Source organism: Mus musculus, chromosome 13 (assembly GCF_000001635.26).
Source record: "Mus musculus strain C57BL/6J chromosome 13, GRCm38.p6 C57BL/6J".
NCBI classification, from domain to species: domain Eukaryota; kingdom Metazoa; phylum Chordata; class Mammalia; order Rodentia; family Muridae; genus Mus; species Mus musculus.
Window position 1 is genome coordinate 101,210,241 of NC_000079.6, and position 144,179 is coordinate 101,354,419.

The 144,179-nt window shown below is 41.3% G+C and overlaps 3 long non-coding RNA genes and 1 pseudogene across 5 annotated transcripts; 3 read left to right on the forward strand and 1 right to left on the reverse strand.

The window, feature by feature from the left end:
• Nucleotides 1-15,978: 15,978 nt before the first annotated feature.
• Nucleotides 15,979-95,648, reverse strand: Gm36427. Of its 3 annotated transcripts, none has more exons than XR_873873.3 (3): nt 95,476-95,648; nt 85,490-85,680; nt 15,979-16,034 (listed from the first exon to the last, which is right to left on the reverse strand). It is a non-coding gene; the product is annotated as a predicted gene, 36427 (long non-coding RNA). The 3 variants fall into 3 exon arrangements; XR_873874.3 differs by lacking the exon at nt 15,979-16,034 and adding an exon at nt 82,432-82,582; XR_382827.4 differs by lacking the exon at nt 15,979-16,034 and adding an exon at nt 91,019-91,211 and having other exon boundaries at nt 85,286-85,680.
• On the forward strand, nt 21,887-37,311 carry 5930438M14Rik (RIKEN cDNA 5930438M14 gene). The gene is made up of 4 exons (NR_046158.1): nt 21,887-22,126; nt 33,332-33,461; nt 34,047-34,195; nt 35,392-37,311. It is a non-coding gene; the product is annotated as an RIKEN cDNA 5930438M14 gene (long non-coding RNA).
• On the forward strand, nt 44,079-83,156 carry 4933416M06Rik (RIKEN cDNA 4933416M06 gene). The gene is made up of 6 exons (NR_045846.3): nt 44,079-44,136; nt 50,933-51,159; nt 59,770-59,857; nt 60,515-60,614; nt 68,608-68,684; nt 82,422-83,156. It is a non-coding gene; the product is annotated as an RIKEN cDNA 4933416M06 gene (long non-coding RNA).
• Nucleotides 95,649-138,510: 42,862 nt separating the features above from the next.
• Gm2534 lies at nt 138,511-138,941 on the forward strand (annotated as a pseudogene).
• The last annotated feature ends 5,238 nt before the right edge of the window (nt 138,942-144,179 follow it).

Below are 144,179 nucleotides of genomic sequence, written 5' to 3' on the forward strand. Positions count from 1 at the left end.
AAGAACTTCTCCTTGTATCCACAATGGTCCCGGTACCTCCTGCTGCCTTGTGCCGATTTGGCTGAGGCCTGTTCCCGCTTGGTCCGTGCCGATTTGGCTGAGGCCTGTTCCCGCTTGGTCCGTGCCGATTTGGCTGAGGCCCGTTCCCGCTTGGTCCGGCCACTGCTGCTGCTTTCCTGACTTTACTGAACTCAAGTATTTGCAAGTACATAGAGCTGCTGCTGCTGCTCCTGTGAACTGAACTGCTGATTTCCTGACAACACAGATGGGAATTCCTCCAAAGAACCATTTCTAAACAGGTCCACTTCCCCCGTATCTTAATAACCTTTTGTTTCCACTACCTCTGGTGGGTGATGGGCTAGAAGGGAGGTTAAAGCATTTAAGAACTCATATTAAAATAGGTCTTTGAAAAAAATTAAAGTTACACAAGTGCACACTGGAATTACTGCTACCTGCTAAAATCTGTAGGCAACATTATCGAGTGTGGGAAGCAGATTAGAGACATTAACACCAAAAAATGTGAGGTAAATAATGTCATCACCTCTATTGAACAGGCAGGTGACGATTCTGGGCTGTCATTAGCCAAGGCCAGAAGCCCTTCTGGTAGAGCTTGGGGAGCAGTGGCTTTTGTTCAAGAGATTGGCTATTCCGATGGCCACTTCGCAGTCCTTGCGAATGATGTCCACGGTGAACATGGAGTTTCCCAGGAAAGTAAAAAATGGTCCAGACCACACAATATGCTTGTCCTTATTTCCAGTGGAGTCAGAAAACTAAAGCCAGGGGACTTGGGCTGGAGGAAGTTAAACAGGATGAGAAAGGGGATGATGACTGTAATCCTGGGAACATGGACCTTTGAGCTAGGTGGTGTGTCAGATTGGATTTCTATAAATGTGCATAGTAGAGTTCACAGTACTTCTAAAAGAGTTTGATCATTACAGTCAATAGATAGAGTTTGATATTCTCTCTCTCTCTCTCTCTCTCTCTCTCTCTCTCTCTCTCTCTCTCTCTTTCTGTTTCTCTGTCTCTCTTTCTCTCCCCTTCTCTCTCAAGACAGAGTTTCTCTGTGTAGCCCTGGCTGTTCTATAACTTGCTCTGTAGACCAGACTGGCCCCAAACTAAGATATCCACCTGCCTCTGCCTCCTGAGTGCTGGGATCAAAGGCTTGTGTCACCATCACCTGGCCAGATTTTCATTCTTTCCCCACCCCCCATTAATGCATTTATTTATTTGCTTTATATCCCAATTGCAGCCTCTACCTTTCCTCCCAGGCCCCCTCACAGCCCCTCCCAAAGATGCTTCAATCTCACTCAAACAGAGAGATAAAATATTGACCAGAGGTGAATGAAGGGAGGGAACTGAGTTGAAGAAGGGATAGGGAGAAGAACGGGGTGGGGTGAGGGAGGTCAGGTGTAGGGAGGGCCAGTGAGAGAGGACAGGGAGAGTGAGCAGAATTTCATTCTTAAGAATGTCATAGCACAGTGATTCTTGACCTTCCTACACTGCAACCCTTTAGCAGGGTTCCTCATGTTGTAGTGACCCTCAACCATAAAATTATCTTCATTGCTATTTCATAAGTGTACTTTTGGTACTGTGGCGGGGGGGAGGGGTCCTGTTCTATAGTTAGCCTACATTGGGATAACTCACCAAGGAAAAGGAGCCAGTGAATCTTTTATTAGAGAATGCAGCCAACCAGATCTCAACAATACCTTTGAATTTTAGTTGATGTTGAGTTGTCCCTAAAAAAAAAAGACAGTGTTGAAATAATGGGGCCCAGGAACATAGAACAGTGCATGGGGCAGGTGAGCCCAAGGCTCAAATGATTTCTGGGATGCTTTCAGGAGCTAGTGGCCGCCAATTGACAGAAAAATAAAAACGCAGGCAGGGGAAAACAAAGGGGAGACCAGTATATCAGCTCTGCGCATCTGCTCAGCTTTCTGTACTTTGTTCATGAATTCCAAACGGTTCTTATGGTGGATTGGAGGAGCGTTCTCAGCCATTCATTTGTAATCCCTAGGTCTCCCTAGGCAAGCTGGCATCAGATAGCTACCTCCTGCATTTCTGTGTTTGTTTCCTGACCTGTTCTCACCCTAGGACTTCTGTGGTCAGTTATAATGCAGGATGTTGCAGCATAGTGCAATGTTCCCCAGGGGTAGCAGGAGGGCATCATGAAGTAGCCAGAGTGGCTGTCATAGAGCCCACTGGTATAACTTTGCTATTTGGCTAACATCCTACATGTTCACAGATGGACTCCAAATCTTCCGTGACTTTGATGAGTGATCCCCACCCCCCGCTCCCAGGCTTTTTATCTGCTCCCAAAAGTTCAAGGCTTAACTTTTCAGTTGGTAGCTTCTAGTAACTTGAGTGTTCTGGAGGAAACTGTTCTGGGAAAATTTTCCATGAATTCTTTCCATTTGCATAAATTAAAGAGGAGGAAAATGGAGCGTGAATGGAGAGTGTGTGGGAGCAGGTGAATTGTTATCAGGAGCTCAGGCAGCTGTGTACCCCAGTATACTGCTCAACGCCTTCTGTTGGAAGGGGACTAGCTATGGATTAGTGCCAAACAGGTTTTTCTGCCCGATCCAGACCTTCATCCTGTAGCTTCCATTCTGCTAAGGTATCTGCAACTTACTTCTTAACTCAGTGGCAGCCAAAGTTGAACTTGAGTTCTGTGTCTAAGTAGAAGCCAAAAGAATTTTTTCCTGGGCACATCAAATGCAGATCTCTGATGGTCAGGGGCTCAGACTCTCCTGAAGCCTCTACTTATAAAAGTGGGACAGAGTAAGTGCTGGACCTCTAGTGTGCTAAAACCCAGCTGCTTAGGCCAGGAGAGACCTTGCAAAACTAGGACAGACATGCGTTGAAACAGGGCCTTTTGCTGTAATGGGCTTGGACCGTTATAATCTTGGAGAGGAAGAAGCAACTCAGTTTATTTCTACTGCGAGATAATTCTCTTTGTAGCTGCATTCCTTTCTTGCTTGAGAAGACTCTGTCTTCCTGGCTGAGTAAAGGGGCAGCGTGCACATGCTCCTTTGTTCGGAAACAAAGCTCTCACACTGATGGGTGTTTTGATTGACTTCTGAGACCCTTTGGTAGTAGTGGATGCTGAACAAACCTCATTACTCTGAGACTTTTTTGGGTGTGAATCCTCTCAGAACCCTTGAATGAACTGTGCAAACATCTAAGGCTGGCTTCAGTTGCTTCTGCCTCAGTGGGGCTGACAGTGAGCTGTGGCGCTGATACGACATTTATATTCTCAACAGCATGTTAGGGCTGCTTTTACATTATTTATTTATTTAATTTTTTTTAATGTCAATTAAACCACTGTGCAGCCAGTCCAGGACGCTTCCCAGCAGAATACGGGTCTGAAAGAGAAGTGCATTCGCTGGTAAATGAAACCCCAATGGGGACAAAATTAACAGGAGGCCTGTTGTAAACTCAGGGGCCCTCCGCTTCTCTCTCCTGTCCTCAGTCTGTGTTTGCACGCGGAAGCTTTTTCTCTCACACAGAAGCTCAGTGAAGTAACTGTTCTCACTAGCTGGCAACGGGCCAGCTTGCTCAGAGGTGTGAAGAGAGATCTGGGAGTGGATAATTAAGTATCTAAGCAGTTGAAAATTTGAAATTGTCAGGAGAGAGGAGTTGTCATTAACTCACCAGGTCTAACTCTTAAACATATTTATTGAGTTTTTTTTTCTCTTTTGTCCCCGTTCTTGCCAGTGAGAAGAACAAACAAACAAACAAACAAACAAAAATTTGAAAGAAAATTCCTCTTCAGTCTAGAGCAGTGGTTCTCAGCCCTCCTAATGCTGTGACCCTTTAATACAGTTCCTTATATTGTGCTGACCCCCAGCCGTAAAATTATTTTTTTTGTTGCTATTTCAGAAGTATAATGTTGTTACTGTTACAAATCATAATGTAAATATCTGTGTTTTCTTACGGTCTTAGGCAGCCCCCAAGGGACTCGTGACCCACAGGTTGAGAACCAGTTTTCTAGATCTTCTTTGCCCTGGATTCAGCTCTTTAAGGAAGGGGTTGCACAGCAGTTCTGAGCAAGCCATTAGTAGCAAAGTCCTTGGACTCTTTCCAGCCTGCCTGTGGTCTCCTGCTGGGCCATCTCCCAGAGCTGGTCCTGTTTTGGGTGGGAAAGGATGGTGCCATCTTGAGGCTCTTCCTGTATGCTCTCTCCTTCTCCCAGGGGGAACTGGCATATGGTGCAGGGTTACTTCATTTAAGAATAAATGGGATATTGAGAATTTACATAAAATTACTTAGTGTGATGGCTATTCTTGTTTGTCAACTTGATATCCAGGATTAAGTAAAGCCCAACTGGCTATGTACACCTGTGGGGACTTTTTTTTTTTTTTTAATTAAATCATTTGGAGTGGGAAGACGACTTTAATTCAGATCTTTTGAAGTGTTGCCACCTTTAATCTGGGCCATACCTGGTGGCAACCCATACAAAGGACATGAAGATGGGCACTTGCTTTCTTTGCCTATTTGCCCTTACCTTGCTTAGCAAGTCCACTCTTTTGCTGTCATTAGAGCCTACTTCTTCAGGATTCCAGCGTCTCCTGAAGATCACCTAAGATGGAACAGTTACTGTATTCTTGGACTTTCTGTTGTTGGACAGCCATTGTTGGACAGCTGGACCACAGCCTGTAAACCACTCTAATAAAAATCTCTCTCTCTCTCTCTGTATCTCTATGTGTGTGTGTGTGTGTGTGTGTGTGTGTGTGTATATGAAGCTTCCAGACCAAATTCTTTCCAGGTTTAAACTCCAAGTAGTCTCTTAAATATCCTGGATTCTGAAATATATATATTTCATATGAATGAAATATAGGTATTTATTTCATATATATATATTTCATATATATAATTCTATCAGTTCTGTTTCTCTAGAGAACCCTGACTAATATACTTGGTGAGAAGTGGGTAGGGCTGAAGGCAGTTTAGATTAAAAGGGAATCCTTCTGTGATTTTTTTTTAAAAGTAAAATATTGAATCTTTTTTTGAAGCACATTATCACATCCCGATTTATCCCATTTAAATCTGGAATACCACATGGAGGCTTGACTTTATCTGGAGCACACATTCACAGAGCTAGTTCAAAGCCAGAATGTCCTCCCCACCCCCCATGCCCCACCCCCGGGGCTGAAGAGACACTCCTCTGAAACAGTGTACCTGCTGGTTTCTGGATGCTGACACTGGCATGCTCTGAGTGGGCACCCGCTGCATGCTTATTGAATCCATGGAAAGAAGGGTCAAATGAGACATTAACGTTTAAAATGTGACCAAAGGGACAAGATTTCAGGATTCGGGATTAAGATGGATATTTGAGAGGCTGCTTGGGGTTTAAATTTAGGAAGAATCTGGCCTGGGATTTTCATGTAAGAGCTGGGTCCTATTCTGCCTAATGGACTGTAACATAATCCTTTTCACTCTCAAGCAGCCCACAGCAGCATCTACACAGCATAGTCACCCGTGACAGCTTCCTAGTGAGGGTGGGTTCCGGTTGTATTCCTTTCTCCGTGTCAGGACATGGCTTCAAATTCAGGCACAGGTCAAGGGCTGCTGACAAAGCATCATCAACACCGTGTGCTGCATGCCATGGCCTCCTCTCGGGAAAGCCTCAGTGGGAGGCGGTCCAAACAGGGTCCTGCCTGGAGTATCCCTTACGGAGAAGCAAGGGCTCGGTTCTTAGAAACTGACTCTCCCGTTCAGGTTACACGTGGGGGGAAAACCAGGGTTGCCTGTTTGAATGGCACACTCTCTCAGTGCCTGTTTCCAAACTCCAGCTGAGCTGACATGTGGTGGACATGATTTCAACTCGGGAGCAGGTTTCATTTAATCCACAGGGCATCTGAGTTACACGGGAACCAAATGAGAAACAGACGTGACTACAGGTGCCTTTCGCCCTGCTCTTGGGCAATGAACTCAAAGGTGTCTTTGATTTCAGTAAGAAATTTGGCAGGGAGCTTGTTCATAAAGTGGTTTCATTGCAGTGGCTTTTGGTAAAAAGGCTTCTCTCTCCTTCCACTTGACTCGTACCACACACATTCAAATATACATAAAACTCCCATCAGGAAGAGTAGCAGCACTGTGCTAAAAATAAAACTTAAATTAAAAGCCCACTTCAGTAACCTGTAAGTTTCCCATTCTTCCTGCTAATGGTCATTGGTTTTTCTCACCTTGGATGGCCTGATTTCAAATAGGTAATTATTACCAACAAGTCCAGAATAGTGTCAGACCTATTGTGTAAATTATACGGCTTTTAAATATATTGATGAGTCAATATTTAACCAAGGCAGGTTAAGTCAGTCAACTCCAGCAGGGACAAACCACATTTGTTCTGTAAGCATGCAGCTGGAGAAGGGCCTGGGAGTGGGCCTGGCAAAATCTCGATTTCCTGGACCCAAAGTTCTTGTACGATGGGAGCAAGTTCTGTCCTCATATGGCTCAAAGGCCAGGCCCTTTGGAAAACTCTTTTGTATTCTCCAGCCATGCGTATGTTAAAGGCAAAGGAGACTCACTCTGAGATCCAGATAAGCTAAAGGCCTGGACAGAGAAGTGGCCCATTTGTCCACGTGTTGGAAGCAGGGAAAATGTGTGTCATTTCTACCCGCAGGCCTGTTGACTTTGGGCAAGACACATTACATTTCAGGCACTCAACTGCCTCATTTGCAAAACCGTAAAATAGAAGCCTGGACGTATTCAGGACATTGTTATCCTTTAGGGCTTGATTCTGTGAGAAGTTTGACTTTGATTGTGACTCCTGGGTGGAAAGCACTGTAGGTGGCTTTTCTCACTTAGAAACCCTAAACCGTATCTGTCCAAGTCTGGGTGCACAGGTTGTGTGCATGGTGCGATGCCAGCAAGAACAGCTCACGCAGACTGCGAACTGGATGGTAACCTCCACACCTCAAGTTGTGCAATGGTGCCACCCTGCCTTGAAAATGCAGTCTATCTTCTTTCCTCCTAACGAATAGACTGAGGTTGTAAGATTTTTTTTTTTCTTTTAAATTCCTGTGTTTGCTGGAATTCTGCCAACTTCTTCCCTCAGCCTCCTTTCTGAGGAGACTTTTTTTCATCATCCAAAGCCCTGATTAGAATAAAACTAACAGCTCGTTTAAAGGGTAATCATTCCCACTCCAATGGCTTCTGCTCTGACAATGAGAAGAAGAGAGTCAGAATGGGAGTCCTGCCTGATGCAGGCTGTTTTCAGTCTTCTCCAATTTATAGACCTAGGTTTAACCTAATTCTCATGATGAAAGATTCAGAGGCTGGGCGCTGGGGGATGATTGGGGGATGAGTGTGGGGCTGTAATAAATGGGATTCGCCTACTTACCAAAGAGATCCCACCCTTTTTCTTACCTCTTTCACCATGTTAGGACAGACAGAGAAGATTGGCATCTGAACGGGCCCTCAGTAGGGTTTGAGCATCCCAAGTTCCATAATTGTAAGGACTAAAGCTCTGTTGTTATAAACTCCCTCCTCAGAGTCTCCGGTATTGTGTTATAGTACCTTTACTAAGATACACACCAAGCTATGTTGCTACCCTTCTCTGACATAGAACATGGCGGACAGGGTGGTCTCAGATGACGTCTTTTTGGTGTATTGGAGATGAGTATTCTTTGTATTTTTGATACATACGGATATAGATAGAAAACCTTTATCTGTTGTACAGGTCCATCAGAAACTTGGTAGCTAGTGAAATGGCGGAGTGGGCCTGGTTTGATTCCCAGAATCCACATAATGTAAAGAGAGGTCTAACTCTTACAAATTTTCTTGTGTGCCACACACACACACACACACACACACACACACACACACACACACACACAAAGTTTAAAAATGTAAAGTAAAATGAAAACAAAACCTTAATAGGTGCCATCTGCAACAGAGAGCTGGATTCATGCTTGTATGCAGATATTTTTAATCTTTAACTGGGGCTGATCTTATCTCAGCCTCAAGCTGCCTGGGAAATATAGGTTCCTGTGCAACAATCGGTGACTGACTCTGTCCCCACTTGTGGATACGAGGGTCCCTGGGGTTCTTCAAGCTCTCCTGTCCCTTGTAGGGAGCAGAACTGGATTAAAAATATTGCTGCCTAAAAATAACAAGTGGGTACTGACGAGCTTTTTTTTTTTTTTTTTTGTTACCATTGGGTATGGATTAACTCTTCTTTTTCAGAAACCAGATTAATGTCTAAAGTCTTGGGGGCGGGGTTCCCTCAGTTGGAAAGGTGTTTTTGTCACCCCCACGCCCCTCCTGCTCGGAGGCAAGCTACCCTTTGCCAAGTCCTCCCTTTGTCAATTCTTGCAGCTGCAGGCATTTAGCTTCAGGGTGTGTCCTAGGGACAGGCAGGCTTACTCTCCCATGCCTATCAGGCTGTTTGCCCTCTAATGATGAGATAATCTGACTTTGCATGTCAGACCTGTCTCATCACTGAGTCCTGCTCAGTCCCTCTTCCTGAGTATGTGTGTGCTTTTTTTAAATTTAATTTTATTTTATTTTTTTAGCGTGAGTGTTGGTTTTGAAGGCTTTTTCATTTCACGATCCCCTCAGGTTCTTGCTTCCAAACCTTGCAGGTTTTGCAATATGAATTTGAATCCTGACTTGGCAATTTCTGGTTATATGACCTTTGGAAAGGTGTTCTATTCTTTGGTAGGAAGCTTCCTCCTCTATACAAAATGCATACACAATTGTGCCTATCCTAATAGCTTTCTGAACCACTCAAGGCAATGCTGCAATACCCCAGTCTGCTGCTCAACACACAGAAAAGCCAGGGTGGAGGGCTGGTATGGCTCAGGATTGAGTCTTATGAAGTGGATGCCACACTCCCGTTCCTTCAAGCCAGTGTCTCTCCCAGCGATATCAGTTTTCCTAAGCACTGCTCATGTGCACAGTTGGTACTTTGATGGGCCTCTGGCTTCTATGTCTAATTTCATCCTGTTACAATCTATCCCATACCTTTCTCAAAAATTAATTGAAAGCACATCAATTTTTGCATATGAAACCTTTAAGTGATACCAAACTTCCCGTTGGTACAAGCAACTATCACATAGCAAAATTCCAGCTGAAATATCCAAATGTGTTTCTTTCCATGACCTAAATGTACCAACACTCCCTTAAAGTTTACCCTAGACGTGTGAGCGTGTCTGCTCTGCCAACTCTCTTTTACACAGGAGCAGCTGCATGTACAGAAACAGATGGTTCTGTGAGTTGGGCTGTTGACCCAATGGCTGCTATTTTGTGACCAAAAATGTATGACCACGCTTTAAATGGTGAACTAGTTCAATTAGATTTTCTCTTGGGACTATCAACTACAGTCCCGGAAAGAATTTTCTCACTAATATAATTGAGGCAAAAAAAAAAAAAAAATCCACGAAAATAGTTGATGGAGACCTGAAAGACCAAAGCTACAGGCGAGAGGAGCTGAAGGAGAAACAGGAATTAGAACCAGGCAGAACAAGTATGCTGTAGCATATGCTAGCTTCTGATAAATATTCACTGAAGAGTGGCCAGATGCTGTTGGAACAGAATCGAAAGAAACAGTCACATAGAGTGCAGACTAATGGGGTAGGCCATGAAGAGCATCTCTTTGAAAGAGCTCTATAGGTCTGGTTTCAGCCCAATGCTTAGTTTCTGTTATTGAATTTCAGAGACATTATGTCGTGTCACTTCATATGCACACAGATGCACACACATGCACACACACACACATATGCAAGCATACATTCTTACACAAAGCAAATTCATCACACAGTTTATACTTTCCACACCCACACTACCATAGAATACATATACATACACATAGACATACCATACAACATACACACTACAACCACACATCACATGCTGTACCCATACACCACACGTGTGTGTGTGTGTGTGTGTGTGTGTGTGTGTGAACTAGGGAAAGGTTCTGGTAACGGGCCTGTTTTTGGTAAGATGTAAAGCAAGACTAAGATTGGATCATCACAGCAATAGGAGCACTCAGACATCTGATTCTGGCTGTTTCTATTGCTTATCAATAACTCTCCAGTATTTGCTAAATGCCTGGTGAGTCCAGCATTTTTCAGGAGGAAAGAATGCAGTGGAATGGGATTTTTTTTTCTGTAGGTATTTACAGTTTTTTGTAGGGGTAAATACACATGCAAACAGAGAAGTTAGTAATGGCAGCCACCAAGAGGTGCTGCAGAGAAAGTAGGAACGAGAAAGATTAGCCCTCTGAGCTGAGACCGCAGCAGCAAGTGATGATAGTCACACACAAATCTGAGAGAGCACTCTGAGCAAGAGCTACGATACTGAGCTGGAACCAGGGATGAGACTAGTTTGCTGAGGATGTAGCTAGCCAGTGTGACCAGACCACAGTGAAGAGCAGAAGAGGTGGGGAATTTAGTGGAGTCGGGATATAGGATGACATGTTTAGGGTTTGACTCCATGATTGATGTACTGGACAGAATGGGAGGACAGAGCTACTGAAATTAAATGGGTAAGTAGAGTCTTGAAATAAAATGGGAGGTGACTGTATAAGAAGGTAAATTTGGGTCTTAGCAGTGAAGATCACAGAAGGGAGCCAATCTGAGATTTGTCTTGGAAGCTGAGCTGGTAATAACCAAGTTTAAGTTTGAGGCCAGTGTAGATATGTGATGTGTAGTGAATGAAGACTGAAATGATAATAGCAAGAGTTTAGACCTGAGCAGCTTGGAGATGCTGGTCTATTACATGGAGGTAGAGGGGGCATGTGCCAAATAGATAAATGGAAAGAGGATTGCAGTAGAAAATGAACAGGTCTGTGGAGAGGTTTGAGGGTGGCAGTATGCAGAAGGCATTTGAACTCATGGGAGTGGGAGAGAGAGAAGAGAGGACATTGAAAGCGCCAGGTGCACAGGCATCTGGATTGTCTTGCACTGTACCTTAGTTTCCTAGACTTTTAGCTCAAACTCAAACTCAGTGATGTAGCCTGGTCTATACCTCTAACCTGCTCTCTTGCTTTAACCCTCTTAGATTCTATAGCTGGCACCGGGACAAATACCCAATCATTTGAATGTAAAGCTATATGTTGTCAAACACATTCAATAACTGCTTCTCTCTCTCCCCAAACAGCATCCAGCAGCAAGGCTAGGCTCATTCTGAGACTCTAAACGGTTCTGGAAAGCTGGTTGTTATTATGTTCTTTGTTCAGGAAGTCACACTTTGAGAACAGAATGACTTCATTTATGAAAGGCAAGTGATCAGGGCTGATTTTATGCTGAAACTGAAGCCCCAGTGGAAAAGACGCTAAGGACCGAGGCCACAGCTGGAAGGTGGTGGCTCTTCTCTACTGGTAACTTGGGACTTTGATTGCCTAATTCTTTTGAAAATTAATTTTGCTTTATAAGAGGAAGCTGTCTAGAAGGAACAGCTTGTACCTGACTGTAGCATTATATTTTGATTTAGTTCCCCAGTCTATTTAACAAATGCCAAGGATTTAGCAGCAGGTGGATTCCAACTCAAATGAGTCCGCCATGAGGAAGAAAGTTCCTGTTAAGACAAAAAGAGAGACCAAGAGCGAGGCTGGATTAACACTGCAATAGGAGCTGGCACGCAGAGATCTGATTCTGGCTGTTTTGTTTGTAGGATTCACAACTCTGTTCTTCCCCCGCAGAGGAAAAAAAAAATCAACCCTTTACTTTGTTCCTTGTCAGGGCAGGGAAAGGGACTTGGATAGGCATGGAGCATAACTTAGTTAGAGACTGAGTTTGAAAGGGACAGTTAATCTTAGGACTTATAGCTGTACTAGGTCTTGGTGTTCCACTATTCTTCAAGGAGCCCAAGGACACCTATAACCACGGGATAACTTATCCATGTCTCTGTTTTTCCCTGCCAGGCTCCTCAGTGCTCCCTTCCTTTCTTCTTGTATCTACACCTAAGGCAGCTTCTGGAATCATCATATGGGTCAGGAACTCCCAGATCCACCACATACATGTTGCCAGTTACAAGGTAGACAAATCTCCATGCACTCGGTGCCATTCATCTTGTTCATTATTTTCTGGTTTGATGAAAAAAAAAAAGTCCCAGTTGCTTAAGAGACTTGGTCTAAGGCTGAAAGCCTTTACGAGCCATGGCAATGTTTAGTTGATAGCCTGATTTTTGTATTCTTGCTGGGAGTCACATAGTGAATCAGTGGCTTGACTTCCCCATATTAGGGTAAAGGTGACATGAAAATGGTAAAATGTTTCTTTCCTTGGGGATGAGATACCCCTTATTCTAGCCTAGTGTAATTCAGTGATAACCTCACTAGAAATGGCTGGATTCACTTTTTTATAGTTTAAGAATATGAATTTCATACATATTCCTCTGGCCCTCTGGCCCATCACTCCCCCATCCTTCCACACTTTCCACGTCAACTTCATGCCCTTTGTTTTGAAACCTACCAAGTCTATACTGCCGCTGGTATAGATATGCATGCAGGTTATCTACTGTATCACGGATAGTCCCTTGGGGGCTACTTCCCCAAAGAAAACTGCCTCTCTGGCCCCAATAACCATGTTCTGCCAATAGCTCCTCAGCTAGGAGGAGAGCTACGAACTTCATGACCTCCCTTCCCCGCCTTCCCCAAATCCATGCTGGGAATTTGGCTGGCTTGATCTTGTGCATACAGCCATGGCTTCTGTGTGCTTACGTGTGGATGGCCCCACTAAATCTGGCAAGCACTGTTTCATGTGAGATGTCTACTATCTCCAGCTCTTACAATCTTTCTATCCACTTTAGCTTGATGTTTCCTGAGCCCGAAGTGGAGGGGGGGTCCCATTTGGAACCAAGCACCCTACAGTTTCTTATTCTCTGCTCATTAGCTGGCTGTAGGCCTCTGTATTAATTGTCATCTACTTCTTTGAAAGCTTCTCTCGTGAGAGCCAAGAGATGCTCTAATCTATAGGGGAAAAGGTAAGAAGTTAGAATGAAGATTATTGCTATTTACATTTAGCAGAATAATAGTATTAGGCTCTTCCCTAGGGCCTTTACCTAATAAGGCATGGGTTTGTGGCTTAGTTAATGGGACTAGGCATGAGTTATATGTTGTGGAATTGGACAACATTAACTCTAACCAGAGAACAGTTGGTTACTACCATAGCATTCTCACCACCATTGTACAAATGTACCTTTCTTGCAGGGACAGGTATTGTCATATGGTTCACATCTGGGACACACTGCTGATCACTTTGCTCCCCTGGGGCACCCATTTTCTATTAGTGATGCTTTGGGTATCAGACTTAGATACTTTCACTCTTCAGATGCTCTCTAGATGACGAAGCTCAGTGGTTACACACAGCTGGGACAAAACGGGGCAAGATCTCCATTTCTTGCTCTGTGAACTTTGGCTGCCTCATAAACTGAACAAATACATAGTTTGGTGGTTAGGACGATAAAACAAAATGAAATGCTTTATAGCAGGTACCTTGGGATTAGTTGAAAAAAAAATCAAGTCCCGTTTATTCTCTCTTGCTCTCCTCAGATGGAAATAATTTTTTTTGCTGTTTGTATAACCAGAAACTTTTTCTATAATATGATAGAACATAATTTTATACCTCATGTCAGTAAACAATTAACCAACAAAAGAAACTGAAACATCTGGCTTTGACTTTAATTGAAATTACAGAGTGTCTGGTGTTGGCAGGAAAATTCTGGGCCTCAGACAGCATAAAACACAATTTCTTTTTGTGTCTTCTTGGTTCTTGATCATTCATTTCAACACAAAGCTAGAACAAAAGACCATAGAGATGTTCTCTGTGCAATAGGAAGGGCCATTGTGATTCCAACTTACCAGGAAGGATTATGGGTGGGTGTCTTAGATCATTTTCTATTGCTATGTTCTGTAGTTTATAAAGAATGGGAGAATATTTGATTCATAATTCTGAAGTCTGGGAAATCCAGGAGCATGATACTGGTTTCTGGTAAGGGCCTTTTAGATGTATTTTAACATTGCACAAGACACATGGCATGGCTAAGCAAGCCTGTTCAGTACTACATTTCTCCTCTTGGAAAACCGGTAATTATTTTCATGAGGGCTCTACCCTCATGGTGTCATTTGATCCTATTTGTTTCCCAGTCTCCACCTCCAGAACCACCATTGACTTATTAACCTTTAGACTGAGTTTTCATCATAGAGGGAGACAGAGTCAAACCATAACAAAAAGACCAAGGGAGGTGAGGGTCGCAGCACTCTAGCCATGAATTAGCGTTGTGTGGCCCCAGTCAGATTTTTTTTAAACCTGCTTTCATCCTTCTGTGCATCATTCTTTCCTGATGCTGGTGTGGGGTTCAAGGATCATGCTAACTTGTCAGTCAGCTTCTCACATTGTACACCATTCTGTATGCAGCACTGGAGGGATTTTGCTTTCACACATTGTGATGGTTTGAATGAAAATGGCTTCTAAAGTCCCATAGAAAATAGCACTATTAGGGGATGTGGCCTTGTAAGAGTAGGTGTGACCTTGTAGGAGTAGGTGTGGCCTTATAGGAGTAGGTGTGGCCTTGTTGGAGAAAGTGTGTCACTTTGAGTGGGAGTGGGCTTTGAGGTTTGATGGTCAAGCTAGACCTAGTGTCATACTGCTGCCTATGGATCTGGTTATAGAACTCTCAGCTACCTTTCCAGAAACATCTTTGTCTGCATGCTGCCCTGCTCCCCATCATGACAATAATTGACTAAACCACTTAATGGTCATGATGTCTCTTCACAGCAATAGAAATCCTAACTAAGACACCTATTTATCCTTGGCATTACAGTTTGCTTGGCACTATGGCTGGTTTGAAACTCCACATATGAGGGATGGCGTAGGACTACCATGAGGGGTAAATGGGTTGGTGAGATAGATTGACGGCTCAAATAGAGCCACAAGCACTATCATGGCTAGGGGAGAATGTGGTCAAGTATGGAGGAAGAACATTGGTCCAACCGCACTTCGAATTGTGCAGGGCAATAAGGCCCACTGCTGAGAATTTCCCTGACATCAGTCACTGCCCTGAGACTACTGCACAACCTCAGGTACCATTTCCTTGGTAAGAGAGACAGCAGGAAGTGGGAGGGGTCAGCTTCTGTGTGGAGAGAGGCTGTTCATCACTCCCTTTACCCTGTGGAGAGAGTCACTGCCCTGTGTCTGGTCCTGCCTCTTCCCTATGGAAAATTTCGGACACTAACTTACCCCCTCTCGTTATTTTGGAAAGAGAAAAGCTATACTCTTGGGGAAGATGGTAGAGATGGCTCCACAGGTTATATTTAGAGGCTGACTCCTACATTCAGATGGGAGCACCAAGAGAAGGCTTTTCAGGTGGGTGGAGCAGTTGCTTGGCTGGGCAAGCTTCCTTTTGGATATTAACAAAAGCTGCTTCTGAGCCCTGTACTAGAAGGATGCCTGCCTTGTCTGCAAAGGGAAATGAGAGAGAGTGTACACTGTGTGCTTGAGTAAGCCCCCAGCCCCCACTCTGACTGAGAAGATTAAGACTTTTAGCCCATTGACATTTCCTAAGAACACACACACACACAAAAATTTCTTTTCTTTTCTTCTCTTTTCTTTTCTTTTCTCTCCTCTCCTCTCCTCTCCTCTCCCCTCCCCTCCCCTCCCCTCCCCTCCTCTTTCTTTCTTTCTTTCTTTCTTTCTTTCTTTCTTTCTTTCTTTCTTTCTTTCTTTCTTTTTTCTTTCTTTCTTTCTTTCTCTCTCTCTCTCTCTCTCTCTCTTTCTTTCTTTCTTTCTTTCTTTCTTTCTTTCTTTCTTTCTTTCTTTCTTTCTTTCTTCCTTCCTTCCTTCCTTCCTTCCTTCCTTCCTTCCTTCCTTTCTTTCTTTCTCAAAGAGTACCCTGGTTCTATTAGGCAGTGGGACCTGAAATGAAAGATAAATATAGATAGAGTGAGATTCACATCCATCCATGCCAACCTGGACTCCTTGTTTGCAGTTTTGTTTCACTACTTACTCATAATTTGTTCTGAAAAGTTCCTTGCTTGGGCCGTGCCTGAGGTCTGAGCAGTGTTCATGTAGCTTGGGTTGCTTCTATCTTTGCTGAAGGATAGAAAAATGAAATGCGGGTGAGTTTGAGAGAAAGACGGGAGAGCACAGTTTGATCTCCCCTTGCAAGCAGCTCCAACCTGGTCCAAGCTCCCGTTCTCCCTACTGCCTGACCTGGGACCCTGTTCCCCTTTGGCTTAGATTCTCTTGACTCCAACAACCACCGCCGCCCCCCCCCATCCTCTCCTTAGCATCCTGACTTACAGAGTCCCATAGAAAATCACAGTGAATATGTTATTTATGTGTAGAGGTTCAACCACAGGAACACACATGTGGCGAGAGGGAACTGCTCAAATGTACCAGTTGATTTAATGAAAAGCCTTGACCAGGGATCTATATCTATGCTCCTTTCTTGAAGTTACCTATGGGAGAGTTTCTGGTTGTTGGACCCTAAAAGCAAGTTTGCTGCTTTGAATGGGCACACAATATACTCTCCAGTCCATTAAGGCTCATGATGAACGATGGGTACCAATGTTGTCACCAAGGCCACACTTTTCTGACATATGGCTGCTTTTAAACACCTCGCTTCTCTGTGTGACTCATTCCTGGCTCCTCCCACCAACTTATTAAAACACATCTGCTGTTCCTACACATGGAATATACAACCACATTTAATATTTTCTATGTCTCAATGATACAAAGATGAATGCTCCAACTATTTGCCAGAGACCCCCTGTCTTCTGAGGAAATAAAAAAGCAAAGACGGGCAGCAGTACTGACATGTAGGGAGTGGTGGAACAGAGGAAACTCAGTCAGTATCGCCAGAAAGAGACAACGAAGCTTCTCAATGGAATTCCTGAGGAGTCTGAGGGATGCTTAGGGAGTTTTTATGATGATAAGAGTGGAGACCAGCAGCAACAGGAATCATGGTTCAGAGCCTTGATCACATGGCGACTTCTGAGTTGATGTGTGTACCCCTGTGGGGGGGATGCCCAAGCTCTACAGGAGAGACTGTTATGTGGTGTATTTGTCAGGGTTCTTTAGAAAAACTGCATTGATAAAATTAACATATAAAAAAGGAGATTTGTTAGATCGATTTACACAATACAAAATAGGTAGTCCAGCAATGAATGTCCTTATATTGGAGAGGCTGAGAACACTGGTAGCTCCTTAATCCTTGAGGAGGGATGAGTATGCAGTTCCAAGCTTGTCCTAAATGCCAAAGAATTCCTGAAGAGCTATTGGTCTTCTGTCCGTGTTGGAAGGCTGAAGAAGCTGGGTTCTTATGTCAGCAAAGGATAATGGTGGTAACAGCAGTGGTAGTCAGAGAGCCACCACCACTACCACCACCAGAGTTGACAAACTCATAAGCAAGGGGTAATTCAAGCAGGCAAAAAGCAGATGTCTTCTTCCGGACTTCTTTATATCTGGGCTGCTGCAGGAAGGTGCTGCTACCCACTCTGGTGAAAGGTCTTCCCTTCCCAATGGATTCTTCCAGGCATGTCTTTTAGTTGATTCCAGATCCAATGACCTTGACAACCGTTGCCTTTGAGGTCTGAGAAGAATCCCAAGATTCTTGTGTAGGTAGGTTCATTGATCCCATAAGTGATTGGAAAGGAAGCTGGTGAAAAGTCTTAGAGTATCCCAGGAGCAGAGTTCGGTGGACTTGAGATTTGAATTTGAAATGTCTTCTACAGGCTTAATCTTTTAAAAATTACAATATATATTGTGTGTGCATGTATGTTTGTATGTATAGTGTAAGGGTGGTACATGTGTCTGTGCACAGAACAGTATACATGTGAAGGTTGGAGGACAACTTTTCGGGACTGATTCGCTCCTTCTACCAATGGGGTCCTGGGAATTGAACCCAAGTCATCAAGCTTGGTGGCAGGGGACTTTGCCCATCTTACTATCTTGTCAGCCCCAAAGGCTCAGGCTTTAAGCAACTGTTCTCTTGCCGGCCATGCTGTTTTGAGGGACTGTGGAATATTTAGGAGTGGAGTCTGGCTTTCAGAAGTGGGGTCACTAGGAGTGAGCAATTAAACATTATAGACCAGTGCTATTAGATACTAGTTCTGCTCTGGGTCTTCTGTGCTGTGCAGAGTCTCTGCCACAAGCCGCTGTTGTCATAAACTCCATTTTGCTTCCTCATCTTGATGTACTGAGACCGTCTGAAACCATGAACCAAAACATACCATTTCTTCTTTGAGTTGTTTTTATCATGTGTTTTCCTGTCCGCAATGTATAAACAGTTCATAAGGTTACAATCCCCTTGGCAACTGAATGCAAATGTTTAAGAAAGTTGACATCTTTCTACTGCTGAATAGCAGGCACTGCTATATCGTCTCTTGACTCTGGGTACTGGTGCTTCTGATTCTAGCAGTGTTTCCTTAGATAACTTACAATCCTGAGTCTTTCCAAGAAAATGACCCCCCTCGGAAGCTGCCTGCTTCAGACCAGCATGAAAAAACACTGTATCTTTAGTCCAACTTGGAAAAATTCTGCTGGGCCCATCCATCTTCGGAGTGCCCCAAGACTCTGAGTTCTTTGCTGTGACTGTATTACAGCTGAAGCCTTCTTTGGCTTAATTCTGCTTCTTTTGTCCCTCTGTCACATTGTCCCCCACATGGAGTCATCTCTAAAATGTTTCACAGGGTCCTGAGCCTACAATGCCCTTCTTCCTTCTGAAAAGTTGGTGACCTGGTCCTCCCTTTTTGGGTCAGTCCCTGTACCTCAAGGCCTTTGTGGTAGAGGAAATGGCTGTTGGGAGTTCGGTGCCTGACATTTTGTGACATTTCTGATTCTCATTGTATAACAATTGCTTTCTACATGTACTTTTGGAAATTGTATAAAGGACAGCTTGAGTTACTTTTTGACACCCCTTGTTCTCTGGGGTGTTATAAGAGCACATTTAGGGTCTTCCCATGTAAAGCGGGGAACTTTTCTTCAATGACCAGTTGGACTTAGAAATTGGAATGTGTGTGTTTGTCAGTGACTTCCCCTTAACCAAGTCAAGAACGTCCTCATTTATGTTTATAGATGCTCCTAAAACTGAGAGCTTTCTGACCAGTAATACATACAGATAAAAACTTCAAAAACTCAAAAAGGGTGGGAACTCCCCTCTAACCACAATACTGCTCTTTCTCTTCACCCCTGCTCCCCACCCCAAACAACCAGAGACTAGTTTCTTCTTGCTTTCTTTATACAAGTAATAAAGACAAAATGTGCCTCTTCTATACTTTCTGACAGATCTACCTCTCCCGATGTTGAAGTCAGATGTGTTAAACTGAACCCAGGCTGTAGATAACTTATGGACATCAGTGTTGATGTGCCATTAATAGATGGTTAATTCCGGAAAACTCTCCTAGTTTCCCACAGGCAAGGTTCCTACACTCTGAGATGTCATGCCTCAATATATATACCTCAACATATCATTCCTTTTCTGATGTTAAACATAGCTTTCGTTTTTCATTATAAAGTCAGGGCACACTCATCACCAGTAACCAAAATGTAGACATGCCATGCTCATTTTTTTCTAAGACTGAGAAAATACCCACACCTTGATGTACATTCTTCTAGAATGTTTAGGTATGTATAAATACATCTTCTTTTAAAATAACATCACATAATAATTATAGATCCCAATCTATTTTATGATATACTACAAGCATCTTTCTAGTTCAGTAATTTCAGTGCCTTGTCTCATGTTTTATGCTAATTAGAATAACCACGTGGCTGTCATAAGTAGTTGAAAATCTGTGTTGGATCCTCACAGTAGATACTGATTTCTTGCTCTTATAGAAGCAGTCCTGGAGGTGACTGAGTCATAATGACAGCTTTCATCTGAGTGGGTGTTCATGGACTCGCCTGTCTGAGGCTATGATGCCTTCATGTGGCTTCCAAATGCTAATGCTCTATCGGTCACCATCCATCCAAGCTCTCCAGAATAGGGAAGGAACACGCAGAGGCAAGCAGGATGGACCTCAGCTTAGTGTCCACCCTATGGACCCAGTTCTGAGTGGCCAGAAGTCTGATACATGTCGTACGTAACAATAGAAGAAGCTTGACAGAATGTCTAACTGTGTACACAGGAACAGAGAAATTTGGATCAAAGCCAGCAACTCCTATGGCACATTTATTAATAAAACTTCTGAAAGGCTGAATGCATGTCTGCTCTGTCCTCATATTTCCTACCTTTGCACGCAGCTGTCAGGACTCAAAGATATTTCCAGATTAAATAAATGAGCCTGATCTGTGTTTTGAGACAGGTTCTCATGTACACTAGCTGGCCTTGAACTCATGGTCTTCCTGTGTCTGTTTCCTAGGTGCTGAGATTACAGGTGTGAGCCACTGTGGCGGGCTGATCTCTATCTAGTTCTGCTGTTTGGAACTAATGAAGATATAGTCTTTTGTTAAAAGATAAGCAGGGCCGCTTTTCAGGGCAGAGAAAAGTGAAATAAGAACAGGATTTTGCGGAGCGAAAGAGATTCTTAGAGAGAGGCAGGGTGCACAGCGTGGGCTAGGATTAGGATGAAAAGAACACAAACTTTCCAGACAATAAGAAGGGTCCCATCAGATGTAGCATCTACATCCCAGTGTGATTTTCTCCAAATACAGAAAGCTGATTTTTCCACCACCTGTATGTGTTTGGATCACAGAGTTTTGGTGATCTGTATTGTCCCACCGTGCCTCTGTCTATGGAAGTGTGTGGTTACCGTTGAGGAAGAAGCTCACCGTTGAGGGCTTTCTCTGAGAAGTAGGGTAGCCTCTGCAGTCTAGGCAATGCCACATGCTCCCAGACACTCCCAGAGAGAAGTGTAGGGAGGACAGTTGGCCTTGCTGGTGGACAGTAGGATTAAGGTTTTCAGTGACACAGCAAGTGTTTACTTTCTACACAGTAGGTGATTCTGGGTATCTCCGGTCTCTTTGCATCCTCTTCCCAGGTTGGATTGAAAGGTACATATTGGGTTTGTTTTATTTCTGCCAGCATCTTAAGCATCAAAGCAGTTGGGCAAAAACAAAGTAAAACAAAAACAAAACAACAACAACAACACACACACACACACTAAATAAATAAAAAGCAGAAGACACTGCCAGAATTCCCATCAGAATATCCATTTCATCCTAAGCATTGGTTTTGCTGTAATGTCAGAAGTCAGTAGTATTAGTATCTGGTCTCAGCCTGTTTGGACCACCCTGGACATCCACCTTAATCTGCAGACAGTGAGCAAGAGAGCTAGTTTTACACCATGCATCTCATTCCCACATTATACATCTGTTCTCAGAGATGACATGAGGATGTTGGTCTTGTCTTCCTCGTCCCTGTAGCAGGGTGGCAGGTGCTGCTGCTCCTGTGGTTGGTAAGGCTAATTGCCTTGCTCTGGATCTGGGGGGTGGGGGGCACATTGGCTCTATTCCACATTGGCTTTGTTTGAGAGTGCATTAAAGATTTTCAGTTATCCTGAAGACTTTTCAGCAGGACTGGGTACAGCCTACAGGGATATACAGGTCATCAGAAGAGGCAAACATGATACCTAATATCCTCTTCAGCATGTCTGTCAGCCAAAATCCGGGGCAGAGGTGCATTTCCCAGGGTTTATGAATCTACTAACTTTGTCAAAAAGAGAATGGTCAGGCCAGCTAATTCTGCTGTTGATAGAAATTATAGTCATCTAATATTTTACAACTTCCATGAAAATCAGCTTAATGTGTGAAGGCTCCTTGCTCTTTTCAGTAGGTTTTTAAATGCTATAGCAATTACTTTGGCTGCAGTAAAAACTTGAAACTATTCAGAGTATACGTAGTTTCCTTTCACTATCCCGAGTGGCATACATAGTTATTACGATTTAAAGAGTTTTGGCCGTCAGAACATAAAATTCTAAGAGCTTGAGTGAAGAAGTGGGGATGAAGGGACAAAGGAAGAAAGGCGAAGGGAAGAGGAAAGGATTTTTGAAAATGGCTTTTAGCTGTTTAATGACATTTTATAGTCTACTGTCGATCTGAAAGCCCCTTCAGAGGGCTCTGTGGGTCGCTCCATCAATCCCCACTTTTCCCATCAGAGTTGATAAAGACGAATGGCAACAGACATGAAATATGGGAGAAGAGATGCTAAAGATGCGAACAGTTGATTGCTGAAATCCTGCCAGGTAGTTTTCATATCCCAGAGTCCCAACACCTGTGGGGATGCTTGGACTGTGCACATGGCCTCATTGTGGACCAAGCAAATGAATGAAATGTAACTTCTTGCTTTGTAATCCAAGGGTGGCGTGTGTGTGTGTGTGTGTGTGTGTAGCCTAGGGTGGAGTGTGACAAAGTACTACTGAAGATAGAAAGAAACAAGGCTTTTGGACCAGGACAAATGTTAGCTTTACTTTCGTTCCCATTAATCCTGGGTTTGTTTGCTTTGATGGCACTGCCATTTAAGTATCACAGAGAGTAATTGAGAGCATAAATATTCATTATTAAAAAGTCTGAAAAGTGCACAGGTGGGTGGAGAAGAGGACTTTCATAGCCTCTTTGAGAGCCTCCTCCCTCACGTATTCCCTGCCCAGTGAATCTCATTAGTTGGTGTATAAGAGAGGAATTGTAATTCTGTCATGGTTGAATGTATTCTATTTCCTTCTGGTATTTAGAGACCCTCCCCCACCACAATTCCATAATTATGCCTTTGTGACAAGAAAGGTATAGGGATTCTCTGGGGCTTGGGAGTATCTTTGCTCGATCCTAAAAGTGTCTTTCTATTCCCTCTGTGCAGTGGTTTCTTCTTATCCTGCCTAGGATGGAAAGGTACAAAATGGGCTTCTAATTTCATGGTTGAAGTGACAAGAGATAATATCGGTGCAGTTCCTGGCAAACATTTTTTTTCTAATACAAATCTAGAATTTGTCTGTGTGGCCACAGCATGGTCAGGAAGATAAGCAGGTGTATGTGTGCATGTGTAGCTTCAATTTGTGTGTTCTTTTCTGAAGCAGCCTAAGATTTTGGCAGAATGATGTTCTCTATTTGCTGGGTGCAAGTACAGGTGGTTCTTCTGAGCATTTTGTAGCATCCCTTGAGATGTGATCATGGTAAGTGCAGAGTATTGGTCCCAGATGAAAAACAGGGTGTCAGTCCCCCTTAATTTCAGTTATTTCCAAATGTTAGCTCCTGCACAGCCTCTGCACATTGTTCTCCGGTGCTCACAGCAGAGCGATCTACAAGTAGCCAAGAAAGGAGAGGGTTAAGGAAAAGAAATGGGGTCCAACATGAACATCTTTTCCCCTTTTCAGCTTTTTAGAAGATAAATGTTTCAGATTTCAATCTGTGGTTCCCAGCAGTTCTTTGGGAACACTGCAGTCGGCCCACAAAAATCGCTACTGCTGAGCCAACCATAGATAATGCGTCTCAGCAGGGATGACATAATGTGCTAAAAGAAGACTATGATGTAATGCCCATCTCGGAGATCAGAGCCAATTTCCGTTACAAAGCCTTGGAGTCTAGCAGGAGGTAATGAGCTAGCATAAATTGTGTAGCACGGATAAATTCTAGGTCTCATGTGCCTATCTGCATTTTTTAAAGGCAAAAGAAGAAAATAAAATAGAATTCCTAGATCAGAAGTATGTTTTCAGCAAGAGTCTTTGCCCACTCTCAATCCAGACAGCACACTGCTCAAGGCTGGCCCATCACCTTGGCCCACATGGGAATTCAGTGTCTGGGTCTATAACCTGCAGTAAGGTGGTGATGTCATCCCTAATGTTCAGTTTGTGTCTGCAGAGACCGTTTGGGAAGAGGGCGTGGCGTTTGAAGGAGATTGTGCCTTTCCTGGAATGTTGGAGTAACTAGGTTGGAAATGCCCCAAAGGGACTAGAGGTGAGGAACACGGAGAAAAGGCAGGATCACCTTGAAAAGCTCATTAGGGCAACCTTACTCTGCTGGTGGAAGTCTGTGCACCAGGGCCAGGGCTCCCAGATAGGCAGTCTCCTGCTGCCTCCCTTGATTAATTATGCATTCTGACCTCCTAGGGTGCAGCCTGCCTGGCAACAGGCACCCGGAGTCCACCTCTTGGTTGTCTTTCAATAGAAACCTTGAGGACGGCCATAATTCATCTAATCGATGAAAGTCTCTGAGACGCGCAGTGGGGCGCGCCGTGCTCGCTCTCATGCCGCCTGCACATCTCTCCTGCTCTTCTTTTCCTTCATTTAATTTTTAATTGCTCGGAGTGTTTACAGGAGGAGCCCATTTCCGTTTGTTTGTTTGTTTGTTTTCTTTCATGATTTCTGTGCTAATCTTCACCTGGGCTTAATACCAGCTGCTCCCTCTGCGTCAGCCGTTCTCAACCTTCCTAATGCCTCGATGCTTTAATACTGTTCTTCACGTTCCACAGATGCCGTGACCATAACGCCACTTTCATTGCTGCTCCATTACTGTACCTTTGCTACTGTTATCCATGTGGTCTTAGGTGACCCTTGTGAAAACGTTGAGAACCATTGAATGAAAAGGGAGTGGTTTGGTTCACTGTTTGATGCAGCTCAGGATCAGAGCTTACAATTCTGGGTTGTGACAGTGTTGGCAGTTGACCCGGGCTTGGTCAAGGGAACGCTGTACCTTTAAGCAGGAAATAAACATTGGGCACAGATGAAAACGTTCTGGTGTAAGAAAATGAGGAAAATGAAACAGAAACATGACGTGTTGGCCATGTTGAAGAACTGCTCTTGGGAACACGTAAGCTGCAGTGGATATTGCTTTTTAGACTTTTCTGTGAAGTTCCAGCAAGTATTTTTATTTTTTCTTGCTAAAAGGATAGTTATCCTCACATCCACCGGAGGTCAATTTCAGATTTCCCTCGTTATTCAAATACTATCCATGGTAATAGCTTTTTATCGAGATTTTTCTAGTGGACAGTCACTCTAAAATATTTTCATGGAACATCTCCTTTAATCCTTACCAGAAACGTCTGAGGCAGTTGGTCATCTCCATTTTAGAGCAGAGCTTGTGGGTTTGAGTCACTAGCTAGGATTCCAGAGCTAAGAAGCTGACCATTGGGCACCACTTCCCTCCCTTACATCTCTGAACCCACCAGATTGGGGTGGAGAAGGTCTCTGTGTTTAAGGACAATGGGTTCTTTGTGTTAGCCTAAAACAAAGGCTTTGCATTTGTATCACTGGCCCCAGAGCTTGCAGTACAGCTGGTGCTCAGTAAGTGCTGGCTGCCTCTTATATTGAAAGGGAGAGAAAGGAAGAGGGAAGCACTCATCATGAGTGGGAGCCCAGCTGCTTCGAGTTTATCAGGAAAGACCACTTGAGAAAGACGGTGGGCAACATTGTCTATTAGGAGCTAGGGAGGGGACTGTTAACTCTTTGTCCTCATATTATGATTGGTATTGAATCCAGGGCCCAGGACCCTTAAGCGTGTGGCCTGCTGCTGAGCTATACCCTGAGCCCCTGGCCCACATTCTTTAGTATCTGTCCAGATAATGAAGGTGTCTTTAGAGACCAAGTATCAGAAGGCTGCTAGGTGCAGCTGGGATGGTTTATTAATCTGGAACCCTTCATAGATAGGCGTTCCTAGATTCAATAATGCCATTTCCTAAAAAATCTCTAATGTAAAAAGGAAGGAGAGCAGGGGCATCCGTAGACACCTAGGGAAGCCATGTTGGATAGTTTGTTTGGACAGTTTTTCCTTTACAGTCAGCAGCCTGGCGCATTATATTTACACATCAGCAAGGATCATGCTGCTTGTTTTATTTATTTATTTTTTTAAAGTCTGAAATGTCTGTGATGTCTGGTGTCGCTGCTTATTATGAGTCTTCTCTATTTTGAAAACACACAGAAGAGATAATGAAATTAAAGAATTTTACCGGATGTAGTGGCTCGTGCTGATAAGCCTTGCACTTGAGAGGCAGAGACAGGAGGAGTTGAGTGTGTCTGAGGTCATCCTGAGCTAAGAGACCAAGTCCCTAATCAACTGAGGGTACATAATAAGACCCTGACTAAACAAACAAACAAACAAACAAACAAACAAACATAAAACCACCAAGCAAGGAAAGTGTGTGTGTGTGCACAGGTATCAATGGATAAAATATTTTTAATGTATGGCAAACAAAGCCCATCTCTTTAATTAATCAATACTGAGCAACAGTGAGGTCATCTCAGTGGCACACTCAAAGCCTCACACTTCCAGGTGTCCCTTGATGTGGATTTTTACGTCCACCAGAAGGCCCCGAGGAGGCTTGCAGTTTCAGTCTCTATAGCAGAACTCCTGACCTTTCCTTTCCGCATTCCCAGTGTCCCACATGCCAGTCCATTTCCCATTCCCACAGCAGTCTTCATCTCTTGCTCTCTCACCCCTAGTTCTGTCACTGGGACTCAACGGGTATGTCCAAAGTGACAGTTCATCACCTGGAGAGTTCAGATTGAGCTTGTTAGCCTCCTCCTCTTAAGAGTCCACTAGCTGGCTTCACACACACTTCCATCCCTCTAGTTAACCTCTCCTGTGTTAGCCAAACAGGTCTAATCGGTACTTGCCAAGCAAATCTTTTCTCCCTTGCCCCTGTGCCTTTTCTGTTGTCAAGGCTCTTTGCTCCTTGTTCCTCCTCATCCCTGCTGTCTTTGTGTCCTTCTCCTCACTCTTCTGACACATGGTGATGAGTGAGATCGATTGGTGACATTTGAGAAGACAACCTTAGATTCTCTGTTCATTGAGATATTCTGGCTTTGCTGGATTCTGACATACAGTGAGGAAATCTAAATCTGCCCTAAGGATGAAGCTCAGAGTGCCGTGTGTGTAACAACAGGTTCTTAGATCCCTTCAACAGAAAGTGCTTTACCATACTCTTCTTTTGACTCCATCAGTAATACTTAGTTTGACTTAACTCTAAAAGCCCGAATCTGAGCCATCCTGGTGTCACAGCTTCGGCTTCGTGAGATCACATTCCTGGAGTTTGCAGGGGTATGTTTGTCTTATTAAACTATAAGTTTCTAGTGAGAAAACTACGTCTCTTTCATATTCATGCGCCATCCAGCGTGCAGCAGAGCTCTCAGCACACAGCAGATGTTCAGCAGATGACTGCTGAATAGATGGGTGACTGCTTTAAGATCCATACTCACAATACCGACCGCTGAAGCATCTACTGCCACAGAGTGAAACCGTGAGGCTCAGAAAGCCACATTCATATCTGCCTTACCTTGTCCCTGGACTACGGATGCCCAAGGCTAGGTGTGAGTTGATAATATCTGACTGTTTTGTTGGGAGGCCAGAGCTCCCAAAGAGATCAAAGAAAACACTTGGAAAGAAAAGTGGGATCAGCCTTTCTCACTAGTTGGCTTTCTGGTTCTCATTTACATTTCCGACCCCCTTTGTGGATTTCTCATCTCCATTGTCTTCCTGCCCCCCCCCCTCCCCACACTTTCTGACTCCTGGTGAGAAATAGGGAAGATGGGTGAGGAATATGATTGATTGCTGACATTTGGGAAGATAGCGTTGAAATGTTTCTGACTTTGCTGAATTGTTATGCACATTAAGGAAATCCGAGTCTTGCTTTCCCATTATATAAAATGAGAGAACAGTAGCTGTCTACTCTGAATTTTCCTTACAGCATTGGAGTGTCTTTAGAAAGACATAGCACCGAAGGCTTTTTCCCTCTGACTCTGGGGGTGGGGTGGGGGGAGGAGTCCTGGAGCAGAAACCCATTCATGGTGAATTTGGGGGGAAGTGGTAAGAAGGATCTGTATGGAATGGCACAAAGCGGACCAGGCTGGAGAAAGTAGGGTACAGAAATCCTTCTGTAAAGTGTAACAAGGTAGAGAAGAGGGTGGCTGTGTCAAGGTGAACCCCAGCGATGGGACAGCTACTGTTTCTTTAAAGTTAATGTAGGCACATGCAGATCCAAATCTCAGACAAAAGATCTTGCTCAAGCAGCCGTTCGCAGGCCAGCCAGTGAGCTTTCATCCCTAAGGAGCTCGGATGGAGGTCTACCTTATGACATATTGACTATCTACCTCCTCTGACCAAGGATAGCAACCTCAGCTTGTGCAGGCTGACTGGAGGCCAGCTACTTCTTGCTTGAACCAAAAATAACTGTGAGTCAAGGAAGAAAGATCAGGCAGTTTCGAATGGATCAGTAGAAGTGTTTGTTTGTAGTAGGTCGTGAAGAAGATGGAGTTGTCACTGATGGTTTCAAAACTCTCTTGCCTGGACTGAGTAAATAGAACGGGGGAAAGAAGACCTCCCAGGAAGTATATGTGGGCTTTGAGCTTTCCTGTGACCACTGTCCTTCTAGGAATACGTCACCAGCCAAGTTCAATATGACTAATGCCCATGCCTGAAACTGACCAGTGCTCATGTCTGACGGACACTGACCAAAGCCTTGTTACCAGTACTTTCTGCTATACTAAATCCAAAGCTTCTGACATGTCTAAAATTAGTTCCGCTAAACATATCATTATGGATCTAGGGAAGGCTGTGAAGGGCCTTTCTTTACCCATGTGTCCCAGGTGCAGTCAGCTATGTGGCTCACGGATAACCTAAATCAATCCTTTTAGTTGCTTGAAATAAGTGACCCTTTAGAGTGATTTCTTTTTATTGCCTGAAGATGGATATTTTTAGCAAGTTTGGAAGCATTTTGTTCATCTATTTCAAATCATTTGAATATAAAAATGTAGCATTTTCACACTTTGGGATATTTAAGTCCTGCATTCCTTTTTTTTTTTTTTAAGTCTCTAATACTTTTTAAAAACCTTTCAAATTAGTTTGCTTAAAGGCCAATTTTTTTTTCTCACAGTTTTTGAGGTAGAAATGTAATGTTACCAGCTTTTAGAGGGAGAATCATGGTAGTTTGTTGTAGAGGTTAAAAACATATGGGCATACTATTCTGGGCTCTGTATTTCTGGTAGGGATTTAAATACCCATGAAAGAAAGTGGCAAGGACAGATCTGTGTTCTTCTCTTTCACACAAACCTCTAATGGCAAACCAAAGAAGAAAATGTATTCTCCTTATCTTGCCTATTCAAGGACACATCTCCAAACCCAGGATAGAAAAGCCATGAGACCCATTTCTGACCTCTTGTTTGACACGGGCCAGGCTGTTTCAATTTCTTTACTTTCCAGCTCAATTATTTTGAAATCCATTTCTTTCTCACTCAGTCAGCATGCCCAATATATGTTTCCTAGAACACCAGGCCTGTAGGATATTAATAGATGTGACTTAGGTAAAGCATTTTGTGTTAAGTAGATTTCTCTACTGCTGGGTTTCTTTCTCAGCCTACGTGTGGTGTGATTTCATTTCCCATGCTTACTGACCCTGGGTGGGCTTTCTTGTTCTTATTTTCTTTATTTCCCCATCCTCCCTCTCTCTTTGCATGCTTTCCTCTCTCCTCCTCTCTCTTCCTCCCCACTTTGTCCAGTTTTCTATGCACCTGTTTGCCCCACTTGTTTACCTAGAGGACTGGAATCTTCAAGAACAGATTCTGTGATATGACTGCTGAAAGGTATTTGAAATTTCCAAACCCCATGTCTTTTTCAGTTCCCTGAGCAGCTTTCTGAACAATGATCACTTGCTTTGGATGTTGATATGTTCTAGTTCTCCCATTTCAATAACTCCTGGCTGCAACTAGCCTTCTCTAAGCCTCCATTAGTTTGAATGTCTACTACAGAAAAATTTAGCTTTGGGAATTAAGGTGGCATATAGCTTTCTTATTCTTCCATCCCAAACCCAGAGCCGTAGATTGGAAGTTCTGTAGGAGAAATGGGGCTCTATATCCCTTTGGGTTTATTGTTCCCAGATGAGTGAGGTCCTGATTGAACCAACAATGGGAGACATGATAGCAAAGACTTCTCCATTTTCCAGTAGATTATATGTAATGGCCCTAGCACTCACCTTAGGTTTTCCAAAGGAGATATCTACATGATGTGGCAATGGGTAAGATGTTCAAGCATTTTTTCTCTGGACATTGCTCTTTCTCTGTGCATGAGATACACTTGGGTATATGCAGCTGGGTTAGAAAGGAGCACATAACGAGTGCAGAGCTTATAATCTGAATGTGGGAGGAATGTTGGCAAGAAGGTAGATTTTGCCATCTTCCTCAGTTATACTACCACGAAGCTTCTTCAGCTAATCGTGCATGGCCTTCATTCTAGGGTAGAGAAGAAAAAGCTGAGGGCATGTTTCTTCTCCATCCTTATCTTGGCTCAAACAAGTTGTGTAAAACTAGGAGACAGATACAGTGTGGGCATGCGCACAGGGGCTCCTGGGAAAGGCTCATTGCCTGGATCATTTAGGCCTGGATAGGACGGCTTTGCCCCGAGTCCCTTATAATCAAGTTCTTCCTTCCTAGTACTCATCAGTATAGGCAGTAGATCATGTGGCCTAGCTCCCTCAGGTCTCCTAGCTACAGAGTTTGGAACAAACCATGTGTCTTCTCTAAGCCCCATTCTTCCAGGCTATGCAGTCTTGAGGACTCTTGGTTTTCGATGAAAAGCACATAGTCCTAGACAGATCACACCAAGCCAGCACAGTTCTCACACTGGAGGTCTTCACTGACAGAGGTCTCCCTGAAGGAGGGGTGAGGGGAAGAAGTGAGGAAGAGAGACAGGGCTATGGTCAGGGTCTGTGTGGCCGTGATGTAGGTAATGCAGATGGTGAAACGAAGATGTTGCAGGTAATGCAGGTAACACATGAGCAGGGTGTGTGTGTGTGTGTGTGTGTGTGTGTGTGTGTGTGTGTGATGGTTGCCATGGCAACAGACACAGAAGGGTTGTCTCCTAGGGATGACATCATTGCTGGGGTCAGAAGCTTGCTGTAAAGAGTTTACGATTGTTTGTGGACATAAGGCCCCTTGTTCATATGGGTACTATGTGTAGATGATCCATATTTTCCCCCTGGAGAATTTGAACTGCTTGACTCAGGATTATTATGATGGAGACAGCAGAGACATATCTGGCGACACTGAGCTGGCAGATCCACATTGCCACAGTAGCAAGAACTTATTAGAAAATGTTTTTTAGTGTAACCCAATCCCCATGTGCCTTCTTATACTTACTTGACTTGTCTGAGGCCACTTTCTCCCTCTCCTTTCTTCATTAGAGTTTGCTATTTACCTTAAAACTGCATCTCAATTGATTCTGCTCAGAAATTTTAGCACCACTATTTTATCTCTTTTCATAAAATGTGAGCTCAGAAATTCTTCGCAGTCTGGACTATCTGATGGTTTCTTTCCAATCTATGAGGAAGTGTGTTTGCATATTAGTACATGATGCAAGAACAGCTGGATGATTTTCACTATATTTGGAGGGTGCATTTAGATGATCCAATTTAAAATACACACCCTATAACATCCATAAGTGAGACTAGCTCAAAGAGAGACAGTGGACACTTTCTCCAAATACCTGAAGGTATTAATTTGCAACCAAGATGCTTTTGGGCATCTGACTGTAGGTGCCTTGGATGATGCAATAAGATATAGACCTTAGGCTATTTGGGGAACTAAAGGAAAGTTGAAAATTTAAGAGGTTCATAGGCATCTGGGATAAGCTATCTCTATATACCCTCACCCAAGGAGAATTTGGTTTTCTGCCACTTTAGGATTCATGCCAAGTTGAAGGAGAAATTTAAAGACAGAAAATAAGGTAGCTTTTAACTTGGTCCCTAAGGAGTTCATATCTTCCACAGTCAGAGGGCAATGAGGTTAGGTGAATGATGCTTAGCATCATCTTATCTTATGTGAGAATATCTGAGAAGACACAAAGAAACAATGCCCTGGGGCCAGAATGATGGTGTGATGTTGGAATGACATTATCTATCCAAGGACTATACTTCACAGCTAGGTGTCCTGGCTGTGGTGTCAACATCCAAGGTCTGGGATCCTGTTTGAGTTCAGCATCGCCCCTCCCCACTCACCCCCCCCACCACAACTCCTCCCCCAGCATGTTTAGAAAAAGTAGTGGAAAACAAATGCGTAAGTGTTTGTGCTGCTGTCAGTGACTACAGATGTACTTTGCATTTCTTCTAAGTTCCTGGAAGCTGCATTACGACTTGGCTAGATAGAAAATGATCCCTCTCTTGTTTTAGATTAAGTGGATTTTGAAAAATGATGGGTGATACATTTTCAAGAGATGAAAACTGGGGAAAATCTTGAGAGCAAATTCTGCAACAATCTCAGTGACATTTTACAGCTCTTCTATTGGTATGAGAGACTGGTTGGTTCCCTCGGTCTCTCTGTCTCTCTGTTTCTCTGTCTCCTCCCTCCCCACCCTGTGTGTGTGTGTGTGTGTGTGTGTGAGTGTGTGTGTATACATACTCACATGTGTGTTTCTAGGCGTACAAGTCAGAGCTGCATGGAATTGTCTTAAATTGCAAACTTTATCAATTGAAGGGAAATGGGATACTAGAAAGGACACAGGTAGGAAGTTTGTATTCCCAATTTAAAATTATGAGTCTTGTTCGTTTTAAGAACAGTGGAAATGAAAATAATATTTTGATAAAGTGACAGACAGTGTGACTTTTATGTATTAGTAACACCCTCAACAATCCCATATGGTAGGGATTATTGACATCACTGGTTTATTGATGATAGATAGATGAAATGCCACTGCTGGTAGCTGAATAAAGATTTAAGCCTAAGTCTTTTCTTAATATTCCTTATATGATCCCATGCCTATCTGTGTGCTATTTTCTCTATATGGTTAGTTTTGGTCTAAAAGTGAACCAAAGCCACAAAACAAGAAACTTCAAGGGTATAACCCTATAGGTGGAACAACAATATGAACTAACCAGTACCCCCCGGAGCTCGTGTCTCTAGCTGCATAGGTAGCAGAAGATGGCCTAGTTGGACATCATTGGGAAGAGAGGTCCCTTGGTCTTGCAAACTTTATATGTCTCAGTACAGTTGAACACCAGGGCCAAGAAGTGGGAGTGAGTGGGTAGGGGAGTGGAGGGGGGAGGGTATAGGGGACTTTTGGGATAGCATTTGAAATGTAAATGAAGAAAATACCTAATAAAAATTGGGGGGAAAAAAAGAAAAAAAAAGAAGAGGAAAGGTATATCTAACCACCTTTGTAACACATCACATAGTCATGTCCTACTTTGGATCTTATGTGGAACTCAACTACAATCTCTCTTCTTATCTTAACTGCAGCGAGTGATACCTGCTAAAAGCCCACAGGGTCATTATTATGCCTGTGTACATCTGTAGGTAAGAACTAATATCTATAAACAATCCTCAAGCAACCCAGGGTAGAATCTGGTCGATAAACGCTCCCTTCCCATTTCCTTCTTTATATATATAAAATATAGCTGCAGTGTTGCTTATATATATTTTTCTTTTTGTTCCTTCTTTCTTTCTCTCACCTCCACTATTTCTTGATGATTTTCTGTAAAGAAATGATCCACATGCGAATTTATCCCAGTCTCCATTTCTCTGGAGGGAAATACAAACTAAGATGAAAGATCACTGAGAACACCGGCTTCAAGGCCACTCCACATATGAGAGTGGGCGTCTGTTGTTCCTGGTACTCACTGTTCGTGCTTTTCTTATTAGAGCTGCTGCAGTCTGATTTTGTCCTTTCCTGATTCAGCTTTTGTGACTTTGGTGCTCACCTGATTCCATCCTTGAATTTCTATGATTCAGGACACAGTCTAGTCTTAGGATCAACGTGTGACTCAGGCAGAGTCTCCAATATGTTCACTAGGAATAGTTCTATTGCCCTTGTGTCCCGAGCCTGCCCATAACAGGCTGAGAACTTCATAGTGCTGGTCATCATTCATTCATGTAGGACTTAAAACTGGGGAAGGACGATCTAATTAAAGAAAGAACAAACAACAAAACAAAACAAAGCCCAGCCCGCCCAGCCTGCCCAGCCTATCATCCTGCCAATGTACTGGCCAAGCTGTGGTAAGCTGTTTCCAGAATCAGAACCTACATAAAGAGAACTAATGGGATGGGAGACAAGTCCTAATCATATTATTTGCATCCCAAATCCATCTATATGCTGAAGCAGATCTGTCCCTTATTTAGTTTGTATAGCCCCAGAATTGTCTTTCTATAATCTGTTTACTTGCAAGGAAAATGTCTCAGCCATTTTCTCAATCTGTAGGATGTCAATGTGGACTGGAGTAGCAGACATCAAGATGAATCTCTTTCCCATCATTCAAGTACCTTCCTAACAAGATTAAGGAAAGCTGCTATGGGAGATGGACCCTTCTCCCCGACATCTATCTATCCAATCAGATTGAAATGTTCTGGGTGAGATAATTTGTGGCACAGTTTCAATCTTCCCTCCTAGAGGAGCTGATGCTTCTTAGTATCTTTGCCAATGAGCTCATGGAAGCTGTGGCTAATGTGGAATCATTTCTGGCTTTGATGAAAGGGGTGGGTAGCTGTGCAGTGATGGCTGTGGTGTGACTCACCTCTGGAGCTCTCTCACCCTCTTTCACTCTCTAGAATTGCTATGTTGATTGAATACTTGCTGTTAGGCTGTGCGATGAATCTTCACTAGGATAACAGATTCCCAAGCATTAATGGTGGTGACTCCGACAGCTCAGGTCCTTTCATAGTTTGCATTTTGGATTTCCTCTCATATTGATCTTTTTTTGACAAAACTTATGGCCTTCTGTGTGCATCTAAACCAGAGTCTTTTGTGGGGCTGTCTCTTCTGGGGAGAGAGAACTCAGATTTAGATGAGTTTCAGCATTAATTACAGGATAATAACTCACTGTTCTCCACACTGTATCTCCTTCTGCATGCCAGTACAATGCTAATTTACCCAAGACTGCATTCTAGTCAAGGCTCCCAGGCAAAGCAGTGAGAGTTTCATCCAATCTTGAGATGGGATGAGTGACTGAACATCTTCAAGGGTGCTTCCTGATTCCCTAGAGCTTGTTTGGCTTTCAAATTGTCTGGAATGGTACACCAAAGGAGCCCTGCTTCTTTAAAAGATCAGTGATCTGTAGCTTGTCTCCATCTGTCTATTTTCAAAGCCCATTCTTCACAGGCAGATACATTTTCTGGTTCTTTGAGGTGAGAACTTGAGAAGGGGCACTCAAAGTCACTCTGGAACAATGGGAGGGACTGGGGGTAGGCTTTCAGATAGCTTAAAAGGAAAGGAGATGGCAGACTATAAAAGGTCTGTTTATCATGGCAGGCTTCCTGAAGAAGCCTGCCCCCCTCTCCGGAGGCCAGATCTACCAATGTCTACCCAATCATTTCCTCACTGCTGCTCCCACATCTGAGGGACAACACTTACTATGAGAAATGATGTCTGACATAGCTTCCATCATTCTCTCTTGGTACTTGTGGACCTACCATCAGTGTGCTTGTATGTACCTTTGTGTTGTCCGTATTTCATGCCTCTAGGCAAAAGAGTATGACGTGGTGAGATGTGTAGTTCTTAAAGTAAGCCTAGAGGCATAACAAGCTGACATGCCTATTGTTTGTTCCAGACATCTACTCTTTGACCAAGAGAATGAGTTTTTGCTGAGAAAGAAGCCTAATGAGAAGAGTGGGAAGGTCACTTCTGCTTTACTGGTGGATTTGGACTGTCTCCATGCTTCAGCCGGGCTCTCCTGTGGTCACGTTTACTTCTTGCTGTGACTGAAATATCCCAAAGAACAACCTCAAGGAGAAAGGACTTATTTGGGTTCACAGTTTCAGAGCATTCAGTCCGTGGTTGTCTGACCCCATGTGTTTGGGACGAACATCAAGGGATGGTTAGAGTTCTGGGAGCACAGGGGAAAGTTGTTGACCTTGTAAACAGGGAGCAGAGAGTAAGACAAGAATGGGGTAGGGATGGGGCATGGGATAGGGCCAGGGAAAATGCAACCATGCTGCAAATGGCCTACTTTCTTCATCTAAGCCCCACATCCTTAAGTTTTCATAACATCACCAAATAATGTCAGCAAATGGGGACCAAGCATTAGACACATGTACCTGTGTGGGACTTTACATATGTAAACCATATCCAACCCTGTCAGACATATGGGTAATATACCTCACAGGAGCATCTATTTTTATGTATGATTGTCTTTAAGGCTCCAGTTAGGACCTATTGAGATTTTCTTACTCTCCTCCCTTATAGATAGAATTATGCAATCATCCCATGCCCCGTCCTCATGAGCAACATCAGGCATTCCTTACGAAGTTGGTCTATAAATCAAAAGCCTGGCAACGGTTTTAGGGATTTCCTAGATAGCTTGTTGGGCCAGGCAGGAGGTTCAGCAGTCCATCCTCCACGAGCTTCTCTTGGTTATTTCAAAGAGACTTCAGTGCTGATGGTGAAATGTCTGTGAGAATTTTCTATGTGTAAGGCACACTCTTCAGAATCATAAAGGGACATAGAGAAGGACAACGAAAGCCCTTGACTTCAGCACATTATGACCAGGAATCCAGGTCACAAACATGAAATTAAACAATGAACTAAGGGTCTTGTATGAACACAAAGAACAAAGTCCCAGAGATGTTCCAGAGCAGGGTGTAGTTAAGAATTGGGTTAACTCAACATACCTAACCTTTTCTAGGAAAATGAAGGCATCTACTACCGTCTTACACAGCCTTTGTATTCATTCTCTCTCAAAGGCAAAGCCAGATTTTATGTCCCACCCTATGGAATTCATGATTTGTTTTGCAGCCAAAAACACAGAAACAGAGCAGTGCTTATTATTTTATTTATCCAAAGAGTTGATGCAACTAGATTAGATAGTTTAATTTCCCAGGAAAAGTTTCACTGAGTCACTGAGCCATATAGAGCAGCACACTGCTGCATGTCTAAAGAAGTCCAGAAACAACATGTGGTGGCAAAATCATAAAATAAAATAAAATAAAAATAATAAATCTTGAGTCAGGTTAGACCAGTCTTATATCAATGACTTGTCTTTAGCAACTGTGTGAACTTGGCTAGTTTATTAAATCTCAGAATTAAACCCACTTGGAGAGGAGGAATAATATGTCCCTTTCAGGAAAAATGACTTAATGGACACATTTCTAAGCATGTGCAGTTACAAGGCATCCCATAAATGGTGGTAGAGATACAAAGTGACTCTTATTAGGTCCTTCTTAAGTACTCGTGTGGAATGACTACACAATGAGACACATATGAAGGGTTCCAATGGCACTGTCCTGACAACAGGTTGTGCAATTTTGAGTGACAGATATACAACAAGAAAGGTGTAGGATGCTATTGATGTCAATAAAGTTGTTTAAAAAAAATCTAGATTTATTTTTAAGTGACAACTCACAGTTGGCAAATAATATATATGTTGTATATGCATTTCTTTACTAAGGAGGTCAGTCATACCAAATAGAAACTATAATATAATTAATATCATTTTAATTTGCTTTGATTAAAAACCATTGTTTGGTCACAGAAAAAACCTAGTTTGTGTCTGTGTCATTCATCATGGGTGGATAATATTATAAAGACATTTAAAAAAAACCCAGAAGTTTAAATGACTGGTTGTCAGGGTTAGAAATTTGCATAACATGCATGACCTTACACGTGTTGCTGTTAAACTATTTAAAAAATGGATTGTTTTTCCAAATTTTCTATGTTGAGATTGAATATTCTATGTTGTGTTTGAGAAGGAGGTCTAAAGAACTCATGGCTGAGAGTTCATCTATATGGCGAAGAACCCCAATTCAATATGGCTGGTGTATTTAGAAGAAAAGAAAATGATACATAGGCAAGCATATTAAGGAAGCCATGTGAGGACAACAGTAGTCAACGTTCATTTGAAATCACAGGAGAGAGGCCCCTGAAGAGACCAGCCCTGGAACCTCAGAATCAATGCGACAAAATCAAGAAAGTACATTTCTGTTCCTTAGGCCACCCAGCTTTGTTAACAGCTGTTCTAGAAAGTAACATAAATACTATGACACTGTCTCAAAGATTTGGGGGCTTCTAGCTGGGGTGCAGGGTCCTTCCATTTAGATGAAGTTACCACTGTTCTTTAAAGAACAAAAAGGGCTGGACTGGAACTTGGTGTTTAACCCATTCCCTTTGTTTATTGCAGAACCACATCCAGAAGACACTATTAAATCCAGAAGTGTGAGAAATAAGTACCTGCTGGGGGGACTGAACTGAAGTAATTTAAAGGTGTGAAGAATCAGTTTGACTGACTGGGAGAAAGGGAGTTTTTATTAATATAAAGTTTGAAGGCCTTAGCATCAGAAGGATGATAAACAACAGTACAGAAATGTAGTGGAAATTTCCAGGTAGGTAGGAAGATCTGAAGTCTAACACTCATGAATAGTGTATGTGCTGATTAGCATTTTGTCAACTTGACACAAGCTAGAATCCTCTGGGAAGAGGGAAACTCGGTTTAGAAAGGGCCCACATTACACTGGCTATAAGCACGGTTTTAGGGGCATTTTTTGACTGATGATGGATGTAGGAGAGCCCAGACCTTGTTGTCTGTGCCAGTCCTGAGAAGGTGGTCCTGCACTGTATAAGCAAAACATGAGCTGAAAGAACCATGAAGAATAAGCCAGTAAGCAGTGTCCCTCCACAGTCTCCACTCCAGATCCTATCTCCAGATTCCTGTCTTGAGCTCCTGCCCGACTTTCCTCAATAATGGACTGTGATGTGGAAGTGCAAACTAAACAGACCCCCCTTTCCCAAATTGGTATTGGTTATGGTGCTTTATCACAGCAATAGGAAGGGAGCTATGGCAGTGTGCTTCCGGCCAAGGGACGTTGTGATTAAGTGAGTTAATATGGGTAGTGTATTAGTGCACAATTAATATTGCTATCATTAATGTTGAAGCTCTAAAACGTTGCTCCAAAAACTATGGGAGAAGCCATGCTTACCTCGCAATGGTTCATATGGCACTTGCCAAATGCATTTGGTGTACTGTTCCTCCTTGTTTTGATGCGCTATTCTTTTTGAGTTATGACATTCACTGATGTGGAGACCTCTGTTGGTCCTATAGTTTCAAGTTTCATCGTGATGAGTAGCCTTACAATGAAATATCCTCATTGCTTAAAAGTTACCTAAAAGGCTATGTATTAAAAGGTTAACAAAAGAGGGATGGGTGTTATTTTAGGCCAGAGTGGGCTGTGGTTATTTGTAGCACTTGTTATTGATTCTTTGGAACTGTGGGTATTTTTCTAGGTACTTGTATATGGATGGCAGAGGAAATCGGATGTGGTTAGTGAGTTATTTTTAGAGCTGAGTTTAGCCTCGGACGATTGTCATAATCCCAGAGCTTCCTTGGTTACTGTTGCTTTTCTACCTTCCTTAGCCTTTGTGGTAAACCAGGTAGTTGATCACTGAGGCTGAGCAGAATAAAGCATGGAGGCCTAGTGGCTGAGGAATAGACTTCCTCCATAAAATTTAAAGGGGCAGTGACTCAGACTGACTCACCGATTCAGTATTCCCCAAGAAGTCTTAAAATAGGAATGTTCTTTCTCTGTGAAGCAATAGAGATTTAGGTTTTGGGTCTAGAAGTTCCTAGTGGTCCTCTTCACTACGTAGGTAGGGCGCTGCATTTACCTGGTGGACGGTGGGCTCTCTCAAGTCATTATATACATGCTTTCTGCCACTTGCTATATCAGAACTCCAAGAAAGGATCATCAGATAGATCCTGTGTGAGGAGAAGGGGAGAATGCAGGGGCCACGGGCAGCAAAACCTCAAGAAACCTATGGAAGTTCCATGTAACCTTAGAAAAATTTACTTTAGTAGGGGTGTCTTTTCCATTACTTCAAATAACATATCACCCCTGGCTCGTGAGGTCCTTGATGTGGTGGATCCTATCTGGCTTGCTAAGTCACACTCTAGAATGTTATTGACATTTATACAGAGTAAAAAAATAATGCTTGATTTTTTTTGTTGTTGCTTCTATTGCATTTCCCTTCCACTACAACGTTGATAGAAAGATTCATGGAGACTCGGGGACAATTTTCAACCTATTACAGATGATAAGAAGATGTGTTCTTCCTGGGTTTGCTCACCGGTGGTCTGTTTAAGTTTGGAAGAAAAGAATCCAAAGTACGTACAGTTCAAGAAGATGAGAAACCTGGACAGCAGTAATTCCAGAAGGGAGCTGGAGTGATAGTGAAATACAACCAAGGAGCAGCCTGCAATGAGAGATGGCAGCATGAAAGGCCAGACCTATTTTGGGACATTTACTTACCAGAGTAAGAGGGGCTAGAGGTGACAGCTGGCCTGTCATCTCCTCAGTGAGCAAGCACCTGGACTATGACCCTGACTTTGGAGGTAGGTTGAGAGGGACAGAGAGAAACTTAGGGGATTTGGAGGAGTCGATGTAGGTGAGGACACAGGAATGGGGTCAGAGGAGGACTAAAAGAACTAAGCATGGAGAGCTAACAGGGAGGATGGCAATAGTCTACTAGTTCCTGATGCTCTGAAAGGCAACACTTTTATTTATTATTATGTGTAGATGGCACTGGGTTCATGCTTCTACATCACTGTTCATCATCAAAAGAAGTCAGGACAGGAACTCAAATAGGGCAGGAACCTAGAGGCAGGAAGTGATGCAGAGTCCATAGAGGAGTGCTGTTTCCTGGCTTTCTCATCCCGGCTTGCTCAGTCTGCCTTCATATAGAAACCAGGGCCACCAGTCCAGGGGTGTCATCGCCCACAATGGACTGGGCCCTCATCTGTCAATCACTAATTAAGATAATGCCTTACAGGAGGCTTGCCTACAGCCTGATGTTAAGGAATTATTTTCTTAATTGGGGTTCCCTCTGTCCAGATTTTGTGTTAAGTTGATATAAAACAAGCCAGTACAATTGACCATGGAGGAATTATTTATATCTGGAATGGTATAACCAGAAATGCAGAACCGGGAGTTGGAAGGATGGCTACTGCAAGGAAATGACCTGGCTTGCTATATTTGTTTACACAACAGGACCACCAAACTCCTGAGGATGCGTGAACGTGTGTATGTATGTATGTATGTATGTATGTATGTATGTATGTATGTGTGTGTGTGTGTATGGGGGTGTACACCAATACTTGAAATATTTGAAAGGAGATTTTTCTTGAACTATAGTACTGTGAACTTTCTGGACAAAACACCATTATAGTCTAAGTTGGTCTGACTGAAAGAGCCCCAAGAACAGGGCCTATGTGAATATGTTATAATTTCTTGTTATGACAAGTGACTTATGTCTGTGGTCATCTAACCTCCAACTTTGGCATCTAGTATCTATATGTAACTTAAATCCTGACTTCTAGAAGTCAAGGGCTGAGAAAATGTTCCTCTAAAATGCTGACTTCATTTTCTATTTAGAAAAAACTACTTTTCATACAATATATTCTGATTACAGTTCTTCTCCCCCAATTCCACCAAGATCCTCCCCTCTTCCCCAGTGACCCAAATTCACACCCTTTCTTTCTCTTTCTCATTAGAATACAAATAGGCATCTAAAATAATAAGATAAAAAACCAAACAATCCAGAGCAGGAAAAAAAATAAACAGAAAAAAAAATCCAAAGAGAAAGCACAAGAAACTTATACAGATGCTGAGACACACACATTTGCACACACCGAAAAACTGTAAAACCCAAATCAGAAACCATAATATATAAGCAAAATACCTGTAAGGCTTAAAAGAATAAAAACAGTGTAGACAGAGCATTGGGAGACAAAAATAATCCTTCAAAACTGCCCCCGAGTTTGTTTTGTGCTGGCCATCTCCTCCTGGGGATGAGGCCTGCCCTTAAAGGTGGTTTATATACCCAGTGGGACCTGCTGGAGAAAATGAATTTTTCCTTTGTGAGTAGTTATCTTGAAAAAGATGATTTAGCTCAGTGGTTGAGTGGCCCTGGGTTTGGTCCTCAGCTCTGGAAAAACAAAACAACAACAACAACAACAACAACAAAAAAAAACCCCAAAAAACCAAAAAACAAAAATAAAAACAAAAACAAACAAAAAAAAACCATTCTATGATGAGAAAGGAGATCTTTCCAAGACTGAGCAGGAGAGGCTCTCTCATGTGGGAAGCCTTGTCAGTCCAGAGTGGAAACCCGGGAGGCTCAGGGGATGCAGAGGCAAGCGCCATTCTCTGACAAGGAGCTCATCACCGACTTTGATAAGTTACTCCTAGGAGATACTGTTATAGGCCACTAGAGACCTGATGGAACGATTGGAAATCCATGGAAGAAAGAATGCATGATTCTGATTCAGACTGAAACACGGCTTCTTTTGATTTAGTACCAGCTGCAGAGCCAACGTTCTCTGCTAGGTTGGAGGGCATCTAGAAAAGGCCTTTGGCTCTAGATCCTCAAAGTCTTTATGGACAACAGAAGCTATGAGTAGCCAGTCGGTTTTGACGTCTATTTTTGTTTATCCACAAGCCCTACTTCCCAGGTGCTGGAAAACATCTCCAGGCTGAGAGATTTTCTTGCTTGGCTACTTCGGCTCACAGTGGTCTGTGCTGCCACTGTTATTAGCAAACCTTGTATTCAAGAGCTTTCCCTTCAGCTCTGCCAGTCCCAAGGGCAAAGCTTAGCACGCAAGATGAAGCTGGAATAAGACAGACTCAATGGAGAAGTGTGGACAGAGAGGCACTAAGGAAAGAAAGGCCAGGAAGGTTGTAAGGGAAATGACCCTGAAGTTAGTGCTGAGGCTTTCTTCTATACATTCTTGTAGTGATGGGTTTAGGGTCCGCGTGATGCAGAAATGAGAGTGTTCAACAGGACCCATGGTGAGATGCGATGATTGACAGATACCTCGGGTGGTGAACTCCAGAGATGATATACTCCTCTGGCTCCTCAGTGCTTAAATATAAAAATAGTCCCTTTAAAACAAAGTACTAGATTTTTTACAAAGCTTTTCAAAGTGCATTGCATATTCGGGGAGAAAGTCTAGTTAATGATGGCGACTTCTGTGATTTGCTTACTTGTCCTGCTGTGCCGAAGTCTGCTGTGCTCCCCGTCATTTTAGGAAGAAGACTTTTATTATTAGAATTCTGCAGAAACAGAATTTATGTTTAACTGCCAGGTAAGTATAAAAGCCCTTGTGTTTTGACCTTTGATGTTGAGATTTTTTTTTCTTTCTCTAAAATGTCTACATTTGTTTTTATGTCTATGCTGAGTCCCTGGCAGGATCTACTCTTGCTTTGGTAAGTTAGCATTTTGTAGCCCCCCAGTTCCACAGGCATTGTCATATAAGGGTAATGGAATCATGGCAAATTGAAATGATCCTAAGCTTTATCTGAGAAGACCTTTGGCTAATCATATTTGCGTCTTGAACCAGACCAGAGTTCCTAGCTCTGTTCAAGTGCCCAAAGCCCTCGACACCAAATTTTGTGCTTCCATCAGGAAGAGAAGGAGCTCTGCTTCCATGTTATTCTTCCTAAGAGAATTACAAAGTGCTGATTATGACCAGTGGGTAGGAGAGCTGTGTCTACAAACAGCAGAAAAATCTTTATAGGACTCTTCTCCTGGAGCATCATGGTTGGGGGCTCCTCATTTTCAACCCTGAGGCCATATGACATTTGGAAAGCCTGGATGGGCCCACATGACACATGGTGGACTTGTAGATCCTTCCCAGACTAGGCAGCTGCTGAAGTGCAAATGTATTCACGGGCATGAGGTAGAGGAGTCACGCTGCAAGCTGTCTTGGGCCTCTCTTTGGGTTCAAGGAAAAGTACCAGGCTGAAACCATAAACAGTCCATCCACAGACAGTTTGTAAAAGTCTCCTTGGCCTCACTCTTTCCATCACCATTGCCTAGTGATAGCCCATGTGAATCATGTGGGAAGGAGAGGGGCATGGTGGGTAAGTCAGGATTCCTACTTGCCAGGACTGCCTTTGCTTGCTATGACAACCAGGGGAGAACCTACTGCAACGCAACTCTGCCCAGCTGCTTTCAGCTGCAGGAACCTCCCACATTTATGAAGTAAATGTCCAAATAAATTAGAGCTGGGTCAAGGACAGGAGGACTGCACCAAGGGAGCCCTGTGGTTCCTGGCTTGTCATGAATGATGTATAGAATGAGCTAATGCAACCCAAAGTAAGCGAGAGCTGCAGAGTCTCTTTTTACACAGCTGCAACTGAGGCTTTTTGATGACTGAGTGATTTAAAAAAAAAAAAAAGTCCCGGAGCATCAGAAGGCCCTGAGTTCTGGAATCACATTACTTCACAGCCTTATGTCACAGGTCAAGTTGGCCTTCAGGGAAAGAGGGCCTTCTCTGAGGGGAGGCTGCCTCAGGGGCTTTGACAGGGTAAGTTTGGAAAAGCTTCTCCTTTAATATTTCTTTCTTCAATGCTTGTGATCTTAGCCTTTCAACCTAGGGACTCTGCATAACCACTGCTGGAAACTCGGAGGATGAGAAGCAGTAGCTGGAGAAGATAGGAAAGAAAACCCGGAATGAGAAGGCTATCCAGAGGAAGTTGACGGACTGAAGCTGAGCTGATGAGAGGCAGTCCCCAAAGGCCGCCGAGAAATGGGATTGTGCCTGTCTTAAGATTTCTTCACTTGGGCTGAATTTACTATTACTTTTTCCCTCTCATTTTTATTTGTTCTTTGAGAATTCTGTCACTGTATTTTGATCTCATTCATCCTCCTTCCATAGCTTTCCCCAGATTAGTCTCTTCCCTGCTCGGCCAACTTTGTTTAAACGTATGGAGTCCAGTTTGTGTTCCCCATATATTCTTGGATGGGTAGCCTTTCACTATTCCATGAAGGCTATTCCATGAAGGGCTCTATTCTTTTTTTTTCCTGTTCAAATGTAATTTTATTAATTATTGCTTAATTAATAACACAAATCATTCATAGAAAAGCCTATTTGAAATTTTTTTATAAAATTATTTTATTTACATCCCAAAAGTTGCCCTCCTTCTTGGTCCCCACTCCCCAAGTTCTTTACCCCATCCTCTTTCCCTCCCTGCCTCTGAAATGGTGCTCTCCCCTACTCCCACCTCACCCGCACCAGCCTCCCTCTTCCCTGAAGCATCAAGTTTCCACTGGATTAAGACCATCCTCTTCCACTGAGGCCATACAAGGCAGTCCTCTGCTACACATGTGCCTGGAACCACGAACTAGCCCATGTATGTTCCTTGGTTTATGGCTTAGTCTCTGGGAGTTCTGAGGGGTCTGGGTTAGTTGACACTGTTGTTCTTCCTATGGGGTTGTGATCCCAAGGGCTCTTTTAAAGAAAGTCAACTCTCCTATAACTATTAGTTACCAAGCGCTCTTCAATAAGGCATGAGAATTTGTGCCCATCTCCCTCTTCCTTGGTAGCTCATTCTTGCTTAGGTCTTGTTCTTCAACTGAATATGTGTTATATCCATATGCATAGGCTGTGTCCAGAAAACACTGATTATTTGTAGTAATTTATTACCTCTGGCTCTTAAAACTCTTTATGTTTCCTCTTTCCTCTTAGGAGGGGGATGCTATATAGATGTCAAACTTAGGGCTGAGTGTTCTGCAATCTCATTCTCTGTACCTTGGTTGGAGTTGAAAGCAGTCATTCTAAGAGAGGTAACTCTGACCCGGAAAGAAAAATGTTGCACACTTTCTACCATTCGTGGGCATTAGCTTAAATCTACACACACACACACACACACACACACACACAAATACACACATTTCATTTGAAATATCATAGAGGTCATGAAATTAGTATGGTGAGCAAGTTCCATGAAGATAGAACTCAATTGTATGGAGGGTTATGGGAGAATGATGGAACAGGAAAGATTAAATTGGGGTCGAGGATGGGAAGGCAGAGTAGAAGAGGCAATATAGAGAAGAATAATTAACATTAAAGACCCTTTAAAAATCATATGGAAACCTACTAGTGTAGAGGCTTCCTAAAATATATACATACACATATACAGAAAGAGTTGAGTTACTCTATAATGGGGTAATGGTGCCGCTCCTAGGTACCACAGGCCAGGAGTGAGTTCTTTTGGAGTTGTTGGTCATCGAGTTCCCAAAGACCCCTAAAATTACCTACCATTGGTTATCCAAAGACACCATCATGAAGACGCCATATGCTTTAGTCATGGAATATGGAGAAATCAAGTTGGTACTCACCTGGAAACTTCGTCCATAATGGCTAAATTCCAAAGGGCTAGAGCATACTCTGCACAGCATCAGAGGAGAAAGATAGCCATCAGGCTTACCCAGCTATGAACTCTGAGAGCTATAATCATGACTTGATTGACAGGACATACCCTTTGGAGCAACAGTGGAATGATCATCGTAGGAATGAACAACCACTTTCTGATTATATTAAAGCTAACTCCACAAAATGAAATCCATACCTGGCACCATCATCTGGGTCAAGAATCTATGGCTAGACAGGTCCTAGGACTTAGGGAAACTCTACTACTATTATTCTGCTCAGTGGACATATTATTAAAGTGACTCCTAATAACTTACTGTTATGCCCATATATTAATGCATTTCTCAACCCTCATCAGAGAAGTTTTTATTTGTAGTAAACAGTTGCTATTTTTCTGAGGTTATCAAGGGCCTTCTTTTCGGGCTCATGGATCTCTTCTGGGATCAGATTTTTGTTTTAGGTGTACAGCCTTGAGTTTATCATCAAACTAAAAGGGATATCTGTCACCAAAAGTATTTTTAAGGATTGAAATTCAGTCACTGATCAAAAATGTTAATTCTCCATTTCCCTGTTTTATCCCCATTTTTCTTCCCTGCTGATTTTATTAATATGTTAGTACATGTATACATGGTATCATGAATCTTATACAAACAATATTTCTTTTTCCTTTTTGTTTTATTTATTATTAAATTTTTATTTTCGAGGCAAGGTGTTTCTGTGTAGCCTTGGCTGTGCTGGAACTCATTATGTAGGCTAGGCTGGCCTTGAATTCAAAGATTTGCCTGCCTCTGCCTCCCAAGAGCTGAGATTATAGGCATGTGTCAGCAGGCCAGGCTACAAACCGTATTTCTAAAGTGAGCAATGGGTTACCCTTTCTACAAACAGTGCATTTGTTAGCTTCTGTTGGGAAAGAATTCTGAAGGTTACTAAAGTAGGAAAGGGGTAAAAATGAGTACAGTTTATCCTCCACAGCTAAAAATGGAACAAGATTCCTATAACCCATTTGTTTCATTAGTGTCCAAAACACTAGGAAGATAGTACCTGAAATGCAGGAAAGGGATGCTGTGGGAGTGTATCTGTTTGAAATGTGATCTTATTTTACATGCATTATTTGGAGACCCTCTCTTGATAGAATGTGTGTGTGTGTGTGTGTGTGTGTGAGAGAGAGAGAGAGAGAGAGAGAGAGAGAGAGAGAGTGAGAGAGAGAGAGAGAGAGAGAACTATTTCCTGAGTAAAAATTTAAAAATTGATGTGGTAGGTTGGACCCTTAACTTGGACATCATCATTTTTGTATGAACTATATCACTGATAGTTTAAATGATTAAAAACATGAGGTATTTAAACAAAAACAAGAAGCTGTGATAATATTGGTAAGTAGGAAGTCATACTTTAGAAGAACTAACTGGAACATTCTAGAACCACTAGAATGGAGTGCACTTGAAGTAAGAATTGATAAACTGGAAGGTAGATCTTAAATATTATCTACAAGCTTGCACTGAAAGACAAAGTGATAGGAAATAAGTAAGATATGAGAAAATAGAATTTCAAAAGGTTCATATATGTTCTTTTACCTGAAGGAAAGAATAAAGGGAGTAAGAGAAAGGCAATACTTGGTAAAATTAAGAACTTGAATGAACTAAAGGTCGACTTAATTTCTCACACTTGGGAAGTAAAACAAATTCCAAAGAGATGAAGTAAAAAGAAACAAAATAAGCTTATTGGCATAAAATTTAGAATTTAAAAGACAAAGAGCAAACTCAGGAAACAATATAAAGGAAGGAGCATATTATGTAGAAGAAATATTTCATAGGTTGGTGGGGTGGCTCAGTGGGTAAAGGCCCTTGTCACCAAGCCTGATGACCTGACTCTGGCAACACAATGGTTGGAAGGAGCGAACTGATTCCCTCCTGCTGCCCTCCAACCTCCACACACATGCTATGTCACATGCCCATGCGAAATAAGCATGTGTTTAAAGCAAACAGAACTGAATTTTTAATAAGAGAATATTTTCAAGACTTCAAGATAAACCTCTGCTTATTATATCTCCACTCTTGAATGCTAATTTGACTGAACATAGAATTTTAATTGACAATTATGTACGGGAATTAGGGATGAGATCCACAATGATATGCTACTGACGTGTCTTCTCTGCATTCTGTCCAGTTGCGCATAGACTGCAGAAAGAAGCTTCCCTGATAATGTCTGCAGCTCCACTCATTTATAGACATAAAGATAATAATTTAGAAATCAATCTGATAGTATGTCCATTTAGCAATATAATAGTAGCAGGTCCACCCCTGTGGCATGCGATACTCCAACCATGGGATTTTGGTCTTACAGTACCAGACATGTATTTTCTTCTCCTGTTGAGTAGGCCCTAAATCCAATTAGAAAGTGGTTGGTTACTGCCCCCCCCCCACCCCCGCACCCAAATTCATTCCACTTTTATACCCATGAGCATTCACTTGTCAAAGTGATCATTATTGCAACTCACAGAGTTTATTCACAGGAAGGGGGTAAATTGTTCTGTCTCCAACAGCCTGCATGGGACATTCTAGTACTACGAAAGCTACTCAGCAGGAAGGAAGCTTCCCGCTCAGTGTGAACTTGAGGTCTTCATGCCCGGTGACCAACTGTGTGGTGTGTCAAGCAATAGGATCTTCCCATGCAAACAAAAGCAGGGGCAATAGTCTGTGTTGTTTTGGGCATATCTGCAACGCCTCTGAATGGCATTTTGGGGAGGAGATATCTCACAGCTGGGACTAGGATTTATGTTTAGCAACCTGTGGGTTCTGGGATGAGCATTATGCCTGTAATTATATTATAAGAATATAAGGCAACTCTATTTAAAGTCTGTAAACACACACACACACACACACACACACACACACACACACACACAGGTAAAACAGTAGGTTTTCATATGGCTTTTTCAAACTTGCTTCCTGTTAGTTATTCCTTCTCTGTCCCCCTCTTCTCTCCCTTTCTTCTCTTAAATCTTGCTCCCCGTTAGTCTTCAAGGTCTTGCTATTCTTTTTGCTCTTTTTATTCTCTCATATGTTACATCCTGACCTCACTTTCTTCTCCCTCCACTTTCCCCAGCAGCCCCTCTCATCTACCCTCTCCCCCAGATCTACTCCTTCTCTGTTTTCCTTCAGAAATGAGCAGTCCTTCCATGGATATCAACCAAACATATCACATAACAAGTTATAATAAGACAAGACACATACCCTCATATCAAGACTGAATGAAATAACCCAGTAGGAAAACAAGGGTTCCAAGAGTAGGCAAAAGAGTCAGAGACAAACCCCATTCTAGTGTTAGGAGTCCCACAAGAATACCAAGCCACACAATCATAACATATATGCAGAAGACATAAATCATAACCATACAGGCTCTGTGATTGCCATTTCAGTTTCTGTGAGCCCTGATGAGCCATGCTTCGTTTATTCTATGGACCATGTACTCCTGGTGTCATCAACCATCAGACTCCTACAGTCCTTTCTCTCTCTCTTCTTCAGGGTTCCTTGAGCTCTAGGTAATGTTTGGATGTGGCATCTTCATCAGTTGCTAGGTGAAGCCTCTCTGTTGATAACTGGGCTAGGCTCCTGTCTATGAGTATAGCAGAATATCATTAGAAATCATTTCATTCTTTTGCCAGTTTATATTTGGTTCTATCCTAGGACTCTCTGCTACTCTAAGTCTCTGTGCCTTTGGTTCTTGGACATGCAGGCAGTATCTAGGATTGACTCTCTTGCAGTCATATGGGTCTCAAGTTGGACCAATCACTGGTTGGCCACTCCTACAAGTTCTGTACCACCTTTACCCCAGCATATCTTGTAGGCAAGACAAATTGTACATTAAAGGCTTTTTGGGTGGGTTGATGTCCAGCCCCACTATCGAAGCCTTGCCAGGTTGTAGAAGATGACCAGTTCAGGCTCTGTATCCTCTATTATGAGGAGTCTTTGTTTGGGTCACTCTTATAGATTCCAGAGTTTCTTTGTACTAGGTTTCCACATTATCTTGAAATGCCCCCTAATTCTAGTGACCTCTCTCAGTACTCGCCCCGAAACTCTCATTTCCACCTGATCCCTCCTCTCACCAGCCCCTTGTCTACCCATGAAATCTATTTCCTCTTCCTAAGAGATCCATGTGTCCCTTTGAACCTTCCTTGTTACTTAGCCTCACTGGGTCTGTAGACTGTAGCATGATTATCCTTTACTTAACAGCTAATATCCACTTATAATTGAGTACATACCATGTTTGTCTTTCTGAGTCTGGGTTATTTCATGCAGGATAATTTTATCTAGTTCCATCCATTTGCCTGCAAATTTAATGATGTCATATTTCTAAACTGCTGAGTAATATATTCCATTGTGTAAATACATTTTTAAATCCATCCTTCAGTTGAAGGACATCTAGTTTCTGGCTATTATGAACAAAGCTGCTATGAACATAATTGAGCCAGTGTCTGTGTGGTAGGATATACTTTAGTCCTGGGTCTGGTCTTCAGCATTCCTTCTCCATGTTCAGTCTGCAAGATGTGGGAGCCATCATCTGTGATGCCATGAAGACCCTCTGGTTTTTATTTTAGTGGTTACTTGAAACTTTCTCATAGCCTTTTTATATCCTTTTCAAAAGATTGATAAATCTTAGCTGTAGCTACCTGACTTTGCTGTCTATCTAGTTATTATTTTCCTATTTATTATTTGTTCAAATGCCTAATAACTCCCTTTGTTTTGCACACTCCAGCCATTGACATTAAGGCAGAGAACAATGCAAGTTCAAAAATCCTCAATATATGCTCAATTATGTTCATAGCAGCTTTGTTCATAATAGCCAGAAACTAGATGTCCCTCAACTGAAGAATGGATAAAGAAAATGTATGTTTATACAGCGGAATATATTATTCAGCAGGTAAAAAAATGACATTTTGTATCTTCTTTCATAGACCAACATTCTTAGCCTGGTCTCTCTGAAGAGCAGACTTGCACGTACAGAAGAAAGTGCTGGAAACTTATTGGAGAACATTATAAGGGATGATATGAGAGTACTGGATGAGAAAGAACAGGGCTGAAGAGAAGGAGTGGCTATAATCTCAGTGGAGGAAGGGGTCTTCAGAGTGGACCCCAGTCCTTATTATCTGTGGGGTTCTTCAGAAAAGAAGCTGGGACTTAGGTAAGGTTCTTATCAATGAAGGCAGAGAGTGTCCAGTGTGCTAATGGTATATCCCAAAACCGAGCAAAAGTATCCTTCAGTCTTAAAGGGATTTCTGGGTTGTACCTCATAGGACTTAATACTAAGATCCCTGTTCATTGGCCACAAAGTCTCAAATTCTCCAACTTAGAAAATACCCTTTAATTTCAACTATATAGCAAGCTGGAAGCAATCTTGAGCTATAGGAGACACTTTCTTAAAATAAAACAAACAGAAGAATAATAAAAAAAAGTATTCACTAGGTAATGATGTCATTTAAGAGAAGCCATATAATTTCAGTGTCCTGAAATAAATCTAACAAATGTGCCTGGCATTTAAATATAAAGCTCTATCAAAAGTTTTATAATATAATATATTCTCTCTATATATTTTATAGAATTTTCTCCATAGAATATGTATGTTTATGAGTGATGAGATATAATATTTTAAAATTGTCTAAGCTCTGTAAACCACTATAAAATACCAATAGTGATACCAATTGTGATAGTTTTCACAATTTTATTGTAAAATTGATATGAAAAAATTAAGATTCAAGAATAGCCAAAACATTTTAAAAGTAAAACAAGGAAGGTAGGAAAAGTTGCCTTTCTGGATATCAACATTTCTCAAAAGCTAACTTGATCAAAACAGGAAGGTATATAGTAAGAAAAGATACAGTACTGAAATAAAATATAGACCTCTAAGACTTGACATTCCTTGAATAAATATTTGATATATAATAATAGCAATAGAAATTAGTAGGAAATGATGAATCTTTAACAAACAGAAGATACTTAGACCATTTATTATTTTATATGATAAAGATAAAAATATATCATATCATTAAAAAGCACAACTAGTTTTCAAGTATACTAAACATATATTCACTACAAAACTTTGAAAAAGCTTTCCTAAGGCCTAGAAACCATATGCTGTAAAGGAAAAATATTGGTAGTTTTTGTATGACAAAAACAATTAAATACATAAAACACTCCCCTGCCTGCCTGGTCAACCTAGGGCATAGCCAGCTAAAGTGAGCTGACCCCTGATTTCCACTGTCTGTCCTACAATTTATCAGTCTTCTCAGGGAGCCTTGTGGAGGGGCCCAAGACCCCTCCCTGCCAATCTTGTGCTTGCTGGATCTACCTGGGACACAGCCAGCAGAGGTGAGCAGCCTGCTGCTCCCTGAGGTGCATTGTCAGGCCCACAGCTCTACTTCTCTCCCTGAGGAGTCCTGCTGGCATCGGGAACATCCAGCTAACACCAGGGATAACCATATGGTTAAATGAAAATATAAGAAGATAATCAGAAGGATCCAGGGCAAGATGGCATCACCAGAACCAAGCTATCCTGCTTCAAGAATCCCTGGATATTCTAACAGGACCAAAGCACAAGAAGATGACCTTAAATACAATTTTATAAAGATGATAGAAATGGGGTAGGGAAGTGGGGGGGGTATAGGGGACTTTTGGGATAGCATTGGAAATGTAATTGAGGAAAATATGTAATAAAAAAAAGAAACTGAGGCAGAGAAGAACAGACTGGCCCCCTTCTGCTGCCTGAGGCCATCTCTTCCCCCTAAGTGACCAAGCAAGCATTCTTATTACCTCCCCCTTGCTATCTTGTTGCCTTTTTGTAAAAAATAAAATTGAAATACAGGAAAAAAAGATGATAGAAATGAATAAATAAAGAGAAAATGAATAAATCCCTTAAAGAAATACAGGAAATACAATCAGATGAAGGATATGGATAAAAGTGTTCAAGAACTGAAAATGGAAATAGAAGCAATGAAGAAAACACAAGAGCCAGGCGTGGTGACACACGCCTTTAATCCCAGTACTCAGGAGGCAGAGGCAGACAGATTTCTGAGTTCGAGGCCAACCTGGTCTACAAAGTGAACTCCAGGACAGCCAGGGCTACACAGAGAAACCCTGACTCGAAAAACAACAACAACAAACAAACAAACAAACAACAAAAAACCCAAAACACCCAAGACCCCAAAAACAAAAAACAAAAAACAAAACAAAAAACTGAGGGAATCCTGGAGGTGGAAAACCTAGGGAAGAGAACAGGAACTATAGATGCAAGCTTTATCAACAGAATACAAGAGATGAAGGAGAGAATCTCAGGCATAGAAGATAAGGTTGAAGAATATCATACATTGGTCAAAAAAAATGCTAAGTCTAAATATTTATGACAGAAAACATCCAAGAAACCTGGGGCATTATGAAAAGACCAGTAACAGGAAGAGGCGAAGATTCTCCCCTACAAGCCCCAGAAAAATTTCAACAAAACCACAGAAGAAAATGTTCCCAACCTAAAGAAAGATATGGTTATAAACATGCAAGAAGCTTACAGAACACCAAAAATATTAGACCAGAAAAGAAAATTCTCCTACTACATAATTATATTCAAAATACTAAATGTACAGAACAAAGAAAAAATATTAAAAGCTGCAAGGGGAAAAAGGCCAAGTAACATATAAAGGAAGACCTATCAGAATTGCACCCAATTTCTCCACAGAGGCCCTAAAAGCCAGAAGGGACTGGGCAGATGCCTTGCAGACTCTAAGCGACCGTAGATGCCAGCCCGGACTACTATAGCCAGAAAAAAAAAAATTGTATCACCGTAGATAGAGAAAACAACAGGGAAAAACCAAATTTAAATAATATCTATCCACAAATCCAGCCCTACAGAAGATATTAGAAGGAAGACTTCATCCCAAGGAGGCTAACTATATCCAAGAAAACACAGGAAATAAATAATCCCACAACAGCAAACCAAATGAAGGAAAGCTGAATGTGTGCACATGCACAGGCATGCATGCACACGAGCACACACACACACACACACACACACACACACACACACAAACTACCACCATCAATATCTAACAGAATTAACAATCATTGGTCATTAATATCTCTGAATATCAGTGGACTCAATTCCCCAATAAAAAGACACAGGCTAACTGAATGGATGCAAAAACAGGATCCATAATTCTGCTGTATATAAGAAACACACTATATAAGCAATAAAGAGAGCCATTATCTCAGAGTAAAGGGTTGGAAAAAGGGTTTCCAAGAAAACAGACCCAAAACTCAAGCAGGAGTAGCCATTCTAAAATTTAATAAAATAGACTTTCAACTAAAAATTATCAAAAGAGATGGGGAAGAACACTTTATACTCATCAGAGGAAATAATGTGTGTAAAGCTTAAATCACACATTGAGTCCTACACATTCATAGTGAGAGATTTCAGCACCCCACTCTCACCCAGTGGACAGGTCATCAAGACAAAAGTAAACAGAGAAATAATGAAACTAACAGAGGGTGTAAATCAAATGGATGTAATAGATATGTACAGAGCATTTCACCCAAACACAAAAGAATATACCTTCCCTCAGCACCTGATGGATCCTTCCTCAAAATTGACCGTTTACTTGCTCTCAAAGTATGCCTCAACACATACAACAAAATGGAAATAATCCCTTGTATCTCATCAGACCACTATGGATTAAAGCTGGAATTCATCAATAACAAAACAACAGAAAGCCTACAAACTCATGGAAGCTAAACAACACTCTACTGAGTGACCATTGGATCAGGGAAGAAATAAAGAAATTAAAGACTTTCTAGATGTAGTGGAAATGAAGGCACAATACACAACAAATTCATGGGACACAATGAAAGCAGTGCTATGAGGAATATTTATACAGTTAAGTACCTTCAGAAAGGAATTAGAGAGATAGCATACTAGCAATTTAAAAGCACAGCCGAAAGCTGTAGAACAAAAGGAAGCAAATATATGCAAGAAGAGTAGACAGTAGGAATTAAACTCAGGGCTGAAATCAATAAATTAGAAACAAAACAGTACAAAGAATCAATGGAACCAAGAATTGAATCTTTTTTAAAATCAGCAAGATAGACAAACCAGAGAGAGAGAGAGAGAGAGAGAGAGAGAGAGAGAGAGAGAGAGAGAGAAATTCGGAAGCAAGGAGTGGGATATAACAACAGACATTGAAGAAATCCAAAGAATCATTAAGTCTTACTTCAAAAGAGGTATGCCACAAAATTGGAAAATCTAAAAGACATGGCTGATTTTCTTGATAGAGCCAACCACGGACACTAATAATGATACTCTGATATGCTTGCAGACAGGAGCCTGGCATAATTGTCTCCTTAGAGGCTTTATCTACAGCGCATGGAATCAGATGCAGAGGCCAAGAGCAAAACATTAGGTTGAGCTTGGGAAGTCTTGTAGAATAGGGGATAGGATTGAAGGTACAAGACGGTCAAGGACAGTGCAAAAAGACCAACCCAGTTAACTACACTGGCCCTATGGTGACTTACAGAGACTGAACTACGAACCAAACAGCTTGCAAGGACTGGGCCTAGGCTCCTACACATTTGTAGCAGATGTGCAGCTTGGTCTTCATGTGGGTCCACGAACGATTGGAGTGTGTGCTGGCTCTGACACTATTGCCTATCTTTGGATCACCTTCTCCTAGCTGGGCTACATTATAGGGCCTCAGTAGGAGGATGTGCTTAGTCCTGCTGCAATTTGATGTGCCAGGGCTGGTAGGTACCAATGGGGGGGGGGGCTTCCCTTTCTCTGAGAAGGGGAGGAGATAATGGGGAGAGGGGTTTGTGAGGGAGGGACTGGGAGGAAAGTCGGGTGTGTGTGTCTGTGACTGGGACATAAATAGAATTAATTAATTAATAAGAAAAAGCATGATGGGAAACCATGGTAGGAGAGATGTCTACAATATATGTAACTGATGGAGGAATGGGAACTCGGCTCACAAAGGACAAAAAGAATAAGACAAGTGTCAAGTGGGAGTGGGTGGGTTGGGGAGCAGGGCAGGGGGAGGGTATAGGGGACTTTTGGGATAGCATTTGAAATGTAAATGAAGAAAATATCTAATAAAAAATGAAAAAAAGAATATGACAAGTGTCATGATTTGAATATGATTTGTTTTCTCTTACACATACTGAATTTCAAATGATGAAGACTGAAGAGGGTACAATCTTAATTCATCTCTGGATTTAAAAGTGGGGTCTTTTGAAATGATAAAATTTAGTGAAGCCACCAGGGTGGCCCCATAATTTAATCCAACTTGTTTCAGGTGAAGGGAGGTTGACCAGAGCATATGTGTATATATGCTCTGCATATATACACATACACATACACATACACATACACATACACATACACATACACATACACATACACATACATATACTAGTGGGGGTGGTCCCTTTAGGTGAAGGGAGGTTGACCAGAGCATGTGTGTATATATATATATATATACACACATATACATATAGTGGGGGTGGTCCCTTGACCTCTGGCCAGAATCTTGAGTCCATATAAGCTTCTTTATAATATTTCCAGTCTTTGGTATTGTGTCATTGGCAACAGAACATGAACTAACAGCACAAGTCAGAACAAGAATAGGCAAAGGAGAAATGGTGAGATGAGTTAGCAGATAAAGGAGCTTGCTGCTAAGCTTGCTGGTTATTTGAGTTCAATCCCTGGGACCCATAAGGTAGAAGGAGAGATCTGACTCTTGCCAAGTTGTCCTCTGACTACCATACATGTTCCATGGCACATGCGCTCCCCTGTAAATAAACAAAATTAAATTAAAAAAAATAATAGGAAAAGGGGGTGTTGAGCTTAGCTTAGCAGGTTAAGTGTTTGCTGTGAAAATATGAGGACCTGAGTTTGGCTCTCCAGTGCCCAGTAAAAAGTGGATCATGCCAGTATTCTGGAAATGGAGTCCCAGCACCTGGCAGGTGGAGACAGCAGGACCCCAGACTCTCAGTGTCCCGGCTTAGCCACTCAGTGAAGTCTAGGTTTAATGAGAGGACTTATCTCTCTAAATAGTATAATAAATGTCACCTCAGACTTCATGGGGGCCCTGAAAGGAGATAGTAAGACAGACATGGTGCGTCAAATATATTTAGTGTGATCAGATTCCATCTCTTAGACATTCTTCTCTGAGGGGTGGGGTTCATGAAAAAGCTTAGCCTAAGATCCTTTAAAAAAGGCTCAACAATGTGAATTGTACCTGGTACCAGCTCCTTTCTTCCCACTTTACTGTCAATACAGTTACTTCCCCATCCCAGCATCTCAGGGGTGCTCATTAGTAGATTGCTCTCAGTGCCCTGGTGGAGGAGTCATGAAGTCATCACTCCCAGGTCCTTCTGGGAGAAGCAGTACAGTTGACAATACCCCCCTTGGATTTATGGAACAGGGATATTGGGTTGGGCTTGGAGGGCTGACAATTAGAATGGTCTGAATTCAAATTTGAAAAGTCACTGTCATTTTGCTCAAATATTTTATCAAAAAGTAAATAAAATGTGGGATTATGAAAGTGTGGCTATAAAAGCAAATGAAAGCAGTTGAAAGTCTTGCCTGCCCTGGTATTTCCCTCTAGGTCTCCCCTCTTTATGCTCTTACAGCTCATGCTGGAAAAGTTGCTTCACATCCCAGTTCTTTGTTTGACAAGTGAGGTTACTGCAGTCCACAGGGATGTCTGGATCTGCTTAAGGTCACATTGCCAGCCTGGTAGAAGCCTGCATCCTCACAGTCATAGGGTTCTGTGCATCATAACTTCAAGTAATCTCTTGCATTTCTTAGACTTGAGCCATTATGAACAGATTATATTGATTTTTACTCCTTCCTTCCTGCTTTCCTGCTTTCCTGCCTTCCTTCCTTCCTTCCTTCCTTCCTTCCTTCCTTCCTTCCTTCCATTATTTATTTATTTACTGTCTACATTCTTTACGTTAAAAAAAAAAGAAGACAAATTTGGGTGTTTCTAAATCAACTATACAATCCTCATTCATTATGCTATTACAACTTTTCATTCTGCTGAGCTCCATGGAAGGATCTCAGTTAATTCCTAAGTAGTGGATGACAGAGGAGGGAAAATGGATTGGAGGGACATGTTAAGGAGAAAAGCTACACAAGTAGTTACCTTGCCTGCTGGGCCCCACACTATTCTCTTTGAAACCTCACATACGTGAGAACTTGTTATATCAAGCTATACTTTTGAAATGCCAATATTTCCCTTCCAGGTAAAAACCACTGATCACTTTCACTACAGAGTGAATAGTAATGCCATTTTTCAGGTGATTTCAGTGTGGCAGATGGGATGCTAAATTCTCGCATGCACTAGCCTGTGCAACCCACAGAATAATGGTAAGAGGGGAATACAATGATTGCCATATCTTATTTACAAAAAGGTAAATTGAAGTGGATAGAGGTTACATATTTCACTTCAAGACACACAGCTAATAAATGGCAGAGTCAGAGTTGAGTCTAGGTGCTTAGCAACTGTCTTAGTTAAAAGTTTATTGCTGTGAAGAGACACCATGATCAAGGCAACTCTTATAAAAGAAACCATTTAGTTGGGGCTGGCTTACAGTTTCAGAGGTTTAGTTCATTATCATCACGGTGGGGAGCATGGTAGCATGCAGGCAGACATGGTTCTGGACCAGCTGGGAGTTCTACATCTTGATCCAAAGGCAGCCAGGAGGAGACTATCTTCCGCAGGCAACCAGGAGGAAGGTCTGGTTTACACTGATCAGACTAAAGCATATAGATGAAAACTCAAAGTTCCACCTCCACCTCCACTATGATACACTTCCTCTAACAAGACTACACCTCTTCAAGGCCACACCTCCTAATAATGTTACCTCTGTGGGCCAATCATATTCAAGCACCACAATAACTATCCTATCTTATGTTGGACAGTCAGTCCTGCCCCTGTCTTTATTCAGTCACAGGACAGGTGTCTTACTAGATGTGTGGAAGAAGGAATAGTTACCTAAAAAACTGGCTTCCCTTCTTTTTACAACCTAGCTTATGATTATTGTATATATTTTGATTAAAAATACCCAGGAATAAATAAAATGTAAAGGGAAACAAGCCATATAAATATAACCAACTGGCAATAGTAACAAAACTTGCACTTAACATGTAAGTTTTGCTTTCAAATGCAAGGATGATTTCTCTCAGAGCTATATGTTGTCAGCTTTAGTTTGACTGCCTCACAGACTTAATTCTTAAAAGTTGATTTTAAGGGACTGTTAAGGATATTTTAACAATAAAATGTTGATTACTGGTTATATATTTAAAAGAACAGTAAACTAGGCATTTGAAATAATTAGCTAAACTTACAAAATGTCTTTCTGAAATTGGTAGGGCTCTCTCATCACACACCTTCATTATCAAGAAACAAACAAGGACTTAAATAAGGGTGGATATCAGGTCATACAATAGGCAATTCAGGAGAGGTCTCTTTATGTTAGATTCAGTGATTCAGAGCATGTAATCAAAGGCCAGGCTCTCTCACTGTGTTCATTATTAGCTTCATTCTCAAGTTGACTTCTTCATGTTCAAAATGTGGCTTCCAGCAGCATTTGGGGTACAGCCCTCATATTCTCACGTAGGAAGGCAGAGGTAAATATCTTTCTACTACTCTCTGCTAAGCACCAAGAAGAAGTTTCCCAGGAGCCCGTTTTCCTTCCTTCCTGGCCAGAATGTAGGGTCCTATGACTATGTTTTTCCTAACTTCTTGAAAAGGGTTCGAAGTTTGTGAGCGCCCGACTCGCCAGCAAGAAAAACGCCACAACAGGATCCTTCTGCACACGTTCACCGACATACTCCAGAGGTGTGTGTTAGCTATCGGCCATCTGTTCAGAACCAAGAGAGTCTAAAGAAGAGTTATACACAAATCCCTCTTCTTATTAGGTGAAACAAAAATAACAAATTGTGTTTCATGTCCTTTCTAAACTTGTTTTTGTATAAGCACTTAACATAAGCCCTGCTGTAGTCAGAGACAGCACAAGACTTAGCAGCTAAACCCAACTTGACAGTTCCATAACAGAAAAATGGGCCAAATTTAGTTCATTATTTAAGCGGAAGCAATTATTTCATTATGTATAATCTTTTAACAAAAAGTCACTATTTTTTTTACATATAGCAAATTCTCTTTATCTTAAAACAGGTGACTCAGCTGGCCTTGAGCTCTTGAGAGCAGAGTCTCTGTCCTATCACCCACAAGTCATCAATTTGCCTTTAAAATTGTAGATTGATACATCTTATTCTTTGAGGAAAGGCTCAAAAATACTTATCTGCAAGGCTTGAAGTATCCTATATTGGCAAAATAATTTTTATTTTGGAAGTACCAAGTATTTACTGATGGACTTCCCTTAAAAGCACTTGAGGTACAGAATCTGAGAACAAGTTATGAGTTGTCTTAGTCTGAGATTTGGCAAGATCTGAAATGGGTCAATAAACAATTTTAATTCTCTCCCTTTTCTAACAGCCCAGCGGACTCCACCTGCCTCTTTATTATCAGTAGAAGAGTGAGCACCTAGCAACACAAAATTGAATCTTTTTGCTGCTTTGGCACCAGGATACCCATGGTGAGTTCTGGTGACATGGGAAGATTCAATGCTTCCAGAGAACTAAAGGTTATTTGCATCTGCTCCAGCAACAGGGCCATCCTAAGAGCTCTGAGGGCTTAGGGTAGGCAGGGCATGGCCCCCTTCTGTCTCTTGCTGAGACTCCGTTTCTTTATTTTCTAAAGAAATTAAAGCAGAATCAAGTGCTGTGGTCTTCTTCAGTCTGTTTGGAGTGATTCCCAAGCTGGTCCTTTCTAGCATTGATGGTTATAAAGAGACAATAATGTACGGTTTTATTCTTGACATCATTTAATTGCTAGTTTATAAATCTCAGTAGATATTCTCCTTTATTAATTACAGCACATGCTTCATGCTGTAGAGAGGGGTGGGAAGAGAAATGTTGAATAGGTCAATGAGCTGAAAATTATTTTTTTGCTCCACCAAAATGGCAGCACAGGACTTTGGTTCTTCGCAGATCTAAATCTATACAACATTTTATCTCACATCTTTTATTTTTAACCTCTAAGTGGCTTTAATGACCTTTTTCTTGTGATGATCACCTTGTTGTTCACTTGGCTCCACATGTATTTCATCATCTTTTTCCCAGTGTCTAAGTACAGTTTTCTTCCCTTTTAGCAGCTTACAGATATACAGTTTGAGGTCCACTTTTCAGCACCTCATAAATACCTCCAGACTAGGGTGATGGATGGGAACAGTCAAAGGGGCAAGGGGAGGAAAGGGAAAGTGAATATGGTCAAAGCATATGATTCAGGAAAATGTCATCTCAAAGCTCACTACTTTGTACAGTGAATATATCAATGAATATACACCAACAGGAATACTCATAAGCATGAGGCTTAATGCCTGAGGCTTCTTCCAACGTCAGAGAATCACAGACTTGCTTTGAAACGTGAAGAGCTATGTGTTTTGGTAAACTGCAAACCTAACGCATCTGGTTCTATAATTCAGGGTTAGGATTGGACCTTGAAAATGCAGTGGTCCTCACAACAGCACAGGGCATCATCAACTCTAATCCTTAAATATTGTCTGTCATGTCTCCTACCTTTGTTCCTTGATAACCCATTCTCTACTTTGCCATCAGAGTTTTCTTTAAAAAAAAAAAACAAAACAAAACAGAAAACAGGAAACAAAATTTGCCAACCCCCTTCATAAAACTGTCCAGGATTTTCAAATATTCTGAATAAAATCCAGACTCCTAATTGTGATCTTCTAAGCTTGGCTGACTTAGATTTAGATGGCTTCTCTATGTTATTTATTATGCTGATTGCTACGCATAAACTTATTATTGTTGCTTTTCCGTCATGCCTGGAAAGTTTGTATCTCTGATCCTCCATGTCTTTTTATCACACTTTGTCCCCACCATTAGAGATATTCTGATTATTTTCTCCAAAGTGATGGCTCCCATGGACTGGGTAGTTTAAGATCCATTTAGTCCCTCTTTTCCTAGGCTAAGAATCCATAGCAACCCTTCTCTGTTCCCTGATTTCTCGGACTCTCCTAGAGCTTGGATCCTAGAGAAGTTTTATTTTCCACCAACAAAATGCAGGGCATCCATTTTATGGTTCAAAGGGTTTCCGTTTGGATAGGACTGAGCATCCTTGTACTGGCACAGGTTGTGGCAGAAGTGCCATGAGTCTGGAGGAAGCAAGCAGTAGCAGCTGTGGCCAGGGCTTGAAGCAGGAAGAGGCAGGGGCCAGATTCAGTTGTGTTTGCAACAGCAGTAAGAGGTACTGCAATTTCAGTGAAACAGGCTGGATCTGCGGTCAGCAGGGCACCTTCCTAATACAAGAGCTTCCTATAACAGAACATGCATAGGCTAGGAAGTGTTCTCAAGAGATCAGCCTAGTATCTGCTCCACAAGCCCTTGAAACAATTTATCATCTTTCCACTCCCTGTATAGTCATCCTTTGCTGTCTTTAGGGCATTGGTTGTAGGACCCAGGATGGGTATAAAACCTATGGACACTCAAATATGTGAAATGGCCTAGTATTTCATATAACTTATACATAGCCTTTCATGTACGTTAAATCAGCTCTAGACTAGTATAATACCTAACCTGATAAAAAATACTTGTTTGCTGAATGTTTTAGGGAATAAGAACAAAATCTGTATGTGTCCAGTACAGATACATTTTCCCCAAATATTTCTCATTCATAGTTATGGAAATTGGATATGGAAAGCCTACAGTGTGGAATTGCCTTCTGTTTGAGTTAAGAGAGTGGATCCTGTTGTCTGCAATAGGTCCAATGTAAGTGATTTCATTAGCTATTCTTTGATATATTTGTCAAATTTTCCTCACTCTCATAATAATCTAAATGATGCTACTAATATGTTATTGCTGTCCACTATAATATAGGCGTAGAGAGAATGAAATCTTTTCTCTTTCACCATTCTGTTCCTAGCACTTAGAAACATGGGGAGTGTCCCATAATTGTTGCATGAATTAATGGGACATAGACATTTGCTGAGATACCCCACCCCACCCCACCCCCGATAATCTTCGCAGGAGTAGGGTTTGCTCTGAAGCAATCATCTTTAATTTGACTCACTCATTTGTATTGGGCCTAGAGCCAATTCCATTCGTCTGACTCAGCAATGGGAACATGCACTTCTAACGATGGTGCCGTCCTTGAATTCTCTAAAAGCGCTGCGTTGGGAAGCTTTGGCTAGATGGTGTACCTTGTGCAGCTCTTCAGAACAACAATGGTCAGCTGAAGTTTGCTATCAGCAATATCAGACAGTGGGTCAGACACTGGACAAGTGAGGACCAGCCCAGCTTGGCCATTGCAGACTCTTCTTGTTTGAAAAACTATTTCACAAACAATGGCAGGTCTGGGCAATTTCCTGAAAGATTGCCCAGGTCATTCCATCCATTCTAGTTGCTTGCAAGACGTTCCGACATATCAACCTGGCTTTATTTTTTCATTCTGTAAAAGTTTTCATAAATTCAAAGCATGCCCTAGCAAACTGAACTCTAGCAAACTGAACAGTCTTCGCTCTTTACAGGGGTCCCACCTTCCCTGCTTCCTATCCCCAACTGAGGCAAAGGGTTTAGAAATATATACGTGGTCTTTTTTGCTTTGTTTAAGAAACTGAGTAGTGGGTTTTTCATGACAAAATATTGTGTAGTAAATTAGTCACCTAAAATGATCTCTGCCTCATTCAATATTTTAATCCTTCCTGCTGGGGTATATATACAGTCTGGCACATAACGGGTGTTCAATAATGCTTTGAAGGATGATTGAATGAGTGTATCATCCCACTTTGCTGCCTTTCTATTTTTTTTTTCAAGCTGGCAAAAGGTTAATATATGCTGAGAAGACAGTATACGATAAAAACATTCCACATATGACTTTGATTCTATTCAAATGTGTTCCTGCAGCTAGGCAGGATTTCATTAACATTTCCTCCGGTCTACGTCTGCTGAATATCACTGCAAGGTTTAGTTGACAAGTGCCATTCACAAGCCACATCTCCAGACCTAAGAGAGAATCTCTCCACATGAGGCTTCTTTTTCTCCGTCTAGACACAAATAAGACAGCAAATGTCAAGTGGTCCTTTTTAGAACTCATATGTAGACTGGTGTGCATCGCCAAGGTCAGGTCAAGCACCCACTTAACTTTACGTCCATGTGCAAGATTGCCAGCAAAGACAGGTAACCTTCAAAGGAGGCTGACACAGGCAGGGAGGGCAAAGGCCAAGAACTGAATCTTCCCTAAAACGTCACATCTTCTGGTTGGCAGGAGAAGGGACTCATGTCAGGGCAAGAGACCCAGTGGCAGCCAAGGGCTGCTGTTTACTGATTAATCCGGGCAGGCATTTTAAAGGCAAAAGAACAACCCAGCGTTCAGGCTAGGCAAGCTCTTGCAGGTTCTCAGCTGGTAGGGGAGAAGGGAGGGAGTAAGGGGGGAATGGGAGGTGAGACAAAGGACATGGGGTGGGTGCCTTCTGCCTAGTGGGAAGAAGAAGTGTCTCAGAGATAGCCAGGGTCTCTTGGCCATGGAGGCTGCCAGAAACAGGTAATATGTATGTATCGTTGGGGCTGATAGTTCAGGGTTTGGTCAGCTGTCCAAAGGGCAATGCAAAAATCTCAGATGTGAATGATTTCCCACGCTTGTTAACAGTATGTATACCACAGTTATCTCGGAGTGCATTTGGAGGCCAAAGATTTCCACCCTTGAATTGCTGGTATTTTCACTTGCTTATAGTGGTATAGCAAATCTCAGGGCAGACTTGGCCTATACATATTCCATAAACCTTCAGGTGAATTCTTACAACCTGCTGACATGAATATATTTATGCCATTTTGTAGATAAGTTATCTAAGAGTCTAAATAACTTGTTCCACATTTTAACTGGAAAGGGAAAGAATTCACTTTCTCTCTCTTTCTTTCTTTCTTCCTTCCTTCCTTCCTTCCTTTCTTTCTTTCTTTCTTTCTTTCTTTCTTTCTTTCTTTCTTTCTTTCTTTCTTTCTGTTTTTTTTTTTTTTTTTTTTTTTTTTTTGGTTTGTTGTTTTTTTAAGACAGGGTTTCTCTGTGTAGCCCTGGCTGTCCTGGAACTCACTCTGTAGACCAGGCTGGCCTTGAACTCAGAAATCCACCTGCCTCTGCCTCCCAAGTGCTGGGATTAAAGACATGCACCACCACTGCCTGACAAGAATTCACTTTCTTGTATGGGGCAATTTTGTCCCTTTCTATGTAGGTGAGTCACTCAGCAGGCTCTTTGTCAATGATACAAGATTTTTATATTTGGCCCTAAGGGATGCTACTTTCCATAACTGTGAGCTTACTGTTTATTGCTGCCTTTGGATCTTTTAGTTCATTTTAGTAACCCAAGCTCAATCCAGGGTTTAACAGACTCAAGTGAATGAAAAAAAAGTATGGTTTGCCCACAGCGTGCATGGCAGTTACTTGAGGAGTCAGCTTATGAACATAGGTAGAACAGGGTCCCACTCTTCTTCTCTCCTCTTCCATGTCAACCCACTCTGATGCCTGAAGTCCCTAGAAAGGAGCCATTCATTTAGACTGATGCTTTACTATCTCTATTTAATGTCTCTACTAAAATTTCAGTTTGTTACCTATGAAGACTGGTATAATAAAAAAAAAATAGCGAACATATTATCTATTATCAGCAATTTCTCTCATTAGATTTTCTTAAGCTTTAACCAATGGTTCTCTTTGGGTTAATTTATAAAAATAGAGAACTCTGGGCCACTGAGATGATGCAGGGAAGGAAATCATAAGTCTTCAAGCCTGAAGACTTGAGCTCTGTCTCTGGGACCCAGATTTTTGAGGGAGAAAACCAACTCCTACAAGCTGTCCTCTGACCTCTATATGCATACTATGACATGCATGTGTTTGCACATAAGTATAAGCACACACACACACACACACACACACACACACACACACACGAGAGAGAGAGAGAACTGTTTTTCATGTGTACTGTTATGCATGTGTTCACACATAAATACTAGCATACACACACACACAGAAATAGAACTGTCCTCCATATATGAACTATGGTATACATGTGCTCACACATAAACACTAGCATACACACACAAATACACTCACACAGTTAGGGAAGGGAGACAACACAATGAGTAAAAACCTTAGGGATTAGACAGATAAGCAAGCAGGGGTTGTCAGAGAGGGGTGACAACATCTCTCCACCATGGTCTTTCAGGATATAGCACAACCTGAAGCACAGAGAGAAGTTGGCACCACACGTAGACAGGGACATCAAAGAGCTGAGGAGAAGTTCATGAAGGTTAAGAAGCTGAGGCCTTTGGATGTAGGAAAGACCCTGTTTCCAGTATTAAATATGTAATAAAAATTTTAGGTAAACTTTATCAACTTACCACTAGATATATTTAACTGAAGGGACCATATTTCTTTTTAACAATTTTGTCCTGGCAGTCCTCCTAGATGGAACAAAAAAGCAGATGCTGGGAGAGAGGAGGGGAACCAGTGTGGGTGTGGTAAAGTCCATGGACATTTTTCTGATGCCAGAGGTAAGACAGGGGCATCTGCGTCAGCAGGTTTCCATTTTTAGATCAGGAAATTTAGGCAGATTTGGAGAGGTGTACACAGAGGTTTAACCACAGCATGGACTGTGGACTGTGTCAGGGCCATTTGCCTCCCTAGGATGCGGGTGAGTATGGGTGTCCCATGGAAGTGCCAGGCTCTCCCCTCCCTTCCCCCAATCAGAGAAACTCTTACATACACCTTTGTCCTGGTCCTGTTCTGTAAGGCACTCTTAGTCTCAGGTCTTTGACAGTTTGTTGTTTCCCTGTAAGTCATTTCCTGAGGTTTTAAAAACTCACATTTTCTTAACACTGGCTTCTCCTTTCTTGGCAAGCAGTGCTGTCCTGGGGCAGGCTTGTCAACCATGCCAAATCTGGTTTTTATTTCCTCTGTTCTTCTTGCTCCGTTTCAATGGAAGTTGATGTCTGGTACCCTTATTCTTTTCTTCTGCCCATCACTACATCTTAACTAGTTCACCTCTTTTGCTCCAGACATGTTCATGCTTTGGATTGTTCTCTTCATCCCTCAGAGCCTACTTACCCTAAATTGCCTGTTTCAAGCTTCCTTGTTTCAGGCCTCCTTCTCTTTGTTGACAATACCGGGTCATGCAGATAAAGGAAAACTAATTAATATATTAGCTAACTAATGTATCAATCCTGTTAAGCAACACCTTCAACTGCTCAATACAGGCTTTGTTTGTATCAGAAAGAGTTCTTGAGGCATAGGCCTAATGGAAAACTCCAGAACTGTCACAGACCACGTGGAAGGCATCTCAGTCACTGTTCACCTCGACCCAGGAGTCAGCTGCCCCCCTGTGTCTGTATAAGACAAGCCCTGGGAGGTTTGAGAGTCTAGACTTGTACTTCATTTCACTCCAATAAGATCTTGGCAAGTACCTATAAAACTCCCTTGAGCCTCGAGGGTCTTTCTCTGCAAAGTCAGTGTTAAACAGTAAGAGGGCAATTTCCTTTCTGTATGTGGTGACCTGATTCAGTATACAAGTTTTGGCTACTAAATTATTTCAAAGTCTTCTGCAAGCACTGAGTGCCTGAGAAAGGCTTAATAAAAGATTTGGATGAAATTTCCCCTGTTAGTTGGATGGGATGTTGAGATTGGATATTTGGCAGAGTCAAGTGCTGAAAAGAGAACTTCTTATAATGCATTAGGAAAAAAAAAGCTAAATGAAGTATTCATAGCCATTAAATGCTTTCTGCCCTTAAAAAAAAGAAAAAAAAAAAACTCAGCCTGGCAAAGCTGGAAGCTGACTGCTGCCAACCATTGTCCAAGTTTGTGATGCTGTCTTAAGGAGTCTTTGAGGCACATTGTGCTGTGATGGTCTTTAGGTTGGAACAGGACAGTCCCAGCATTTGAATCCCATTTCCATAGACTTAACTGTGTGGGACTTGCATGCTTCCAGATGTTAGCCCAAAGAAATCCTGTCTACTTGCCTTGTTCCAGAAGCCACCCAGAATTGGATTTAATAATACCAAAAGGCAGAACACAGTGTACTGGTTCAATGACACCAAATTTCTCGTGAAGGCATTTGTAATTTCCTGTTTCCTCAGAGCTTAGGCTTTGAGTTCATCACATTCAACAGTCACTTGCTCTGGTCTATACAGAAGGGTATGTTTTTGAAGAGCTTAAGTTCCATCTGTGAAAAGGGGTATCGATTGGACCTCATAGCTAGATCTGAACACCCCAGGGTAAAGTCTGTTCCACATTAGGTGACTGGGCTCCCAAGACTTGACCAAGGTTTAGAGTTAAGACAGAAATTCTAAAATCTAAAGAATAAGACAGGACCTGAAGTGCTTTGCCGAATGTCATTAACAAGATGAGTGGCAGTCACTTATTTTTAATTTTTATTTATTTATTTAATTTATAGTTCATGTTGTACACTCAAGGCAAGATAAAACAAAAGAATGTTGACTATTTGACTAAATCTCTGTTCTTCTTTGTCTTCCAAGGCAACTTGCTTGTGTTTCTGTGGTGTGACCTTCTATGGCTGTTTTATGAACCTGCGTGTATTCTCCAAGAAGTAGAGGTAAGGCCAGTTGGCCAGAAATGTTCTACATGGTTGTCTGACTCATGTACAGCAGTGACTGACAAAACACTTGACCAAAGCAGCTTATGGGAGGCAAGGTTTATTGTGGCTCACAATATGAGGATACCCTAGTTACTTTTCTGCTGTTGTGATAAGACACTGTGACCAAAACAACTTATAGAAGAGTTTATTGGGCTTACATTTTCAGAAGGCGAGTCCAGGACTACCATGGTGGAGGACATGGCAGCAGGCAGGCCAGCATGGTGCTGGTATAGCTCAGAGTCTGCATTTTGATCTGCAAGTAGGAAGTGATGAACTAATGGGGAGGGCATATAATGGGCTTTTGAAGCCCCAAAGACTGTCTCCAGTGACACCCCTCCTCCAAGATCCCACTTCCCAATCCCTACTAAATAGTTCCACCAATTGTGGACCAGACATTCAACTACGTGTGCCCATGAAGGTCATTTTCTTTCACACCACCACATAATCTATCATGGGTAGGAAGGCATGGCAGTAGGAACATGTGCTCTCATTGCATCTACAGTCAGGAAAGAGAGAAAATTCAGTACTAGTACTTGAACTGCCTTTTCCTTTTTACTCAGTCTTGGATCCTAACCTACAGAATGGGGCCACCTACATGTTGGTGTGGTTACATCCATTTTGATTAACCCCGTTTTCAAACTACTCCAAAGACATGCCTAGAGGTTTGTTTCCTAGATGATTCTAGATCCTGTCAAGTTGACAATCATTATTAACTATTACATTAGGTTTCTTTATGGAAAGTATTTGAGGAGAACATTACTATAAGTTCACTGGGCATGTAGAGAGGGACAGATAATCTTATCAGTGAGGATTGCCCATCCATGCTATGAAGATGTGGTACAGAAGATTCATATTTGAAAAACCTACCAGACTTTTCTCTGGAATTGATTTTATTGACATGAACCCACTTTTTCTCCTTTACCTTTTGAGGTGGGTGTTCCTTTTTTATCCAACCAGTTTCTTTTCAGAAAGATTCTTTGGGATCTTACATCTTTCGGTCTTCTTTGTAATCAGAAAGAGGTGACTAACTTTGGTAGTCATAAGAACAGAAGGGGAAATGGTGAAGTGAAAAATGGAATAACTGGGAGAGGCTCCAATGGGGTGGAGGGAAGGAGGTTGATATTGAAGGAGAAAGGGGAACAAATAATATCAAGTTTGTTTGATGAAGTGTCAAGAAATCATATTATTTTATATTTATGTAGACTTATACATAATAGATGTAAGTGTATATGTGTCTTTTATCTATATTACCTTAATATATGTATATATTATAGTATACACTATGGAAGCTAAGCTGCTTGGTCTGACAATGCTCCCCACAAGAGCTGTAGTCTAAGAGAAAAATCCACTATCAAACACAAGAAACCTTCTTTTGAAGTGTTGGTCAGGATAGCTGAAGGTGACTCCCAAAATAATATAGATTATTGATGTAGTCATTGATTGCCTCTTAGGTGTTAATGGTGGTCCTGTATTGTTGATGACACCACACCCTTAGAACACATGAATAGGATGGTTTTAGCTGAATTTGACCTGAAAGCCTCTTTATTGTGGTCTAGATTTCATGGTTCCAGAAAATACCATGCAAGCTGACAAGGGAGGGAAGTAATTAAAAAATCCTACCCAGCTGTAACCCCTATGAACCATGACAATTACCAGCATGACAAGATATGAATAAAGGTGCAAGACATGGATCTCCCATGTTGGTGGCAACCAAGAGCTGTCTAATTGGATTTCAGGCCCACTCAAAAGGACAGAAATTGTGCCTGGTACTGGAAACCTCGCCAGCATCTCAGAGTTAGTGAGGCCTCGGACTTTAGAGAAAAACTATTACTGTCACTTTACTAGACAGCATAACTCCTCACTACAGTCTAAATTTTATCCCTACACCCACAGTTAAGTACAGCTAACACCTTTCATCAAAGACCTTTCTCTTTATGGCTAATGGAAATGATCACACAATACTGCAACTGGAGACAATGCAGAGATCAAAGGATCATAGGGAGCCAACCCCAATGGATACATCTACATCTCAGCTCCTGCATCTGCAGCTCAGGAACATTTCAGAAGAGGCTTTGGGAAGATTGCAAGAGCCGGAATCCTAGGAAGTCTGCTGTGAGACAGTCTGTCACAGCAATGAACACAGAAACTAGTCTGGAATAATAGCAATAACAATGGATGTGTTAATATGGAAGGGGGAAATTTTCATGGGAATCCACCCCTAGACAAAGAACTGTGGCAACTATTGACTGATGGAAGAGGAGTTAGCCTTTCCTGGGATGAACCCCCTTATCAGTTGTCCATTGTAGAGTTGCCAGCCTTGAAACCATATATATATATATATATGAATCCATATGTGTGTGTGTATATATATATATATATATATATACATATATATATATATATATACATACACAAATGTATTTACATACACTTGTGTGTATGCACACACATATATGTGTACATATATGTACATATATATATATATACATATATATACATATATATGTATATATATATATATATATATATATATACATATACATACATAGATGGGTGTACAAATATAGTAGAAAAAGATGTTTTTTCTACTTGAGAGTAGAGAGGTGTGGAAAGGGTTAAAGGGAGGGTAACTGGGAGGGTCTTGAGGGAAGAAAGGGAGGGAGACATGATGTAATTCTATTTCAATTAAAAATATTTCACTTAAAAAGAAATGGTGGATATTGGAAGTAACGTTTAGGTGATAAAAATTGGGTTGGTAAAAAGAACATGAATACTAAATAGAATGAATATTCAAGAACCAATGTTCTAAATTTGTGAATTACAATGGTGCTTTTGAGTCTCAGAGATGCTACAATCCTAGTGCTAGTATCTAAGTATGTTTCTGTTACTATAACAAAGTACTAAAGACTGGGTAGCTTATGAACAACAAAACTTTGCATTCTTACATTTCTAAATGCTGGCTAGTCCAAGTCAAGGAAGCTGTGGGCTTGACAAGGAAACATTTCCTGATAAGTGGATGGCCATCTTCTCACTCTGTTCTCTCCTAGTAGAAGTGGAGTGACCTCTCTGGGCTCTCCTTAATAAGGCCACTGTCTTAGTTAGGGTTTTACTGCTGTGAACAGACACCATGACCAAGGCAAATCTTATAAAAAACAACATTTACTTGGGGCTGGCTTACAGGTTCAGAGGTTCAGTCCATTATCATCAAGGTGGGAGCATGGCAGTATCCAAGCAGGCATGGCACAGGCAGAGCTGAGAGTTCTATGTCTTCATCCAAAGGCTGCTAGTGGAAGACTGACTTCCAGGCAACTAGGGTGAGGATCTTAAGCCCACACCCACAGTGACACACCTACTCCAACCAGGTCACACCTATTCCAACAAGGCCATACCTCCAAATGGTGCCACTCTCTGGCCCAAGAATATACAAACCATCACAGCCACCTATCCTGTTTATGATTTAATCTACTAAAGTCCACATCTATAAAAACTGTCATATTAAGAATTGGGCTTTAACCTATGAATTTTATCTGTACTGGTTACAGAACAGGTCCTTGATATGTCGCTGTGAATCCACTGGTAACTTATCTATTTTATACTGAGTCATGGCCCAAAATTCTGCTCCTCTTGCTAATTGATCCTTATCATTTTTATCACTGTCCATGCTGGAAAAGAAGAATGGGAAGTGAGACATACTCTTGCTCGATTATCTGCTGATCTAGAAAGAATGGTCTTTTTCAAAGAATCATCTTCCTATTTTCAGAACTTAATAGTTTTATAATTGATGGCAACTCTTGCCAGGTACAGCAAGATGTTACAGAGGTAGGTAAGAGGTTTTGATACATTTATGATTACCTTGATATGTTTACAATTATCATCTGTCTTAGTCAGGGTTTTGCTGCTATGAACAGACACCATGACCAAGACAACTCTTATGTGGACAACATTTAATTGGGGCTGGCATTTAGGTTCAGAGGTTCAGTCCATTATCATCAAGGGAGGAACATGGCAGCATCTAGGCAGGCATGGTGCAGGAGGAGCTGAGAGTTCTCCATCTTCATCTGAAGGCTGCTAGCAGGATACTGCCTTCCAGGTAGCTAGGATGAGGATCTTAAAGCCCACACCCACAGTGACACACCAACGCTAACAAGGCCACACCTATTCCAATAGGGCCACACTTTCTAATAGTGCCACTCTCTGGGCTGAACATATACAAACCACCACACTATTCATCTAGTTCAAACATCTCCTTCACTCTGTACTGTTTAACGAGTAGAACCTCTTAACCTTTTCATTCTTGCTGGCATTTTTCTGAATATTCCCTTTTCTTCAAAACCTGGCAAATCAATCCAGATTCTATCTTTGTGGATAGATTTACTCAGAACATTTATATATGGGATGACATAATATGGAATCTTTTGTCACTTAGCATACTAGTTTTGGTTGTTCATCAAACCTGTAACTTGTATCAGCATCTCATTTCTTTTCATGATTGAATAGCAGTCTATTATATGGATGTACTACTTTTTGCTTAACCATTTATCTGTTGATTGTCATCAGTGATTCTTTTCATACTTTGGCTATTGTGAATAGTGTCACTCTGAATAAGTCTTGTTTGAGTATCTGTTTTCATGTTGTTTAGCTATATACCCAGGAACCTAACTGTGGGTGTGTGTGGTTCTATGTTTAACCTTTTGAGCAAATGCCAGAATGTTTTCTATAGTGACTGAATGATTTTGTTCTTCAACAATGGAGTATGGTGGCAAACCTAGCTTGAGGAAGAGGCCATGAGAGCATGAGGTAAGGAGCGGATATTGAAATCCCAGCGCTGAGAGCCTGCAAGTCAGAATGATGTTCTCGATCCTTAGAGCCCAACATTGTGGCTTTATTCTGCTTCAGTGCCTAGTTTTTGCACATTGTCGACAATAGACAATATTTGTCACTTCTGTTTAACATACTTTGAAACCATTATGTTCATGCCACTTTTTTATTCAATGAAATATTAGACATTAATTTTTATCAGTATCTAACACTTGAGAGCTATGGAACATCTGATATTATCTGAGCTCCAACTCAGAATAATTTATTCCACTTTCCCTCCGATCCTGTAATTCATCCCTGTGACTATGTCTTGATAGATTTTGAGCACAGCACTTACTGTCGCGGTGAGTCCTCTTTGTCTTGACTCTGTTTTATGCATGGCAACTTGTGCATGTCAGCACTGATCTACACCCTGTCTCTGACTTCATGGTCTTTATTCAAATCCATTCTGCTCAGAAAACCAAGTAGCTGTGTTCACAAGTTCCATCTGTTGAGAGTTTTGCTGTGACTAGGTTTGATGGAGATGACTGACCCAAAGGAAAGGGCCCATATTCTCATGTTTTGTCTCACGACTGGCACAGGAATGCTGAGGGGAGAGGGTGCCCAGATAGGCCTGTAGGGCTTGAGGGTGATAGGGAAGGGCAAGAATAGCCTTGTAACCTAAAAAGTAAGCCAGGCCAGGGTTGAGGATAATTGTCCCTGGCAGACTAGATTTGCCTGCTATCCTTTACTCCAACTGCTGAATTAAACATTTAGAGAAAAATGACAAATGCAGAGTTCAGGTTCTTTAAGCCTAGGGACCATTGCTGTTTGTGCTAATTAATCAATCCCTGTGGTGGGGTTGCTTTAATGTTCACTATTACTTAGTAGCCTCCCTAGCCAGCCCCCAGGAGATGCCAGTAGCACCGTGCTACGCCTATATGTAGATTAGGAGACAGAAGTCACCCTTACTTGAGAACCACTGGGCAAAGTAAATGAGAATAAAAATTTGCCTTTGGCTTATCAGTGGCATTATTAATGGGTTGTTGTTTGACAGTATTTACTGAGGCTCTGTTGCATACCAGGAACTAACATTTTCACTCAACTATTGCTCAGAAGTGTTTGTCTGTCCTATTAGGGACAAAGTCTGGCGTATGGATTCACGAACAGGCAAATTTCTGCCCCATGGGGCTTTTGTTCTAGTGGAAAGACAAGTGTGCTAAGAAGAATCATACAAACCTAAAATTGCAAGTGCGGTAAATGGAGGTGTGTTAGTTATGTTTCTGTGAAAAAGGTGAGGCAGTAAACAGATGGACAAGGGTCTATTTTGGCTCCCAAGGTGGGTATTTTAGTCAAGGTCATTTTGCTCCTTTGCCTTTGTGCCTGTGCTGGGCATGCCCAGGAGGGCATGCAATGGAACCAAGTCATTTGCTTTATGCCAGGGAACAAAAAGAAAGATCACAAGGAGTTGGGATTCTACTGTGTGCTGGGAAAACACACACCCCCAGCAATCTAAGACATCCTCCTATTCGGCCATAGACATTAAAGATGTAGCACCTTCTAATGGCACTGAGCTGGGGACCAAGCGTTTTAGATCCCAAATACTTTACTGCAAGAGACCTTTAGGACCTATGCTTGGAGAGCAATTTCCCAAGGTTTTCCCACAATATGGGCTCTGTTTTGAGAGCATCTCATGCATTCACTCATGGGCTAGTGTAACAACCCCATGATATAGATATTAGTCACAGCTGCTTCATAGAAAAGGAATCTCAGCGGACAAAAGTGATGTGAATGATAAGTGGTAGAGTTTGGATTTTGAACCTAGATGGTTGTCATCCAAACCCAAATTTTAGTTACTACCTAAGGTGAGGTGAAGAGAAATCTGAATGATGAGGAGATTCCAACTGGTTGAAGCAGAGGAGTGAAATTTTGTTCCAAGACAGTGGGAAGAAGCAAATGGATAAACTTGGAGCAAAAAGGTGGACATCTGCTGGAAAGTCGCCATGGCTGGAGGTAGTGTTTGGATGGAGGGTACAAAAGAAGATGGGTAGCAGCCATGCTATCCTGAGACAAAGGTGGTGGGGTTGGAGGTTTCAGATACAACTAGGTCACTAAGCGCATGTTCCCTTCATGACATCTGGTGATCTCGGCTTGAGGACAGGAAATCTCATCTATTGTGGTTTGTACTGTGTGTGCAGACACAGAGACGACTCCATGCCTCACAACAGCAAGTCATTCCTTAACTTCAGAATGCTCTGTTCTCTGTTTATTGTCTCTCACGCCAAACCCAACTCACCCTTGCATCGTGCCCACCTCTCAACTCTGCAGTTCTGCTCTGGGACACTGTGCTTGTGGCCACTGATAGGAGTCACCCTAATTAAAGTAGCTGGCAGATAGGTGTCCTATATGTCTGGTCCCCTGTAAAGGTATCCACTCCCCAGCTGTCTCTGTGGTGGAGCTAGGGCTGTGTGCTTGGCCTTTGTCTATTCTCTTGGAGATAGTGTATTCACCCTCTAGGTAAACTTCATACTAATGTCATTTGAATGTTAATGTGCAGTTGGACAATGTCTCGTGCACTATGCCCCCATTCTCTGGGGATTAGGTTGAGCAGGGCTTCTTGCTAGGTTTAATCACACGTTTCGTTGCTGCAGAGACTTGCCACGGTGTTGGCTGTGTCCCTTTATACCATCCAAAATGCTCCGCAGCACTAACCAAATTGAAATGAGCCCCTTCATCTTACACACATACAGATAATTAAACTTCAAACACTGTTTATCTTGGTCCCCAAATCCTCAGAATGCAGAAGCAAATTAATTTTAAATCTATATCTGCTTTAAATAGTAATTGTTTAATCAACAGGCTTGATGTATAATTATATTCTTTGTTCATGCTCCTTGCAGGCTTGAATAGACCACATAATTCCTGGGTTGCTTTCATTTCTGTAATTAAATCACGTGACAGATACTTGCTATATTACAGTTGACTACAGTTGCTTCTCTCCTACCCCCTTTTAGCTTAGAGACGGTTTCTCGGGAACACTTGGATCACAAGCGCTCAGCTTACCGAGGCCCTCCCAGTATTCAGCTTTAATCCTTCCTCTTCGATCAACTAATAATTTACTTAGGAGCAATCGATTTTACCGGTGCTTTATCCTTTCAAAGTTGAGGCTTCTTGCCCTTCCTTTGAACTCATTCCTCGAACCTCCCTTGACGGCATAGAAATTACCTACATAAACCCACAGAAGTCATAGTATCCAGATAGATGTTATATTTAAGGCCCAAACTGCACAAAAAATAACATTCTGGGATTTTTATTTTATCTTTTTAACCATCTGGGACTTCAGGAAGAAAAAAGGAAGCAACTTTCATTATTAGAAGGGGTGACTTTGGCTCCAAGAATTTATTTTACTCGCCTGGATTCATCCCATAAAAACGAGAACTGGACACTAGATAATTAGGTCAATGCTGGAATCTATTCTCTAATTGGAATTTGTTTGTCCCACACAATATGCCTGATTTTCTTTGGGTCTGTGCTGGAAATGTGATTGCTTAAGCCAATCTGGCTCTCATTTCCTCTGTCCATCACAGCCTCCAGCTCATTATCCCTCTGATTTGCTTTCCTCGAGTTCTTACAGTTTTTAATAGTTTTCTTATCTAGGCATGCAAAAGTGGTAAAGCATTGTTGATCTTGGAACAATCAATACTGTAAACATTGGCAGGAGTGATTGGAGGTCGGGGGGAGAGAAAGAGGAGAGAGAGAGATAGAGAAAGAGAGGGAGAGAGACAGAGAGAGAGAGAGAGAGAGAGAGAGAGAGAGAGAGAGAGAGAGAGAGAGAGAACATCATCTCAAATAGCAGCACTGCAGAGGAAGGACACTTAATGCTCATAGCAATCAGATGGTTTCTTCCTTCACCCTTCAGGACTACATCCAAGCTGGTACTTAAGTTGCACTCAGTTCTGAGCCAGTCAGTCCTGGGTCTCCTTCACTTTTTTTCATCTATTATTCCCTTTCCCACCCCAGGATTATCTGTGGTTCCAACGAGTTCCTCTTACCTCTCCAACTCTGTGCTTCCTGGGCACTGTCTGGACTTTCTGCTTTGAGCTAGCTGTGTACAATTATGATTTTCAACATCATTTCCTATCCCTATTCTGTGATTGCCAGATTTTTATTCCCTCATTCTTTTGGATATTTGTGGAGTACATTTCAAATTGTACCCGGGGAATTACTTTCTGCATTTTTTCATTTGCCTTTCTACATCATCCTTGCAAATGCTGAATTAAATGCATGCTATAGTCACAAATGAGTAATTGCCCTGTATTAGCAGATCTATGATATATTTTGCTGGAGAACTCTGCACTGAATTTTTTTTTCCTTCTCTTTACCGGGAGATTAATCATGATGTAGCTTGAGTTTATATGTTTTTTAAAGTATGGAATCATACATGATTATACAAATGATCATGCATATGCTTTGATTAGATGTTGTGTCAGCTAGCGGTTAGTGTGGAAATATAAAACAATTCAGTCTTACAACAGATGTCCTGTTCCAGAGAACTGGTTGTGCCTTTAGACTTATAATTGAGACACTGAAGAGGGGGTGAGAAGCGTCTCAGAGTTTAGCAATGGCTGACAGTTGCTTCAGTCTTGGGACAGGCATACCACATGTGGAGATCATGATGATGGTGCTACAGCTAGGGCACCAGGGAGAGCAGGGCTGGGAGAGCTCAGAGGAGCTGGTTGTTTCTGAGATTGGGGATCTGCAGAAGTAGTGCTACAGGATGCCACTGGGGCAAAGAGAGAAAGGATGGACAACTTAGCCGCTCCCTTCATCCCACCTCGGTCAAGCTTTCTAGCTTCCCATAGCCTAATTATACATGGAGTTACTTGTATGCAAGAGATCCTGTCCCCCAGTACACAGAGTGGACAGCGGGAGTGTAGAGAGGAGGACTGAGAGCTAAGAGATTGATGGTGCACACTGTGGTCAGCACTACTGAGAAAAGTACTGAGGCCAGCTCTACCTAGCACAGGCCAGTCGCGCCACACAAGCCCTTTCTCTGTGATCTTGCCAATTCACCATAGGTCATTGTCGACCTCCATGGTCCATTCTGAACAGAAGTGACAGAATGGTCTTCTGTCTTCTCTTCCTCATAATGACCCCTAATAATTCTTACCAACTAGGTCTGACTCTCCAGGATTTTCCTCATTCGCATTTCCTTGACAGCCCAGATTCAATCATTTCCTAGCATACCTCTTAAAAAAAATTGATGCTTTTTTTCCTGAATATTTATTCTTTAAAATTTTTATGTGTTTGGCGTGTGTGCATGTGTGTGTGTGTGTGTGTGTGTGTATGTGTGTGTGTGTGTGTGTGTGTGTGTATGCATGCGTGTGTGTACCACATACTTGCCTGGTGCCTTCTAAGGCCAAAGAGGGTGTTGAGTATCCCGTAACTGAAGTTATGGACAGTTGAAAGCTGCTGTGCTTACTTGGAATTGAACTCCAGGCCTCTGGAAGAACAGCTAGTGCTTTTAACTGCTGAACCAACTCTCCAGTTGGCACAACTTTAGAGCAGTGGTTCTCATCCTTCCTAATGCTGTGAGCCCTTAATCCAGTTCCTCATGTTGTGGTGACCCCAAACCGTAAAATTATCTTGTTGCTACGCTATAACTGTAATTTTGCTATTGTTATGAACCATAATGTAACTATCTGATATGCTGGATATCTGATATGTGATTGCTGTAAAAGGATCATTCAATCCCCAAAGCGGTTGTCACTCTTGAGAACCACTGTGTTAGAAGAAAGAAATGAAGCAAGGTAGATTGATGTGGGATGTCCACATAGTACGCTACCTACAGATACTAATCTGGGAACGCTGTGTAGTGCCTCTCAACATGCTCAGCTGGGAAGAGTATCTGTTTTAAGGTGACACAGTGTGGCTGGAATTGGAGCCAGGGCCATGTAACACCAACCTTGTTACTGCAACACCACATTTCCTCTTGGCTTTACTAATGCTTAGAGAAAATAAGTGTTTTATGGACTGGCAAAGTGTTTTACCAGTGGACATGAGGAACAAATTCAGAGGGTGGTAAAATTCTATCCTTAATATTTATTTCTATCAGGATTAATCCCTTTTTGCTTCACTCAGCCATCTTAAGATTAAAACAGCTGACAGATCAAATCAAGGGTCCTGAAATTGGAAGACCAGAAATGAGGAAGGATTTTTATTTTATTAATGGTGGTAAGATATGTGTAGCTCACACTAGGTGCTGTGCAGATGGATATGTTTTCCATCATAATTAAGTTTGTGTGGTGTCTTGTATCTTGACTTTTTTTTTGAGGAAAGGTCTTAGGTTTAGCGCTCAACTCACTGCACGTCTAGGTATTTTGGATGTGAGCTTGGTGGAGGTATTGGGAAGATGCCCTTAATTGTACTATGATGGCTTCAATTTCTTGTTCTCTTTTGTCAAGTTCCAGCAAGTGGTATGGCCATAAGGGCAAGGAAATCATTCCTCACCGAGGAAGGAGGCTAGGGGATGAGGTGTGCCCATTCGCCAAGCATGCGTGAGCAACTAAGTGCTTTTGATGAGCAATATACTCATGTTAGAAGTTAGCAATATACTCACATAAGCAATATACTCACGTTAGAAGTTAGCAAGGGCTCCCCAATCAGCCACCTCCCCTAGCCTGTGTGGGAATCAGTTGGGAGTCTCACTTTGATAGGCAGTTGTATTGGACCTTCAGAGGCATAGGTAGGGATCATTCGAGCACACCTATGGATTGCCTTTCGAGATTCCTGAAGGAGATTGAGACTTTAGATGTGCCTTTCCCTTCTACATCTCCTTGGTCTCAGGAAAGTCTGCTGAGATTCCATCTTAATTTTAGCATCCTGCTGAATGCTTCAATGAGGATCCAGGTTTACCCGTGGTACTGTTGAGATAAATCTTTTTTTTTTTTCATTTGCAAAACCCAATACCATATTTCCTATAATTCACCCCCTTGCCTCTCTCCCAGTCTCCATTGCTGGTGAGAAAACATCATCACTCCCATCGCCAGACATTTAACTGTCTATTATCCATACCATCTGCTGCAGATTTTTCTGTCTTATTTTAAGATTTTAATGAAGCTTTTTAAAATTTGTTCATTTTACATCCCGTATACTAGCCATTCCATTAAGGACTCAGTTCAGATTTCCTTGGCCATCTGGAAGAAGATTGGATCAATCTCATATATATTATTGATTTTGGAACTGACTCATAACTTTTTTTGAAGATTTATACAGTTTTTACTCATTGATCATGGTCCAGAACATTCTAGCCCACCGCCTAAATTTTATTCACAATATGGTATTCCCTAGCTGCAAAAATATTATATATAGCAAATTTTTATTGATCTTGGTTTGGTTATCTTTAAAACTGTTATGATGGCATAGCAGGACAGAAGGATATTATCTGCTGGGCATCAATATCAAAGCTAAGCCCCCAGAGCTTTCTAGTCTCCTCTTACTCAGTCTTTAAGAATTTGTGACTTTGAATTTGGCTGAGCACATTGCTCCCTTTCTCTCTTTTACAGCTTTTGCATGGGCACTTTAAAAAAAATCTTTATTTTTATTTTTTACTTTTATTTTTTTACAGTCCAGTCATTATTCCCCTCCTGGTCCTCCCTCCCACAGTTCCTCATCTCATTCCTCCTCCACCCCCTCCCCTATCCCTCCAAGGGGATGTTCCCCCACATCCCTGCCAGGCCTCCCCACTCTCTGGGGCCTCAAGTCTCTGGAGGGTTAGGCACATCTCCTACTGAGGCCAGACCAGGCAGTCCTCTGCTGTATATGTGTCGGGGGTCTCGGAACAGCTCATGTATGCTATCTGGCCATACATTATTTTTGCTGCCTGGTTGGTGGCTTAGTGTCTGAGAGATCTTAGGGTCCAGGTTAGTTGCTGGTCTTCTTATGGGGTGACCTTCCTCCTCATCTTCTTCCAATCTTTCCGTAATTCAACCGCAGGGGTCCCCGACTTCAAGCCAGTGGTTAGGTGTATCTGTGTCTGTCTCAGTCAGCTGCATATTGGGTCTCTAGGACAGCCATGCTAGTCTGTAAGCTAGTCTGTAACCATAACATCAGTAATAGTGTCAGGTCTTGGTTCTCTACGCCAGTGGATCTCAACCTGTGGGGCATGATCCTTTTGGGAGGGTGTTAACTACCTTTTACAGGAGTCATGTATCAAATATCCAGCCTTTCAACCTTCCGAATACTGGGACCCTATAGTGCAATTCCTCATGTAGTGGTTACCCTCTGGCCATACATTATTTTATTTTTTTGTTGCTGTTATATAACTGTAATTTTGTTACTGTTATGAATCATAATATAAATATCTGATATGCAACCCCTCCCCAAAGGGTTATGACCCACTGGTTGGGGACAGATACTCTTATAGTAAAGATAGTAACCCCTAAGAGTGTGGAGGTCTTGTGCTTTTTCCTTTATATCTCTAGCAAGTGCCATCTAAGTGCTCAGTAAATACCAGATGCATAAGTGTGACTGCCTGCCTGGTGGACCGATGCTGAGTACCAGAAGTAGGAAGTCTTGGGAATTCTGTGTCGAACGGAGTAGGAAGTTTCAGGAAGTATTTTCCTTTATAAAATAAGGTTGTGTTTTTAAAAGGTTAGTATTCTTTAACATTTTCTATGGAATGATTTTTGTTTGTCCCATTTATATATAAACACAGCTATTTCTTTTCTTTTCTTTTCTTTTCTTTTCTTTTCTTTTCTTTTCTTTTCTTTTCTTTCCTTTCCTTTCCTTTCCTTTTCTTATCTTATCTTTTCATTTCTTTTTCTTTTCTTTTCTTTTTTAAAAAATAGAGAGATTCTCTATAGAAGCCCAAGTGTGATTTATTTGTTCTGTTTCTAGGGCAATGTCCCACCCCCAAAAGCAGAGAAAACACAGAAGGATGAAGAACTGTGAAAAGGTCATGGACTTTGGAGTTGGGCAGAAGTGAGTGTGAGCTGCATTGCCTCTTCCTGATGCAGAAGCTTTGTAGCCAGCACTGTGTCTGTTAGATGATGAGGCTGCTATTGAAGAGAAGAAGAGAACATTCCACGATACAGAAAGGTCTCCAGGGTCCTGGCTAGCCTAGTCCTCATCGGCCCTACCATTCTTCCCTTCTCTAAATTCCACCAATGCTTTTTCATGGGTTCTCTAAGCCAGTGGTTCTCAACTTGTGGGTTGTGACCCCTTGGGTGGGGATGTTAACTATCTCTTCATAGGAGTCACATAGCAGATATCCATCCTATCAGATTACATTTGCATTACCATTCATATCCGTTCCAAAATTACAGCTATGAAAATAACTTTATAGTCAGGGGTCATGACAACATGAGCAACTTTTAAAGGGTCACAGCATTATGAAGGTTGAGAACCACTGCTCTGGGCTCTAAGACTAAGGGTGCCTGGGGATCTGCATACTTCTCTCTATTCCATTCTTCTACTAGTTCATTCTTCCTGAAGCTTCAGAACTCAGCCAGAGTGTCACTGTCTCAAAGAAGCCTTCCCTGTCTCCAGCTAAGTGGGATGCCCTGTGAAGTGCACCCTGAGCATCGCAAGACTTCTCATAATTGTTGTCAAGGCTAATAATTGTGTACTAACTCACTCCTTCCAGAATGTCACATGAAGTTGTTCACTTCCATCCCATTCTTCACAACTGTTTTTTATCTTTAAAGCTTTGGGTGGGAAAGTAAGAATAATGGAAACAGACAAGGACCTAAATGAATGTACCCTAACCTCCTATGACCATCTGAACATTTCTCCTTTGGCTATTCCTTGGAATCCCATAGTTCTCAGCTCTTCTGCTGCAAAAGAACCCTGTGGGAGATTTGGAAAAGTGAAGATAGCAACTTAAGATATCCTGGCTTCCTTTCATCAGCCTTTTTAATGTTTTCTGGGCGATTTTTTTAATGTAACCAGGGTAGATAACCACTACTCTAGGCAAGGATTTATTTTGAAAAGACTTTTTTTTTGACTGTACAATGTTCTTTGTGAAAGTTATGTATCAGTTGGGGTAGGTAAAACAGCTTAGCATTTAGCTTCTGCATTGACTATGGTCTTTAGGATGCACTAAGGTTCTAAGGATGTACTATGGTCCTGAGATGCACTATGGTCCTGAAGATGCAATAAGATCCTGAGGATGCACTATGGTCCCGAGAGTCACTATAGTCCTGAGGATGCACTATCGTCCCAAGGAGGAGGAGGGAAGAAGAGGGAAGAAGAAAACTGGGAATGTTTTGGATGTGTACCATGATCATGATGAGGTGGGACGCTGTGAAAGCAAACCCCATCTTCTTCCACACTTGCTGAGGGCAGGGTTTGTCTAGATGTGCTAGGACTTTTGTTATTTTCAGGCAGTGAATAATATAGGGTATTCTTGGATATGCCTTCTCCCTGACAGGATATTGGATGAAATGGCTTTAGTGTGGGAACAGCTTCCAGGATATTGGCCCTGGAAGGCGCATTGGTGGGGAGTGGTTTGAATATGCTACTCAATGCCAGTTGGCAAAGATTCTGGGGAAAAGTAAGCAAGCTTTAGTTTCAAAGAATGAATTAGTAGAGTCTTTAAAAGGAGGGAAATGGTAAAAAAAATATAGAATAATAATTTGGGTTTAAAAACTCTCTGATGCTAAGTTTTAAAACAAGGCTTGGTAGTTTCTGACCTAAAGGCCAAGCATGCCAACGACCCATTTTTGTACAACTTGTAACTAAGAATGCATTTTATATTTTCAAATGGCTGAAAATAATCAAAAAAAGAATTATATTTCATCACCTATGAAAGGTATATGAAATTCAAATTTCAGAGTTCATAAATAAAATATTACCGGAGCACAGCCATACTTCATTTATGTGTTACTGCCGTAGCTGCTTTTGCTATACAAGGGCTGAGTTGAACAACTGCTGTACTGCTGTAGACTGTGGAGCCCACAATAGCCCAGCTATTTACTGTCTGATTCTTTGCTGATACAGCTCACTGATCATTGTGTTAAAGAACCAGATAAAGATCTTACTAGGAAGATTAACCACGAATAGTAAAGAGGAGCAAAGGAAGAAGAGAAGAGTGTAAAGGAAATCATGGTTAGATTGCTAAGTATACTATACAGTTTCTCCACAACTCCAGGGTAGAGTTAGGGTCCCAGCAGAGCACAGGCATGAGCTAAAATTGAAATCATTGGAAAAGGATGATACAATGGACTGCGTGCAAAGAGAGAGCAGTGGTGACCAGCTATAACATACTTCATAGGCTACTAGCAAAGAAACCATTGCCACCTCTAGGCCTGAAGAGTTGAGGGAAGGGGAGAGTTTCCAGAATCCAGAATAAAAGAATGATACAGGCAAACCAACCTTCAAAGCAGTAGCAAAGGACATAGCTATTCATAAAAGACTCATGGAGACCATATTTTGTCCCCTTTCCAGTTTCCTGCTAAAATAAGTGTCTATTCTACATCCATACCCCCTTTACAGTTTTGTATTTTAATGTCCTACTTCAGTTTGATGGTCACTTTTCATAGTCTCTTTTGTCTTTCAAACTCATAGCCTTTAAGAAGAAGGCACAGAGGCACAGAGGCAATACCTTGGGCTATAGCCTTTCCTTTCTGTTTTTTGATTTTGGTTTTTGTTCTTTTCAAGACAGGGTTTCTCTGTGTAGCCCTGGCTGTCCTGGAACTCACTCTGTAGACCCGGCTGGCCTAGCACTCAGAAATCTGCTTGCCTCTGCCTCCCAAGTGCTGGGGTTAAAGGTGTGCACCACCACTGCCCGACTCCTTTTTGTTTTTAAGTTGGGCTAAAAAGTATGGGAGGTGGTGGCAAGGCTTTCAATGGCTGTCACTCTTGTATGAAGCAGCAGAAGTAGGTGACAGTGAGGGTGGTCAGGGGTGACGTGTGACTGGCTCTGCACTGTGTCCCCCCTCACAATTCAGGATGCAGGTCCGTACCTGGCCACATAAAGCTGCACATCTGTCTTTTGTATCTTGCATGGTATCAGGCAGGTACACTGGTGCCCCCACATTTCTTTTAGGGTGGCAACAGGGCAGCTCATATTTGCTGGTGCCTAGGAGTCCATGAATCAGGATGTGGTCTCTTTCTCAGAACAAAATCTGAAGGCCATGGACTCCAGTGACGATCACTGTGATAATAACAAAATTTAATTAAGTTTTAATCCTTGGGATATCTTTAATATTTATTTTATAAATAACTTCAGAAGTAAAGACGGAGATAGTGTTAAAAATAACTATTAGAAACTCTAATAAAAAGTTAAAAAGCAACAAATTTGATTTATTTTAAAAATTGTATGCGTTGATACTGAGAAGTGAGGGGTTATGGACCACAGTGCATGTGTGGAGGTCAGAGGACAACGTTTGGGAGTCAGTTCTCGCCTTCTGTTGTGGAGGTTTCAGAGATGAATTCAGGGTGTCAGGCCTGGACCTGCTGAGCTATTACATCCCTTATTTTATTTTAAATAAATAAAAAAATCTGCATCTTTCTACCTTAGTTGGTTTCCAAGTGTTGGGATAATAGTCATCCACTACAATTATAAGGAAAAAAATTACAATATGTAATATCCTATTGCATATTTTTCTAGCTCAGTGGGCATAGGTATCCAAAATGGGTCCTTTTCTCTGAAAGCCATTGACTATCACTGGCAGATACATACAAATGTATCCAGCTTGTGAATAAGGATTCTAGATCCTTGCAATTACATCATCAAAATATAATGTGTTATTCTCTTGGAGGATTTTACCTTTGATGAGTATGAAGTGTCCCTCCTTGTCTTTTTTGACAACTTTGGGTTGGAAGTCAAAGTAAATGACAAGAAGCTAGAAGCATTCCCACTAAAATCAGGGACTAGACAAGGCTGCCCACTTTCTCCCTACCTATTCAGCATTGTACTGGAAGTCCTAGCCAGAGCAATTCGACAACAAAATGAGATCAAGGAAATACAAATTGGAAAGGAAGAAGTCAAAATATCACATTTTGCAGATGATATGATAGTATATATAACTAACCCTAAAATTCCACCAGAGAACTCCTAAACCTGATAAACAGCTTCAGTGAAGTAGCTGGATATAAAATTAACTCAAACAAGTCAATGAACTTTCTCTACACAAAGAATAAACAGGCTCAGAAAGAAATTAGGGAAACAACACCCTTCTCAATAGTCACAAATAATATAAAATATCTTGGCGTGACTCTAACTAAGGAAGTGAAAGATCTGTATGATAAGAACTTCAAGTCTCTGAAGAAAGAAATTAAAGAAGATCACAGAAGATGGAAAGATCTCCCATGCTCATGGACTGGCAGGATCAACATTGTAAAAATGGCTATCTTGCTAAAAGCAATCTACAGATTCAATGGAATCCCCATCAAAATTCCAACTCAATTCTTCAACGAATTAGAAAGGACAATCGGCAGATTCATCTGGAATAACAAAAAACCTAGGATAGCAAAATCTCTTCTCAAGGATAAAAGAACCTCTGGTGGAATCACCATGCCTGACCTAAAGCTTTACTACAGAGCAATTGTGATAAAAATCGGCATGGTACTGGTATAGCGACAGACAAGTAGACCAATAGAATAGAATTGAAGACCCAGAAATGAACCCACACACCTATGGTCACTTGATCTTTGACAAGGGAGCTAAAACCATCCAGTGGAAAAAAGACAGCATTTTCAACAAATGGTGCTGGCACAACTGGAAGTATCATGTAGAAGAATGCGAATTGATCCATTCCTATCTCCTTGTACTAAGGTCAAATCTAAGTGGATCAAGGAACTCCACATAAAACCAGAGACAGTGAAACTTATAGAAGAGAAATTGGGGAAAAGCCTCGAAGATATGGGCACAGCGGAAAAATTCCTAAATAGAACAGCAATGGCTTGTGCTGTAAGATCGAGAATTGACAAATGGGACCTCATAAAACTGCAAAGCTTCTGTGAGGCAAAAGACACCGTCAATAAGACAAAAAGGCCACCAACAGATTGGGAAAGGATCTTTACCTATCCTATATCAGATAGGAGACTAATATCCAATATATATAAAGAACTCAAGAAGGTGGACTCCAGAAAATCAAATAACCCATTCTCACCAGAGGAATACCGAATGGCTGAGAAGCACCTGAAAAAAATGTTCAGCATCCTTAATCACCAGGGAAATGCAAATCAAAACAACCCTGAGATTCCAACTCACACCAGTCAGAATGGCTAAGATCAAAAATTCAGGTGACAGCAGATGCTGGCAAGGATGTGGAGAAAGAGGAACACTCCTCCATTGTGGGTGGGATTGCAAGCTTGTACAACCACTCTGGAAATCAGTCTGGCGGTTCCTCAGAAAATTGGACATAGTACTACCAGAAGATCCTGCAATACCTCTCCTGGGCATATATCCAGAAGATGTTCCAACCGGTAAGAAGGACACATGATCCACTATGTTCATAGCAGCCTTATTTATAATAGCCAGAAGCTGGAAAGAACCCAGATGCCCCTCAACAGAGGAATGGATACAGAAAATGTGGTACATTTACGCAATGGAGTACTACTCATCTATTAAAAAGAATGAATTTATGAAATTCCTAGGCAAATGGATGGACCTGGAAGGCATCATCCTGAGTGAGGTAACCCAATCACAAAAGAACTCACATGATATGTACTCACTGATAAGTGGATATTAGCCCAGATACTTAGAATACCCAAGATATAAGATACAATTCATGAAACTCAAGAACGAAGACCAAAGTGTGGACACTTTGCCCCTTCTTAGAATTGGGAACAAAATACCCATGGAAGGAGTTACAGAGACAATGTTTGGAGCTGAGGCGAAAGGACAGACCATCTAGAGACTGCCATATCTGGGGATCCGTCCCATAATCAGCCTCCAAACGCTGACACGATTGCATACACTAGCAAGATTTTGCTGAAAGGACCCAGATATAGCTGTCTCTTGTGAGACTATGTTGGGGCCTAGCAAACACAGAAGTGGATGCTCACAGTTAGCTATTGGATAGATCACAGGGCCCCCAATGGAGGAGCTAGATAAAGTACCCAAGGAGCTGAAGGGATCTGCAACCCTATAGGTGGAACAACAATATGAACTAACCAGTATCCCCCCCCCCAAGCTCGTGTCTCTAGCTGCATATGTATCAGAGGATGGCCTAGTAGGCCATCAGTGGAAAGAGAGGCCCATTGGTTGTGCAAACTTTGTATGCCTCAGTATAGGGGAACGCCAGGGCCAAGAAGTGGGAGTGGGTGGGTGGGTGGGAGTAGGGGGGAGGGTATGGGGGACTTTTGAGATAGCACTGGAGGTGCAAATGACGAAAATACCTAATCAAAAATAAATAAATAAATAAACAAACAAATAAATAAATAAATAAATAAAAGTAATGCTTTTGAAAACATCGGTGGCTCATAGTTCATTTAGGAGAGAGCACATGAGTTCTTTGCTTCATAATTGCAAAGCACTTTCATATCTAGGCTTATAAACATCATTAGAGTTATTAATTCTTTTGTGTTTTTACTGCATTCACCTTTCTGGGCACATCTACCTCATCCACTTATGAACAATGTCAAATGAATTTTGTTTTATGGTCATTGGAGGAGAGAGAAGAATGTTGTCCTAGGCATTTTCAGCAAATCAGGACCTCTTGGGTTTGTGATTGGATCACAGCCATTCCTAGGGACATTCTTCTTGCTGAGTGGCTCACTTGCTTAGAACACTTTATTCTTTTGTTCTTAGTGCCATCTAATTAAGCCTAGACTTTTAGGAAATCCATCTAGGATATCATCATCAGAAAATGCAGTCTGAGATCTTGCTTATAAGACCTTTCTTCATATTAGTGTGATTTGTCTAATAGTTGTGAACATATCATTCTACATAATTTATTATTTGCCTTATATGCATAAAATAAACATGATTCATTCATGAGTGCATGAAAAGATTGGGAAACCCCCACAGCGATGGTATGTCTCTCCTTGAATGCTATAATTTGGGGGAAGGTGATAGGAAAACTGAGAGTGATTCAGTATTGATGTTTTATTTCACTATTGTGTCAATTTCTTAGCGAATTTCATATTTTTCACATTTTTTAGTATTCTTAATCATAGTTGGCTAATAACGGATAGATAATGATCAAATTATGCTTAGGGGGATGAATAGACCCATGTGAAGATGTTTATGATGGTATCCTATGAAGGCAAATAATAAATTATCATCATGTATGATGGTATCCTACATGAGCTATGTGAATCAGGGCAGTTCCCATTTGCCATGCTGACAGGTCTAGAGAATGGTTGCAGACATGAATGGACAAGGCGAATACATTTAATTCTATGGCCACTATACCCTTAAAAGGACCTAAACACACAGTTTTGCTATGCATATTTTCCATCATGAGAAGTCCAGTCATATTTATTGAATGCCTATTTTCTGTCCAATGCATGATTATTCCGATCTGTCATCATCAGCCTCATATAAATATAAATGGCCTTTCCTTGGGTGTATGGGAAAGGCTTGCAGAGACCAAGCTGCCTCAAATCATAAGTGCACAGCAACGGAGCAGGAGTAAGCTCAACAGAAAACCCCCGAGCCTGCTACTCAGCTCCATGATTAGTGGCACAGGGCAGGTAGGGCAGGGAAATGAATATCCCAGTCATTTCTGCCATGTCCTCCATCTCTCTTTTCCTCTCTCCCTTTTTTTAATCCCTCCCTCCCTCCCTTCCCTCTACCTCCTCTCTCTCTCTCGTTCTCTCTCTCTGTCTGTCTCCCTCTGTCTCTGTCTGTCTCTCTCTCCTTATTTTTACTAAAATATTTTCATCCAATATATTTTGGTCATATTTGTCCAGCCCCTCCTAGGTCCTCCCTACCAACCAACTTTATATTCTCTGTCTCTCTCAAAACACCAACAAAACTAAAAACAGCAGCAGCAGCAGCAACAACAACAACAACAACAACAACAACAAATAAAACCAAAACAAACAAATTCAAAAGAAAATAATACAAAAAAATGCCAAAACAAAACAAGAGAGATATATAAAAACGTGGAATCCTTTATGTTGGCCAAGTACAAAGCATGGGTCCTGCCCTGGAGTATGGTTGATATACACAGAGACACTCCTCCTAGCAGGTCTGCCCTAAATGGAATGTCTGTTTGTTTTTAAATCAAATCTCTACCCTAAAGCTCAAGGACCTATATGGAAGAAGAGGTGGAAATATTTTTAAAAGCCAATGACTCCTCCTGCAGATGCATAGATAGATAGAAATATATTAGAGGCTGTGATAGCATGCACAAGGCCTGCGTGTATCCTTCCTCGTTCTAAACTTTCATTCCGGGCTGGGGTTCCTTAGCTCCTCTTACAATCTCTCCTGGTTTCTTTGAGGAATCTGTAAAAATCAATCTTTACAAGGAATAACGTGCATTTTTTCTTTTGCTAAAGTAGTTATTGACACCCTCTGAAGCGAAGGTGAACATTACCTATGTCCCAATGATTAGAGGCACAGTTTTCCACAGCCAACTGGTCCATCTGTCCTGAGCTGGGTCTGTGCGGCTCCTCTCTGGCTAGGACAATTTCCATCCCTCCTCCTTGCCACTCCTCTACCACATAGTAGTTATTTTCATAAACTGCACCAGCTCTGTAGATGTCCAGTTTGCTTTGACTTGATGATGTCTTGAGGAAAGTCATATGAGATTAGTGAGGTGTTAGTGGAATTGTTCTCTGCAAGTTAGGTGATGGAAAGAGAATTTTAATTATCACACCATTCTAGAGAGTTTTATGGATGAGATGCACAATAAGCATTAACATTCTTTTCTAATTAAAATTACATTGATGTGAGTAACAGGGCCTGCGTAGGCAGCAGGATAACGGCCACCATTTGTGGGGAAGGTTAAATAGTATTACTCACAACTCAAAGCTAAATATTTTTAGGGGAGGGGTGAAATCAAGGTGAAGGGCAGGGAGTGTCTCAGAGTTGCAGTTCCTGCCTGGGCCAGCTGCGGGAAGTTAGTGTGGGAGAGCCAGGTGAATGGTCTTTTTCTTAGGAGGAAGGCTATTTGAGGCACCCAGAGGACCAGGTTACAAGGCAGGCACTCAGATTGATTACTGATTGTTTCTCAGAGTGGTCCTGAAACTCCCTGAATTATCTGCTAGAAATGAAGATTCTGGCGTTTCACTCTTAGTCCACGGAGTCATGAATCCCTCTGGTGATTCTTCTTTACTACAAGAGTCTGAAAATTACCACTCTTTGGGCTTCTGTTCAAGTGGAATGGGGGATTAAATACCAGGATTTATGGGCTGGCTATAGAGTCATATAGGCTCTGCCACAGGAGCCAAGAAGTAGGGATGCACGAAGATCCGTCAAACGAAGACCTCCTTCAGGAGACTTTTGTGTGACTGATTGGAAATTCAAAATGTCAGCAACTTTGTCGGGCCGGAGGTAAGAAATGTAGTGAGTGGATGGGTGTTTATCTTCCCCAACAAGACTGCCTAGAAGCCCTTTGTGTGCTGGGGCTTGAGAGCCGTTGGGCCCTAAGTTCTGTTTTGTGATATCAATATGCCTTCCTTCACTTGGCTATGGGAAGGAGATTAAACTCACAGTTTTAGTTTCCCCTTACGCCTTTCTAAATCACAGGATATTATGTTGCCAACCCAACAACCAAGTTTCCTCCATGTGAGCCATGTCCAGGGCTCAGTCAACACACTTGCTTGACGGAATTTGATCGAGATATAACTTCTCCAGCAGACTTCTTAGTTCCTGCTGATAAGAGCATTTCAAGTAAGTAATGGACAAAGCACATGGCAGTGGGGACTCAGAAGTGTGTGCTCAAGTGTGTGAGAATGCATGCTGGACTTCTGAGAGCCCTCTACTGAGCCTGTGAGTTTTGACTTTATCCTCAGGGCAGTGACCCACGGGAGTGTCTTAAGCTACTGGATCGATTAGGATCGGATTTCCATTGAGCCTTCGAAGCTGTATGGCTGTGTGGTTAATTGGATCACATTCATAAGAGGAGAGGAACCGGGCCAAGTTATTTGCTTAGTTGATTTACCAGGACATGAAGTGCATGTTTGGAGGGATTTGATGCTGGGTAACCCGTTATGTCACATGCTGGACCTGGGCTCCATCCTTCTCCCTTGTCCTCACTGCTCACATTTCTCATGTGTGTGAGGGAAACAGACAGGATTCTTCTAGCTCCAAGTAGGAGATGAGAAAGACAGTTCTGGGAGTACACTCATCTTGCAAGGTTTTTCATGTGTTCTTCAAAAATCCAAAATCAATGATTATGAAAGAGGCACAAATGTTAATATTCAAGAATGTGCCAGGGGATTTGCTCCTGTTTTCTTTTATTCTTCAGAAAGCACAGGACCCATGAGCCAGAAACCAGTAGAACTGGTTAGCAACCCAGGTCAGCAGGAGCCAAGGCCAAGGGAAACAGAGGGTGTGACTTTTTCTGACTATAGCCTTTTATTTCGTTTTACATCTTGATAATGGTGGTTTACATCACCAAACAAACAAACAAACAAACAAACCACCACCACCACCACCACCACCAAAACAACCAAGCAAACAAACAAGAAACCAACAAAGTTTAAATTAGCAAGGATAGAAAAAAAATGAAGTCCGAACTCAAAACAAAAACAAAAGAACTACTATGTCAGACAGATAAAATGAAAGCCTATGCATTGCAAAGATCACTAAGTATGATGGGCTCCAGTGATAATTTTTTACAGAAAAAAATACTGTAAAGACATCTCGGATCTTATTTAGTTGGTTGTTGGTACTATATGAGCTACAATCACGGGGGGACCTAGGCTCCCACTGTTACCAGTATGAACGGGGTGGTGACAATTCTTTTTTACTTAACATTTTAAATTATTTAAGTTGGCATGCAAAGTCCTGGATTCCACTATGGCATCACACGTGTCTATCTCTGTGCTTCTTTTCTAATTCATCCCACCCTTGGTCACCCTCCACACGTCCCCGCTGTACCCCAACTCTTCGGCTTTCCTTTCACATGCCTCCTCTCAGCCCCACCCCAACCGGGCAACTCTTGCCTGAGTTAGATATCACCATGGAGCTATGGAATGTAGCAGTGCTTCTCTATTTCTAAGTTCTGCTCCCACCTATTAGCTGATATTATTCAGTAAAAAGGAGTGTTCCATTTTCCTTCCCACTTTTTAAAAAACAATGTAATTGAATGGATTCTTTTTTAAAAGAATATATATACATATACAGTATACACACACACACACATATGTGTGTGTGTATTATATATATATATATATATATATATATATATATATATATATATATATATATATATACTGTAGCTGTCTTCAGACACACCAGAAGAGGGCATCAGATCCCATTACAGATGGTTGAGAGCCACCATGTGGTTGCTGGGAATTGAACTCAGGACCTCTGGAAGAGCAAATGGTGCTCTTAACTGCTGAGCCATCTTTCTAGCAACCCCTGCCGCCCACTTTTACTTTTTAAATATCAGGTTATCTGACCTGCTTTAAAAATAATATATGTCTTCTAGTTGTCATTTAGGTGCTCCTTGTTTCTTCAGAGAAAAATCCTTCATGTGGGGCACTATTGTCTTCTTGAGATTTCACCACCATACGAAGAAATGAACTTTTAGAGTAATTAGATTGTATCAAATCTGCTAACAACTAATTCAATAGCACAGAACAAAAAGTAAATTTAAAAGTTCAAAAAGTGATGTTAGGTAGATGCAATCGGTGATCTTTGATTGGATCCCAAAGATTCATGTGAATGTCTACATAAAAACACATGCATATACACACTCAAAAACACATACAAATACACACAGAACACCCATTCTATGTGAAGCTATGGAAATAATGACTGGAAAATTGGGGAAAGGAGTCTGTATTAAAGAACAATAAATATTTTATCAGTTTGAGCATGATCATCGTGTCCTTGGAATGAGGAGAATACTTTTAGTTCTTTTTAGAATCTTTAGAATGTGAGAGTAAAATGTCATAAAGACAAGGCAAATAGAAGATTCTATGCCCCAGTACAGGGGAATGCCAGGGCCAGGAAGCAGGAGTGGGTGGGTTGGGGAGCAGGGTTGGGGGAGGGTATAGGGGATTTTCGGGATAGCATTTGAAATGTAAATGAAGAAAATATCTAATAAAAAAAGACAAGGCAAGTAATTCTCTAGTGACTAAATATAAATTGTGTGTGTGTGCATGCATGAGTGTGAGCATGTTCATAGATAAACAACACATGACACAACATGAGAAGCAAGTGTATGCATTTAAGATTTGTGTGCTATTGTGCTGTTCCTTCAACTTTTCTCCAAGTCAGCCATTTTTTTTTTCAAAATAAGGTGGGGTGGAAACTTGCTGGGCCACATGAGAAAGGCTGTAGAAGGCACGGCTGGGGAATTTTCAAACTTTAACATCTGCAGAATGTCCTAGGGCATCCCAGGGGATGCACTACTGGAATGTGATTAGAGGCAAGTGCCAGAAATCAGATCATCTTTTATGCTGGGGCACAACTTACTTACACTGCTTTGAACTTTCAAGCCTTGGGTTATAATGACACAGCTACGTGTTTTAAATACACACACGGCATCCGTCCATCTCAAATACATGCTTTACAAACGCAAAATCAAGGTCACGTTCCAGCTCCACCCTAATCCCCATCACTCAGCACATTTATTGGCTATTCTGGCAAGATGGGTTTTTATCCAGAGCTCTACAAAAGTGATTTCAATTCTTTCTCATTAATTTTGCCGTTGAATCACAGTGCCAAGATGGAGGAGGAGGGTATCAGAGGGATCTGCAGTGTGGCTTATTTTCTGTCAAATCTGACTTTGTGGGTTTTATCTAATGCTAACTTGCCACACAGCTTCGCACAGAAACAGTTTTGCCAGCCCACCTCCCTCCTTATCCTGCGCCTTACCAGCTACAGATTCCGATTCTGATTCTTGAAGCTCTTGTTTGATGAGCTTCAGAAGGCTCCTGTTCTCATTTTTTGTCCCCCTGAGTAAGGCAGCAACTGCTTTAAACTGATAAGGATGTGTTTTCGCTGCCCTATAGACAGTCATTTAGCCGCTGAGATATGTGGCCACTGCCTTGAAATTCAAGCAATGGAAATGACATCATTATCAGCAGACTCTTTATGATGAAAAATGACCCACATTAGGAAACAATCTGAACCCAAGGAAACTTCGGTGATCAATCATCACAATTATAATTTGCTGGTCTTTTATGTAAATCCAACCCACAGTGAAGCCTGGCTGAATGGGGAGTTGGCAGAAAGAAATCCAGTGGAAAAAGAACATTAGTACAATGTAATTAAGCAAAAGGGAAAGCTTCGGATAATACATGCTTCTCAGGGGATCATTGCGTGCCTTGGGGACCCTGACAGATCTAAGCTGAAAGGGTTGCACCATCATCATTAAAAACACGTGTTAAATGCCCAGGACACACAGGAATGGAGGGACGGGCGGGGCTTTCTGCCTCAGTGAATTCATTGCAACAGGCCAAGACCCTTCCTTGGGTACTTGACCCTCAGCAGGCCACCTGCTGGATGGGTGGTGAGAAAGGGGACTGGACGCTGCAGGGAAGCCATCACAATCATCAGAAGAAACTGTTAATAGTTTTGGAGTGTCTGGTTAGTTCTTCTCACACTTAAGCCATTTTGTTTTTGTTCCTAAGTTCTATGTAAGGTTGTGTTGCTTGCCGCAAGGTGGTCTGGGTGGAAGATTGGAAAAGAAACAAACAATCCTATGTACAAGGACGATTGTTTTTAGAGAACAAATAATGTGGACACTTGGTGATGAGTCTGGTTGTTATCCCCAAGGCCACACATCAATGTACTTGGCCAGTCTCATTCTCTACATCAGTAGTTCTCAGTGCTGGTAAACTGTTAATACTGTTAAAAGGGCTACCTCATGTTGTGGTGACACCCCCCCCCAACCATAACATTATTTTTATTGCCACTTTCTCACTGTAATTTTGCTACTATTACAAATCATTATGTAAACTTCTGTGTTTTCTGGTGGTCTTAGATAACCCCTAAAGGGGTTTTGGTACACAGGTTGAGAACTGCTGCTTTACCTGAAGTCTTTGGGGGTTTGTTCTATGCATTCTTCTCTCAGACCTGGAGGTAGGGAGTGTGTGCATGACTGAGTACAAGCAGAGCAATGGGAAATGTGGTAGGACAGAGAGGTTATTGGTGTGGCTGCATTGATCCCAGAAAACTGCAGAGAATGGCCTTATCCTGTCATCTCCAGATCGCCTGTAATCTTGTGGAAAGGAAGAGAGGAATGCTAGGCCCATTCATCCTTTGCCAGAGACTCCAAGTGCTAGAGATGTACACACAGCAATATCGCTTTGGGCTACTGAGTATTCCAAGCACTGAGTACTTCATATCCTGGCTTCTATCTGATAATACTAGGTCCTCCTCAGCACCAGGCCACAACCCCGGAAAAACATCTCTCAACTTATTTTAAAGCTGACTCATATTGTGAGTGCACCCTCTGTACTCCTACCTCTTTTTCCATGTACTATTTCTCTCCATGACTGCAGGTAAAACCATTTTACGTGGGGATTCCCTTGAGGTGTGCCAACCTTCTATGGAAAACACATGACCTTGGAAGGCGGCACGTGAAGCCCGTATGGGTTGTGACTGGGGATCTTATGCATGTGACAGCTGAACTGGGTCTCAAACGAGCAAAGAGAAGAGTAACCAGGAGACCAGGGAAGGATGGAGTCCATAAAGCCCATATGTACATGCAGGAAAGACATAGGATTTGAAGGGAGACTTAAGTCCATCTCAACTTAATTCTGACTAGGAGTCAGGCACTGTACTCAGCCTCCATACCACGCGTGCCAGTCAATCATTGAGCAAACATGTTGGGCTGTGTGACAACTGTATCTCTTTGTTGAGCCCGTGGATTGGGGAGGTTAAATGCCTTTTTAAAAATCACCTGGTTGATGGGAAGAGGTAGGAGTCAACCTGGTTACTCCAACAAGTGACTTCTTTTTAAAAAAATTTTTTTATTAGATATTTTCTTTATTTACATTTCAAATGCTATCCCGAAAGTTCTCTATACCCTCCTCCCGACCTGCTCTCCTACCCACCCACTCCCACTTCTTGGCCTTGGTGTTCCCCTGTACTGGGGCATATAAAGTTTGCAAGACCAAGGGGCCTCTTTTCCCAGTGATGGCCGACTAGGCCATCTTCTGCTACATATGCAGCTAGAGACAAGAGCTCTAGGGGTACTGGTTAGTTCATATTGTTGTTCCACCTATAGGGTTGCAGACCCCTTCAGCTCCTTGAGTACTTTCTCTAGCTCCTCCATTGGGGGCCCTTTGTTCTATCCTATAGATGACTGTGAGCATCCACTTCTGTATTTGCCAGGCACTGGCATAGCCTCACACGAGACAGCTATATCAGGGTCCTTTCAGCAAAATCTTGGTGGAGTATACAATAGTGTCTGGGTGGGGTAGTCTCCGGATGGTCCACCCTTTCATCTTATCTTAGCTCCAAACTTTGTCTCTGCAACTCCTTCCATGGGTGTTTTGTTCCCTATTCTAAGGAGGAATGAAGTATCCACACTTTGGTCTTCCTTCTTCTTGATTTTCTTGTGTTTTGCAATTGTATCTCGGGTAGTCTAAGTTTCTGGGCTAATATCCACTTATCAGTGAGTGCATATCAAGTGACTTCTTTTGTTATTGGGTTACCTCACTCAGGATGATATTCTCCAGATATATCCATTTACCCAAGAATTTCATAAATTCATTGTTTTTAATAGCTGAGTAGTACTCCATTGTGTAAATGTACCACATTTTCTGTATCTATTCCTCTGTTGAGGGACATCTGGGTTCTTTCCAGCTTCTGGCTACTATAAATAAGGCTGCTATGAACATAGTGGAGCATGTGTCCTTATTACCAGTTGGAGCATCATCTGGGTATATGCCCAGGAGAGGTACTGTCAGATCTTCAGATAGTACTATGTCCATTTTTCTGAGGAACTGCCAGACTGATTTCCAGAGTGGTTGTACAAGCTTAACAAGTGATTTCTAACACGTGTGCTTCATCATGCTCCTCCAGAGAAGAGGAGCGCTGCGGAAGGAAGTCTGTCAAGGAGGTTCCTGTTGTGGTCTCCTCAGCACTACCTCAAGCTCAAGGTACTGTAGTTGTATTTAGTTCCCTAAAGCACTAGAGAAAGCCATAGTAGTGGCAGGAGCCCACGGGCCATCTAGAGACCCATCAGTTCTCCTACAGACACTCCCTTTTGATGGATTTGCTCTAGAGCAGTCCAGGGATCTGATCCTTGGCATCAACTGAGTACTCCGTAGGTCACCTTCAGACTTACAGTGCCAGCGGCTTTCTAGTCCAACCAACTAAACATTTTAAACACTGCTGGCAAATGCTGGCCTGATTGATTCAGAGAGGTTAATGGGATTGTATCTTAGGATCTACAAAAGTCATTGGTCACACTCCTGTTACCCTCAAGTGTAGTCCAGTGGCTGATTCCAGAAAGCTCTATATATTCACTCTGCTCAGTGATTATGCTGTGCTGATAGGGGCTCAGTTTTCCTTAAAGGGCACATGCTATCTTGTCTGGGGCTGAACGTGAAGACAAACATTTTGGAACATGTCCTCAAATGCAGAGTCTCTCCTGTTCCTCCAAGTAGTTGGTACCTTAGCAAGTTGCTGTATGTGTGCTGTCAAGTTAAGGAGCTGGGCTTTCTGGGAAGCTTTGTCCAGTGACTGTGACTCATTCTGAATGTCCCCGTCCAGCTTCAGGTCTAGGGAAGGGCAATGAGGTTTATTTTGAAATGAGGTTCAGAACTATGTTTACTTCATGCCTTCTTTGATGAGTGATCTATATCTGATTACCAGGAGTCATTGATCATCCTTCTTCACTTTCTAGTTGGAAGGAGGAGTGAAATCAACATCACTGGCTCTGTTTTTCCTATATTCATGGGCATTGCTCAGAACTTTCACACTAAGCAAGAAGAGGGACATCGGGGTCCTCCTAAAATAGGGACAAAAATAATTCATAATGGATGGGAGTGTAGAGTTTGGGAAAAGAACCAATCTGCCTTCAGTGGTAAAATCTCCATTGTTTTATACCTTTTGAGACTATCTCATTTTGTGTGTGAGGTTTAGGGGACATATTCCTAATGCTACTGTGGTCTCGATACTCAAGAGATCATGTGGAAATTTGCCTTTTGTGCCAAGAATGTTTCCAAAAGCTGGAAGAGTGAAAATCTCCCTGAAGTTCTTGAACTTACTTTCTTTCCTGTGGGTTTTCTTGTGGAGGGTATGCAGTCATAACTAGATTTTAAAACTACACATGTCTCAAGTCTCACTTAACTCTTCAGACCCATGAACTGGATGTGTTTCTAACAAGAGACACACCGGGTGGGTGTGTGCTGGGTAGTAAGGGTTGAGGGTTTAATTGCTAACTGGTGGAGAAAGGTGAACAGTATATAACAACCATGGGGGTAGGAGGCATGAGACCCAGAGATAAGATTTATTTTAAAACCTCCTGAGCCTTGGCTATTTGTCTGTACAACAGAGATCACAATACTGACTTTCAGAGGTCTGGAGAAGGCTTGAGTAATATAGTGTGTGTGGATGAAGTGCCCTGGGAACTGCAAACCATTTTACACATGTAAATTGTGGTTCCTGGACTCACATTGGATCGAATAGTTCTTGAAAACAAAGCAGTCTAAGTCTGGTGCTTTGTGAAACAGATATTCCTCATTGATTTTTTTCCTAATGGGATTTAATTTGTACACTGTTGTGTCTATGTGTTCAAGATATGAGTTGGGTGGAAAAGACCGAAACTCAGAAGTTGAGCAGCATCCCCACCTTGAAATGTAGAAACTGCTCAAAAGCCTGAGCTTTCATCATGGTAACCTGGGAAACAGCTGTGTGTAAGGTGCTCTCACCTGATGGGCTAGTGGGTTCCACATCTGCCCTCCAATTATTTGTCACCTCTCCCAGTGCATTTGAGCCACCTTTACTTGTATACAAGGTTTGCAGAGGACCATGGTCGTGACTGTTCTGAGTTTTCAAGCCTTCCAGAAAGAGAAGTGGTTTGGCATCTAGGGAATTATTTTTTTTTATAATTTCTACCACTTAATGTTCTCTCTCTCTCTCCCTCCCTCTCTCTCTCTCTGTGTGTGTGTTATGAGGGGGTTGATTTAAGCACTGGATTGTGTAACTGCCTTAATTAAGCAGTATTTTCAGGTAGGAACTGTTAATACCCCTTGTTTGTAGATAAGGGGAATGAACATGGGTAGCTTTAGATCAATTGTTCTGAGTCAGGAAATCCGACAGTGCAAGTTAGGAATATGTGTGGGCATGACTGGCTCTAACGGCTTCTCTTAGATCAGAATACTGCTCTATGTCTGGCTGGGCTAGGGATTTCAAGAAGCCAAAGGTATTGAGTGAGGTGAAACTTGACCTTGGAGGTATCTCCCTCTTGCCGGAGATAAGAGAGGCACAGAACATGTAGCATCCACCCCGAGGTGCTGATAGATTGGACCCACCTTCAGCCCCCAAAGGAAAATGTCACATGATGAATCAGCAGGGCCTAGATTGTCTATACATAGCACATGAGTGCTGGTCCCTCTGCTCCACACTGCTTTTCAGGTGCAATTAATCATTTCAGCCATTTGCTCTAAAGAGAAATGCCCAGATTTTAATGTCTGTGGCTTAGTGCAGGGCTTGGAACTTCTCCTTGGGTTCTCTTGAGTCTTACTTCCTACTGAGCATTCAGAACTTATAGGCATTGTTTTCAGAATGAAAAGAGGGAGCGAAGGAAGGGAGAGAGGGAAAATAAGGAGGGAAAGAAAGGAAGGAAGAAAAGAAAAGAAAGAAAAGAAAAGAAAAGAGAAAAGAGAAGAGAAGAGAAGAGAAAAAAGAAAAGAAAAGAAAAGAAAAGAAAAGAAAAGAAAAGGAGTTAGCTTAAGCAAGCAGAGGAGAAGGAAAGGGACAGGAACCTGGGATTCAGGGTGGAGTCAAGGAGAATGAAATGGAGGCTTTGGACACCTCCTTACCCACCCTATGCCATCTCATAAATCTTTATATTTCATTTCACTAAATGTGGCAGAAATACAACTGCGCTTGCACATAATTGCTGCCATTGAAGGAATCCACCCTGGCATACCCATTTGAGTTAAAAAAAAAAATAACCCATGTAACCTAAGAGCAAATCAGAGGCTGGACTCTCCGTGCCAAGCATAATCTCAAGCAACATTTAACTAGGTTCAATATTTATTTCCCTGCCTTGCCTCACTTTGAAATGATCTGGACTCAGTTCAGAGAGGACCAGCCCTGATTTTATGGTGCTCTTGGATAGCTTCCAGCAGCATGAGGGCTCAGATGTCAGGGAGTTCCAGAAAAGTGAGATCCTTGTAGATTTCACAATGTAAGACACCCTCTCCTGCTCACATTTTGCAACACGAAGGCCTTTTCCTTGATGTTATGACTTTTTGAGAGTTGTCTGAGCACCCTTAAATAATATCTCTCCTGCATGTTCCAACTTCTATCTTATCTCTAGGGGTGGAGTAGATAAAATTAACTTTGTTAACAGTGTGCATAAGTAAAAAAAAAAAAAATCTCAAAAAAATCTTCAAAGACCATTGACCAGTGTTCAAATAGACGACATGCTGCCAGCCATTGTGGAAGTCAGACTTAGAAGTTTCAACCTACATTAAGTAGCAGGTAACACTCAAGCAAGTTTGATGGATACAAGGGACACATCAAATAAAAAGCGGCCAGTTCTCAAGCTTTTGTACCTCAAATAATCAATAGAAAAGCCGGGCAATTTTAGTGTAAACCGGAGCTGTATCTTAGGATGGCAGGACTAACTTCTAGCTCCCTGTTAAAGGAGGGACTAGGCTGACACCGAATGAACTCACACTCACCCGTGACATTTATTATAGCGGCATGACTTGGTTAAGTGAAGTGATTGATACCCTCCCTTAAAAATGAAGCCTTTCATATATTTTTAGTTTGGAAAAAGACTCCAGGACCTTACTCTATAAAATAACATATTTTCATTTTCTTTATTTTACTGTCATCTGTACAAAGTGAGTTTTCATCTGGCTTAACCGCAGGAACTCAGGAGACTGTGAGGCCTATACTCATATCCTAAGAGCATCTTTTATTGACCATCAAGAAATCTGTGGGCTTCTCTAGGTGTGGAATTGGGAGAGTTGAGGGAGATAATGCATTTAAAGCAGCTAGTAAGATATGCAGGCATATAGTCAAGAAATGCTGGGCATACTGTTATTAAAATAATAATTGTTAAAGTTATCTTGATTCTTGATGTCATAATTCCATAAACCATTAGGCTATTAACAGATGTAAAAACAATCACACCTATTGTAGATGTTTATGTTCCAGGCAGGCAACATGGCTAATACTTTCTTTCTCTTTGGATTCTCATCACCATCCCCAAAGTGTATGAGCTTTAGAAAGGAGGAAACTGAGGAAATGGAAGGAAACTGTCAGGGTCTGGCTGGCCTCCCTGTGCCGTGTCACGCAGATGGTTGGGTTTTGGCCCGTTCTATCTTTGGATGACAAGCAAACACTGACACACTTGGAGGGGGTTACCGTATCTCTTTGGACCTTGGGCTTTTCATCTGTCAGGTGAGAAGGTAGAGTAGGGTACAGGAGATATTTTCGGGCTCCAGGACTCTAACAGAGTCAGTTGTTGAGAGATACAAGCTTGGAAAATGTATAAACAGGGTTTTATGTGCTTGGCATGGAGCTTGTGTGCGCGGATAGCTTGCTCTGCTCTGTCACTTCTTCCACTCAGGCTGAAGGGGGGAGTGGTGCTGCATTTCCCATGATCCTTAGCGTTCTCTCTCTCTCTCTCTCTCTCTCTCTCTCTCTCTCTCTCTCTCTCTCTCTCTCTCTGTAGGCTCTTCCACAGAAGAAGCTGTCTGCTTCCTCAGACACATCTGCAGTCTACATGGTTGGTTTCACAGAAGTAGTGAAATCTTGAGTTCTGGTAAATCTTCATGTCCTGCTTCCAAATTTGGATCTACAGAGACACTTAACAATAGCTCCTTCTTTTTAAATCCTAAAATAATTTTCCCTTCCATTCTGGTAATAATAGGATTAAAAGAACATTTGATTATGATTAAAAGAATATATTTATATTTGGTCCTCACACTTCAGGGGGAACAAGAAAAAAAGATTGGATACTTTTGTTGTAGGATATATATATATATATAGTTGTTGTAGGGTTAGTATATATATGAAATACTATATACATATATGTGTGTGTGTATACACACACACACACACACACATTTCAATTCTGGCCATATATTAAGCAGTTTACAGATATAGTATATTTGCAGTGGTGGACAAGGCTAAGGTCCAGTGTCTGGAAAATGGTAGGGTCTAGAGGTGATAGTAGGGACTTTGAACTTTAGAGTTTTTGTGGCACCAAGCCCAGGGACTTTTCTGATGACCAGTTGTTATGTCCTGGTGCCACAATAGACTCTTGGCCTGAGCTTGTGCTCATTCCTACTCTTGAATCTATCCTCTGCTAGGCCTGGCTCCATCCTGTCCCTCTATCTCAGGAGTGTGAGGGGCATGTAGAAATGCCCATGCTAGTTCAACTTTTTAGAAGCAGTTGGGACATTGGCACATTTTGGGCCTTCCACTTTTTGGGAGGAGAGAGAATGGTGGAATTCAGGCTGCAGAAAGACATGAAAGGAAAAGAAAAAAAAAAAAACATCTGCCTTTAACCTGTAGGGTTAGCTCCCTTATGCTGTCAGTTGGTAGACATTCCTTGTCAGGAGAGACACCTGCTCCATCCTGGTAACTTTAGTACCCTATAGATATTTGGAGGAAAGACTAGAATTAGTTAAACCATGATTTCACTTTTAGGTATGTGCATTAATTGTATGGCAGAGGGTTTTTTTGTTTGTTTGTTTGTTTGTTTGTTTCTTAAATTTGATTAATTTACATGTAAACACAGATCAAGTCAGAGCCTATCAGGTTCATGAAGGTTGCCACACATACCTAGACCAACTGAAGGAATAGTAACAGAAACTCACAGATGGACCAGACCTTTCAGGACAGAGAGGATGCAACTAGAAGCTGGAGGTGTGTTTTATAATGTGTTTCAATGGTACTTACCCAACCTGAGAAAACTCTTAAACAGAGATCTGTTAGCCTTGCCTTTGATGGTTTGTAGCTAACATTAAAGTCAGGGGACGGCCCTGTACTACTGGCTTTTTCCAAGTGAGGATCACTAAGCAAGAGTTGCTGCCCTTTAAATATTATTTACCCAAATATGACCTGGCTTTTCAGGGAAAATGCACAAAGGGAAATAAAAATGTCTATTTTCTTAAGAGCCCCTTAAAGCTTGCTGATGAAGCTCTGTCAGGGATTTTTAGCAAAGCTCTTTTGCAGGAGTTTAAAATATGCTCATAAAAATTAACTGCAGGCTTCTTATGCAAGTTAAAAACAGAATTTGTGTGGTTCTTTTAAAATCGTCTAGGTCTTTAAAGGAGGCATAATGAAGACACAGCCTCGTCAACGCTTTCCCTGTGGCTGCACAGCCTGTTTGTTTAAGGACCCATTAAGGCTTTGCAGCTCATCTTACCCTTCCCCTAGTCCCAGAAGCACAAAGTATTTCCGGTTTTGTTCAGAGTGATCAAGGAAAATGCCAGCTGTTCCTTTTTTATTTTGCCTTACCCCCGTTGAAACGGAATTAAAGTTCAGGAAAGGTATAAGATAGCTTCATGATGCAGAGCCTAAAATTCCTGCTCAGATCTCTACGAAATTGATGCTTCAATAATATGTACATAGGAACAACTCCCATGGTCCTCTGGGGCCATGGTATGGAGTACCAGCTGATTCTGTTAGGCTTTGGAAGCTAGACCTGCGAGCTTCTTCTTTATTTCTTTTGGTTCTAATCACAGTAAAAGGTGGATTTCTAAAGTCATTGTGATCTGTGTGGGCACTGTCTTCTCCACTGGAAGCTAAGACTATACCTACATGGCCCTGGCTGCTTTACTTATCCCTAAGAAAAGGAAAAGCCACTGTTGGTCCCTGCCGAGGGTGCCTTCTATCAGTTCTTTTAGGGACCTCTTCTTGGGCCTTTGTATTTGCATGGAGTATGGTTGCAGTGCTCTGTTTGGAAGGAGGAGAGAATATAGCACAGATGACACAAAGACCTGCATTTACTCATTTATTCAAACATAAAACGAACATGTGCACCCGACGAATCACTAGGGCACCAATGATGAGCCAACATTACAAGCTCCACCCTCACAGATGAGAAGCTTGCAGGCACAGGAGAGCTCACCTTTAGTGCATATGTGAGATCCAGTCCTCTGAGGGCACTGTGAGGCAGAAGCGAGCCATCTATCCCAGAGTCGAGAGCAGTTCATGAAGAGTTGCCTGAAAGGAGACTCGTGGGTGTAGGTGGGGAACAAATACTCATGAGGGCCCTGGAATAATAGTGACAATGAATAATTTATTTGTAAGACAAATGTCCTGGTGATTATAATTTAGTGGCAGAGGATGTAGAGGACATAGCCTTTCAGGACCCAGGTAGCCCAAGCTCCTTCCTTTCTTGTTGTTTCTGTGAGAACAGTGCCATTTTGTTCCCTGACATTTGGTGTACTCTCTTCCAGGTTTTGTCTCACTTGTGATCAAAGTCTAAAAGATCAAATTCCAGCTCTGTAAGCTCAGATCCTCAGCCCACCCCTTGTTATTTCTATATATAGCAATGACCCGGCCACCACTACTTGGCTGGGTCACAGATGTCTAACGCTATGAAGGTTCTCATCAGAGATGCCGCTCAGGAGAGTGACCTCCTTTTGACCTGTTCCTGGCACATTGGTTTCACTATGTCACCATTATAGCCTCTGTGGACTAAGAATTAGCCAATGTCTGGTAGCAGAGAGGCCTTCCGCAAAGTCAGAACAGAAACTCAAGCAATGTTGCCTTTGAAGCCAAGCATGGGTTCTATAGTCAGAGAGAATGACAGTCTCCTCCTTTGATTCCACTGGCAACAGGGCTGCTGGCAGGTAGCACAAGCTTGTCATTTCCCTCAGTGGGAATCTTGGATTACTTCTTGTCCCAGTACATTATTTCTGATTTCAACATGTGTGGGCATCTTGTTTCCTGGCTCTCAGAATGCTAGTAAAAACGTAAAAAGAAGGGGGAAGGAAGGCAGTTAGATGTGTTAGAGGTGGCCAGAAGAAACAGTAGATGGAGTAGCAATAAGGAAAGAAGCAGAGAATTGACAAGAGGGACAGGAAGAGGGATGGAAGATCTGAAGAAATAGAAGGTCTGAGGCCGGGTGGGCCAGAGTGAAGAGTCCGGGATATTCTGGGCTGCCTTCTCTGTCATCAGTCATTCATTCCACTCCCTATCCCTAGCATTCTGTCCAATTAAATGTGTTAAAATGTTTCCTAATTTTGAACTGACATGAAAATTATGGTAATTTGTGATAACAAGTTTCTTAAGTCACTTGATAAGCTATTATAAAAAGTGTGGCTAAAGAGAAAACCTGCAGGTTCCCTCTCATATGTGAGTCATAGGCTGTAATGCATACATGTGTATATGTAAACGGGTTAAGGGTGAGTAAAGTCTAAAAACCCAGAAAGGAGACTTGAGCGAGGGGGATATTGAGTGATGAAAAAGGATGGGGGAGGGGTAGGTAGAAAGAAGACAGAGGGGGTCAGGGATAGCAGAGACCTGGGGAGACAGGGGGAAGGGAACCAAAAACCATGCTGTTCAGAAAGGTCAAAGTGGTATCTAACATATTCTATGCTGTTTAAAAAAATAACATATAAATAATAATAAAGAACGTGGCTGTAACTGATGGGAAAAGTGGCAGGGCCCATGAGTCCCTAGAGCAGAGTTACCTGGCCCAGCGGGGAAGCAACAATGGAACATCTTCAATCTGAATCTTTGCTGCTTCTGGCCTTTTCTCTGACCCTGAAAGTAATCCAGACACCCATCCTTCCTTCTGTAGAGTGAGGCTGGGGACATGCATGTTAGCGTGATACGCTTGTATAATAGAGATTCTAAAATATATCATATCTTTGTATGGTGACTCATCTAGCATTCAGGAGGCTGAGGAACTCAGGTTCAAAGCTAATGTAGGCAATATGGTGAATACAAGACCCATTCATAAAAATAACAATAAGCCTGGTGGTAGCACACACCTTTAATTATAACAGGAGGCAGAGGAAAAAGCAGAGGGCAGAGGGCGGGGGGGGGGGGGTGGGGACCAGGGGCCGGGGGCCGGGGCCAGGGGGCAGGGGGCAGGGGGCAGGGGATCTCTGAGTTCCAGACCAGCCTGGTCTGTAGAGTGAGTTCCAGGACAGCCAGGGCTACAAGGAGAAACCCTGTCTCAACAAACAAACAAATGAAACAAAACAAAAAACAAAAGCATAACAATAATTTTAAAAAACATCAATAAGCAGCTACTAAAACAAGAAGAAACAACAATAAAAAGCAAACCCCCAAGAGCTCTAAAATCATAGGGTATATGGGAAGAATGCTCAGGCCACCCAGTCAATCCCAGATGCTATCTTGGAGGTGATTTCAGAATCAAGGTGTTTTCAGGCTTCGTTATAGAGCTGAGAGACTGAGATGTGGCAAAGTAAGTTAACATGGCTGAAGGTCACTATCTGAGAAATGCTGGAGCCCTTTGATTCTGGGGATATCCTTTTTTGTCCATTAGTTTGTGACATTACCATTAAATTCATATGCCATTTAAACTAGTGGACCCACCCTTTGATTTTTATGTATCTTCTAAATTGGATTTATGGCATGTTGGAGCTTTTCTCTTGACACTGCATTCAGAATTACTTTATGGTTAAGGAAATCTTTGAAGGTTGATAATGCAGTGGCCTCTAATAGCAGATCCATCAGAAAGAAGCCTTTCACTTGGCACCAATTCTCAATGATCTCAGTGAGCTATTTAAAGCTTGGCGAAAGAGCCCAGAAAACTGCTGAAGTGCCACCCCAGAGCTGCTTGGCAGATGTAATTCGGATCCTAAGAGAACAATAGTTGCCACAGTCAAATCAGTTGCCTTGGCTTTGTTGTCTTGTTGCTGTGATAAAATACGTTGACAAAAGAAGCTTAGTGGGTGAAGTTGGTTTTTGGGGTTTTTTTTCCCCCACACAATTTGCGGTTACAGTCCACCATTGTGGGGGAGGTCATGGTAACAGGAACTTGAAGCAGCTTGTCATGTCCATAGTCATGAGTCAAGAGGGAAAATGAATACATCCAAGGTCATTACTTTGCTTGTTTGTTTTATTCCCTCCCCCCATTCTTATGTAATCCAGAGCCACAAGCCCAGGGAATGGTGCTACTTTCAATAGGCAGATTCTGTTACATTAACAAACTTATGATAATTTTCCTAGAGACCTGCCTCCAGGCCAACTAGATCTTTTGTGACTAGGATATTACCTTTAGACATTCTCTCTGATACTGTATGTGTGCACATCTGGCTTCCCATGGTCTTTCTTATCACTAAGAGAATTAGGAATCTTGGCAAGTCTGTGCAAGAAGACTTATTGGTTCCCCATAATGCCAACACTAGTCTCTCTTCTCATGCACCACAGTCTAGAGGGATTAATCTAGGTAGTTTTTGTAGAGATTTGAAGGACTATACATGTTTATTCTATGTGCTTCTGCAAATATTGAGTATCTATGAACTTCTTTGCTTCATGATAGATAAAATAGTCACTGGAGACAAATAGAGCAAGTGATCCTCTACCATAGAATGGAACTCAGTGTGTAATGGAATGAAATATAGCATGATATAAAAATGATATTCAGTCAAGATATTATGACCAAGCCCAAAGGATGGAGGATGGAAGTTGTGGAAGGTCATGGGATTTTCTGTCAATAGGTCTGTGTTCATGCCCAGCTATCACTAGCTTTATTATCATAGTTAGATAGGCTTGGAAAGTTATGAAGATTAAGTAAAGACCTATAAAGATGGTATCGAATAAGACAGGGTATGTAAGGAATACTCAGTAAAAAAAACCTTTGCTTTATTGTTATTATGACAGACCTTATAAATGCTACAAGAATTCAGAGGTGAACACGATAGGCTAGGAACGAGAAGCCCTGTCCACTGTGGAAAGGCCATCCTTACAAAGGAGATGATGTGAGAATGAGCATGCAAATCAATCAGCTAGTTACCCAGACCGAAATGATGGGTAGGTGAGAAGAGGCTCTTAAATTGCCAGTCTCTGGAAGCTTTTGGTTTTCCTCGGTGAGTCACAGTAGTGAGTGGTAGCACAAGGCAGGCAGAAACACCAACAAGTGATACCCTCTAGCACTTCAGTCTCTGTACAGGCCTCACATGGCAGGGCCCTTACTATAACCCTTTAAGTATTTCATTCTTGTTCAGAGAGGCGCAGAGCCATTGACACTATTTACTTTTGGTGGTGCCCAGTGTGGTGGCTCCTAGCCTGGGATCAGAGGTCCTCGATTTTGGTCCTTGTGACACTTGAAGGTGTTCCAGATCTCTGGAACTCTTCAGGTGACCAGGTTCTACAGTTTCTCTTCTCTGGACCCTTACAGTCATTTATCCTTTTTAATTAGGGATTTTTTTTGTGCTCTTTTGCTACTATTTTTGTGCTCTATTTGCCCTCTCTCTTGATCCTATTCTTTCTGTATGTTTCTCCAACTTGGCTCTTACAAGGATTACTCACTGTGTCCCCCTCTAATGAATGCTTATGATAACTTCTAGGGTCATGCAGGAGCCTGAGCTGCCTGGGAAGTAGGCACCTGCCCCTTATGCCCCTGGGACCACTATCCCTTTGTGATAGTTTAGGTGAGAAATTCCCAAAAAGGCTCATGTATTTGAGTTCTCAGTCATCCATTGATGGTAGTGTTTGGGGATATTATGGAACCTTTAGGAGTCAGAGCCTTGCTAGAAGAAGCATATGACTATGGATGTGCTTTGAGGGCTCTAAGCTCACTCTTACTTCCTATTTTCTCTTTCCATCTCCTGTATGTTTACAAAAAGATTATCAGCCAGCTCCTGCTACCGTGCCATTCACACCTTCCCTGCCATGAGGCCTCCATCCCTCTGAAACCATAAGCTAACCTAAACCATTCTTTCTTAAGTTGCATTTAGCATTGCTTTTTTATCACAGCAACAGGGAAGTAGCTCTGAGCATCCAGAGATGCCTCTCTGCTTTCACATCTGCCTGCTAATGGCTCAGCTGTCACTGCCACTGCTGGTTTTGTAACCTTCCCCTCCCTCCAACTTTCTGATTTCTTTGCCCACCATCAGGGCTTTATGCTGATCTTCCTTCCCGTTGCCAGCTCCTCCTGCACTGCTGAATGCAGGCAAGAAAAGACTACTCAGCATTAGGCCCAACAACAAAAAAACTGTTCAGACTCACTTGGCGAATTGGCTGGGACACCTCAGGGAAGCAGGACAAGGGAGGGTCTCCTCGTTGAGTAGCTTGCTTATATACCCCAAGAGGGAGTGTTGGGACCAACCACAGACATTTCTCTGGATAAACCACTGTGGTGTGGTTCAGATCTATCATGGACAGCCATTTGGACAATTGCAGTCCTGTTCCTGAGGACCAGTCACACCCATCCCTTTGCTACGTCATCAGAAGAAGAACTCCTTAATTGGCCAAAGAAGAAATGACTGCAGAGTCATCTAGGGTTCATTGAAGCTTGGGACTTCAAAGTCTGGCACAGACTGCTTTATAGAACCCCAGTGAACTACACCTTTTGCTTCTGGCAGTCAGCTGCAGTCTTCAAGTATTTGTCTCTAGTATGTACAGAATATTTAAGGTGGCTGCGTAGCCGTCTCTAGTGTCTCTAGAATGTTTAAAATAGTTGTACAGCTGTGTCTAGTATCTACAAGGTGCTTAAGATATTTGAGGCTGGCATAGTCAGGGTACCTATTAGAATGACTGTCCTTTTGATCTAGGAATAAAGGAGAATCCAACAGCTCCTAATTAGGGAGTCAAGTCTCTGTCTCTCATCATGTCTGCTCATTTATAGGCAAGTGACCCCCCCAGAAGAGTACTTGCAATTATATTACATTACATTACATTATTATTATTATTATTGACCAATTATAAATTAGTTAAGTCTGTGTTACCCGTGATCTTAATAGATTTTAATTTTTAAGTCTGTGTTACTCGTGCTCTTAATAGATTTTAAGAGTGTTTAACACCTGTACTTTTCCTTTGGGAGAATTTGGCTCGTCTTATATTTTTCAAGTGGGATTTAAGAAGAAGAAGAAAAAAGAGGCCCCTAGGCAGTGTTAAACAAGTAAAAGAGAGTCTTAAGTAGCAAGGAGAGAACATTTTTAGAATAGTGTCAGGCAAAAGGTTTTTGAGGGTCTGTGAGGCATGGAAAATGACGGGGCTGGTACTAGATTTGGCTAGTGGCAAGGCCTCCAGCCACTTCTTCTCTCGGCTGGCCCTCTCAGACTCTGCTCTGCTTTCTTTCATCCACTGACCAGCAGGATATCTGTGAAATGGGTTTCAAAGCCTTCACGTAATCACTTCTGCCTCATGTGAGCAGACGAGGGTCAAAGAGGACCTCTGGTGCACAGCAGGTGGTCTTGTGACTAATATCCAACATCTTTGTGCTACTGCCATTCTTGTTACTGTGGAGTTTGAGGCTCCAGGCATCTCGACAGAGAAGAATCCAGACCACAGAAGAGAGATTGGGGAAGTTGTGTGGCACCTGGAACTTTATTGTGGATTTCTCCTCTTCATACAGAGATGTCCTGGTAAAGCCTGCACCATTACCCCCATGTTAGTGTTAGGGTATTTTTGACATCAGAAATCACCCCTTTCAAGGTGTTCATTCACAGACTTGCTAGTGTGTTTTTAGTTTAGCTTCTATAGCAATTGTCTCCTTTCTGCTATTTCTTTTACTAATTACAGATGATGGTAAGTTTCCTCCACCCGCAGAAAACCAAAAAGGCATTAGCTGTCTCCATTAGCATCCATAGGCTTGTGCTGCTGAATGGGAAAACGGCTGCCACAGCCAAATTGCTATTTTGAAAGAATGATTCTGTATCCCTCAGGGATTTTTAAAGCGAGTTTCTTGATAGCCTTACTGAGAAGAGAAGGGATAGTACATTTCCCATCTAAATAGGTATGAAAAGCTCCTTGCAAATGCATATCTGAGGCTCGGAGCTAGGAGGAGTTGCTACCTGGTCCTTGAAAACTAGCTAGTCCTTGACAGTGAATTGTAGAAGTAGGTCACTTTCTAATATCCACTCTCAAGAGCCCTATGTGTTTTGTTTTATAAAGGACTTAAGGCAGATTTTGATATTTCTGTGGTGGATTTGTAACTCATAGAGAAGTAGACTATAATTTCTGTCCATCACCAACCAACTATGTATTAGTTATCAGAGAGAACAAACTATTTGGTATAACAGTATTGTTTTATTACCCCCCTCCTTTCCTTGGGGAGTCATTCCGTGCAAACAGAAAATGGGATAACACTGACCTACTGACCTCTTTAGGGTGAGGCAGAGCTGTCCAAAAGTGTCTCTGAGCATTTGCAGCAAAAGCGATGAGGAACCTTTGAGGCAGAGGGGCGTAGGGAATTGTTCTGACTCTAAGTTGTTTTGCAAATTGAATGTTATTTAGTTTCTCTGTTCTATTTTAAAAACCATTGTTTCCTTTGCAGCATTACCTTCAGGCAAAAGAAAGGAAGAACATTTTCTACCAAATAAGATGTGCAATAGTAACAGTGATTCGAACTACTATTCTAAATGAGAACCCGGCCTTCTTGATTCTTCCCTTGGGGAGAGGGTAAGGAAATGAACGGTCCCCAAACATCACATCTATAAGAGAAGCATGAAGGAGCCCTCGTTATTACTAAGTATTAGTGTATTCACCTAAGATGATTCTCAGGACTCAGACTTACCAGTGACACTGTGGATATGAAAGAGGTGGTTTCTTTGCCACAGATACGAATGTGTTAGCATGTTTGTCTCATGGAGGAGGTGGCGGCAGATGAACATTGGAACTTTGCTTGCAGCAAAGGTGAGAGAGAGTCTTTGAAGCAGAGGCTGTAAGACAAAGGGTAGCATGGCTTCTAGTTCACTAGTATTCCCTACAATAGACAAGAAGGTTTCCCTTTCTCATATGGGACAGAAAAGTTGCTTTGAGCATCTTTGCTTGAAAGTTGTCTGCACAGTGGTGGACAGTAAAAGAAATCCTAATCTGGGGCCAGTGGAGATTTAAAAAAATAACCCACAGAAAGTGTATAATTCAGCTATTTAAAAAACAAACAAAAAAACAAGTTTAACTTGATTCATCCCTTCCCCCACCCCTTTCCTTCTTAGATTTCTAAACTTTAGTTAGTTCCTAAAAAAAAACAAACAAACAAAAAAAACAAAAAACAAAAAAAAACCCCAAAACCGAAAAACCAAAACCAAACAAACAAAACAAACAAACAAACAAACAAAAAACCAAGTAATTTCTATGCTCTGAGCTTCTTTGTAGATATTGACACTTACATCTAGGTTCATGCCTATATTCAGATCTGGCTAATCCATTTTTAAAAATCTTGCATCAAAAAGATTCTGGAAAGAATGTCTTTTTTTTAAAGAATATACCTGATCAGGTTCCCTAATTTTGCTGTCCTGGTATTGATTATCTACAGTCTCTTGAAGCATTTTCTCACTCTCTCTTCTGTTTATTTATTTAATGCTTACCCCTCCCCCTCAACCTAACTAGTTTTTCATTGGTTTTTATTTTCTGACCTGTATTGTACTAGTCTTGACTTATTTATGCCATTACTTTTCTGACTTCTGCCAGCCATTTTTGTACCCAATTGAAATCATCAATACCTAAGATTAGATCCTACAACGTAGGTTGATATATATATATATGTATGTGTGTGTGTGTGTATACATATATATATATATATGTATATATATGTATATATAATAAAACCTCCTGTCATAATTACAAAAGATAATTGTATATCATAATTAGAGAAATAAAGTTGGTCCCCTATGAAATGCTGGTGATTGAATGTTCAGCATCTATGAACTGGAGCAATGTTTGGGAGAAAAACAGACAATATCTACTAGTGCTAGAAAATACATTTTGAATCTTATTTATTTCAGTGACATAAATCGGCAAAGATACAGTCAACTGATAATTTCCAATTAGACTGAACAATTCCATTGTTGGGGGTTTACTTTGACATAAAAATGTAATTTCTATGCAGGTACAAGTGCTTCCCATACCAAGGATTGTTTGATTAGGATTTTTAAAAGAACTTTGAATTGCTTATAAAATGATACTGTGAAAGTAAACTATAAAATATCCATACATTGTAGTGTTATGTGCAAGTTAAAGTAAATAGATCCACTTAGGCTAATTTGGAGACATGTAGATTGCTTGAAATAGAAAGTATAAGTGTGAAAATGAAAATGTAACTTACTCACAGTTGTGGGATGCGGCAGAAGCAGTACTAAGGGGGAAATTCATAGCACTGATTATGTTCTTCAGGAAAAAAATGATCTGAGCAAAACCCCTAAGCTCCCACCTGTGTACAAAAGAAAGAGAGGAACAAACTAACTTGAAAGCCAACAGAAGAAAGGAATAATAGATAGAGATCAAGAAAACTGAAAGTGGCAAACAGTCAGGACAAAAACAAAAGCATGAAGAACATAGTCTGATCCATTGACCAGATCAGAAGCACCCATGAGTTTTTAGTCAGGCTATAAAGATAACAGAGAACATGAAAAAATAAAGTCTGATATCAGAAGTGGAAGAAAGAACATTAGTATAGATCTCACAGTCAGGGAATAATATAAAAATACTGAGACTATTCTTTGCCCATATGTCTTTAAAAACTCAGGTGAAATTAATTGACTTTTAAAGGACATCTGCTAAAACTCACACAAGAGGAGATATTCTGAGTCTGTGTACATCTCGTGAAGAAATTAATTAATAATTAACAACTTTTTTTTCAAAAATATACATAGCCATGTCTAAATGTGTTCACTGCTAAATTCCACCAAACACTTAAAGAAGAAATTCAACCAATTCCCTACAAACTCTGTCAGAGATTTCAAAACCTACAAACAGAGAAGATGTATCTTGATTTAGGCATTGCCCTAATAACAATGTAAAGGAAATTACAGGAGAGCAAAGTACAAGCTAATATCCATCATGACTATGAATCTGAAACTTTTCAAATATTTGGGAGATACATACATTTAAGATGTGATTTCAACAATAGATTGCAAAAAGAATTCTAAATTACCACCAAGAAGGATTACCCCAGCTTATGTGAGCTTGTTTCAACACTTAAAAAATCAATTAATACAATCTATCATATTAACATGCTAAAGTTGAAGACTTTACAGTCAAACCAAAGACAATGAAGAATCTGATAAAACTAATACCTATGATAAAAAATAATTTCAGTTAGCTAGGGGCAGAGGAGAAATTCCCATACTTGATAAGGAATAGCCATAAGCCCCCTTGTAGGTAACAGACCACTTTTTAATGAGACTCTCGAAGCTTTCCTATTAAGATCCCGAACAAATAAAATCCCTCCTCATCACTGCCTTACAACATCATGCTCTAAAATAGAGTACTTAATATAAATATGACAAAATATGTACAATATCCATATAGTAGAAACTACAAACTCTGGCTAAAGAAATAGATGAAGATATTGCCCACATTCATCAGTAGAAAGACTCAATGTTTTCAAATTTTCCATTCTTTAAAACTGAATCAATAGACACTAGGTAATCCTTGGGAAGTTATTTTGTGGCTGTCAGCAAGCTAACTCTAATACTTATGTAGAGAGGCAAAATATCTAGAGTAGTAAATGAATTAGATAAACAGAAGAAAGTTGGAGCACAGTCACTTTCTGATTTCAATGTATAAAGTTACAGTAACTTAAGACACTATAGTGTTGGCAAAAGAATAGAAAGGTTAACAGAGCAGAATAGAGACCTCAGAAGTAGAGTGACATATCATTTGATTCATCTTTGGCAAAGGAACAAAAGCAGTATAAGAAAAATAGTTTCTCTTTTCCTTTTTCTGTGTATGTTATACACAGGTTGTATGTGTGTGGGCTCATGAATATCTGAGTACATGTTAAAACCCAGGGCTGTAACTGAGGATCATCCTCATTTGCCTTTCTATCTTATTCATTGAGGCAGGGTCTGCTATCCATAGCTTACTCATATGGCAAGGCTTCCTGGCCAGCATCTCTTGTCTCTGCCTTCCAAGCTTGGAATTAGTTAGAGACAGACTAGGACATAGCCATCCAACAGTAACATGGGTTCTAAGGAACAAACTCTGATCTGCACATTTGCATGGCACGTGCCTTAACACCTTAGCCATCCCCACAGCCCAAGCAAGTAAAAGTAGTTTCCTCCTCCTCCTCCTCCTCCTCCTCCTCCTCCTCCTCCTCTTCCTCCTCCTCCTCCTCTTCCTCTTCTTCCTCTTCTTCCTCTTCTTCCTCTTCTCCCTCTTCTCCCTCTTCCTCTTCCTCTTCTTCCTCTTCCTCTTCTTCCTCTTCTTCTTCTTCCTCTTCTTCCTCTTCCTCTTCTTCCTCTTCTTCCTCTTCCTCTTCTTCCTCTTCTTCCTCTTCCTCTTCCTCTTCTTCCTCTTCCTCTTCCTCTTCTTCTTCTTCTTCTTCTTCTTCTTCTTCTTCTTCTTCTTCTTCTTCTTCTTCTTCTTCTTCGTTGTCATCATCATTGTCATCATCGTCATCCTCCTCCTCCTCTTTGTCTTCTTTTATTCTCCCAACAAATGGTACAGAAATTACTGGATATCGACATAGAAAATAATGATTGTAGACACAGACCTTTTACATATCACAAAAGTCAACTTAAAATGAGTGACAGTATATGAAATCATAAAAATCAAAGGTAGAAGAAAATCTGAACAATCTTGGGTGAAGCAAGAACTTTTTAGTTACAACATTAAAGACATTCAATTATTAAAAAAGAAGAACTAATAAACCAAAATTCATTGATAATAAAAAATACTTCATAAAAGACACTGTTCGAAGACCTAGAAGACAAGCTACAGAGATGAAGAAAACATTTGCAAATGATGATATTTGATAAAAGACCTATGAGGCAAATATGACAGAGCCCTTACAATCCACATTTAAGAAACTGATCATTAAAAAGGCATACCAGAGACCGTTAGAATTTTTACCAAATAAGATATACATATGCATAGTAAGCATATGAAAAATGTTCCACATTTTCATCAAGAAAATATACAGTGAGTGACAGTCAGATTCTACCATAACCCCATTGGTTGACAAACTACAGAAGGGACAGTGTCAGATGCAGAAGGGAACATGGGCCAATAGGCATTCTCATTCATTGTGGGTAGAATAGAAAAATGATGGTGGTTTTTTAAAAATATATTTCAACAATTTATTCCAAAAATAAACACACTCTTCTCATATGACCCTCTAATTATGGCCTGGTATTTACCTGATAGAATTGAAAACTTAAATCTGTGCAATAATCTGTGCACAATTGTTTATAGAAATTCTATTCATGGTTACTAAATTTGAAAGCACCCAAGATATCCTTAAGCAGGTTAATGGATACATAAATTGTGTTGCTTCCAGACAATTGCATGTTACATAGTGTTAAATGAGGTGTCCAGTCATGAAAAGACATGAACAGCCTTGAATGCTTATTGCTGAGAGAAAGCATTTTGAAGAGGTGATACAATGTCTTACTCTAACTGCTTAACATTGAGGAAAGGTAAAAGCCAAGACTATAAAAAGACCAGTGGTTGCAAGGACTAGGGGGGGCAGATGGATGAATATTTGGTGCACAGAATATTTTTCAGGTGGTTAAAACAATTCTGTATTATACAATTGTAGTGGTTACACAGTATTGTCCATTTGCTCAAATATTCAGGATATGTAGCCAAAATGAACCCTAAAACAAACTGGGTAGCCTGGTGTTAAGGATATGTTATTCTTTGTTGCATAAATGTCTTCTGTCAGGGAATGCTGATGATGTCAGAGGCTACATATATATGATGATACTCATATGCGGAGACCTCTGTATCCTTTGCTTCATTTCCTTGTGAACCTAAAGCTGCTCAAAAAAGTAAAGCCCATTTAAAAAGCTTCTGTGCAAAGAAAGTTATTTCATGTACCTTAAAGTGGACTAGCATTATGTTATAATCTAGAGTACAAAGTAAATATGTAAGTATATAATGATACAACCAATGGTTGAACAAATGAACAATTGACTTAAAAAAATATTTTCCCCTTCAGAAGAATTCAATGACTCAACATAGGTACTGATTCTCTAAGACACCGAGTTCAGTTTGTTTTATTCTGAGTGTTGAACTTCGTCACCAGATTATAAAGAGTAGACAGGAAAAATATTAACTTTAAAGTGGAGAGGACTGATAAACATTACTCATAACTGGCAAAAATTTGCATCACCCATGAAAAGCTGGATTGATAACATGAATTTTCAGATGAGATGACTCTACCAGTCTAATTTATTTCTTGAAATTATGAAACACGAACTAGGTATTAGACAAACCTAAGCAGAGGGTCAGTAGACCAAGTGTGTGACCAATAGTCTTCAAAATTGTGTAGACAATGAAAAAAAGCAGCATCAAGAAACAGAGCAGATGCAATGAAAGAGATCTGACAGTTAAATCCACAGGGAATTTTGGAGCAACAAATAGGACTTTATTGAATAAAATTAATGACTTGTTGGCTGTGGTTCTGTGAAGAGTGTTACACTAATATTAATTTCTGAACATTGACAAATGCACTGGGACTATGTAAAACAGTAGTAGTCTGGAGAAAAGATATGCCAGTGTTTCCTGCAAGTTGTTTCATAAATCTGAAGTCATTATCATTTTATACAGATAAGGCAAGAGAAAGAATACGATGATAGGCACATATATAGAAATCTCTGGAAAGTTGGAGGAGAAATTGTTGAAACTTTTTACCTCTGAAAAGTGTGATTGGGCTGTGGAATGGAAAAATGATGCAAAGATATTGAAATTGGGAATTTCTTTTTATTTTATGCCTTCCTTACCTATTTGATTTAAAAAAAAAAAACCTGTTCATCTCTTTATTTTTATTTGCGTATGTTTCACTTTCATCAGTCTCCTGTGATTGTCAAATCACTCTCTCATCTTACAACATTCTCAATTCATTTTCCCAAAGGACAAAGTACTTCCTGTCATCACTGTGTGTAAGAATGACTGAGGACATTTAACCACACAACATCACGTGAATTCAATAGTTCCCCCTTCCAAACAATATACCTCTGACGCTATGTTGTACTCTAGTGCCGTGGTACCTCATATATATGTGTCATATTTTTAGGTTTGGAGGAGATCCCTCAAATCTTACATCCACTAAAATGTAGCCATGTTCTTTGCTATAGGCATGTTTTAGTCAAAACACGTGTGCTCTCTGCCTAGTCTCCTTTTTGGAAAAAAAAATCAATTTTGTACTAAGGTTGACTCATTCAGAGTAGTATGGTCATAGTGGGGGTGATTTGGTTCATACTAGCATCGTTCGATTTTATGGATTGGTTTGGAGGAGGGTGCCTTCTTTGGAAGAACTGCTTCCAATTGTGTAGGCAAAGAAGATAATGGGGTTGGTTGGAGGGTGTTAAACTTCCAGCTACCTAGAACATTTAATGTCAATGAAAACTGAAATCACAGAAATAGAGATCAAAGCCAATCTTTCTTTCTTAAAATGTAGCAGACTGTAGTGCTCATATATTTTATGCTAGAATCAAAGATTTTCAAGTATATTTACATTAAAAACAAAAATAATACACACACCTTGTCTAGTACCTGGGCTTGGAGTAAGGATGGAAGCATGCTTAATTAGAAGGAGATGTTATAGAATAAAGGGAGATGAACAATGTTGTCCATGTATATGATGTATATGATAGTTAACCTTTTATGGGTTAATGGGTATGAAAAACTCATGTTGATGTGTGGTTAAAAATGGTAAATTGTGGATCTCATCTCAAAAGCATAGGTGTCAGAATTCTCAGAGATTATTCATTTAACAACTCATCACCACCACCATCATCATCATCACCACTGTTGTTAATTATTACTGTGTGTGGGGGGTGGGGGAGGGCTTGGTCCATTAATATGTATTGTAATGCTTAATTCTCTACCTGAAGGTAAAGGTCTATGAGTGAATTCTCACATTTACCAGCTTTTGTTGTGCAAACCTTGTTCCTTGATTTAAAACTATTGATTAAATAAAAATAGCTACAGCCAATTACTGGAGGGATTAGAGATACATAGATTCTTGAGTTACCTGGTTGCACGTGCAGAAAGGGAATGAGAAAGGAGAGAATGAGGGGGAGAGAGAAGAAGAATCCACGAGAGTAGAGGCACCACGAGCACGTGGCCAGGAGAAACAGCAACTATTTGGGGTACACCGCTGGGGAGTACCCCAGTGCCAGCAGTTAGGGGAGCAGATTAGGGTTTATCCCTCAATAAATGTCAAACCCAAATAAAATAACCATAGTCTGCGTCTCGTTTATCTTTAAGCTTCTTGGGGATAAGCTTAGATTGGTTGTACTACACACATATGCATAAATATATAAATAAATCTCCCAAACTCTTTTAATGTTGCTTGTGTGTATATGATTTGGGAGCTGAGCACTTGGTATTATAGAACTAATTAGGAGGCTTGTCTCTGGGGAAGAGTCTTCCTCTCTCCTAACAGTCATTAGACTGTGTCTCCTAGAAATGATAGTGAAGCTGTACCCATGAGATTGCAGCAATATGGCTGACTAACAAGACCTGACCCCTGACCCCCGACCCCCGCTAGTAGACACGCTAATGTGGAAGGGGAATCGCAGGCGGGATCAGATTGAAGCTGTTTTCTTAAAAACGGGTGTTTGGGGAGGGGGTGTCTTTCAGATTTCCTCCATAACTTTACATTTCCAGTTTGCTTCTGTTTGGGTTGATTTTCTTTTGATAATGGATCTCCTTGCAGGCTTTAAAGATGCATCTGAACATGTATGTCACACACCGCACACGTTAACATAAAAATTAATAAACAATGAAATACAGTGTTCAGATGTACAGAATGCGATCTGAAATTTCTTACAGGAAGACGCTCTCCTTCATGAAAGGAGGGAGACTTTCTTATTATTACTTGAGAATTTCATACAGTATACTTTGATTGTATGTACTCACCTTCCCAGCTCCTCCCCGAAGCATCCCCCTTCTCTACCAACCCAACCTTGAGCCCTTATTTCTTTTAAGCCCATCAAGTACAATGTGTGCTGCACATCTCCTCTTGGCTGTGTGACACCTCTGGACCACAGTTGACCTATGAAGACCATACCCTTAAAGAAAAAGGATGAAGGAGAATTTTCTTTAAATTAATTTAAAGACAACGAATGTCTACTGATACATTGAAACCATAAAAAGCAATCAATAGAATGTATAGATGATTGATAGAACACCTAAAATTAAAAGTTTACTACATAGGATCAGAAACATAGAAAGGTCGGTACAGGTGAAAGCAGGTAAATGACTCAATCTGAAAGATGGTGGGTGGGGAGAGAGAAAGGGATCTCCTATTTTAGACTCTTCATTTTTCTAATTCATTCTGAAATTTTCCATCCCACCCATAAATGATTAAAGAAATTATGGATATGGGTGGATTAGGTCTCTGATTTTGTTATTATGCTGGGGTTTTGTTTTCATTTTTTGTTTTTTGTTTTTGTTCTATTTTAGGCATCCAAGTTATAAAATGTCAATTATGTTTCATATACACTCTCCAAATAATCTACATATTCTTAACTGTTCACAGCCTACAATTTAGAACTAATAGTATGCTGCTCATGTAAATTGTATAGATGAATACTAGATGTATCAATTTGTCTTCCCATCAGTTATCACACGTATTAACAGGCATTATCAGTCCCATGAGACATTACATTATTTTGTGAACTCATAAATTGTTAAAAGGGAGAAAGAGGCTTTTATACTTAGTTCAGTCTTTAGTATTTTAAACAGATTTATTTTTCCTCATGTGTATGTGTATATGTAAGTGTATGACAGCCATGTGTGAGCAGCAAAGGAGGGCCAGAAGTGGGTGTCAGAGCTCATGCAGTTGGCATCATAGATGGCTGAGAGTCACTCACCACGGGAGCTGGTCCTCTGCCACCCACCTGGGTGCTTGTTCTCTGGAAGTACAGCGAATATTCTCAATATTTGCTACCTTTGATGTTCTACACTCCTTTATGTAAACTCGTTTCTATTTGGTGCTCTTTTTTCTTCTAGCTACAGAATCCCTTTAGCTCTTGCTATAACTCAGATCAGAGGGAATTGTATTATTTTACACCACAATGCCTTTATTTCCTTTAGTTCTTCTTATAGTTCAGATCTGTGAGAATTGCTTTATTTTATATCACAGTATCTTTATCTTCTTCCTCCTTGAAAGCTTCACTGGATACTGAATATAAAGTTTATATTCTCAGTTTGTTTCATTTCCTTGTTCTTCCAAAGATATTCTACTCTCTTGGAAATTGTGAATGAGAAATTGCTTGAATGAGAATCATATATATTTGGATTTTTCAAGACAGGGTTTCTGTGTATAGCTCCAGCTGTCCAGAATCATTTTTCTCTGGTGTATAAGTTGCTTGATTCTGTTTATAATGTGTCTTTCTCTCTCTTAGCAATTTAACTATGTGAAGACAATGCCTAGTTTTCCTGTTGTGATTCAGTAAGCCTCTGTGGAAATTTAAGTCTTTTGCTAAATGGATAATTTTTAGCAATTCTACCTTTAAGTATAGTTCTGCTGTGGGGCTGGAGAGATGGCTCAGAGCACTGACTGCTCCTCGAGAGGTCCTGAGCTCAATTCCCAGCAACCACATGGTGGCTCACAACCATCTGTAATGGGATCTGATGCCCTCTTCTGGTGTGTCTAAAGACAGCAGCAGTGTACTCATATACATAAATACATCTTTAAAAAATATTGTTCCCTTTGTGAGGCTTTAACAATGTATGTTATTCTATATGCCAAGGGGTTCATGAGAAATTTTCATTTTCCCTGACCCCTTTCTCTCTCCCCACCCACCATCTTTCAGATTGAGTCATTTACCTGCTTTCACCTGTACCGACCTTTCTATGTTTCTGATCCTAAGTAGTAAACTTTCAATTTTAGGTGTTCTATCAATCATCTATACATTCTATTGATTGCTTTTTATGGTTTCTATGTATCAGTAGACATTCGTTGTCTTTAAATTAATTTAAAGAAAATTCTCCTTCATCCTTTTTCTTTAAGGGTATAGTCTTCATAGGTCAACTGTGGTCCAGAGGTGTCACACAGCCAAGAGGAGATGTGCAGCACACATTGTACTTGATGGGCTTAAAAGAAATGAGGGCTCAAGGTTGGGTTGGTAGAGAAGGGGGATGCTTCGGGGAGGAGCTGGGAAGGCGAGTAAATACAATCAAAGTATACTGTATGAAATTCTCGAGTAATAATAAGAAAGTCTCCCTCTTTTCATGAAGGAGAGCGTCTTCCTGTAAGAAATTTCAGATCGCATTCTGTACATCTGAACACTGTATTTCATTGTTTATTAATTTTTATGTTAACGTGTGCGGTGTGTGACATACATGTTCAGATGCATATGGCTGTGCATATAAAAGGCCAGAGGAGGACTTCCATTGTCCTGATCTCTCTCTCTCTCTCTCTCTCTCTCTCTCTCTCTCTCTCTCTCTCTCTCTCTCTCCCTCTTGCGGCAGAATCTCTCATTGAAGCTGGAGTTAGGCTGGCAGCTAGCATGCAAGCCACAGTGCTGCTCCTGCCTCCAGGCCCTCCTTCCACACAGCACAGGAGTTTTAGGTATGCCAGACCAAATCTGTTTTTTTTTTTTTTTAAGTCAATTGTAGGGATTTGAACTCATGTCTTTAGGCCTCTAGAGCAAGAACTCTTACTTGTTCAACCCTCCTGTCAGTTTGCCATAAACATTTTAAATGATTATTATAGATACTCTAGTTGTGTCCTACTTTTCTAAAAAGTACCAATGCTGTCTTTCAACAAGAAATTACATCAGTGATGTAAACGGCAAACTTTCTCCTGTGTGAGATGTAACTCTCCATTTAATTATATTGCCATTTGTTTGCATCTTGACTGAAGCTCTTTGAGTCTTCCAGGTACATTTGTGACTTGAGAGTCAACTAGACTCTTGGGACAAATGTTTGTGCAAAGTTTCAGGCTCTTTTTTTTTTCTGGCTTACATCTTTTGATTGAAATTCTGAGGATCACTTTCTTGTAACTGTGACTTTCTCAAATTCTGTTCATTAGTCATGAAAGATTTGGCTTTTCTATTCATTACCTACATAGCATTGACTTTGACCTGCCTGCAGGCAGAGACATTAAAAAAATGTTAACTCAGCCGGGCATGGTGGTGCACGCCTTTAATCCCAGCACTCGGGAGGCAGGGTAGGTGAATTTCTGAGTTCGAGGCCAGCCTGGTCTACAGAGTGAGTTCCAGGACAGCCAGGGCTACACAGAGAAACCCTTCTCAGAAACAAACAAACAAACAAACAAAACAAAAAAATGTTAACTCACCCTGAAGCAACCCTATCAAATCTCAGCTCCTTTCCAAGACTTTACTGCTTGAGTTCATTCTCTAGTACCTTTGGCTTTTTGATTCTTATTTGTAAAAAAAAATCCCTGTATGAAACAATTGCATTTTGTCTCTAGAAAGCATTGCACATATTTTATTAGTTGACCTGTTGAAGGCTAGAGGATGGAATGATCTCTTTGGTAATTTTGTAAGTACAAAAGCAGTTTAAAAGTACAAAAGCAGCTAGAACTCTTCAATCTATAATAATGCCATGCTGGCAAGATGTATCAGAGTGATAGTGGTATAAAGCTTTTGGGCGTAACCAACCAATATCTAATTGGACTTAAAGCCCACTCCATAGATAGAATCTATCTCCAACTCCGCTTGGGTGGCCAAGAGCCTGAGATAGGCCAAAGACCTAGGAGAAAACCAAATACTATTGTTCAACTAAAAGAACATAGCCATAAAGGATTCTTAAAGACATCCTGCTATACTCAAGAATCAGTGTCTTGCTCAACTACCATCAGAGAAGCTTTTCCCTATAGTACTTGGGAAGAAATAGAGAGACCTGCAGCCAGACAATATGCTGAGAGTGGGAGACCTTGGAACATTCAGTTCCAAGGGAAGTTGATGTACAGGAAGGTCACTGTTATATTTAAAGCCTGCTCTCTGTGATGAGGACAGAGGGGTGATTTCTAGACCTGAAATGACAAACATTATGTCCCCCATCATTCTCCCATTGTTCTTTGCTTATCTACTGCTATGTCTGCCCTAATTTTGCTTTTCCCTATCAAATCTTGATTCAATGCTATATTGTGTTCAAAATCAGAGTAGTCATTTCAATTATTACTCATTACTACCTGGCTTTCTCCAAGCAAAAGGAAAACATTTGGAGCTGTGACGAAAGGATGGACCATCTTGTGATTGCCATATCCAGGGATCCATCCCATAATCAGCTTCCAAACACTACAGCATACAGTAGCAAGATTTTGCTGAAAGGACTCAGATGTTTTCTTTTCTTTTTTTTTTTTTTTTCCATTTTTTATTAGGTATTTAACTCATTTACATTTCCAATGCTATACCAAAAGTCCCCCATATCCACCCACCCCCACTCCCCTGCCCACCCACTCCCCCTTTTTGGCCCTGGTATTCCCCTGTACTGGGGCATATAAAGTTTGCAAGTCCAATGGGCCTCTCTTTCCAGTGATGGCCGACTAGGCCATCTTTTGATATATATGCAGCTAGAGTCAAGAGCTCCGGGGTACTGGTTAGCTCATAATGTTGTTCCACCTATAGGGTTGCAGATCCCTTTAGCTCCTTGGCTACTTTCTCTAGCTCCTCCATTGGGAGCCCTATGATCCATCCATTAGCTGACTGTGAGCATCCACTTCTGTGTTTGCTGGGCCCCGGCATAGTCTCACAAGAGACAGCTACATCTGCGTCCTTTCAATAAAATCTTGCTAGTGTATGCAATGGTGTCAGCGTTTGGATGCTGATTATGGGGTGGATCCCTGGCTATGGCAGTCTCTACATGGTCCATCCTTTCATCTCAGCTCCAAACTCCGTCTCTGTAACTCCTTCCATGGGTGTTTTGTTCCCAAATCTAAGGAGGGGCATAGTGTCCACACTTCAGTCTTCATTCTCCTTGAGTTTCATGTGTTTAGCAAATTATATCTTATATCTTGGGTATCCTAGGTTTGGGGCTAATATCCACTTATCAGTGAATACATATTGTGTGAGTTTCTTTGTGAATGTGTTACCTCACTCAGGATGATGCCCTCCAGGTCCATCCATTTGGCTAGGAATTTCATAAATTCATTCTTTTTAATAGCTGAGTAGTACTCCATTGTGTAGATGTACCACATTTTCTGTATCCATTCCTCTGTTGAGGGGCATCTAGGTTCTTTCCAGCTTCTGGCTATTATAAATAAGGCTGCTATGAACATAGTGGAGCATGTGTCCTTCTTACCTGTTGGGGCATCTTCTGGATATATGCCCAGGAGAGGTATTGCTGGATCCTCCGGTAGTACTATGTCCAGTTTTCTGAGGAACCGCCAGACTGATTTCCAGAGTGGTTGTACAAGCCTGCACTCCCACCAACAATGGAGGAGTGTTCCTCTTTCTCCACATCCTCGCCAGCATCTGCTGTCACCTGAATTTTTGATCTTAGCCATTCTGACTGGTGTGAGGTGGAATCTCAGGGTTGTTTTGATTTGCATTTCCCTGATGATTAAGGATGTTGAACATTTTTTCAAGTGCTTCTCTGCCATTCGGTATTCCTCAGGTGAGAATTCTTTGTTCAGTTCTGAGCCCCATTTTTTAATGGGGTTATTTGATGTTTTCTTTATATACATTTCAAATGCTATCCTGAAAGTTCCCTATACCCTCCCCCTGCCCTGATCCCCTACCCACCCACTCCCACTTCTTGGCCCTGGTGTTCCCCTGTACTGGGGCATATAAAGTTTGCAATACCAAGGGGCCTCTTTTCCCAGTGATGGCCGACTAGGCCGTCTTCTGCTACATATGCAGCTAGAGACAGGAGCCCTGGGGGTACTGGTTCATATTGTTGTTCCACCTATCTGCAGACCCCTTCAACTCCTTGGGTGCTTTCTCTAGCTTCTCCATTGGGGGCCCTGTGATTCATCCAATAGATGACAACTCCACTTTTTGTCTCCTGCCTTTAGGGATGATTGCCCCATGATAGGCGGGAACCTTGGAGGCTAAAAAAGGAGAACTGTAGAAAGGCCAGTCAGTTCTAGATCCTGGTCCACAGATTAAGAACAATTCATTAACCACTGATAAGTACAAAACCTAGTTACTGGTGATGTGTGAAATGAAATTATTGCAGATTGAATGCCCTTGTAGCCAATGAGCTAGGAGAAGGAAAATTGATCTGAGCACACAGTCTTTACCTGGTCCAGCTGGTTTACTGCGTTTGTTGTCTCTGATGGCAGGGATGTGGCAACCTGTGCAATGGCCTTCGACAGGCTCCAGGAAGGCTCTGGGCTGTGCTCCTTTTGGCTCTTTAGCCAAGCCAACTTGGAGGGTCTGGAGCTTTATTGGGAACCAGGGAGTTTCTGAGGGTTATGAAGCTTTTGCAAGGCTCATAATGGAGCTTTCCCTTGATGCGCCTCCATACTTTTATACAGTCTGATGTTTTAGTTGGCCTGGAATCACTTTGGCTAGAGTTTCTGCCTTTTCTTTAGGCTGTTTTCTTTTTTTTCAGATCCCTTTATAGAAGCTGTTCCATCAGCTGGTAGCTATACTGAGCCCTCCCCCCATACCCTCCACCCCCACCCCTAGGCTCTGTAGCTCTCCCAGAATTCTCTTTGTAGGAGGCAATGGTTAGGATGGTAAAGGATGTGATGTACTTTCTACTTGTGTGAGGCTGAATATCTGATACAGTTGGTGAGGTAATTCCTACTTTAAAAGAAATTTGTATAAATCTCCTAGGATAGAACTTCCTAAATGACCTGCCTCCCATCGTTTAAATAAATTGTATTTTTGGCTAACATGCAGAGGAATGTGTTTCACTGTGACATGTTCGTGAACTTACATAATCATACTTTGTACTTATTTCCCACGATACATATATTGTCTAGATTCTGCATTTGAGAGAAAACAATAAACCTAAGTCTGGGTTGTTTTAACATAATGATCCCCTGTTTCATTAACTTTTCTAGAAGTGCCATAATTTCATTGTTAACAGCAGACTGAAATGCCACTGTGTGTGTGAGAGAGTATCTTATTTTCTATGTCCATTCATCTGTTGATAGACATCTAGGTTGTTTCTGTTTCTTGACTGTTGCGAATGGAGCAGCATCAACCACATGTACAGCAGTATGCTAACTTAAGGTCCTCTAGTATATACACACAAGTGTTATACTGGATCATATGCTAATGGTTTTAGTATCTGGGGGAGCTTCCACACAAATTTCCATAGTGGCTGTATTAGCTGATGGTTCCATCAGCAGTGAGTGAGGGCTGCTCTTTCCCCACATATTCATCAGTGTTAGTTGTTATCTGTCTTCTTGGCAAAAGCCATCCTGACTGGGATGAGGCAGAATCACAAGGCAGCTTTAATTTCCTTTCCTGATAGCTCAGAGGGTTAAATGGGTTTTCATTGAATATTGTATTATTTTTAGAATGTTCTCTTAAATTCATTATTATTCCATTTACTCATTCTCCAATCAGTTTTGTTTTTTTGCTTTTGACATTTGTACTCTGTATATAGTCTAATTGATAACTTCATATCTGATATATAATTAATGAAGTTCCCCATCCCCATTCTGTGGACTTCAACTATATTTCCTTTCCTGAACAGAGTTTGAATTTTAAGTGGTCCTGTCTCTCAGTCCCAGGGTTATTTCTTGTGCCACTAGAGTCCTTTGCAGAAAGCTTTTGCCTATACTTATATCTTAGTTTTACCTCACACAGTCAGCATTACAAGTCTTACATTAAAATCTTTGGCTAAGCATTTGTTTCTAAGTTTGAATTTTTGAATGTTTGTGTTTGCTCAGGATGAGAGATACAGCTCTAATTTCCTATTCTCATGTGGAAATCCAGTTTTTCTAGCATCAAAGATGCAGTCTTTTTTTTTTTTTCTATGTATATTTCGGCCAATTTTGTAAGAGACAGGGTAGCTACAGATCTGTTAATTTCTGAGTCTTCTAGTTCTTTGGTATACATTTTGTTTTTGTGCTGCTAACATGTCCGTGTTTGTTACTATGGCTCCATAGTGTAGTTTGAGATAAGGTATTGTGATTCCTCCAGAATTGTTTCTCTTTAGGATTTGTTTGGCTATTTGGAGTCTTTCATACAAATTTTAAAGGAATTTTTTTTTTCTGGCTTTGGGAGCCCCATTGTTGGAATTTTGGTGGGAATTAGATTGAATCTACAGATTGCTATTAACAATGTGATTAGTTTTGTATTATTTCTCCTTAACCATGAGTAGGGACATCTTTCCATATTTTAGTGTTGCACTGGCTAGTTTTGTGTCAACTTGACACAGCTGGAGTTACCACAGAGAAAGGAGCTTCAGTTGAGGAAATGCCTCCATGAGATACAACTGTAAGGCATTTTCTCAATTAGTGATCAAGGGGTAAGGGCCCCTTGTGGGTGGGACCATCTCTGGGCTGGCAGTCTTGGATTCTATAAGAGAGCAGGCTGAGCAAGCCAGAGGAGGCAAGCTAGTAAGGAACATCCCTCCATGGCCTCTGCATCAGCTCCTGCTTCCTGACCTGCCTGAGTTCCAGTCCTGACTTCCTTTGGTGATGAACAGCAGTATGGAAGTGTAAGCCGAATAAACCCTTTCCTCCCCAGCTTGCTTCTTGGTCATGATGTTTGTGCAGGAATAGAGACCCTGACTAAGACAAATTGGTACCAGCAGAGTGGGGTATTCCTGTGACAACCTGACCATGTTTTGGGGAGGACTGTGGAAGGACTTTGGAACTTTGGGCTTGAAGATCCATTCATTGTTAAGAGCTCTGTCAGATGTTGTGTAGGAGCTTGGAAGGTAATGTTGAGAACAGTGCAGAAGATGGAGATCTGGTTTGTGAAATTTCAGAGGGGAAATTAAAGACTCTTTTCAAAACATTGCTGTTTTGATTGTGAAGATTCTGTGGTTCTGGTTAGCTGGGGCTGAAGAATCAGCCGTGATTAACAAGATACCAGAACTACTAAAGCAAAAACTTGGCATTACTGGGACTATTGATGCTGGTTAGCTGGAGCTAAGAAATTAGCGGTTATTAAGAAGAGACCAGCATCATTGAGGTGACATCTTCTGGGAAGTGTTTTCTGAAAGCACAAAGAGGCTGTGTTCCAGAGATAGCCAAGGTTGTACTCCTGCTGCAGCGGGACTTGGTAATATGTAAGGGTTACCCAGGTGGTACTGGTTTTGAAGCCATGAAGGGGTCACAAAGAGCAGCTGAGGCTCGACACTGTGAGAGGCCATGGAAGGCCAATGGTGAAGGTGCAGCCACAGTTGCAATTGAAGGCCCAGGACCGAAGGGGTCATGCAGTGTTTTGGAGATGCCAGTACCATGAGATGACCACCAAGAGCAGCAGCAGCAGTGGAGTACAGGCATCTGGAGCCTAGAGGACGACGCGTGTACTACAAAGGGCATGGCTGGAGAAGTGACCCAAGCCCTTGGAGGAGCCCAGAAGATTGTGAGTTGGATCCCAGACACTGGAAGGTTGGACATTGATTTTTGCTTTTGATTGTGACTGTGCCCTGATATTTTCCCTCTTGAAGGAAGAAACTATTTTAGTGGAGCCCACAGTTAAGAGACTTTTCATTGTAAAAAGACTTTGGATTTTAAAAGAGATGGATATTTTAAAGAGATTGAAAATTTAAGAATATGTAAAGACTGTGGGATGTTTAAAGTTATTTAGACCTTGGGGATGAATAAGAATGTAAGGGTTGAGGCTTACTAGTGATGTGTTTGTGTGTCAAGTTGACAAGGGGTCAATTGTACTGGCTAGTTTTGTGTCAACTTGACACAGCTGGAGTTACCACAGAATAGAGACCCTGACTAAGACAAGTGTCTTCTTCAATTTCTTTCTTAGGGTTTTTCAAGTTTTTATTCTAGAGGTATTAACTTTGGTTAGGTTTATTCCTAGGCAGTCCCAGGAAGGTATAATGAATATGATTATTTTCCTCATTTTTTTTGCCAAGTTCATTGTTGGCATATAGGAAACCTACTAACATTTATATATTGGTTATAGATCCTGTTACTTTGTTGAAAGTAGATGGTCATGTCATCTGCAAATAAGGATGTTTTGGCTTCTTCATTTTCTATTTGTATCTATCTCTGGAACAATACCAAACTAACCATGGTTTACAGTCTTGAATGTTCTTGAATTTCATTTTCAAATATCTTATTGAACAATTTTACATCTATATCCAACAGGGAAGTTGGTCTGTGGTTTTCTTCCCTTTTTGTTGTAGGTGTTGTATCCTTATCTGGTTTTGATGTCAGAATGAATTGGATAGCATTCTTTCTATTTTATTGGAGAGTAGTTTGCAGAGTATTGCTGTTAGATGATTGAGGATTTGGTAGAAATCAGAATGAATCTATTTGTTTTTATTAGAAGACATGTTATTATCACTTTAATATCTTCATTTGTTATGGATATATTACAGTGCTGACATCCTCTTAGTTTAATTTTGATACATTTTACATATGTAGGAATTTATCCATTTCTTCCAGAGATTCCAGATTTTTGAAATATAGACTTTTCAAAATATTCCCTAATGATCTTCTGGGTTTTAGTGGACTCTGTTGTAACATCTTCTTTCATTGATAATTTATTAATTTGATTCTTCTTTAATATGGTCAGAGTAGGCTAGAAGACTGTGCCAATCATGTTCATTTTTCCAAAGAACCAACTTTCTGATTCTGTATACTGTTCTCTTAGTCTCCATATCTTTACTTTCTGTCTTGATATTTATTTTTCTTGCCATCTATTGCTTGTTCTTGTTTGAGGTTTGGTTTGTTCTTGTTTCTGTAAGAACAAAAGGTATATCATTAGTTATTTATTTGAGACCTTCAGGTATATCATTATGTTGTTTATTTGAGACATCCATGTCAAATTATTAGTACATGCATGAGTCACTAAGTACTTGTGTGCATGTATCTTTTTCTTCTATTGACTTCTAGTTTTATTTCACTATGATTTGAGAAGATATAAGAAGTTATTTAGATTCCTTTGTATTTTAAGGTTTTCTTTGACATAGAATATGATCTTGTTTAAGGACAATTCTGTAAGCTGCTAAGAAGTATGTGCATTTCATATCTACTAGATTGGAATATTCTGTACACATCTGACTGGTCCATTTGATCTTTGATGTTGTTTATGCCTTGTCAGCTGGCCTTTAGTTTGAATAGCCTATCAGATGATGAGAATGGGTTATCCATGTCATCTACTATTATTGTCTCAGGATCTATCTGACTTTGCAATGCCCATTAGTTTTTTGTTTTTGTTTTTTGTTTTTATGAAATGGGGGGGGGCACAATTGCTTTCATATCATCTTGATAAAATTTTCCTTCTATTAGTATGTAGTGGCTCCTTATCTCTTCTGACTAATTTTGAAGGTTAGAATCTCTTTTCTTAGAAACTAGAATATCTATGCTACCTTGTTTTCAGCTTATGCTTGATAGATAAATTGATTTTTAATCCTCTGACCATCAATTTGTGGGTGTCCTGGACATGTACTCAGAGATAGCATAAAGTTGAATCTACAGACACCATCGCATACGCCAGCAAGATTTTGCTGAAAGGACCCTGATATAGCTGTCTCTTGTGAGGCTATGCTGGTGCCTGGCAAACACAGAAGTGGATGCTCATAGTCAGCTATTGGATGGAACACAGGGCCTCCAATGGAGGATCTAGAGAAAGTACCCAAGGAGCTGAAGGGGTCTGCAACCCTATAGGTGGAACAATAATATGAACTAACCAGTACCCCAGAGCTCTTGTCTCTATCTGCATATGTATCAGAAGATGGCCTAGTCAGCCATCATTGGGAAGAGAGGCCCCTTGGTCTTGCAAAAGCCTCAGCAGGGGAACACCAGGGCCAAGAAATAGGAGTGGTGGGTAGGGGAGGGGGGAGGGTATGGGGGACTTTTGGGATAGCATTTGAAATGTAAATGAAGAAAATTCCTAATAAAAATATTTTAAAAAAAGAAAGTAGGTTAAAAAAAACGTTGAGTCTAGTTTTCTTTTTCTTAAAAAAATTTTTTTACACCTCAACCACAGTTTCCCCTCTCCTCTTTCCTACCAATCCCCCCCCCCCCCCCCCCCGCCCCTGCACTCCCTTCTCCACCCTATCCACTCCTCCTCTTCAGTTTCTCTTCAGAAAAGGCCAGGCCTCCCGTGGATTCCAATCAAACATGGCATGTCAATTTGCAGTAAGACTAGGCAGCTCTCCTGTTTTAAGGCTGGATGAGGGAACCTACTATCAGAGAGAGGGTCCCAAAAGCAGGAGAAAGAGTCAGAGAAGGCCTCCTCCTCCCATTGTTCAAAGTCTCACAGGAAGACAGAGCCACACGACTGGAGCTAGGGTTTTAATCAGGTTAGATAATCTCCTTCTTTATTTTTCTCTCATACATTACACTCTGACTGCAGTTTTCTCTCCCTTCACTCCACTCAGAGCTTCCCCTACCTCTTCTCTCCCCCAGATCCACTCCTCTTCCTCTGTTTCCCTTCTGGAAAGAGCAGGCCTGCCAAGGATGTCAACTAGGGAGCCTCCTGCCTGCAGAACTCTGCCGCTCCCAGCAGCCCCTTTCACCTCCGACCCCATCCCTGCTGCCTGGTTGACCCCATCCCTGCTGCCTGGTCAAAGCTAACTCAGTGGGCACCTGTTTAATCTGTATCCCTTTGTTAGTGATTTGAGATCATCGAAATCATTTATATTTGTTGTTAGACAAGGCTTGCTCGTTCCAATAACATTAGTTGGATTTGTCCTTTATTTTCCCCTTGCCCCTTTATTATAAATCAGGGCTTTGCAGGTTTACCGTGACATGAGGTTTCCTTTCCAGTACGCTTTCTGTAAGCCATTTCTCTCCTAAAATTTATTCTTCCCTGGGTTCTTGTCATTGCTGTTCTCCTGTGTATATAGCATTGTCTTAACTATCTTCTGGATTCTGTCTTGGTGGTTTGGAACTGGTTTAGTTTGTGCTTATCTTGAGAAGTCTTTATCTGTCAACTTTAAAACGTGACTTTGTGTTTTGCCGGATCTAAGAATCATGCTAGCACTTATTTACTCTAGGGGACTGAAATGAATATCCCATGTTTTCCTGGCTTGGAAGGTTGATGATGACAGATCTAATGTTATTCCAATGCTTCTGACTTTGATGCCTAATCGGGATTTTCACCTCATAGCCTTTACTGTTGTTTCTTTGCTGATCATCATATGTCATAGAGAGGATCTACTCTTGTCATATCTACTGGGGCTTTAAATGTCATTTTTTTTCTCTATTTGGAAAGTTGATCACTATTATTTCACTGACTAGACCATGAGAGGTTAGTTTTTGGCTCAGCCCTTCCATTCCATGGATGGTTCGGTTAGGCCTTCTGGTCATATTCATAGAGTTTTTGTAGGTTGTGGTCATGTTTGTTCATTTACTTTTCTTTATTGATGTTTGAATGTAGTACTTCTTAGCCTTGTCCTGGATACTTTTTTTCTGCTTAGTCAAGTCTGTTTGCATATTTTTGATTTTCTGTTTTTATTTCCAACATTTTTGGATGTTTTCCTCTCAAGATTTCAAAAAATTAGTGTTCTTGATAAACTCATCTATTGTTGACCTTTGCATCCATCCATATTGCTGATTTCTAAAGCATCGTGTTGACTATCTCCTCTAACTGCTGCTTTTCCTCTCCATGGTCCAGATTGGTTTTATTACTCCATTTATCTGCCCATGTGTAAACTCTTGAAGTCACTGGTTGGTTTTGTTTGTTTGTTTGTTTGTTTTTTGTGGGTTTTTTTCTAGCGTATTTTTGAGATATTTGTCTAGCTTTTCACCATTTCTATTTTTGGATTTAGTAGTTGAGGCATGGCGATCTTTTGAGGGATGCATGCTGCTCTGCTCTTACATATTTTTGTTTCTATGTCCGGTGATTTACACATCTGTTGGTTTGAATATTTTGCTTCTAATATTATTTGAAAAGTTTCATAGTGACCAAATCACACTTGTGGGCTCCAACTCCAGTTCTTTGGAATAAAGACTTCTGTTTCCTCCTCCCCTACCAAGGAAACGCACAGTGAGAGCTGTGTTGAACTCTTCTTCATTTTGGCCTGTTACATTTCTTGTTTCTTGGTGCTTTTCAGCAGTTCTATTACTGTTTTTGCAGATTTACAAATAATTTCCTCTTTTTTTTCTGTCTTTGAAAAAAACCAAAGATTTTCTGTGTTTTCTTCCCACACTTTTCTTTACTAGATCACACAGAGGTTGTTCTAGCCCACCATCTTTTCTAGGGGAGCCCTGTTTTTTTTTTTTTTTTTTATATACTTTATGGTCCTCCAGCATTTAATTCCCTATGTCATTGTAGTTTGGGGATAACCAGGTGTTGTTTCTTTTCAGGGCATTGCATACTCAATGAGATACAGGGGCTACTTTGACCAAGACTGAGACCTTAGCGGGCACACAAATAACCAGTATTCAAAGCTCCCTTCCCTGACTGTCATGCTCTTGTCTTGAAACTGTTGCTGAGGAGGAGGGCATGAGCTGGAGGAGGGCCTTTATCATCTCTATCACCTCAAATCATAACAATTATGAATTTAACCCAGGTACTTCCATTTCTGAGTGTTTCTTTCCACTGCTGTTTCTACTTTGCCTCAGGATCTCTTCTCACTGCCTCTCCTTCTGATTTCAGAGCTCATTCCTATCTTTCTTCTGCACAGACATCTTCAAAAGAAGATCTTTTTTGTCGATACCAATGAGCTTTGATGAGCAAAATTGTTCACAACTACTCTGGTAGGTTGTTGTCCTAAATGGCAAGAAAGTACCAACTGCAGTTTGCTCTAGATGACTTTGTGCTATGTGAAAAGTATAGAGGTGTTCCCTGCATTGAGAGTGACGTAGAAGCAACATGGTGAGTATAGCAGGGTACAAACTGGTACAAGGCTTCTGAAGGGTGCTATGCAAAAATATCTGAGGGACCTTGACATCTGCAAAGCTATACGTTATTCTTCTAGAAATGTATCTAAAATAAAGCTAGAGCCATTGAACACTTATTCATAATGTTTTTATTTTAATGAGCACAATTCAACTGCTCTTACATGGTCATTGATAAATGGTAGGTTGAACCACATGAGATCACTTGGAGTTGACAAATGTTGAACTATATACCATTTTATACGCTCCAACCAAATTAGTTAGGATGTTGACATGGTCACTTCTATGCAGGTATAAAGCCATATTTTAAAGATTAAAATACTATATAGAGAGGACAGTATGTAAAAATAACTATACAGTACCAAATTTTAACTTAATTTTGTGAAAATACATGTCTGTACACACATATATACAGGATCAAAACTGACTTCATGGAAGCATTCACATTAACAGTAGTTTTCTCCAACTGACTGGCTTGCTGATTTTTATTTTTATTTTATCTTTATATTTTCCTATCATTCCCAAAACTGACTGATTTTAATGTGAAGTATTCTAGATTTTTCCCCTGAAGTCACAGACTAGCATCCTCCTCCATGTTGCTGCAGTGTCTTCAGATCATTTTAACGGAGCGACAACCTATCGATAGAATTATGTCCGTTCTTTAAATATTACTTAGCAGTGGGCAGCTTAAAGTTGAGTCCCCTTCTTTCTCTGCTTGCCTCTTTGTTCTCTTACCCATCTCTTTAAAGATGAAAAATACAAGGCCATCTGATGGTTTTTACCATTTCTAGAAAAATCTGTCCTCAGAAGTGAAGCTGTGCTGGCCGAGGAGGGGGCCAGGGAGAGAATGAGCATGGAGATGAAGGTTGTCCCTGTGCCTCCTATTTCTGGTCTCTGTTCCCCAGGGAAGGGCTAGAAAGTAGTGTTCTGAGGCTGCTGCTTGCTAACGGGAACTTTGTTTCTCAGAGTGCCCAGATTAGGCCCAATGCTTCTTTATTCCTAAGTCTTGGAGAAAAACTCAATGAAAATACTGCTCGTCTGTTAGCATATGTAACCTTCCTGTCTCTACCCTTCCTCTTTGTTTAGGAAGAGCTTGTATTCTGGGAAACCTGGGGCTTGATTGACATAAATCTACCTAGAAACCCATGGCTGACAGTTCAGGGTCAGACCCTTTAATGCAAGGAGCAGTGGATCTGGGTAAACTCTGCTGGCAGGATATATCGTGGAGTACTGGTACTTGGTCCTTTCCTAATGCTTGGTGTCTGGATACCTGACAAAGCTCATCAGCTTTGGCCTGACTTTAAACTGGTTTTTCATCTTGGTTTATTTGAAAACAGAAGGTTTTGGGCAGTCAGAGGGCATAGGAGGGGGTGGGGGACACCACTAGATGTCCTGATGTTTGGGAAGTAAACTATCTCCAAACCTCACTTTGTGTGAATTTGGCATCTACAAAGTACCTGAGCCAGCCAGAAAGCAAGGCCAGGTCAGCTACAGGAGAACTTGGAGAGTGGGAAGCTCTCTTGGGCATAGTGACAGCTGGATAGCATCTATTGGGCCTCTGCTAGGCATTCCGTGATGGGCTGCGCCCAAAATTAGCACATGGGTAAGATTTGGTTATTTTGTTCTGAAAATGCTCTCACAATGGGCCAAGGCAGGCTAGTAAATGGACACTATAAAAATATCAAAGTAGGGAATAAGGAAGCCAGGAGTGGGCCTACCTCTCCTTTTCTCAGGCTGCCGGAAAGATGGCAGACATTCAGATAGAGCGTGCTTACCTACAGTCTTTCAAAACAAGAAGTGAAGGGTGTTTTGTTGGGAGAAACCGGCAAGGAAAAACTCCCTTGGTACTACAAAAACATTGGTCTAGGCTTCAAGACGCCCAAAGAGGCCATCAAGGACACCTACATAGACAAGAAATGCCCCTTCACTGGTAATGTCTCCATCTGAGGTCAAATCTTGTGTGGTGTCATGACAAAGATGAAGATGCATTGTCATCCACTGAGACTGAGAAACGTCACAAGAACATGTCTGTGCACCTGTCCCCCTGTTTCAGGGATGTACAGATCGGAGACATTGTCACTGTTGGAGGGTGCAGGCCCCTGAGCAAGACTGTTCAATTCAATGTGCTTAAGGCACCAAGGCTGCTGGCACCGCGACACAGTTTCAGAAGTTCTAAGGGGACTCTAGCCAATGCCCTAGAACAAATAAAGTTATTTTCCAACTTACAAAAAAAAAAAAAAATCAAAGTAGGCGAGGAGTTACTGGACCAAAGTGTAAGAGAGGTGATGCTATGAGAGAGTATTGGAGATGAAAATACCCCAACTCAGTATATAAATGTATGAAATGATGAATATTTTTAAAGACACAAGAGAGATGGTGACAGAGAGGAATGGAGAAAGTTGTGTGACACTGGAGAATGGTAGGGTTGGCGTGCAGCTGAGCTGGTGACAGAGACTGAGCAGTATGCTGCTTCTGGGCAACTGATGGAAGAGAAGAGCATGTCTTCCCACCAAAGGGCAGCCACACCTTCCAGGCTAGGGCTGGGCAAAGCTCCAAGCTGAAAACAGAGCCAATGCTGCTGCGGACCTTGACTTCCACTGCTGCTGACTTCCAACCCTTGATGAGCATTTCCTGTGTCTATGTAGTACAGGGCACTGGCTTATACAGGTGGATGTGAGAGATGGGGGTCCCTGCCTAGTAGAGGGCCACACTCAGTTGTAACCTTGGGAGGACTCTCACTATTGAAATAAAACTAAGCACCAAACCACATGCAGAACTGGGTTTTTGCACGGACTAGTTTCTCTCATTGCCTTTGGAGTCACTTATCCCCATATATAAGGGACACAATCCCTAGCATATATATGTATATATAGTCATAGTTATATATGTATATATATGCATTTCTAATATCAGCACATATTTCCTAAATGTAATTGTAACTAATCTATGTATATATGATCGAAACATGTGTATATGATGAATGTATGTTTTCTACTTAATGCAAAGGCATTTCTTACTATAGTTGTAAAGATTTAGTTATTTTCTTTGCGTGTGTGTGTGTGTGTGTGTGTGTGTGTGTGTGTGTGTGTGTGTTGCATGTGAGCATGCATGCTGCAGTGAGTAAGTGCCTGTAGAGGCCAGAAGAGGGTATTAGACCCCTGGAGCTGGAGCTGCCTGGCATGGGTTGTGACATACAAACTCTGATCCAATACAAGAACAAATGTCTTAGCGGCTCATTTCTCCAGCTCCTTAATTTTTTAAAAAATTGTGTGTGTGTGTGTGTGTGTGTGTGTGTGTGTGTGTGTGTGTGTGTACTACATACAGCACATGTGTGGAGGTCAGAGGACCTAGGGAGTCTTTCCTCACCTCCTACTATGTGGATTCTTGGCATTAAACTTAGGTCATCAGGTTTGGCAGCAAGTACCTTTACCCACTGACCCAGCTCTAAATTATTGTTTTCATCAATAATAATAGATTTTTAGCTTGATTTAATTTGTTATTATACACAGCTTTGTAACAAATATCCTCCTGTGTGCATTTCAACTCTATGCCTCAATGAAGTCCAAAGAGTCACTGCTTTAAATGATGTGAAGGAACCCAGGTTATTTCAGCTGATAGGCAAATATATGACCACTGAGCTACACTTCTGGTACTCGGTTTTTTTGAGACAGGGTCTTGCTATATAGCCCAGACTAACCTCACATTCACGAACTTCCTGCCTTAGCTTCCTGGCTGCTAGAATTACAGGTTTCTCCATGTCTGGCTCTGTTTTAATTTTTTTTTTTTTCGAGACAGGGTTTCTCTGTATAGCCCTGGCTGTCCTGGAACTCACTTTGTAGACCAGGCTGGCCTCGAACTCAGAAATCCGCCTGCCTCTGTCTCCCTAGTGCTGGGATTAAAGGCGTGCGCCAAGTGATAAATACATGCTATGTATATGGTATGAGCATGCTTATCACTTAAATATCAAACAACCCCTGCAACCTATGATGGTTCTTCATTGCACTTGGTGTTTCATACTCTCAGCGTGTTTTCAGAGTTAGCAGTCTTCCTCAGGCAAATATTTCACCCTGACCTACTTTCCTCATTTTGAAGGTTGTGTCCCCGTGTAACCTATTCTTTATGAAAATATGGTTTTCAGTAACTACTAAATAGGGAATAGAAATATAATTTATATAATTGCCAGGCAATTTTGGTGTTCTCAAGCATGACCAATGGACCTGAAAAGTTAATAAGTAAGGGATTGTTTAATTACTTAACTAATAATGATTTTTTTCCAAGGCTGGAATCGTTTGGTTTTGGACCTGAACATTTTCTATCAAGCTGATTAAAAATGACCCGTGAAAGCAGGAGACTACTCAAAAGGTCATTGTGTTAGGGTCACCATTATGGATTCCACCGTGGGATTTTAAAAAATCATTGATTGGGATATTGACCAGTTAGATATTTTAATGCAGCCTCTCTTTTAGTAAAAATAGATCAGATATTGGATGATAAAAATCAATCGATCAATCTGTTGTTTTCAAATACATCTCTCCAAACACGACCACTTGTCTATACAATGCTTATACTGCATTTCAGTTACAAATTTTCTAGAAAACATTTTCTAAAACCTTGGTCATATGTTAAATTTGAGTTGATACTTTTTCTTATCAATAGAAATTATTGCTATATGGGCATTTTTCTCACCTTTTTCAGCATTCTTTTCCTCCCTCCATTTTCTCTTCCCCTCTTCTCTCTTTTCTTTTTCTTTCTTCCTCCATTCCTCTTTCTCCCTACAACTCTCTTTTCCTCTCCCTCCCTCTCACCTTCTCCCTTCCTCCATTATAGGAACTAGGACATTGATAATTCAGTATGAGCTGGAAAGAAGTAAATTATTTTAAAAAATGTATCTTCCCATGTGGAAAGAGAAATGTCCTTGTCCTTTGAACAGTGCCTCTTGGTCACATTACAGTCAAGTCACCCAAGGGCCCTGGCGATGGTTTCCCAGGCCTGTTCTCAGAGGTCCTGATATAGTGGCCTTCAGATGCCTTGAGGATATGTACATCTCCCAGAGTCCTGTGTGCTGATGGTGATGGTGGTGTTAAAACATGAACATGAAGTTTCAAAACTTTATTTCTTCAGGTGATTCTACATGTTTCTTCTCCCTTACCCTGTATTCAGACAGACAGTCTATTAAACCATGTCGGTGAGACCTTATACATGTTTCTCACATTCACTGACTTCTTCCCACTACCACTGAGCAAATTCCTTCCTCCCAGCCGTGAATGAAGGGGAATGGGTCTCAATTGCTCTTTTTCTTCATGTCTCTAGCAATGCCTTAAATCCACTTACCACCATGAAGATGACTTAACTGCTTAACACTAACAACTGGTCACTCTTGTCTTTCTTTCCTTACAAAATAAAATTCTCATCTCTTATAACTCACTTCAGAAATGGTCACCTCAGGGAAACCTTCCCTGGACTACCTGCCATGCTAGGTTCTCTTTTGACTCATATATTTTCAACCAGTTTATTTTCTACTTCTCAATATTTCATACAGGGGTTTCTTCCACTAAAATGTAGGTTCCTTCTTCCAGAAACTATAACTCATTTTCTTACCACAACCACCTGAGAAAATTAAGTGATATCTGCTTAATAGATAGCAGACTGTACTAAGTAGTGATGCTGGGTAGGCAGTGGGACATTCACAAAAGGCCATCCAGTCACCACAATTATTTAGCATCACTGTGGATTGAATCATGTACCCATTACCTGCCCAATTCATATTTTGAAGTTCTAATTCTCAGTACTTCAGAATATGACTATAATTGGACACGGGGCCATTAAAGAAGTAGTTAAAAGGGCCATTTGTGTGAGCTTGCTTCTTATATGATGGGTGCCTTGTACCTTCACAAGAAGGCAAAGACATCTGCAGGCTAAGGAAAGAGATCTCAGAAGAAACCAACCCTTCTAATACTTCTATCGCAGACTTATAACTTCTCAAACTATGAAGGTGAATTTCTGTTGTTTAAGCCTCCCAGCCAGTGGCATTTTGTTATGGTAACTCACTTGCACTACTTATGCATTGAGTATTAAGTCCTGTGGGCATTTATGTCCTGGTCATTTGTGGACATGTATGTCCTGGTCAAGCTCTGTCTTCAAGAAGCTTGCAGTCTTCTGAGTGTCTATTTGACACATGTTGTGATTCAGGTCTGCACAAACAAGGAGCTCTTCCTAGACAGCTGTCAGTAAGCCGACCAATACCTGAAAGGTCAAGGCGGACACTATTTAATATGCACAGTGAGACGAAGAAGCAAGATAGTCAAGACCAAGCAAATCAAGGATGGGCATGTCCTTAGGAATGCTAAAATGGGAGGAGAGCATTTAGGACAAGGTATATGGAGACATTGTTGGAAAGGATTCTGAGAAGATGTGACTTTAGATAGGTATGGCTCAGATGGAGGAGAAAGTTCTTCCTAGCTAGTCTCTACCCCTAGAGAAAGCTTAGGAGGAGTTGATGTCTTAATTGCTGTGACTAGAGACTATGACAAAGGCAGTGTACAGAAAAAAAGAGTTTAGTGGGGGACTACAGTTTCAGAGGGTTAGTCCATGACTATCTTGAGGGAGCATGGCAGCTGACAGTCATAGTGCTGGAGCAGTAGCTGACAGTTCACATCTTGAGGCATAATCACAAGGTAGAGAGAGCGAACTGGGAATGGTGTGGGCTTTTGAAACCTCAAAGCTTGTCTTTATGACACACCTCCTCCAGCAAGACCACAGCTCCTAATCCTTCCCAAACAGTTCCACCAACTGAGGGCCAACAGATTCAAATATAAGGACCTATGGGGGTCATTGTCATTCAAAACACCACAGCTAACATTTCTAAGGGGTTACTTACATAAGGAGGAAGGGTAGTGTTAACAAAGAGATGGAGAAGGTCTTTGGGGAGCAAAGGAGACTGTCAATCTTAGCTGTCAGAAAATAATGAAAGTGATCAACTTGTACTATATCTCTGTATTTCATATGTGCTAAGCACCATGATTTCATGCCTTATAAACAATTGCTTCATTCTGCCTTTCAAGGATGTCTTGGTGGTATATAGCTTTTAGCATGGATTTAACCACCAGTACCATAAAACTATATTTAAAGTAAAACTATAAGTAGTGTGTGTATGTGTGTGTGTGTGTGTGTGTGTGTGTGTGTGTGTGTGTGTGTGTGTGTTTAGAGAGATGGAGAGCAGGAAGGAGAGAGGAGGAGGTATTGAAGGGGGGAGAGAGAAATTGATTGATTGTCTTATATATCCCAAACTGGCCATGGACTTACTGTATATCTGAGTATGACCATGAACTTCCAATCTTCCTGCCTTTGCCTTGCAAATACTGGGATTAAAAGCATGTTTTACTAGATCCAGTTAATGTGGTGCTGGAGATCAAAC